Here is a 129,603-nt window from a genome sequence, read left to right as displayed (position 1 = left end):
AGTTTTGGCACAAACGTGTAACACACGTGTGCTAAATTCCTTGATTGAGCAAAAAAGTGTGCAAGTTTGATGTTTCAAATCCTGGTATCTGGGCTTACGATGGTGAGGAAGTTCTTGGGGCTGGCTGGCTTACACAGGCTTATATCTAATTATAGCCTGAGTTGGTCAGTGTCTAGTCAACAGTCAACAGAGAAAAAAGGTGGGTTGACTCATCGGGTAACGCAGGATTGTGTGTGCCATTACTGGCAGTCTACTTTTACATGGATTTTCCTTCCAGCCATGAACCAGTGAGAGATTGAATTGGTGAACATGGCAAAAGCAAAAAATTGATATGTATTGTTTCATGTGCTTTGTTTTTTTTTTTTTAGTTCATGAAGACATGTGCTCAGTAAATGAATAATGTCTACATATTTGAATAGCTAAAAAAAAAATCACATTTTGGAGCTTACTGAGGTTATCTTTGTGGTTCCATCCATGCCTGAAAACTAGCATAACTTCAGCCACAATGAATTATAGATTGTATTACTAGAATATTAGTGTGGGATGTATCTGTGTCACAATTTGAAGGAGATGAATAGATGGGCTCAGACTCTGTGTGTGATTCACTGAGCTCTTGACCTGCTAGACACACCGATTTTGAGTAGACTGTGCCAATTCGTCTGATTACTTGTCCTTCATAAGTTCTCACAGTAAAAGATTGTGGAGCAACGTCTTGAAGAACAATGGCTTTTGTCATCCATCCTTCAGGACCCCCAATTCTCCCCTCAAAACACTCATTGTTGTAGCTTTTGTTACAGCTTTAAAAAGTTTGGGAGTCTGGTACGAATCTTCATAAGCAACTCAGAAGGTGACAGTCTTCACTCAAGAGGTGATGCTCGGTAGGTGAGTAGAGCAAGGTAAGGATCTGAGTCACTGTCAGAAGCGTTCTTTAGGAGCTGCTTGAGAATATGCACCACTTTTTCAGCCTTTGCTTTGGACTGTGCATACAGAGAACTTAAGGTCATGCTTGATATCTTACAGATTTGCAAAGTTCTGCAATTCTCTTCTGCTGAAACATGGTCCATTGTCACTCAAGAATACGTGTGGAATGCCAGGTCTAGCAAATTCACAGCTGGAAGATGTACTTGACAGCTTAGTACTTAGTAAATGATTACTAGGAAGTTCTTTCCATTAAGATGGAATAAGTCCATTCCTATTTTATGCCATGGTTTGGATGACATATCACTTACAATCATCGGTTCCTTGGTTTGCTTGTTCCTGTATTTCTGGCATTTTTCATATCTGCTTATCAATCTTTTAATGTCTTGTGTTAATTCCAGGCCAGAAAATTCTTTCACCCTTATTTTGCATTTCTGAAGTCTATAGTTTGTATTATCTTGTATAGTATAGTGTTATTTATGTCTGTACTTTTGAGAGTCACAAGCAGCTGGAACTAAATTCCTTGTGTGTGTCAACACACTCGGCCAATAAACCTGATTCTGATTCTGATTCTGAATGTTTCTTTGTATGTCCTGTCCCAACTCTTGTGGGATAACTATTTGGTTTTGTTTCAATAACAGTCCATCAGCCACAATCTTATGTGATAGAACAGTGGACAAGAGCCTGCAGGCAATGCATTTTGCATGTTCTCAAATAAGCATTTTGATGTTTCTTCTGCTATTTGTCTGGACTTGAACATCATCTTCTGTTGTACTTGCAGTGTTCTTTGTGGGTGTTCTAGACCATTGTTTCTCAACCTTTTTGGAGTACTGGACCCCATCACATCTCAAACCAGACTCATGGACCCCTTACCCCTGCTTTCAATGGCCATCCCCAGTTTTCATGATTTTCACTTTGTTAGGATTGACACCTTGTACAGAGAGCTTGTCTCAGAGGAAGACTATTTTTTACACTCCAAGCTGTCTTTTGGTTTTTCTTTTTACCTTTAGTCCATTCCTTTGTATTTGCTCCAGCACCTTTGTCAGCCTCTGATTATGTTCTTGGTCTGTGGAGCCCCATACAATGATATCATCAGCATAGGCACATACTCCATCTATCACCCTCAGTGATGTGTTATAGCTCTGTGAAATATTTCAGATGCATAAATTAATTCCAAAAGGCAAAGGGTGTATTAAAATTGCAGTATTGGGTGCTACTTTCATCCAGTTTAAGTTGGATGAAACTTTGTGATGCATCATGTTTTGTGAAATATTTAGGTCTGGCCACCTCACTATGATCGTTGCACATTTGGGTATATGGTAGTGCTCACACTTAATGTTCTCAATGAGATATTTTGGATCCATACATATTTTGATCTCCCTATCCTTTTTCTTCATGAATAGCAAAGAGTCCCAGTCTGTTGGTTCCACCATCTTCCTTATAACACCAAGTGCTGTCATTTTCTTTAAGCTGGATCTTGTTTGAGAATGGTAATACACCAAACCCTCTGAAGACATCTGAAAACATCTCCACTATTGAGTCAGATAAGGGACTCACAGCTGTATTGATTTGATACATTCTCTTAACAAACTCTTCACAGGCTCTATTACCAAGTGATGATTCAATTCATGCAACAACAGAGAAGAGAAGGTGGTGCAATTTATCTTTCATTGTGACTCTTAGCTTGCATGTGCCTAAACATTGAATTCTTTGTCCATTGTAGTCTTTCAGTCCAATTGTTTTTCTTTGTATCTTGGGTTTTTCTTTCATTGCTTTGATGTCAGACATGCAGATCAGGTTTGCTTTTGCACCAGTGTCTAATTTCAGTATGACTACAGTCCTGTTTATTTGATGTGGCATTGTCCTCTTTAAAAGCATTTATCTGATTATCTGGTTCTTCTTTATAGTTTACTATGCCGTCAAAATTTGTGTCATTCAGATCAGTGTCCTCCATTATGTTTACATATTTCCTTTATTCTCCTTTTTCTTTGAAAAAGTGGTTCTTCCCTTGCAGTTAGTACAATACTTACCATATGCTGGACACTCAATTGTCTTGTGCTGTGTGCCACACCTTTTACAGGAAAATTATTCCTTCTTTTTAGACAAAATTTGTGCCGGCCATGTGCCTGGCAGGCTCTGGACTTGAAACAGCATCAACAACTATACTGTCATTCATTTTGCCACTATCCATTGTCATTTCACTAAATGTTTGCAGGTGTTTGTGACATAATTCACTGGTATTACAAATCTTGATGGCTCCTTCCTTCCACTTTGCTCAGCAGTCTCTCTCTGATCGTTTAATTTCCAATGCCAAACATGATCTCATCCTGAATCATAGAGTCCATCAATACATCAAAATTGCATGATTGTGCTTTTAATTTCAAATCGGTGAGAAGACTGGCAAAGGTTTTGCCTTGCTGCTGCACTCAAGAACATAAGATATATCTTTTGCATATCTTGTTCTTCTTTGGAGAACAGTTAGCATCAAATTTGGAACCACGTCCAGTTTCATATGATCCTCATTATCAGCAAAAGCGAATGTATTGTATACCTCCACAGCTTGTGGATCAGCTATGGATAGCTCAGCTATGGTCTGTCTTTGAATCCAATCCCAGAGTCTCACTGTGAAGTTGAAACCGTTGCTTGAAAGCATGCCAATTGCTCTCAACATTGCAGGTTAACTTTAGGCTCTCCGGTGGCTTCAAACCATCCATCGTGTCGCTTTTCACAATCAGCTCTACTCCTCGTAGTAATTGCAGCAGTTTCACTCCAGGTACCATGTTTTGTTCTCCTGAAAAATGACACTTTAAATATTTTTGTTATTTCATTTATTAAACCCAAACCAGAAATTGTACACAGTACTTCTTAGTCTATTATTTTACTGCTTTACCTTCCGCCACTAGGTGTCAGTAGTGTCACCTATTTCGATAGAAACATAGCTACAAAACTGCAACTCACTACAGTTTTATATGTCCACAAATAAAAACTGGCAATTGCAAACACGATTTGCAAGTTGTTTTGTAATTAGTCGGAAAAAAATGCTTCCATATAATATAGACAAGCAGAGTAATAAGATAAATGTCCCATTTCTGTTATACTAAATATCAACATTCTGCAACAAATGTCTAATTATATTAGTGGACTCTTGTATAAAACACCAATCATTGGGACTTTAAGTTTGAAACAGCAATAGCTTCACAAAAGACGTTTTCATTTGTCTGCCACGTGATTGCGCATAGTGGTTGTGTGATCTTTGTGTGGTGAAGCTAAATAACATTCTACATATCTTGACAAACTGCCTGTAGTGCAAATTGTTTAAAGATCCTGGAAATAAGCGCAGATCTCGCGATCTGTATACGCTATGCTGGAAGAAGTTTCGAAAAAGAACGGTTTATTAAAATCTCCGAAACTGCGCAAACACACCGTTAGTATTGTGCGTGAACACATCCATTATTTTGAAGGAGGCGGAAGTTGTAGCATGAGCAGTTTCAGCGTGTGAAAACATCGTAAATACCCATTCATTTTGATTTGTGGGAAAATGGGCTTGCTTTCAGGTGGCTTGGACTGACTGTAAACGTCGGGTAGGTGTTCGTTTAATGTACAAAGTTGCCTGGTTTGTTTAGTAGCCCGTGTTGCTAGCTAGCTACCGAGCTATCGCTAACTATTTTATTTAGCACTGTGGCATTGAGAAACGGGCCTTTTGTTACTTAGTGAACAAAACCAGACGTTTTCAGATATTTTGTTTAGTTGTGTAAAACTGAACGAGATATTAGTTTATTAACTTTTGTGTGCAAACACTTGTGTGTGAAAAATTCATAGTGGTAGATCCGTTACTAAGTAACCAGATGGCCGATTAGTTTATTTTTATTATTTACAAATTACATGAGGCGTAACAAACTCTATAAGATCCTAATAACGTTTTCGGATTACATTTGAACAACTGATTGACCCCATGGTATAATGATCCAGTTCTAACAGTTACACAGCCACAGTGTTATTCTCGAGATCAATCATAAAATCTCTTCTTTTCTCTTTTCTGGGTGAACATAAACAATGAATATCATAATCACAACCATCCAAAGGTCAACTAACTATTAGAGACCTATTCTTGTATCAGTCTGAATCAGAAAGTGTCTAAAGACTAAATCCAGTCAGCAGTCAAAATATCTTGCATACCCCAACCAGGTGGGAATAAATGAACAGAATGGGTTAATTTGCTGAGATTCCTGTATAAATATTTACCACACGACATGAACTCGAAATCTGAAGGTTGAATGCTGAATCTGATTGGTCAGAAATTCTGCATTATTTTCTTATAACAGCACAAGCAGTTCCAGCTGTAACACTGTTCCTCAACTTTAACTATTTACTGTTAAAATGTGTTGCATCATAATCATTAATAAATGAATTAAATATTGGCAAATTGCTGTTGTATAAGCAGAATAACACACACCAAACTGTGCTGTTGTGAAAAATTAATGCACATTTAAAAAAAAAAATTGTTTTCAAGTATATGAAAATGGCACTTGGACACTGGACAAAGCTGTATTTCAAAGTTGGATACTCTGTATGATGCATGAGTATGCAAACTGTAATGCAAACATTTCACTTTCTGGGTGTAAAAATTCATTAATTATTTTATGGACGTCAGAGAATATTTCAAGAGTTGTTTACTTTAACATGGTACTTTAACATCAGTACAAATAAAGGGGCTATTGATAAAAGTAAATTAGTTCAGCTTAATATATGACGTCAACAGAGCTCCCATTTAAGTATATTTAGAAAAATCTTAATTGTCTTTGCATACAGAGAATTGAGAATTTTCAAATTTTGCACGTAAATAACACAAATGCTGCATCTAAGAATGCATTAATATGAAATATGCTGTTCATTTATTAAAAATCAAATTAAGCTTGTTTAAGGTTACAGATCAGAACTAAATACTACAACAATTAGTCATGACTATGATTAAAAAATATTGCTATGGAACAGTTAGTTTACTGAAATGTTGTTTGCCTTTATGAATTTTAATTATGTAATTTGTATTGTTGTCTTTCCACAGGTACCACATTAAATTTGCAGATTGCAAGAGAAGTCTAATCTGGATACCATTTTAAAGTCAGCAGACCTTGAACAATAGTCAGGTCTGCCATTTCTGGCTCACACATGAGCACAGGCTACCTCTTTAACTGTGCTGAGTGCCATGCCTGACCGGGATAGCACGTACCTGGTAGGTGGTGGTGGGGGCAGCAGTGGAGGTGGTGCTGGCACAGGGGTAGGGGAGGAAGTAGGTGCTGGGTCTGGCTTGACTGGAGGTTCAGACGGTCGAGGGGGAGTTGGGGGAAGCTCAACTGTTGGGAACACTGTTTCTGGGGCCATGGGATGCAGCGGTGCCCTGGGAAATGGCCACACCTGCAGTGGAGCCAGTGGCAGCTTTGGCTCTGGTTCGCCATCAGAGGGTGTTTGCCGTGACTTCTTACGGAATGTGTGTAAGCGTGGCAAGCGCTGTCGTTTCCGCCACCCAGACTTCAATGAAGTACCTGACCTTGGTGCACAGAAGAATGAGTTTGTATTCTGTCATGACCACCAGAACAAAGAGTGTGTGCGTGCAAACTGCCGTTTTGTGCATGGCTCCAAAGAAGATGAAGACTACTACAAGAAGACTGGTGAGCTCCCACTTTGGCTACGGTGGAAAGTGGCAGCAGGCCTGGGCCTGTCGCTTACTGACCTGCCACAGAATCGTGGTGAGGCACCGATATGCAGAGACTTCTTGAAAGGGGAATGTCAGCGGGGTAACAAGTGCAAGTTTCGTCATGTGCGGAAGGACCATGAGCACGAGGCTTCCCGATTCAGTGCAGTGGGTATGATGGGTGTCTCAAGTGGGGTGGGTGGAATAGTGAATTCAAGCGGTGGAGGTGTGACTTGTGGTGGGGTATCGGGATTGGTTGGAGCAAATGGAGGGAGTCTGATGATAGGGATGGGAAGCCCCAACATTGGAGGGTGCAGGGATCAAGGATTGTGTGGTGGAGGAGGAGGAGGTTCCATGGGAAGTTGTCTTTCCCTGGGGGCTTCTGGACAGCGGCGATATGACCGGGGTTCCTGTTCAGTTTATGAATCACTGTTTGAGAATGGACTGTTTGATCCTGGCCCATTGGAGAGCCCTGTTGATCATGCAGCTCTTCAGCTGAAGAGAAGACGGTTGGAAGGGCTTCGACTGGCTGATGGGACTGGGGGAGGTCACTATGATTTAGGGGTGCAGGCTGCCCTTTCCACCAGGCCCATAGAGTATCGCCTATTAGAGGAGGAAAATGCTTTGCTGAGGAAACGAGTGGAAGAGCTAAAGAAACAGGTGAGGAGTAGAAATTGTGCAGCTTTAATGCACTGGTTCCAAATCCTAAACCTGCAATATCCCTCCATTAACACACCCATGTAGAGTTTGCCCTGTAAAGAGCAGATGAATAAAGTGTGGTGGGCTACCTCTTTTGTGTGAGTTGCCATACTGTTTAGTTTTATGCTTTTATTTATTCCTGGGGATTAGTAAAGTAAAAATCACTATTTATGGAGTCTTGTTAAAATTCAGTTTGCTCTAAAGCACAAAATTTCTTGCTCCTTTTTCTCAGCTTTGAACAGACTATTTCTAGTTCTGTTCTAGTGCCTTTTGCTATGGGTAAATTTCAAAGAGAAATTAGATTTTGGTATTCCCAAAAAAAAAATACTGTATACCACAAATGCAACCAAAGCAAATATTGAGACAAATACAATGTTCTTTAAAGGCCTAGTCAGTCACCTGACCTCAACCCGATTGAGTATTCTTTTCACTTACTGAAGAAACACATTATTTGGTGATGTCAGTGGGTTCCATACTTCAGGATTGCAACCAAGTATTAATAATGCTTATATTTATGCTTTTGTTAGTTTATTATTTACACTTTTTGTTACTGTTACTACTTAAAACATTTTTTAAGTCATAATTAAAGCTGAATGACAGCTTACTGTATTGTGACCTTTCTTTATGCACATACTTTTATAATGTGTGCGATTTGACAGTGGGTATACTTTACAGCTGTGCATATGGATTCAAGATAAATAAATAATTTCTTGTGCATAGGGGTGAGTCTTGCACACATTTTTAGTTATTGTTTTATGAATGCGTTGATAAATGAGACCCATAATATGCTCCACTTCTTAGGTCTCCAACCTGATGGCTACCAATGAAGTCTTGCTGGAGCAAAATGCTCAGTTCCGCAGCCAGGCAAAGGTCATGACCTTGTCTTCAACACCAACACCATCAGAACAGAGTCTTGCTCCACCTGTTGGTTCAGTGAGCTCCTACAACCATGGCATTGCACAGACTCGCACAACTTTGAGCAGTGCTGGGCTACAGCCACGTGTTGTAACCCAGCAGGAACTGGTGGCACCTGCTGGTGCCCCTGCTGGTGCCCCCCCAGCCAATGCTGCACCCCCACCTGCTGCACCCCCTCCTCCTCCACCCCATCTGAATCCTGAGATTGCTCCACTCTCAGCTGCGCTTGCTCAGACTATTGCGCAAGGAATGGCACCACCTGTTTCTATGGCATCTGTGGCAGCTTCTGTGGCCCCAGTTGCTGTCTCCATGGCGCAGCCACTGCCAGGAATCACCATGAGTCATGCCACGACGCCGATAATATCATACCCCATTGCCAGTCAAAGTATGAGGATCACTACCATGCCACATTAACAGAAACTCAAATATATGCAATAAATCCTGTAAATATTTTTTCTCGCACCAAAGTTGTGGTGCAGTTTTACAAATGAAGTACTGTATACAGTATTCACATAAACAGTTTCTCTGCTAAAATTTCAGAAACTGCAACACCAGCAACTTGAGGAAACTTCAAGAACATACTTGTTTTTTTTTTTGTTTTTTTTTATTAATTTATCAGTCTTCTTGGTAACTTGACCAGTTTGTTTTATTCCATACAGTTGATTAAAGTGTTTGCTAAAGGTGCATATTTTTACATTTTGAGTGGACAACATGGACGTTTGTCAGGAAAAATGTACGTTTGCTTCTTAGTAGTTGGCACTCAGTTGTTTTATTGGTTTTGTTCTGTGTTATCATTTTTGATCTTTTTAGATAAATGGAATAAAGGATCAACATGTCTAAAATTTATGGTAATTGTTCTTTGCAGGGGTTTGTATACTGTGTATATTCCAGCACAATCTTGGAATTTTTTCACTCTATATGTACACTATATAATCATTCTCTATGTACACTATATGGGGCCTCCCCCAAAGTGTTTTCACAAATGTGGAAGCAAGCAATTGCTTTGAATGTCTTTGTATTTTATAGAATTTAGATTATCTTTCTCTTGTTACAAAAGCCTATACATGTTATTGCATAATCATTGTCCAGTGTTTTGTCAAGGACAAAACACTTCTAATTTCTTTAGAAGAAATTAGGTGTCCTTTACAGAACCCTGATCTCAGTTGCACTCAATTGCAGCTGCATACTAGGGCTTTAAAGGGGGAACAACTCTGTGCCCGTTGTTTTGGAATAGGATGTTCAATACATAGGTGTCTACACACTTTTGGACATAGAGCATAAATGGATAAAAAATGTCTATACACTCCTGTTAAAATAGTTCAAATTGACAAGAATTGGCAACAACTATAATAAAGGAAAAAAACCAAAAGATTCACATACCAGGGGCCCGTTGCACAAAAGTAGAATTAAGACATCCAGGATAAATGATTGAGCTGAGCTCAATAAATCCAAAACAAGTGCGTCCAGGCTTAATTGGTTGCACAAAGACCAAGCCAGGATGAGCAGACACGGATTCATCAAGCCAGGTGAAACCAATCCTGGATATGTGCGCGCTCACGGCTCGTTCAAACAGACCCGCCACCGATCACAGATTCACTGATTCACCATGGCAACTAGAGCGGCGTACTTTTCCCTGTCGGAGGCACAAATCCTCATGGAGGCATATGAGGAGGTAAAAGACATAATTAAGAAGAAAGGCAACACCGCCACAGTGATAAAGCAAAGAGAAAAAGCGTGGCAAGGTATTGAAGACCGCCTGAATGCGTAAGTAGTGCACAATTACACACTCACTGCTCCGCTGAAACATCACAATCACAATCCAAATAGTTAATTCACATATCCAAAAAACGCAGTTGTACTCTGATTATGAAACAGTTGGATTTTTAATTGAAATGGACTGCAGATATGAGTGAAATTGTGTAAAGTAACTCCATCACACTGCCTTACATTATTACTACACTCACTAGTACGGTTTAATCTTAGCCATTGTACTCTGCTTCTTATGTTGTCCACCGATTTTTCTGTGTTCTGCTTTTATTAATGTAAAGCTGCTTTGAAACAATGAAACAATTGTGAAAAGCCCTATATAAATAAAATAAAATTTAATTGAATTGAATAAATAGATGAGCTAATAATAATCACTTTAATTTATATAGCGCCTTTCAAAGGACCCAAGGTTGCTTGCTCACTGACTCCATTGAATGTTCTTGTGTGATAAAGAAAGTGTCTCTTTTTGTGTGTGGTGTGGTGTGTGTGGTGTGTGTGTGTGAAACGGTCCACTTTTTACATCATGGTTGTGTCAAGAATATCACTGTGTTTATGAGGTAGTAATGATGATATTTTGTGTTGGCAGGTGAATTCTCTGGTGTGTTGCTGGGAGACAGGGGGTATGGCTGCCAGCCTTTTCTCCTGACACCTTTCACAGACCCCCAGGAAGCACAGCAGGACTACAACCATGCCAGAACCAGGGCCAGAGTTGAAATTACCTTTGGCCTCCTGAAGCCACGCTTTCACTGCCTTCACAAATTAAGGGTCAGCCCTGTGAGGGCATGTGGCATTACTGTGGCTTGTGCTGTCCTCCACAATGTGTCCTGCCTGAGGAAGGAGAGGGCCCCCAGAGTGCCACCAGCCATGGACTGAGACAATCCGGCAATCTTCCCTGATGACGTCAGTGGTCGGCTGCTGAGGGACCAATATGTGTTGAATTATTTTAGTTAGTATGTGTGCTAGGAGGGGCACGGTGGCTTAGTGGTTAGCACGTTCGCCTCACACCTCCAGGGTTGGGGGTGGTTTCCTCCCCGGTCCAAAGACATGCATGGTAGGTTGATTGGCATCTCTGGAAAAATTGTCTGTAGTGTGTGTGTGTGTGTGTGAGTGAATGAGAGTGTGTGTGCCCTGCGATGGGTTGGCACTCCGTCCAGGGTGTATCCTGCCTTGATGCCCGATGACGCCTGAGATAGGCACAGGCTCCCCGTGACCCGAGGTAGTTCGGGTAAGTGGTAGAAAATGAGTGAGAGTGAGTGAGTGAGTATGTGTGCTTTCAATTTTGGTTAAATATGTCCTGCGGTGTCAGAGGAATTTGGGTTTTTTTTGTGTTCAATTTTTATTTTTTTTATTGATTTGGCCTCTTATGATGTTTGTGCTTTATACTTTGTGTAATACAAGCTTGCAGGGAGGCTACTGCATCCATTAATTTGTCTGTTCAGTTGATGTGTATGGATTTGTCCTGCATTTATTTCAGTGTGCAGACATGCGGGGTGTGTTATATACAGACCTTTTTGAATGTGTATTTATCCTTTTGTATCCTGTGTGACTTCAGTTTCAAAAGGAGCTGATGGTTTACCTGCTTTGTTTTATCCTTATTCAATAAAGGAACATAATGTTACACTTTGTGTTTTTATATTTATATGGAATGTGTATTTTATACAACAGAGTATTAGGGCAACACTGAGGAAGAAGGAAAAATTCATAAATTTATGAGGCTGGTTCTTTCTGAGGAAAAGATGCATATTCTTTTTACTGTCCTGATACTTATGACAATGTGATGCTGATGTGCCAAAGATTAAGTATGTCCTTGCTTGTGAAACCATACTGAAGAACAATTCCACGAAATGCCCCACAGCTGTCGTTTTAACAACTGTCCTCCTCTAAAACAACGGGTTACAATATTATGACTTCATTCTCGGAGTCTGAATTTTCTTTTTTTTCCTCTGTGGCCCTAATATTTTATCATTTTATATATAGCCTTATACAGTAGTCTATGGGAAACTGTAAATTATCTAATGATGGCAACATCATCTAAAAATCATCATTTATCCAAAATGATTGAAATTAATGATCACAAATGTTTAAATAATGACAGTGGGTCTAGTTATATGTGATAATGTATAGTGGGCAGTGGAATAACTATTGGGTTCTGTTTGTGGTAACCAACTGACTGCTGACTGACATAAGGGATGAGATTAAATAGATCCTGGAACTTAGCCTGGTCTGTAGCAGGCTAGCTCCACAAAATAAATCTCCATGGTAATTTATAGCATAACATCCTACTGCCCCCTAATCCAGCTTTAGTGCAACCGGATCACGGATAAATTGAGCCAGGATCACCAAGATATCCCTTATCCTAGTTTTGTGCAATAGGCCCCAGGAAACATATTGTTTAAAAAAGTTCATAGACATAACTAGACAAAATCTGCTTTGTGAAGATGAAGAGAGTGTATAAACCAAACCAAACTCTGAAAAATAATGCTAATCATTTTCTTCCTTATATTTTTTATTCATGACCGATTTTAACATTGCTTCTTTAAACATACAGGGAGGAAAGAATGTAAAAAAACAATCAGAACTCTGTGAGGTAATTAAAATATAAAGCATGGAAACTCATGGTGAAAAAGAAAACGAGTCTAGATGGATGATAAAATTGGAAGGAAGGGTGGTGTTGAGTTCACTAATCTCAATGTGTTCAGGAGTGGGGATTCTCTTTGCTAAAAGTTTTCTACCAGAATCCTACACTACACAGGAAGTGATCGCTGGCTAATTACTATTAATCAAAGCAAAGCATTAACATTTTAATATTGTAATAATCATTGCATATGCTCCAACTAAAGGTCCTGAAAGAGTTTTATTTTTAAATAAATTAATTTGCGATTTGAAGTTTTATCTGCATTTAATTTAATTTGTGATGTTGAAATTTAGATTATCTGTTTTTAACAGGAGATTTTAACTGTACTCAAAATGATTCATACAATGACTCATACAGATCCTCACGCAGTATTAACACGTCTTATAAAAACTCATGATACGGTAGATTACTGCATGGAACTAAAAGGCAATACACATGGGTGCATTTTAGAGAAAACTTTATTTCATTATCTAGATTAGACAGATCTGTTTGTTTTAAATATAATTTAAATGTTTTTAAAGCTAGAGAAATACCTGTTAGTTTTTCAGACCTCTATTTATTCAAATTTAGAGTTTTTATTGCAAATCCTAAACCCAGAAGTAAATACTGGCATTTTAATGTTTTATTTTAAACTGAATGGTGTTAATTTTATTGACTCTTTTAAATATTTCTGGACCACTTTTAGAAAAGAGAAGAGAGATTTCTACTCCTGTAGGCACTGGTGGGACCATGAAAAGGTTTTAATCCAGCAACTCTGTCAGGAGTAAATTGCCAACATCAGAAGGGGCATCACCAAGTCACTAACGCAGCTTTTCCACCAAGGTAGTTTTAGTGCTGGTTCACAGCCAGATCCTAATTTAAAATCAGTTCTTTCTTTTTCGACACCCAAAGCACCGGCTCTGAACCAGGAAAGGTGGTTCTTAAGTAGCACCAAAACATTGCTGGAGCTGTACAGCGGCATTACCGAACTTCAAACACACAGCCCCGATGCCTTTTTCATAATAGCCGGAGACTTTAGCCATGCCAACTTAAAGACAGTGTTACCGAAGTTCTACCAACATGTGAACTTTGGAACAAGGGGAAATAATATACTGGACTTGGTTTACATACAGTGAAGCATGCATACAGGGCTGAGCCCCACCCCCACCTCGGGTTCTCAGATCACATATCTGTTATGCTAATCCCTGCATACAGACCACTCCTGATACGCACAAAACTGGTTCAGAAACTTATCACAGTCTGGCCAGAGGATGCTACCTCAAAACTCAGCCTACCTTAGCCTCCACCTAGCCCTCACACACCTTGAAAACAAAAATTCCCATGTCAGAATGCTGTTCATAGATTTCAGCTCAGCATTCAACACAATCATCCCACAACAGCTCATTCAAAAACTACAACTGCTGGGCCTAAGCAACTACCTCTGTAATTGGATCCTGTTCTTTCTAACTGGAAGACCACAGTCAGTGCATATCGGCCAAAAAACATAGAGCACTACAACACTGAGCACAGGCACACCACAAGGCTGTGTGCTCAGCCCACTGCTTTTCACGCTGCTGACACACGACTGTACTGCAAAGTTCAGCTCCAACCGCATCGTCAAGTTTGCTGATGACACAACTGTGATCGGTCTCATCAGCAACAACGACGAAACGCACTACAGAGAGGAAGTGGCTCAGCTGGCTAAATGGTGTGAAATAAATAACCTATCCCTTAATGTAGAAAAGACAAAGGAGGTTGTGATGGACTTCAGAAGAAACTCCATTGAGCACCGACCACTGACCATCAACAACACAACAGTTGAGAGGGTTGGCAGTACAAAATTCCTGGGGGTGAATATCACGGAGAATCTCATCTGGTCCACCAACATACGGTCACTCTCCAAGAAGGCACGTCAGCGGCTGCATTTTCTCTGCCACCTGAAGAGAGCATGTCTCCCTCCACCCATCCTCACCACCTTCTACAGAGGAACCATTGAGAGCGTGTTGATGAACTGCATCACTGTATGAAGGCGAGATGGTTTATACTAAACTTTTAAAAGTGCTGCAGTTTTTTTTATCTTTTATTGTAACTTATTGTTTATTTAATAAAGCTGAGTTAAAAATCAAAAGTCTCTCTCTGAGTGAAATAGTGTTGGGTCTGTCATGAAATTGCACTGACCAATTAGTCCAGTGTAACCCAAATGAGGATGGGTTCCCTTATAGACCTGGTTCCCTTCAAGGTTCCTTCCTTATATCATCCCAGGGAGTTTTTCCTTTCCATCATTGCCTCTAGCTTACTATTTAGGGATAGCTGTTAGAGACATATAATAACTTAATTTTAAACTTTTATTTTTTTTCCATTTCTATACTTATGTAAAGCTGCTTTGAGCCAATGTGAATTGTTAAAAGTGCTATACAAATAAATCAAATTGAATTGAATTGATTGTATTACACCACTCAGTCTTTTTGGGTAAGAGTGAATCAGATAGATAAACTAATGTCAGATCTTTTTGCACTTTTAATGCAATTTATTTGACCTTTACAAAATTCAAGTGAAAAGCATAGACATTTTGGAAAAATTGTAGTCTAAAAACTTGCCACGTCTTGATTTGACAATGTAATTACAATTTGTTTCATGCAAAATAGCCCTTGTTCTGTCACATTTTGCAGGATCTCCAGCAGGAAAAACAGTTTTTCAACAGGATTTAGATCTGGGCGATTCCAAGTCATTCCTTTGTTGAGTTGGATTTTTGCTCTTGGGCTTATTGTGCTGTACTCTGAAATTTTCCTTGTCTTCAGCCATGTAATATGGAGATATCAAAAGAATATCTCTATATTGTCTAGAGCCCCAGTCCCAGCTAAGGAGAAACAGCCCCATAACGTGATGCTACCACCACTTTGCTGTAGTGTTCTTGATAGGAACTTATAAACTGTCTTAATTATTAGAATTATGCCCCAAATGTCCTGCTCTGGTCTCATGAGACCGTAGTGCATTTTAACACGATTTAGATTGATATAGGCTGGATGTCTAATGTTTTTCCCATGAGAAAGCATTTCCGTCTATCCACACTACTCTGTAGCCCAGCCATGTGAGAATATGAGATTTTTGTCATGACCAGACTTGTCAGATACTCCTGCAATTACTTACTGTATGTTATTCTCTTAGCATGCCATCAAGAAGTTTTTTTTCTTGTCCTTTTAGAGGATTGTCCTGTTCTTGGTAATGTCATTCTACATACACTACCAAGCACCCTTATTTGCACTCAAATCCACAGACTCTATACTGGTGTTTTTTTTTTTTTTTATTTTATTCTGTATCTGTCTAAAAGTGCAACCCTGTGATGAAAATTTTAATTATTTTATATCCAGCATATACTGTATATGTGCACTTCCCTTTTTGATCTTCTTTTTGTCTTGTATCATCCCTCTCCTTAATTTATAAGGTCTTACTTAATAACTGTTCCAGGCAAAACAGTGACACCTCAAGGTTATTATGCCATGTGTATTCATTCATTCATTCATCTTCTACCGCTTATCCGAACTACCTCGGGTCACGGGGAGCCTGTGCCTATCTCAGGCGTCATCGGGCATCAAGGCAGGATACACCCTGGACGGAGTGCCAACCCATCGCAGGGCACACACACACTCTCATTCACTCACGCAATCACACACTACGGACAATTTTCCAGAGATGCCAATCAACCTACCATGCATGTCTTTGGACCGGGGGAGATGCCATGTGTATGTTGTTATTTATTTATTTTTTTTTCATTTTACAAATTCATACAAAATATCCTTCTTCCTTAACAAACTCTCAAATTAGTAATGACATTTAGGTTCTTAAAAAACGTGAGACACAGCAACACATGAAAAAAATCATGGGAGCTCCTGTGGTGCACAACAGAACAGCTGACGTGATAACAACAGTGTCTGGTAAGAATTGTGGCAAATGGTGCAGAAATACTGTTTTGGCTCACGAGTTTTCCTGAAATACTACCTGCCCAGAGAGTTTACAACCAGGGTATTTTATACAACCATGCTTATTGTTACAGTATACATTCCACCTGGTGCTAATGAAAGTGCTATGTAGGTTAATAAGGGCACAAACTCTACAGGACTATCATTAACGTAAAGAGAGTGCTGCAAGGACATTTCACTGTTGCCATGGAATTTTAACCATGTGAATTTGAATTCAGTGCTGCCAAAATTCTAGAATTTTACATTATAGAATGTAATTTTATAACACGTGGTACAAACACTTTAGACCTTGTTTACACAAACATTCACAGGAACTCAACTCCCACTGTAGACACCAGAATGTCTCTGTCCAGAGATAACCCATGTAAACCTGCAGGTGCTGACAAAATACCTGGCCAGATGCTCAAGGAATTTTCCTGCCAAAGTCACTACTACAAAACATCACTAGAGCAACACATCGTCTTAATCACACACTAGATTTAATAATATCACACGGAATAGATGTCACTGATATACAGTAGATATCATACCTCAAAGTGATGACATCACAGACCATTACCTCATAATGTACACACTACCTGTAGAACAGACTAACTGTGTCTCACCTCATTATCGACTCGGTAGAACTATTATGCCGACCTGTCTGGACTTCTTACTGTACCCTTAAACACAAATCTAGATGTAATGACTAACAGCATAGGTGCTATATTCACTAGCACATTAGACACTGTTGCCCCCATCCGATTAAAAAAGGTTAGAGACAAAACACCTGCACCGTGGTATAATAGTCATACTCACACCCTCAAGAGAGAAACCCGTAACCTCAAACGAAAGTGGAGAAAAACTAAATTAGAGGTTTTTAGAATTGCGTATAAGGACTGTATGTCCAGCTATAGACAGGCTCTAAAAGCTGCTAGGGCTGAGCACCTGAGCAAACTCATAGAAAATAACCAGAACAATCCAAGGTTTTTATTTAGCACAGTGGCTAGATTAACAAAAAAACAGAAATGTGAACACACTATTCCATCACAGTTCAGTAGTGAGGATTTTATGAGATTCTTTACTGATAAAATTAAAAGCATCAGGAACAAAATAGGTGATGTTCAATGTGATGTTCATAGGTGATGTGAGAGCACCATGTGACCCAGTCTCACCTAAAGTGCTACACTCACAACTACAGTGCTTTACAAGTACAGGACAGGAAGAGCTAGATAAGCTTATTAATGCAGCTAAATCAACAACTTGTTCACTAGACACCATCCCAACTAAATTACTGAAAGAAGTGTTACATAAAGCTGGTGAGCCTCTTCTTAATATTATTAACTCCTCGCTATCTTTAGTTTACATCCCTAAATCTTTCAAGTTGGCAGTTATTAAGCCATTCATTAAGAAACCTAATTTAGATCCAAATGACCTATCAAATTATAGACCTATTTCACATCTTCCATTTATGTCTAAAATACTAGAAAAGGTTGTGTCTGTTCAACTGTGCTCCTTCTTGAAGGAGAACAATATCTTTGAAGAGTTTCAGTCAGGTTTCAGGCCCCATAATAGCACAGAAAATGCACTTGTTAAAGTTACAAATGACTTGTTCTTAGCTTCGGACCAAGACTGCATCTCAATATTAGTTCTACTTGACCTTAGTGCTGCATTCAACACTATAGATCACACCATTCTTCTAGATCACTTACAATATTACACAGGTATTCATGGACAGGCTTTAAGTTGGTTTAGATCCTACCTGTCTGATCGATACCATTTTGTAGAATTAAATGGTGAAACCTCCAGTTTATTGCCAGTTAATTATGGGGTCCCTCAAGGATCAGTCCTTGGACCCCTGCTCTTCTCGATACACATGCTTCCGTTAGGGAACATTATTAGAAAACATGGGATTAATTTCCACTGCTATGCTGACGATACACAGTTATATATCTCATCAAAACCAGATGAAATAGCTGAATTGTCCAAATTAACTCAATGCCTTAGAGAGATAAAAGATTGGATGTAATTTTCTGTTATTAAACTCAGATAAGACAGGAATACTACTTATCGGTTTAAAAACCAGTACACAGAAACTCTGACAATTGAACTTCCATTTAGAGGGATGTACTGTTACTAGTAGCTTGACAGTGAAAGACCTAGGTGTTATATTAGACTTGTCTTTTGAAAATCATATCGCCCATACTACAAAACCAGCCTTCTTCCACCTTAGAAATATTGCCAAGCTGAGAAACATCCTGTCTGTATCTGATGCGGAAAAACTAGATCATGCATTCATGACCTCTAGACTGGACTATTGTAATGCATTACTAGGTGGTTGTCCTGCATCTTTAATAAATAGGCTACAGTTAATCCAAAATGCAGCTGCCAGAGTTCTCACCAGGACAAGAAAATATGATCATATAAGCCCAATTTTATAATCTCTACACTGGCTAACTGTTAAGTTTAGAATTGATTACAAACTGCTGCTACTCATGTACAAGGCTCTTAATGGTTTATCTCCCATGTATCTAACTAGTCTTCTAACACGTTACAATCCTCAGGACTTCTGGTAGTTCCAAGAATATCAAAGTCTACTAAAGGCGGTAGAGCGTTTTCATATTTAGCTCCCAAACTTTGGGATAGTCTTCCTGGTAGTGTTCGGGCCTCAGACACACTTTCCCAGTTTAAATGTAGATTAAAAGCTCATCTCTTTAGTCAGGCATACACATAATACATCCCATAATACTGTGCACTATTATATCAGACTTGCAAATATTATGAACAGCAGATATGTTAATCCCTCTCCACTGCTTTCACATCCCGAAGGCATCCAGAAACTGTACCAGCTCTGATCGTCTTCCATGCGATGAAGATTTTAGACCTCCACTGAGATGAGACCGACTCAGTGAATCCTGAGGCATCTAAAGATCTACCAGCTCCAGTCAGACTCAGCGATACTAAAAAGATGTGAACTCCATGTGATCTATACAACATCTGTTTGACTGTATTTTTATCATCACACACTCCAGTGTCACCCTCACTGAAGTCTGAAGTTTCCTAGCAGTGGCAAGGAAAAACTCCCTTAAATGGTAATTTTTCCTTGCCACTGCTAGGAAACTTCAGACTTGCTCATTGGGGATAAATACATACACATTGTGAACTAAATCTATCTAATATTAATCTTGAATTTTGTATTCTATTAATCTTTATATTAACCCTTTGTTCTATGTTTATGTTCTGTAAAGCTGCTTTGAGACAATGTCAATTGTAAAAAAGCGGTATACAAATAAACTTGAATTGAATTGAATTGAATTGAAGTGAAGTGCTTTGAGCAGCTAGTCATGAAACACATATAGAGCAGTCTTCCCAACCCACTTGACCTATTTTAGTATGCCTACTCTCACAACTTCTAAACTGAATGCCATATCTGAACCATCCACTTTCTCTGACCTGTTTGAAGAATGATAGATTAAGATAAAGATAAAGATTCTGTTCATAAAAATTATGTTTAGCATTGAACACAATAACCCCACAGAAGATTCTAACAATGCTAAATGCCTCCCTCTGCAAATTGATTCTGTATTATTTGACTGCAAGACCCCAGTGTCTCAGTATTGGTCTACTGTACCTTCATCACCACCACACTGAAAAGCAGCACTCTCCAGGAATTTTATATTACTTTTGTATTACGGTCGATCACTCTCACCCATCTGGCAGAAAGTACAGGATCATCCATGCCATCACCAGCAGACTATACCAATTTCTTCTCTGAGGTGTCTGGATTACTCAACACCCTGATCTCTCCCAATTTTCACCTTGTCTAATCAAATACCTAATATAGTATGAGTCATTACACACTTCACTTTTCAAAGCTGCATCAGACAGTTTTTATTTTGTGAACTAGTGAACTAAGAACACAACCCAGTGAACTAAGAAGCATTCTTTGTTCATTTGTCTAGTCTGTTAACAGCTCTTGTATTGATGCTAGAAACCCCAGCTCTTGTATTGATGCTAGAAACCCCATGTATTCCTTTCAAAAAAGAAACGAAACACAACTGTTCCTTGTGCTCCTGTGTTGCTCACCGAATTGTCTAGCACTCAATTCCTCAAACACATGTCTTGCTTTTCATCAGTCACTTGTCTAGGACAGTGTTTCTCAACCGGATATTTGCAGGGTGTACAGAAAAATAATTATAAATATATTTTATTTTTATTGTTTATAGAAATTATTACTATTACTAAAACCAGAAAAATTAAGGTTGAAAATATAAAATAGAAAACAGGGGATTGCAGGTGAGAACAGCGGTAGGGGTTCCATAAGGCTGGTTTGAGACGTGATGGGGTCTAGTACTCCAAAAATGTTGAGAAACACTAATTGTGGTGGTGTCAACCTGCAAGTTTTTCATCAAGGAAAAAAGTTTCAAGTTATTAAAGGCATATGGAAATCAAAAAACATGACAGACAGTACTGCCCAGTTTGTCCATGTGTCATGAACGCGGGATAAAACCCGTGTGTGGAGACTGGAGGAGCAGACAAAGGCGGGGCAGACACGTGACGAGGAACATAAACAAATGCACGTGGCCAAGTCCGGGCTGAGTCCTGACAATGTGGGAATGGGTCTTATCTAGTAGGTAGCTAAAGATCATCTACAATCTGATTTGGTGTTGATACGGACAGTGTTGAGACAATTTTATTGTTAGGTCCCTATGTATTTGGACATTAGCAAAGTTTTTGGCTCTGTATACTAAAATGAAACAATCAAGATTATTTTGAAGAGCAGACTTTCAGTTTTAATTCAAGGAGTTGAACAAAAATATAAAGTACATATTTTAGGAACTGTAATCTGGATTACTGACATTACCAAAGACTGGGTTTACTCATTTCTAATGCTTTGCCAGGCTCTAACTGCAGCTGTCTTCAGTTGTTGTTTGTTCATGGGTCTTTATGACTTTAGTTTTGACTTTACCAAGTGAAATCCATGCTCAACTGGGTTGAGATCAGGTGATTGACCTGTCCATGGATGAATATTCCACTTATTTTCCTTGAAAAAGTCCTTTGTTGCTTTTGCAGTGTGTTTGGGATCATTGTGCATCTGTGCCGTGAAGTGCCGTCCAATAATCTTTGCTACCTTTGGCTGAATCTGGGCTGACAGTATATCTCTATACACTTCTGTCTTCTGTCACATCATCAATAATAACCAGTGACCCAGTGCCACTGGAAACCATGAATGCCCATGCCATCACTCTGCCTTCACCACGTTTTACAGATGACGTTATATGCTTTGGATCATGAGCTGTTCCAAGCCTATTCCATCCTTTTTTCTTCCTGTCATTCTGATACAGGTTGATCTTGGATTCGTCCCATCTTATTGAGCGCAATGTAGAGCATGGCTGCCAGGGCTGGTGCTGGACCCACCCTCCATTCACAAACCAGCATTTGACCATGTCCCCTCTTCCTCAGATACTTGCATTTACATTTGCGGCAGTCGACTTAAATTAGTGGCAGTGATTGAGGGGTCCAAGCTTGGAGATTGCTAGGCTATCTTCTGTTTTTTATTATGTGAGACCAATTGTGTCAGGTCATGGGTGGAATGGTGCTTTTGAGGTGGCCAGCCGATTTTCGACATGCAGCACATAATCTGCAAACATTGATATGAATACCTTGCCAATAGAAACAGGCCATGAGATGGTTTAGTGCCTTGTCTTAAGTGGCAGCTCTTTGCTTATTAACAAATGTTTTGCGAGTTTGAGAGTCTTGCATCACTCAATATAACTATAATAATAATAATAATATTAAAAATAATATATCTTTAAAAATTGAAAAATACAGAAAGGAGAGCACAACGTTTGGCTGTATTTGCTGCTCCTCAATTACTTTCACTTGGTCGAAGGAGAGTGTCGTCTTGTGTCCGCTACAGGAGAAAATTCCCCAGAGAGAGATGTGGGCATGGCCATGTCTTCGAAATGTAGAACTGATGATGACTTTTAAAACACCTCCCCAACCAGTGCGGCACACATAATAACATCAGTGTCATCAACAATCACCGAATTCAGTGGATGTGTAAGGCAATGACGTACATGTTTCTGACTACTGAATTTGATTGTGATGGCCATTAAGGGGTATTTGTGACCATCCCCCATGCACACATCTCCCCTTCACCCTAGGCGCTGCACCCATAGCCTCACATTGGCACCAGACTTTAGTTAACTGAGGAGGGGGAGGAGAAACCTGGGTTTGGGAAACTGGTCTTTGGGGAATTGGCCCCTATTTTCTGTAGCACAGGGATGGGGAGGGTGGAGAGAGACAGGGGAAGAAGAAGAATAAGAGTGAGAGAGAGGAAGAGAAGGAGAAAGAGGAAGAGATACCTGCCACTGGAAATATCACCATGAATCCAAATTGGCAGTGCAGCAGTTGCACGCAGCTGCCACTCCGGATACAATATGGTGCTATTTCAGATTTTTAGCCTGACTGTTCCTAGTACATGGACATCAAAGACAGCGGTTTTCATGTATATGACCGCCAGAAGTTAATAAGTTAACGGTGGTGATGTGTGTGCACCAGGATCCACTACTGGTCTTCTGCCTGTGCTTGGGGCAGGGCTGCTCTCTGGCTCTCATCTGTCTATCTTTTATCCCAGCTACAGCTCACTGCAACAAAGAAGAGTCCTTCGGACTTCCGAAGGCTTCCGAAGACTTCTGAAGGCTCTGCCATCCATTTATAACTATGTCCTCACTTCCAGATACTTGCATTTGCATTTAAACCGGTTGCAGTGATTGAGGAGTCTAAGCTTGGATTGTGCCAAGCTTTCATCTGTTTCTATTATTTAAGACCAGTTATACCAAGTGAGTCAGGACATTCCAACCAGAGAATTCATGTCACCCAGTTACTGGTACAGAAAAGCAGCAGGGAAATCCTAGCCTGGCTACTTCATATTTGTTCTGGTGAACTATGTGGTGTCATATCACAAATATTATTTTGAGGACTATTTCACCTCTTTCCCCTGTATGGGACTGTGGAGACCCTGTGCAGCTTTTTCAGCAGCAGACTGCTACACCCCAGTGTAAGAATGGGTGCTATCATATAATTGACATTCGTATAATTGGCTGTCACACTTTATAACATGATGTTATTGTGCAATAATACATTTACATTTTATGTATTTTTTTTTTTAAATATTGTGTTATATTAAACTTTGCTTTCTTCCTATTTTAAGTCTTTAATACCTGCATTAAAAGTGTTATACAAATAAACTTAATTAAATTCAATAATAAAGGTTTCTTCTTCTTCAAATGGGATTTTCTGATTCTCTAAAGGAGGTAGGGGTGTCCAGAATATCTGATTATCAAGAGAAGTCAAGTCAATAAGCTTTTATTGTCATTTCAACCATATATAGCAGCACACAGTGAAATGAGATGAGTTTCTCCAGGACCATGGTGCTACATAAAATAAAGACAGAGCTAAGGACTTAAGTAAGTTAGTCCTAGCCACATAAAGTGCATCTGTGCAACCTGGTGCAAACAGTGCAAGACAAAAGACAGTGCAAACAAACAATACAAGATATTACAAAAAAGACAATACACAAAAGCAGCGCCCACCAGTTTACATACCGTGCAGAAATACTGGAATTAACACTTAATATAGTAGCAGAACTTATAATAGGTATTGTAATGTATTGTGTAAGACACAATGCAAAAACAGCATGTAAACAGTTTGATACAGGTGGTACTGTGTACATGGATGTATATTGGAAGAGTGCGTATTTGGTGTAGGTCAATGCAGTCCATACAGTTGAGTGTGCATGTGTGTGTATTGTGGGTGAGGGAGTGTGACGGGATGACAGTCATTGAGGCAGGACACTGTAGAATTCTTTGGCATGGGGACGATGGTGGTTTCTTGAGGCACGACGGGAACAACAGCACTGCTCAGGTAAATGTATAAGATGTCAGTGAAGACATCTGCTAGCTTTTCTGCACATTCCCTGAGCACCCAGCTTGGAATTTTGTCTGGTCCACCAGCCTTCCTTGGATTAACTCTGAGTTCTCTTCACATCAGCCGTGGATAGCCGTGGATAGACAGAGTACCTGATCGTTGGGGGAGGGAAGGACTTCCTTACCGCTGCGTTGTTCTGCACCTCAAACCAAGCACAGAAGTTGTTCAGCGCATCTGGTAGGCATCAATATTACAGGCAGATGAAGCTGTCTTGTAGTTTGTGATCAGCTGTATGACCTGCACAGCTGGAATGTCCGGGCATGTGCGCACTTTGCTTCTCTGATGATGGCCCAGGACAGTTTGGCCCGTGCAATTTACGTGCAGTTACACGTGCCGTTCACTAGGTGGAGCTACATATTTATACGCGTTTGTTGTAGCATAACTACTTCGATATACACTGCCATACTGAATGTATTTAATCATACATCAATTAAGTCACATAAAAATTAGTCCTAAGCAAGTCTCAATTCGTGGTAAATAGAGAATGTGGGAAATTTTTCACAAGTGGCAGTCATGAGCGAAAGCCTATATGGTGAGAACATACAGTATTCTCACCTTCTTGTATAATTGTGCTAATGTGTTATCTGTTTGCCAGCTCCGTTACACCAAGGTTCTTCTATGACTTACATCGACAAAGATTACTAGGATATTAATAGCTCAATTTTACCATCATTTATTTGATAACAGTAACAGTTACTCGATACATTTATACACACACACAGACACACACACACTTTTTGGGCGTTTCCAAAGTTCTGCTTCTGCTGCCTTGAGACCAGAGGAGGGCATAGAGGGACACGAACAGTTTCCACGAGCGCATTTCAGGTTCCATTTCCGAGTGAGGAGGGGAAAAAAATCCACATTTTTTCCAGCTGAGTCACGACTCAGTAAGATCCGCACTGCGACGCTGTTTTTCCTCGGACACGAACATCGAGCTAACTTAAAGCCAGAGCCCGAACCAGAGCGGATGCAGAATTTAAGCGCTAAATTGTTTTATTGCATTGCTCCCTGTCTGAAATCTAAAGTAACTATTTAAAAAATTGTGCAAGTATGTCAGATAATGATACAGGGACGAGCTTGCTATCAAAGGACAAGCCAAGCGAATGCAGCGAGAACCAGAACCGGGTCCCTACAGATAAGGGAATAGATGCCGTTGGCATTTTATGGACTTTTGGGAAATGTCTCACAGCTTTGTTGCCCGTTTACTTGGCTGGATATTACCGAGTGAGCAGCAGTCTGGTGGTGTTTGGACTCGCTCTCTACTCGGGATGGAAACACACTCGGGCTGTCAAAGAGGCGAGGCTGAAGTCCGCCATACAGCTATTGAACGAAAAGAGTGAATCATCCAGTAGCGTGTACAGAAGCCAGAAAGACCTACCAGCTTGGGTGAGAAACTTAAATAAAGCTGAACAAATAAAAGCAAACTGAAGAAAGGTATCGCGAGACATTTCTGCGTCTCGGACAGACCTTGTAACACAATGCATTTGTGTGCTTAATGCTTAATTTTGTGTGCAGTTTATGTTTTTCTGATCGAAAGTATTAATATGATAATGATAATAATAATAAAGAATAAATAATAGGGTACTTTCTACTATTTAATATAACTTTTTCGCTAATATTTTATATATCACAACCTTTATTATGGTAAAAATCTTCGTCAAATTGTCATTAAACTGTGTTTTGGTAATGCATTCATGTTTACCCTATAATTACCTTTCTGAGCAAACGGCCTCACTGCTTACTGCCTCTCAGTTACTGTTTTGGTGGCCCAGCCCCCATCTCCAGTTTTTATTGATCCTGGGTTTAATAGTTCATGTTGTCCATTCGTAAATGTGTTTCTATGAAATTCTTTCTGAGCAGACAGAGGAATATGCCATTATTTTATCCATAAAAGTCATGTTTTTGTTATACTTAAGGAATATTTTGAAAAAATTTGCATTTGTAAAAAAGTGCATTTGCTACAACCACTTCCTTTCTCACATCCATTCTGGTGCAGCTAAAGCAGTATGACATATTACCATTGTATTCACAGCCGTTGTTTTGCTATATCCCACAGGTCAATTTCCCAGATGTTGAGAAGGTTGAATGGCTAAATAAGGTATGTTACTTTTTTCAGGTTTGTGTTTACTGCCTTTAGTTGTTTTCAGCAGTTACAAGAAACCACAGAACTTATGCCCCACCTCTAGCCCTCCCACCATGGCAGAAGCGAGCCTCTATGACTCATACCCTCTCACAGTCTTTTTTTTTTTTTTTTTTTTTTTTTGACAAATGTTCGGCTTCTTTTAGGGCAGCTAGTTCTATAAATGCCAATTTTGCTGCACACGCACACACACACACACACACACACACACACACACACACACACACACACACACACACACACAGCCAGGCACATAACCACTTCCTGGCATAGATGTGTTTTGCTCAACATATTTTTCAGTTGTAGATTTCAAAACCTACTACTGCCCGATTTTCCAAATTAGCATTATATGAAAAAAGAGACAGGGAGAACACGCAGTTCAGCTGGACAGATGCCTGGACTGTGTTTAAAGATAATAGCTTATATTGAGTCAAATCTAAAATCAATGTGTAACTTGATCTGAAATTTATTGGCAAAATTTTTTTTTGAGTTTGTCACTCCCCTACCACACCCCATGAGTATTCTAACCTATGTTCTGTTCACTACTTATAAATATCTTGTAAAAGCAATAAATGTCTTATTATGAACAAACATTTTTGTTTTTAAAAGATATTCTGTTGCATTTTTTTTGCATTTGATTGTTTTAGTTTCCTTCCTTGTTTAGTTTTCCTTTGATTTAGTTAATATATCATTGTTTGGTTATTCCTGAATTTGGGTCAGGTTTTTACCCTCACTTCACTAATGTCAATGAAATTTCTGTAGCAGGAAGAATGTTATAACAATTGTTGAATAAATAATTTACTCGAAAGCACCTGGTTACAGAATTGCCCTATGTAATGTACAATTACATAATTTGTATTATTACATACAATGCTAATCATCACACTGTGTCACCCGATGAGGATGGGTTCCCTATTGAGTCTGGTTCATTTCAATGTCTTTTCCTCATATCGTCTCAGGAAGTTTTTTCTTGCCACCCTCACCTCTGGCTTGCTCATTATGGATAAATATAAATAAATATAAACTTCATAATTTTTATTATGAAGTTTTGTTTTCCTGTAAAAGTGCTTTGCGACAATTCCCCTTGTTAATAGTGTTTTACAAATAAAATTTAAGTGAAATGAAATATGTAATTGCCAACTGAATTTTTCAAAATCACACATATATACAGTATAATACTGAGGTGTTCTGTCTGTCTGTCTGTCTGTCTCTCTCTCTTTCTGCAGGTAATCCAGCAGGCATGGCCATTTATTGGTCAGTATCTGGAGAAATTGCTAACAGAGAGTATTGCTCCATCCATCCGCTCATCCAGTGTACACCTGCAGACCCTCAACTTCACCAAGATTGACTTTGGTGACAAGGTTTGCCTCACGCTCTCTTAAAAATTGGACACTCCTTACATACATAATATTTTCTTTTTTGTTTTTATAATAGTAATGAAGATATTAGCACTAATATAACAGGTATGTTCTGGTAGTATAGTTAAGAACTAAAAATTAACCTTAAGCCATTCTTGATGAAATAGAAATAGCATTTTTTGCCTTGGAACTTTGCAAGGAAAATATGTATCAAATTCTTGCATTGCTGTAACGGACAGTGATAGCTTGAGTTTCCCAGCATGTTTGAATGATTGATTATTTTCACTTGAAGAATGGATACAGAGAGCACACCCTGTCCTCTTAAAGTTACACTGAAAATGCTCAAATGGAAAATGGATAAAAGAATATATAATTGTGGCTCTGTTTCTCTTTTTCTGTTGATAACAACTCATAAGCACATGATTTAATTTTGATAAACTACCTCCAGGGTATGTGTTTTGTGGTTTGTTTTGGTTTATATCTGGTTTCTGACCCCTATCTTGTATCCGTATTTGTCCCTTTAATGTCTCATGATAACTCTCTGCTGTTTCCTGTTTTTTCCTTGATTAGTCTGTGTATGTAAGCCCTTGTGTTTATTTGTTTCATTGTTAGGTAACGCTGTGGTGTATTTCTGCCTTATGTACCAAGTCTTTTTGCTTGTTTTCTGTTGTGTTTCTGTTGTTTCGTGGTTTCTCAATTTTTGATTTTGTCTCTTCCCATAAGTATTTGGACACATTTCATCATTTTGCCTCTCTATATAACCACAATGCATTTACAAAGAAGCAAGAAGTGACTTGTACACTTTCTGCTTTAATTCAAATTGAAAACATTTGCATTAATCATTTAGGAATTACAGTTTCATGGCCAGCTGTGGCCTGTTTCTTTGTTATTTCATGAGATAGATATAGATCACTTGTTGAATTTGTATTTGGTATCTGTTCGTGGAAACTCTCGATATGCAGTCCAAAGAGGTGTTGATGTAAGCAAGGGAAGCCATTGTTAGGATGGAAAAATTAAACAGACTTATTAGAGCCATATCAGACACTAGTGGCCAAATCAACAAATTCTTGGTGGTAAATTCTTGAAAAGGAATGCAAAACCAAAAGGCCAACAAACTAAATTGGATGATCAATAATTCCTTCCTTGGTCAAGAAAAACCCTTTCACAGCATCTAGCCATGTCAAGAACATGAGTAGGTAGCCATATTATTATGCAGAGACATCTTCATGAATGTAAATACAGTGCAAATAGTAAATACAATTGATAAGCAATAATGTTTCAAATTTACAATTTTTTTATATACAGTATATTTTATGTTTTGACACAATATGGATTTGAATGATAAACCAGATCTGGATCTTCTTTATACAACATTAATAGTTAATGGTTTCTGGAACAACATTTTTTGGTCTCATTTGCAAAATTCTGCATATTTATGTTTTTATGAAACAGGCTATGAAAGTTGTAGGAGTGAAGGCTCATACAGAGAATGAAAAAGGACAAGTGCTACTGGATGTCTACATCAGGTAAATCTAAGATGTTTTGTCTAAGATGTAGCGAGTAGGATCTAAATGTAGAATATGCAAAAAAAAAAAATTACAGTAGCCTGAGCATGTGACAGTGTCTTAATGTATAGTGCATAACTGTAAATAACTGTAAATTGAATGTTTTGCACTTTATTAGAGAGCATTGTTAAAAAAAGTGAAAAGGTAGAAAATGTTTAAGACTCTATTTGAGGATCAATGCTAATATTCAACAGAAATATTTCTCTCATTGCCTTTCTTTTTCCATCCAAAAATGGTCAATTCACCTTTTTTAAATTAAGTAGATCATCAAAAGATTCATTCATTCATTCATCTTCTACCGCTTATCCGAACTACCTCGGGTCACGGGGAGCCTGTGCCAATCTCAGGCGTCATTGGGCATCAAGGCAGGATACACCCTGGACGGAGTGCCAACCCATCGCAGGGCGCACACACACACACTCATTCACTCACGCAATCACACAATAGGGACAATTTTCCAGAGATGCCAATCAACCTACCATGCATGTCTTTGGACCGGGGGAGGAAACTGGAGTACCCGGAGGAAACCCCCAAGGCACGGGGAAAACATGCAAACTCCACACACACAAGGCGGAGGCGGGAAACGAACCCCGACCCTGGAGGTGTGAGGCGAACGTAACCACTAAGCCACCGTGCCCCCTATCATCAAAAGATAATGAAGTTTAATCTCTTCTCCCACTAGAATCTCCAACAGCTTTATTTTACTTTTGTGCTAGTTCTGGTTTGGTTGACTATTGTTGGGTGTTTTCTAAATTCTAATTCTGCTGAATACATGTCCCTTTTTAACCAATAAGCGTGTGTTTCAAAGACAGCACCACATATTTGCACAGTTCATAGTTAAGGTTTTGGAGGTATGTTTTAGAATTTTGGTCAGCGTATTCTTAGCTTATTGGACTAGTTTATCATATAATCACTTCACTTCACATAGTTTTAACAATCTTGTTCTTTTATTGTTTACCAAATTGTTTTTGCTTGGGAGTTTGTCTTTTTCTTCCCTAAATCATGTAGACCGTACTGTAAGACCACATCCACTGTGACTTATTAGTGTTACAAGGTCTCAGGTGTGAATGGAAAGCAGCTGTGTTAAATTTGGTGTTATCACTCTCACTCTCTCATACTGGTCACTGGAAGTTCAACATGGCACCTCATGGCAAAGAACTCTCTGAGGATCTGGAAAAAATTATTTTTGCTCTACATAAAGATGGCGTAGGCTATAAGAAGATTGCCAAGACCCTGAAACTGAGCTGCAGCACATTGGCCAAGACAATACCGCGGTTGAACAGGACAGGTTCCATTCAGAACAGGCCTCGCATTGGTCGACCAAAGAAGTTGAGTGCACGTGGTCAGTGTCATATCCAGAGGTTGTGTTTGGGAAATAGACATATGAATGCTCCCAGCATTGTTGCAGAGGTTGAAGGGGTGGGGGTGGGGGTGGGGTGTCAGCCTGTCAGTGCTCAGACCATACACTGCACACTGCATCAAATTGGTCTGCTTGGTTGTCGTCCCAGGAGGAAGCCTCTTCTAAAGATGATGCACAAGTAAGCCTGCAAACAGTTTGTTGAAGACAAGCAGACTAAGGACATGGACTACTGGAACAGGAACTGGAAAGATAAACTTATTTGGTTCAGATGGTGTCAAGCCTGTGTAGCGGCAACCAGGTGAGGAGTACAAAGACAAGTGTGTCTTGCCTACAGTCAAACTTGATGGTGGGAGTGTCATGGTCTGTTGCTCTATGAGTGCTGCTGGCACTAGGGAGCTACAGTTCATTGAGCAAACCATGAATGCCAAAATGTACTGTGACATACTGAAGCAGACCATGATGGAGACTGGGCCGCAGGACAGTATTCCAACATCATAACGACCCCAAACACACATCCAAGACTATTACTGCCTTGCTAAAGAAGCTGAGGGTAAAGGTGATGGACTGGTTAAGCATGTCTCCAGTCCTAATCCCTATTGAGCATCTGTGGGGCATTCCCAAATGGAAGGTGGAGGAGCGCAAGGTCTCTAACATCCACGAGCTCTCTGATATCTTTATGGTGGAGTGGAAGAGGACTCCAGGACACCTGTGATGCTCTGGTGAACTCCATGCCCAAGAGTGTTAAGGCAGTGCTGGAAAATAATGGTGGACACACAAAATATTGACACGTTGGTCCCAATTTGGACATTTTCACTTATTGGTGTGCTCACTTTTGTGGCCAAAAGTTTGGAGACTAATGGCTGTGTGTTGATTTATTTTGAGGGGACAGCAATTTTATACTGTTATACAAGCTGTACACTCACTACTTTTACATTGTAGCAAAGTGTCATTTCTTCAGTGTTGTCACATGAAAAGATATAATAAAATATTTACAGAAATGTAAGGGGTGTACTCACTTCTGTGAGATACTGTAACTAGGTATGGAGGTTGTGTGCCAGCTCTTATTGAAAGAAAACAATTTGTCTACTATGCATGTTGTTTAAATAATAGAGGCAAATATCTCACAAAAATCAGCATTTGGAATGTATATGTATGTATCTAGCCATTTGCTTTCTGTAATTATCCATTTATACTGCCATTTCCTGTGGGAGTTAGACAGCTGCCCTGGGCAGTCACTTTTTAAAATATTGTTTACATTCCAGACAGGTGTGCTTATCTAATAGCTTGGATATTATTTATTAGCTGGCCACAACAAAATATGTCAGCAAATATCTAATTTTCCCCTTATTCTCACTTTCTACTTTCTTAAAGATAAGTTGTTGATAAAGTGTTTAAACAACATAACATTTTCTTGTTTAGGCAAATCTTATTAATGAATTACTATCTAGATTTCTGTATAACTGTAAATCTCAATTTTTACAGCTACGTGGGAAATGCAGAGATAAATGTGGAGGTGAAGAGGTATTTCTGTAAAGCTGGAGTAAAAGGGATACAGGTGAGCTATAATTCACACTTGCTGTGTGCCTAGTTTTGAAACATCACCCTATACATGTATACCAAAGTGTAATTACCTTAATTCTATTAATATACTGTAATTATAGGATAAAGCATCATTATTGTATCAAGAGTAGAGTAATTACCTGAAGGTGAAGAAATATTCTTTCTTTTTTTTTCAGCTGAGTGGTATGATGAGAGTGATTTTGGAGCCTTTGATTGGCAATGTGCCCATTGTCGGAGCGATCACTATGTTCTTTATCAGTAGGCCTGTAAGTTCCAGTACACTCACATCTCCTTTGAAGCTATCTATCCTTTTCTTATTTTCATCACACTCATTTCCAGAATTCTGATTTAAACTAATCTTGATTTAGTTTAGTCTTTTAATATATCAGTGTTGCACTTTCACATTATTATTTACCTACCTTGATCTTTTTAATATAGACTATTGTATTCTGTCAGCTTCTTCATTAAACATTCTCCTTCTTCTGTTATTCATCAGAATTTGGACATCAACTGGACTGGTTTAACCAACCTTTTGGATATTCCAGGACTCAAGTAAGTGAAGTAGAATTAACTGTTTCTAAGGGACAATTTTATAAATATTATTTTAAACATTTAACCACTTTTAAATATATGAACTTGTATGTTTATTATTCATATTCCTGATGTTCTTAAATTATTAATGATGTTTTCCATTGTTATAAAAAGAAAATTGCAATTGAAGGACCCCAGTTTGACTTGTATCAGCACTGTTTACAAGCGTCACGATACAGCAATATCATACAGCAGTTTCTTTCTGGAACATAACAAACATAGTAAATTTGCAATGTAAAATATAAAAAAAAGTAAATTTGAAATGTAAAATATTATTAAGTATTGTCCTCAGTTGTAAAAACAAATAACGGTTTCATGATTTGGGAAATATCATTGCTTTGAAACTGTAACAAACCTTCCGTAGAACCAGATATAGAATCCATTTGTGGAGTTTTTCTAAATACACAGCATATAATACAAAAGCTGTTTGCGAGAGACATCAAAATATGCAGGCAAATGTTCATAAACCAGTAGGGCAGTCAGCATGACAGATAATCTAAACCAGGGAGCAGAAAATGTGGTTGGTAAATAGGCAAGAGTTTAAAAATTGCAAGACATGCAATGTGGCAAACAATCCAGAAATCACAATCCAAACAGGAAGAATAAACTGAGAAAACAATGGTCGTACACAGGCAAACTTGAAGAAAACACTGAACAGTACCCACAGTACAGTACACAGTTCACACAGTGTTCTCTTGTTCAATGTGCATGTGCTTTAAATGTCCGATAACCTGGAAATTACTCTTGACCTGATGGCCATCCGGTAGAGTGTTCCCTCTGGTGGTGTAATAGCAGGCGGAGCCTTTACAGTATCCACAGTACACCTCAGTGCACCTCCAGATGGTTTCCTTCATGGCTGCCCTCTGGGTCTCAATGCATGGAGATCCAGGTGAGCTTGTTGGAAATCTGAGATAAGAGGGGGTCTAGAATGTTAAATGAATTTGACCTATGACCTTTCCTCTGGAACATTATCCTTCCCACTCAATATTAGGTATTGAACTTATTGAACCGACCCCCTCTCCTGCGGTTGTATACGATGTCGTGGACCAGGTAGGCCAGTGATCCTTTGAAGCAGTTGAGGAGGGCTTATGTCTGTAGTTTAAGATGTGGGGGGTATGGACTGGCTATTTAATTATGGTATTATGCATTTCTACATTCCATTTATTAATGACTGGAATACAGAAGGCACGTTAGTTAGTCCATATGGCATTATATTCATAGTGCCCCCCCGTGGTAAAAAAAAGACATCTTCCACTTGTCCCCTGCCTGTATGTGAACGAGATTGTGGGCACTCCTCAAGTATTGTTTCATAAACAGCTGTGTCTCCTGTAGTTTTTCCAGTGCCGGGAGAACCAGAGGGAGTGGGTAGGGGTACCAGACTGTTATCCCTGATAGGCTTTGCAAGGCCTTAGTCCCATATCCTTTTCTTTGACAACCAAGGAGGTTCATGCTAGGGCTTCCTTGGTGTAATTTTCAATTGCTTGGGTTTCAGCCAATGATAGAGGGTAGACTCGGCTCTTAAGAGGTAATGCATTAAGGAGAAGCATGATGGTGCAGTCTCAGGGCCGGTGTGGGGTTAAGTTCGTCGTGCGCTCTTTGCTGAACACCTCCTGTAGATTGTGATACTTTTTGGGGATACAGAAAGGGTTTATGGGTTTGAGGCTTTCGATGAAGGTAGTGCAGCATAGGTGGTTGAGATTTTCCCTGAGACAGTGGTTGAAACAGTGGCAGGACAATTGGCTTTCCAGGAGACCTGAGCTTCATGGTGGTGGAGCCATTGGAACCCCAGAATGATTGGGTTAGAATGTGTAAATATCACATAGCATACCAGCACTTACTGTATACTTGAAAAAGTTTAATCTACAAGGTAATGGGGATACTTTGCTAAGTGTTGTATACCTGTCCTCTACTGGTTGATTATCCACTACAGTGACTTTCAGGGTAGAGCAGGGTATGGTGCTGAGCTGGCGAGCATTAGCTGGTGGTGTATTAGGATGATTCTACGTCAACTAGAGTTGAAAGATTACGCACTTCATTAGCATAGTGCAGTAGCACAGTTAATGTTAAACTGTAAGGACATGAATTCAGGTCCCTGTTCAATATTCGGGAGAGGGCTTCCACTAGCAGGGCAGCGGTGGGCTAGCAGGTGGAGCTGTTTAAGAAATATAGTTAGCTTGCTTGCTCAGTCACATTATACTGGAAGTTGAATAAAGTTTTGAAGCCCCTTTAATATTCTGAACACAGCTTTTGTGTGATAGGATCAGCTAAATATGGGGGGGGGGGAATAAATAATTGCATTTATAAACATGTTTGTATATATTGGAGTGATTGAATTTCTACAGGTAGCTAAAAAAGACTTTAGTAATATCATGATTTAGACAACCAAATAAATATGTATTCTCTCTTTATTCTTTTACTCTTTTCTCTTAGTTTGAAGACAGACACTATGATAATGGATGCCATTGCCTCCTTTCTGGTGCTACCTAACCGTCTCACCATTCCATTAGTGCCAGATCTACCAGTGGCACAGCTTCGGTCCCCTTTGCCAAGGGTAACATACACAATTGCATATACACACACCATTCACTCATAAATAGCTGCAAAAACACACATTTATATGTACATAATCAGCCAGCTTTATGGTCTGGTCTTCATTCAGTGATCATTTGCAGACTTCAGCAGGAAGGATTTTGTGTTCGGTCTGTGGTGAACCCGGAATTTGTTCTGACCTGTTAGTTCCCCAGGAGCTCTTGATTGCTTAATTCCACTCAACTATGAACTGTTGTAAGAAGGACATTAGTTACATTTACATTATTTACTGTCTAGTGTCAGGCAAATGATGATTAGTTCCCTTCTGAGTCTGGTTCCCCTCAAGGTTCTTTCCTCATCTTATCTCAGGGAGTTTTTCCTTGACACTGTAGCCTCAAGCTTGCTCGTTAATGATAGATGTTAGAGATATATAGTAACAATTTTAAACTTTTTAAAAAAAAAAAAAATTCAGTTCTGCTTTTATACTAATGTAAAGCTGCTTTCAGTGAATTGTTATACAAATAAATTTAATTGAATTTTTAATTGAAATTGTGCTGCTGCCACAAGATTAGTTGCTTGGATAACTACATGAATGTGGCAGTGTACTGGTGCTCCTAATAAAGTGGACGATGAGTGTACATTTCTTATATACACAACCCCTTCCCTATTTCTCTGCTGTTTTCCAGGGTGTGGTCCGCATTCATCTTTTGGAAGCTGAAAGTTTGGCTGCCAAAGATAACTATGTGAAGGGTCTGATGTCAAACATGTCTGATCCTTATGCTTTGATTAGAGTGGGCCCACAGTCCTTCAGGTCAAAACACAAAGACAACACAGACAGTCCAAAATGGGGTGAGATATATGAGGTAAGAGACACACACACACACACACAAACACACACACACACACACACACACACACACACACACACACACACAGAGAATCGCCTGTTAACCATCCTGTTTTAAACAGAAAGTTATATGCAACATGTAAGCATCATGTTACTGAAATGTGGAGTAAGCTGTGTCAGCTATAATAATCTGGATAAATCTTAAAGTTTTTAAATCACAACAGGAAAGGTAAAAAATCATATGCTAAGATACTTCCTTTATGAGTGCATTCACCTCTAAGAAATAAAAATGGGTTTGACCTTGACTGTCTTGTGTGTAACTTTCAGGTAATTGTTCATGAGGTACCTGGCCAAGTGTTGGAGGTAGAAGTGTATGACAAAGATCCAGACCAGGATGACTTTCTGGGCAGGTACCATCAATGCTCTTTGTTTTCCTTTAATATTTTGCCATGCCTATGTTTCAGAGAATAAAACAATGTTATCTTTTTTAAATGTATCTTTATCTTTTATTTTTTATTTTATTTTATTTTATTTTATACTTTATTTTTAAGTATAAAATCTTTTCTAACTTTCATCTGGAGTAACTATTTAACTTTCCTGTTTTCCAATGTATGGTGTCAATGTTGTATAGCTTCATTTACAAAGATGGTTAAGGCACTACAAATTGTATGTAATACTCCTGCCTGTGCCAAGGAACCCCACACCTGTGTTGCTTTAATTGACAAGAGAGAGACAATAAAGCCATACCTCCCAACCTGAGAGCACAGCCAATTTTTCACTCTTGAGGCCTGTGATGATGGCTGTGGCATTGTTGAGCTTAAAATTTTGAGTATCCTGTTGCAAATGCTTTTTTGTGCAATTGTGCTGCTTGGGGCCCCAACACAGTCTGGAGATTTGTGGTTAATTGATGGTTATTTTATTTTATAGTGTATTGTTAACTAATTGTATACAGTAGTCTGTTTACTATATCTATTGGCTGTTACTATATCTAGTAGTTGTATTTCCACAGGCGGTGTAGCCATTAGACTTGGGATTCTGCACCTGAGATTGGGTATACCTTGTGAATTGTGTGCTCAGTAGACAATGATGTTATCAAACCAGAGCTTTAATTGCAGAACACAAATGCATAAAACTGCCTTTGAAATGCCTCTAATGATTTGTTTGCATTTCAGACATACTTTATATTAAAAGGCTCTGCCAATTAAACAGTTTTTACCATACATTGGTAATGGCATTTGAGCCAACAAAATTTGCTTTCTATTTCATTCAGTGTCATTTGCATAGCATGAAGTGTAAATTGGAAATTGCATTGTGAATATCACATTTAAGGCCAGGGTAAACTGACTGTGATAATACAGCATACAATTTTGCATCATACAAATTTTAAACCACTCTGTCAGTTGTTTGATATTTGGATTGCATGTAGCATTAATTTACAGACAAAGCCATATTTAGCCTATACCCCTAGTGGCAACACAGAAGGAAAGATGGAACAAATGCATTGATTTCAGCTTTAGCACTTCTACATCTGACATTGCATCCAGACTTATACCCCACTATCAGATTTCAGAATTATTGTGCTCTTGAATGCTGGTTAGGTGTCAGAAGCACCCTGTTATACCGTACGCTGACACAGGCAAAGGCCGCATATCTTTTACAACAATACCCAAAATGAATTTCAGTGCACAGTTACTGAATAATGTGTGAGGTAGTTTCTTTTACAGGCTAAAGCGATGACTTTGTTCTTGAAACAGCTACACATGAATAATAAATAAAAGGAAAGCATAAGGAACATTCCAGAATGTAAAGCAGTACAACAGCAACCGTTAGAAATCTTTGGAATAGGGGAATGCAAAACACATGAAACAGTGCAGGGTTAAGTGCTCAAGGACCCAACGTTAAGAATATTAAAATCAGAAACATTAGACATAATCAATACAATACAAAAACAAAAGACTAACAAATTATACTGGTTGAAAGACAGAAATGCGAACAGTGATTGGTGGTAATGCAATTTTACTTGAATGACTAAAGAAGTGGAGCACAATAGAGCTGTTTTAGTAGCTGTTGTTAGCTGTTGTAGTACTAAAGAAGCGGATTGCTGAGTTCTTTCAGGACTGATTTTTTTTATGTTTATTTTCAGAGCAAAGTTGGATTTGGAAATAGTTAAGAAGGCTAAAATTGTTGATGAGGTGAGATTCTTTGGAACGATAATATAACTCATATTGATATTAATATGCATATTAATATTCACATTTGTTTTTATCTGTTGATCTCATTTGTGTATGCGTTTCCTATAAATAAACACACAAAATGATGACACCACTAAAATAACAGACTATATGTCTTGTTAATTATTTATTATTGCACTTTCTCAATTTATTCAAATTTAATTTCCCTCACAAAAAGAGCTAATGTTTCTTTTCAGTGGTTCACTTTGAAGGATACTCCCACAGGGCGTGTTCACCTCAGACTGGAATGGTTGACATTACAGGACACCACTGATACCTTGGAGCAGGTAAATAGAGCAGTGAGATGCTAGATTTGAGATGCAGATTTCAAGTATGAAAATTGGTTTAATGTTGAGGCATACTGTTATGCTGATTCACACACAAACACACACACACACACACACACACATATTCTTTCTTTTTCAGGTAATGAAAAGGAATGAAACCTTTCTGAGTAATACAGCAGATCCCCCCTCATCAGCTATCTTGACAGTGTATTTGGACAAGGCAGAAGCACTTCCTGTAAGTCACAGTTTTCACACTGCCCTTTTCATGCTCTGAATTTGATTTCCAGGTATATAATGGTTGAATAACTACTTTTGTCTGTGTGGCTGTGCTTCTGACTGTTCTGCTAATATATAATGTTTGCTAGTATTGGAGATACTACTGTAGCTCCCTCCAATACTAGGACTGGAATTACTGGAGGTTAGTATTTGAATGTTGTGCATTTTGACAAAAAACCTAGACCCAATTTAATTTTTCAGATACTGCTATCATATGAAAACGTACAGAAAAAGCCTTTTTATAGGTAGCTAATTCACATTTAGAGGTAAAGATAAACAAAAAACGAAATTTCCTGCACTTGCATGTGAAGATGGGTGAGAAGTTAAAGAAAAAATCGGCCACAAAAAGTTACCAAAACCATAGGTGTTCAGTTGGGTTGAGATCAAGGCCATAGTATGTAATTAAAATAATGTTCCTTCTTTTCAAAGCACTCAGTGGCTCTCATGCTTATGTTATTGATCTTGTTCTAAAAGCAGAATGATTTATGAAACCTTGCTTCATAGTTTGGGGTAATATAGAGACTGTGATTAGAATTGAACAAGATACAAATTGGACAAAGTGTACATGGGACAATGCAATGACTGGGGATTTAATGTACAGTGGTGTGAAAAAGTGTTTGCCCCTTCCTGATTTTTTTGCATGCTTGTCACACATTAAAGTTTCAGATCATCAAACAAATTTAAATATTATTCAAAGATGATATTATTCAAAGACACCTGTTTGCAATCAAGAAATCACTTAAATACGACCTGACTGACAAAGTGTAGTAAACCAAAAGATCCTCAAAAGCTACACATCATGCCGAGATCCAAAGAAATTCAAGACCAAATTAGAAAGAAAGTAATTAAGATCTATCAGTCTGGAAAAGGTTATAAAGCCATTTATAAAGCTTGGGACTCCAGCAAACCACAGTGAGAGACATTATCCACAAACGGTGGAAACATGAAACAGTGGTGAACCTTCCGAGAAGTGGCTGGCCGACCAAAATTAACCCAAGAGCACAGCGACAACTCATCCAAGATGTCGCAAAAGACCCCACAAGAACATCCAAAGAACTGTAGGCCTCACTTGCCTCACTTATGGTCAGTGTTCATGCACCATAAGAAAGAGATTGGGCAAAAATGGCCTGCATGGCGGAGTTCCAAGACGAAAACCGCTGCTGAGCAAAATGAACATAAAGGCTCATCTCAGATTTGCCATAAAACATCTTGATGATTGCCAAGACTATTGGGAAAATACTCTGTGGATTGACGAGACAAAAGTTTAACTTTTTGAAATGTGTGTCCCATTACATCTGGCGTAAAAGTAACACTGCATTTCAGAAAAGAACATCATGCCAACAGTAAAATATGTTGGTGGTAGTGTGATGGTCTGGGGCTGTTTTGCTGCTTCAGGACCTGGAAAACTTGCTGTGATAAATGGAACCATAACTTCTGCTGTGTACCAAAAAATACTGAAGGACAATGTGTTTGTGACCTCAAGCTGAAGCGAACTTAGGTTCTGCAGCAGGACAATGATCCAAAACACACCAGCAAGTCCTCCTCTGAATGGCTAAAGAAAATGAAGACTTTGGAGTGGCCTAGTCAAAGTCCTGACCTGAATCCTATTGAGATGCTGTGGCATGGCCTTAAAAAGGCGGTTCATGCTCGAAAACCCTCCAATGTGGCTGAATTACAACAATTTTGCAAAGATCTTTTCTTGCTGCTAAGGGTGGACCAACCAGTTATTAGGTTTAGGGGGCAAGCACATTTTCACACAGGGCCATGTAGGTTTGGATGTTGTTTTCCCTTAATAATAAAAACCTTAATTTAAAAACTGCCTGTTGTGCTTACTTGTGTTATCTTTGACTAATATTGAAATTTGTTTGATTATCTGCAACAATAAAGTGTGAAAAACGTGCAAAAAAAAAAAAAAAAAATCAGGAAGGGGCAAACACTTTTCCACACCACTGTACATGTGATCTTGTAAAAGTAATACCATTAAACCTTTTCAGAAAACAGACAACATGTCTGTGTTTAGATGTTGTTAATGTCATTTAAACATTTCTCTTTTTTTCTTTTCTTGTCATCATTTCAGATGAAAAAAGGCAATAAAGATCCCAGTCCAATGGTGCAGCTTTCTGTGCAAGACATAACCCGAGAAAGCAAAGTATGCTGCACAAATACACACAGAAATATACATGATGTCATTTTGGTTGGGCTTAAGATAGTTGTTTTTTTTTGTGTGTGTGTTTGCTTTCTGTTGTTATTTTGTAGTCCTAGGTTAACATGCTGTACTGACATGCTGGGCACAGAGTGGTGTGCAACATTCATCATCCACTGAAACATTAGTATTTTTGTCTAGAACAATCAGTGCAATACCACATGTTTAGCCCGCTTTTTGTGTGCAGATGCAAAGATGAATAAATAATTTGTCACATCCAAATAGTACAACAGCAAAACCTTTAAAGGATCAAAACTTTTGAAGGATCTATTAATTAAGCAATTCACACTAGCTGAGGCATTCCATAAAAACAGATTCATGTAGTCTGGACAGTTGCATGTGTGTTATGTATGTGGGGCAGAGTTTTCCATCTTTGAAGGGTCTCAATTATATAATAATTCTGACCTTAAGTTATTTTATATATCCAGTAGAGGTAGACTAACTCATGTACCAAACTGTAATTAATTGTTTAGGTTGAATGGACTATGTAAACTGCACTTTCCACATAAACTGTGCATTTAATCGTGAATGGCAGGTTTCACAAGCAGGTTTTAACAAGCAGGTTTTTTTCTTGAAGAAAGTCATTAACTTGTACTTGAAAAGAAACGCTAACTATATCTGGTCCATTTCATAAAGGGAATTCTGACCCAAATATGGCCCAAGACAAACTGTGGAGAAGAGGAACTGATATCATAGTTGATACTGTATCATGGCTAACCCCACACACCTCTTAGTAATGTATTGGTCCATTTCATAAAGAGAATTCTGGCCCAAGAGGAACTGAGGAAGAGGGGAGCTGATATCATAGTTGATATTGTTGCATGGCTAAGTCTTAATAATGTATTCATTCAAGCCCAATCCCTTTTTTATATTTGCACAGTTTTGTGCCATGTTACACTCTGCACTATATTTGAAGTCATAACAGCACAAAAATATATCCAAATGATCGTGCAGAAAGCTTGCAAAGATAATGGTTGCATTTTCCAGAGGCACTAGTGTATTATTTCCTATTTTTATTGTAAGACCAATTATTGTTTATTACTCCTTTCTACCTCAATGTATTCATGCAGACCAGCTGGAACACAGTTAATCCTGTTTGGGAAGATGCCTTCACATTCTTCATCCAAGATCCACACAAACAGGACATTGATATCCAGGTACGGAAGTCCATTAAGGCATTGTTTTATGGTGCCATAATGCAGTGCAACACAACCCTAAATCCACTCCAGTATAAACAAGACATTACAGGAAATATGCTAATAAAATTAAATTGTATGGAGGAATTTCTGGTGACTTTCATTCCCTGACCTACTTTTCATGCCATTTTTTGCATTATCCTTGTTCTGTGATAACAATTCTTTGTAATTAATACTTTCCTACTGGCTTCTTGTTGAGTTTCACAGAGAGATTGTGGCTGAAAGATTTTAACTCTTTATCATGTTCTGTGTTCCACCAGGTGAAAGATAATGACCGTGTACAGCCCCTTGGCAGCCTGTCTCTACCACTCTCTCGCCTTCTATCTTGTCCTCAGCTCAGCCTTGATCAGTGGTTTCAGCTTTATAATTCTGGACCAGCCAGCCGTATTCACATCAACACTATACTCAGGGTAACAATAATTTATTTGCAATATACAAATACAATTTTCTTTAAGCTTGTACCTAAATGTTTTTTGTAATTGAATAAAAAATGCAAAATAATGACCATATGTTCATATGTACAATTTTAAATCCGAAAAAAGTTGGGACGTTTATTAAATTTTAATAAAATGAAACGACTTTAAAAATCACCTGAGCCAATATTTTATTCAGAATAGAACATAGATGAGATAACAAATGTTTAAACGGTGAAATTTTACACTTTTATCCACAAAATGAGCTAATTTCTAATTTGATGCCTGCTACAGGTCCCAGACAGTTGGCAGGGGCAGTAAATGGCTGAAAAGCAAGAGATTTTGAAAAGAACATCTTATAACTAATTAAGTTAATTGATATCAGGTTTGTAACCTGATTAGCTATAAAACAGAGATGTCTTAGAGAGGCAGAGTCTCTCAGAAGTAAAGATGGCCAGAGGCTCTCCAATCTGTGAAAGAGTGTGTAAAAAGATTGTGGAATACTTTAAATATAATGTTCCTCAATGTCAAATTGCAAATCTCATCATCTGTAGTGCATATCATCTGCAAAAGATTCAGGAAAAACTGGAGAAATGTTTGTGCGTAAGGGACAAGGCGGAAGACATTACGACACTGCATCACTCATTGGCATGATTGTGTAAATTAAATTAATAAATGGGTCCAGGAATACTTCCAGAAACCACTGTCAGTAAAAACAATCTGCCATGCCATCTGCAGATTCCAACTAAAGCTCTATCATCCAAAAAAGGAACCCATATGTTAACATTGTCCAGAAGCACCGTCATGTCCTGTGGGACATGAATCCGAATTTAACATTCTTGTTGGAATTCACGACGCCGTGTCCTCCGGGCTAAAGAGGAGGGAGACCTTCCACCGTATTATCATCATTTAGTTCAAAAGCCTGCATCTCTGATTGTATAGGGATGCATAAGTGTATACGGAATGGGCAGCTTGCATTTTTTGGAAGGCAGTATGAATACTAAAAGCTATATAAAGGTTTTAGAGCAACATATGCTCCCCTCAAGATGAAGTCTATTTCAGGCCTTGTATATTCCAGAAGGACAATGCAAAGCCACATACTGCAGCTATTACCACAGCATGGCTTCATCATAGAAGACGTCAGAGTGCTGAATTGGCCTGCATGCATTTCACCTGTAGAGGACTTTTTCATTAAACAAAAAATATGTCAAAAACGACCACAAACTATTCAGCAGCTGGAAACCTATATCAGGCAAGAATTGGACCAAATTCACACCAAAACTCCAAAATGCAAATTCACACCAAAATGCTTTGAAAATGCTACACCATGGTAAACATGCCCCCATCCGAACTATTATGAGACCTGTAGCAGGCATCAAATTTGAAATGAGCTCATTTAGTGGATAAAAGTGTAAAATTTCTACGTTTAAACATTTATGTTATCTATGTTCTATTGTGAATAAAATATTGGCTAGTGATTTTAAAAGTCTTTTAGTTTTCATTTTATCCATCTATCCATCCATCCATCCATCCATCCATCCATCCTCTACCGCTTATCCGGGGCCGGGTCGCGGGGGGCAGCAGTCTGAGCAGGGACACCCAGACTTCCCTCTCCCCAGACACTTCCTCCAGCTCCTCCGGGGGAATACCAAGGCGTTCCCAGGCCAGCCGAGAGACATAGTCCCTCCAGCGTGTCCTAGGTCTTCCCCGGGGCCTCCTCCCGGTTGGACATGCCCGGAACACCTCCCCAGGGAGGTGTCCAGGAGGCATCCGGAACAGATGCCCGAGCCACCTCAGCTGACTCCTCTCGATTTGGAGGAGCAGCGGCTGTACTCTGAGCTCCTCCCGTGTGACCGAGCTCCTCACCCTATCTCTAAGGGAGCGCCCAGCCACCCTGCGGAGGAAACTCATTTTGGCCGCCTGTATCCGGGATCTTGTCCTTTCGGTCATGACCCAAAGCTCATGACCATAGGTGAGGGTAGGAACGTAGATCGACTGGTAAATAGAGAGCTTCGCCTTGCAGCTCAGCTCTTTCTTCACCACAACAGACCGGTATATCGACCGCATCACTGCAGAAGGTACACCGATCCGCCTGTCGATCTCCCGCTCCATCCTTCCCTCACTCGTGAACAAGACCCCAAGATACTTAAACTCCTCCACTTGAGGCAGGAGCTTTCCACCAACCTGAAGGGGACAAGCCACCCTTTTCCGGCTGAGAACCATGGCCTCGGACTTGGAGGTGCTGATTCTCATACCTGCCGCTTCACACTCGGCTGCAAACCGTCCCAGTGCACGCTGAAGGTCCTGATTTGAAGAAGCCAACAGGACAACATCATCTGCAAAAAGCAGAGATGAAATCCCGTGGTCCCCAAACCGGACTCCCTCCGGCCCCCGACTGCGCCTAGAAATCCTGTCCATATAAATAATGAACAGGACCGGTGACAAGGGGCAGCCCTGCCGGAGTCCAACATGCACCGGGAACAAGTCTGACTTACTGCTGGCAATGCGAACCAAACTCCTCTCCGGTCATATAGGGACCGGACAGCCCTTAGCAGAGGGCCCCGGACCCCATACTCCCAGAGCACCCCCCACAGATCACCACAAGGGACACAGTCGAATGCCTTCTCCAGATCCACAAAGCACATGTGGACTGGTTGGGCAAACTCCCATGAACCCTCCAGCAGCCTGGTGAGGGTATAGAGATGGTCCAGTGTTCCACAACCGGGACGAAACCTGCATTGTTCCTCCTGAACCCGAGGTTCGACTATCGGCCGAATTCTCCTCTCCAGTACCCTGGCATAGACTTTTCCGGGGAGGCTGAGGAGTGTGATCCCCCTGTAGTTGGAACACACCCTCCGGTCCCCCTTCTTAAACAGAGGGACCACCACCCCAGTCTGCCAATCCAGAGGCACTGTCAGCAGCCGCCACGCAATGTTGCAGAGGCGTGTCAAACAAGACAGCCCCACAACATCAAGAGACTTGAGGTACTCAGGGCGGATCTCATCCACTCCCGGTGCCTTGCCACTGAGGAGCTTATCAACCACCTCAGTGACCTCAGCTTGGGGGATCGATGGGTCCTCAACTGAGCCCTCTGCTTCCTCAGTGGAAGACATGTCGGTGGGGTTGAGGAGATCCTCGAAGTACTCCTTCCACCGTCCGAGAACGGCCCCAGTCGAAGTCAGCAGATTCCCACTTCCACTGTAAACAGTGTGAGCAGGGCACTGCTTCCCCTTCCTGAGGCGCCGGACGGTTTGCCAGAATATCTTCGAGGCCAACCGATAGTCCTTCTCCATGGCCTCACCGAACTCCTCCCAGACCCGAGTTTTTGCAACCACCTGAGCTGAAGCTCGCTTGGCCCTCCGGTACCTATCAGCTGCCTCCGGAGTCCCCCGAGCCAACCAGGCTCGATAGGACTCCTTCTTCAGCTTGACGGCATCCCTTACTTCCGGTGTCCACCACCGGGTTCTGGGATTGCCTCCACGACAGGCACCGGAGACCTTATAGCCACAGCTCCGCGCGGCCGCGTCGACAATGGAGGTGGAGAACATGGTCCACTCAGACTCAATGTCTCCAACCTCCCTCGGGATCTGGTTGAAGCTCTGCCGGAGGTGGGAGTCGAAGATCTCTCTGACCGGAGACTCAGCCAAACGTTCCCAGCGGACCCTCACAGTACGTTTGGGTCTGCCAAGTCTGTCCAACTTCCTCCCCGGCCATCGGCCTTCGGTGGCCAACTCACCACCAGGTGGCGATCAGTTGACAGCTCCGCCCCTCTCTTTACCCGAGTGTCCAAGACATACGGCCGGAGGTCAGATGAAACAACCACAAAGTCGATCATCGACCTCCGACCTAGGGTGTCCTGATGCCATGTGTACTGATGGACACCCTTATGCTTGAACATGGTGTTCGTTATGGACAAACTGTGACTAGCACAGAAGACCAAAAACAGAACACCTCTCGGGTTCAGGTCGGGGGGGCCGTTCCTCCCAATCACGCCCCTCCAGGTGTCACTGTCGCCGCCCATGTGAGCGTTGAAGTCCCCCCGGAGCACTTTCCAGCACCCCTCCCAGAGACGCCAAGAAGGTCAGGTACTCTTCACTGCCATTTGGCCCGTAAGCACAAATAACAGTGAGAGACCTCTCCCCGACCGGAAGGCGCAGGGAAACGACCCTCTCGTTCACCGAGGTGAACTCCAACACATGGCTGCTGAGCTGGGGGGCTATGAGCAAGCCCACACCAGCCCGCCGCCTCTCACCGCGGGCAACTCCAGAGTAGTAGAGAGCCCAGCCTCTCTCAAGGAGTTGGGTTCCAGAGCTCAAGCCGTGCGTGAAGGCGAGCCCAACTATATCTAGTCGGTATCTCTCGACCTCCCGCACCAGCTCAGGCTCCTTCCGGTTTCTCCTGCAGGTGGTGGGCCCACAGGAGATCGGCCCCACGTCGCTCCTTCGGGCTCAGCCCGGCCGGGCCCCATGGGGTAAGACCCGGCCACCAGGCGCTCGCATGCAAGCCCCAACCCCGGGCCTGGCTCCAGGGAGGGGCCCCGGTTGCGCCATACCGTGCGATGTCACGGACCTTGCTTTATTTTTCTTCATAAAGGGCTTTTGAACCGCTCTTTGTCTGGTCCGTCACCCAGGACCTGTTTGCCTTGGGAGACCCTACCAGGGGCAAAAAGCCCCAGACAACATAGCTCCTAGGATCATTCAGGCACGCAAACCCCTCCACCACAATAAGGTGGCGGTTCAAGGAGGGGAGTTTTCATTTTATTCAAATTTAAATAAAATCAGTTACAATGCATACAAAAAGTATTCCCAGCTCTTCACTTTTTACAGCCTTATTCCAAAATGGATTAAATTCATTATTTTATCAAAATTCTACAAGTAATATCCCATAATGACAACATGAAAGAAGTTTGTTTGAAATCCCTCTGCAAATTTGTTACAAATAAATAATGAAAAAAAACATCACATGTATTCACAACCTTTACTCGATACTTTGTTGAAGCACATTTGGCAGCAATTACAGCCACAAGTCTTTTTGAGTATGATGCTACAAGCTTGGCACCCCTATTTTTAGGCAGTTTCCCCCATTCTTCTTTGCAGGACCTCTCAAGTTCTATAGGTCGCGTCAGTGAACAGCCATTTTCAGATATCTCCAGAGATGTTCAATCAGGTTCAAGTCTAGGCTCTAGCTACTGAAACAAAGATTTAATACATTTGCAAAGATTTCATACAAACATCTTTCATGTTGTTATGGGGTATTGTTTGTAGAATTTTAAGGAAAATAATGAATTTAATCTATTTTGGAATAAGGCTGTAACAAAATATTGAAGAAGTTAAGTGCTGTGAATACTTTCCAGATGCACTGTATCTTGGATTCAATAAATAAATGTGACATTTGTGCTGTGTGCGACTGAAATAATGTGTTTGTGGCAAATAAAATTAAAATAAATGTGACTTTAATGTATAATGGTTCTGGTGGCATTTTGTGTTTAAGGTGCTCTGGATTGATGAAAGTGCTATATCCTCCTCTCTTCTCTTGAGTAATCCAGTTTCTGCAAGACCTCAACATACCTCCACTGATGACAGTTTTGCCACTGAGGTAAACCAAAAAGACAACAGTTTTTCAGCTTTTGAAGCATTGTTTATTCTATTTTGCTCATGATTCTTCTCTATAGGGGGTGCTACGTATTCACCTGCTGGAGGGAAAGAATTTGATACCCAAGGACAACTTGATGGGAGGCATGGTGAAGGGGAAGAGTGATCCCTATGTCGTCATTAATATTGGTGGAAGCACCTTTAAAAGTCTTGTGATTAAGGAAAATCTCAACCCCACCTGGAATGAGATGTTTGAGGTAGAAATGCTGGAATGTGTTAGCTTGCACTAGTCTAGGATGCTTATCATTATTTCTCTTGTATTATCGTTACTTTTAAATGAATTTCTCTTTTAGGTGGTTTTGACTGATCTCCCTGGTCAAGACTTAACATTAGAGGTATTTGACAAAGACATGGACATGAAAGATGACTTCATGGGCAGGTGATCATAAAATCATAGCTGAGTTTCGGTTTAACTGTGTTCACACAGTGTGGTTATCATGGTTTTGGTTAATGTTAATGTTTTGCTTCCAGATTAAAGATTAAACTAAGTGACATTATTAAAACCAAACATATGGATGAGGTGAGTATTTGCTGATCATCAAGTTAATATTTAATACATTATTAAGGCACGTGTATATTAGCCTGAGATAATGTCTATCTCTGGTGGAATTCGAAATTTTTATTTATTTATTTATGTATTTATTTTTTGACAACTTAGCTTTACAAAATCCTAAATATATTTCACCAAAACAAAAGGGAGATGTTTTTATTTACTTTTTAATGTAGCTAAAACAATTTTTTGTAAAAATGCGGTGATTACATAAAGACAGTAAATGTTTTTGGATAATCATTTCATTTTGAAATTAGACAACAGCAGTTAAAATATCTGAGAGGCTCCTGTGGTATTTCTAAATGCAATTTTCTCTCATTTTAAATGTAACCAGACATTAAAATCACTTTAAAATACCCCTACATGCAAAAATGAAACAAATCTCAGTTCAGAAATGGTTTTTGACCCGACTAATGACTTCACTGACTGTGCTTTCTATCTCAGTGGTTTATTCTGAGTGACGTGAAACATGGCCATGTTCATCTGGCTCTGGAGTGGCTGAACAGAGAAACAAAGGCAGATAAACTGGAACAGGTAAGAAGACTTTTCTTACTCTAACATAAAATGTTACATCAGCTAGTCAGCATTATTCGTAAAACTAACATGAATTCTGCCCTAATTAATTCTCTTTGCAGGTGTTGCATTACCAGTCTAAGAGCTCGTACATGAACAAGGCAGTACCTTCTGTGGCCCTGTTGTTTGTATATTTAGAGGCTGCCCATGATGTCCCTGTGAGTGTGTTAACATATCAATTTACTAACACTCATCTTAACAACTTATTCAACATGATCTGAATAATTTTTTTTTATTAGAAAACAGATAAACATTTCTGAGCCATAAGAACTATTTGAGCTGTGGTAACTCAAATGGTTAAGGCTCTGGGTTATGTGGGAGGCTAGGGTTCAAACCCAGCACCACCAAGCTGCCACCCTTAACCCTCTCTGCTACAGGTGATATACAACCATACAGAGTAGACTTGAAGGGCCATAATGTCTCATCACAGTGTTTCCAAGCATATAACAAGGACACACTTTCTCACCAACCAAAGCAGTGTTTGCTATAGTACAGGTACTGTAGAGACATAAGATTGCATAATTACCTTTCAAGGAGAACAGCATGTGAGTCAGTCAATACATGTCTGCATTTCAAGAGAGACATGCAAACATGCTTTACTGCACAATTATAAACCAGTCTAAAGTCTGGAGTATAGAGAGCAGAGAGCTGTGACTGGAGCCCACACAATGTGGGTAAATTCCACCTAAATTAGGAAAATAATATTTATGGGTAAACAAATGTGATGATCACAACAGAGGCTATCCATGATGTAAAGCTCAGTATGTTTTGCAATATGTACCTACTGTAGTAGTGTTATTAAAATTAGTCTACTGGTGTAGTCTAATTGTTGCCATATTTTCATTTTTAGTTCTTGTAGTCTCTAATTTAGTTTATTTTATTAAAATAGAAATGTTACAAATGGAGCCTGCATTGTGAGCATGCATTGACCCTATCTCCCAATTTGAGTTTTTGAGCAAGTACTTGTTTTAAATGCCCTGAAAACAGAAAAAAAAAAACCTGCTCTAAAGCCATTGGTAAAGAAAAAAATTGAGATCTGAACAGGTTGCCAGGAAAAATATATAATATTGTGTATGAGACTGAATTCAGCAATATAGTTTATTCACATATATTTTCAACTTAAGTCTCCAACTTTTGTGCTGAGACTCTATCTGAACTAAACATTCATAAAGTAATAATATTTAGACAACAATCACATTAACTTGATGTTAGTTGATGTAAATCTGTGTGTGTGTGTCTCTTTGTAGTTAAAGAAGAGTGGCAAAGAGCCTAAGGTTGGTGCTGAACTTGTTCTTGGAGGGACCACACACAAGACAACGGTGGGAACTTTAGCTCTTTTTCTGCTTTAGCCTTATATTTATATATAGATCATGGCTATTTTCAGTGTGTCTTAAATAATCTGTATATTAAATATAAGCATTGCCAGTAAGATCTCACTTACCAGTTGGTTTGTTCTAAAATATATATTTATTTATTATTTATATATTTATAATTAATAATATATTGTGCTAAAATATTCATACTATGCGATTGACTACAGCCATGGTATTTTACTTAATTAACTCAATATTATTAATTGGATGCTTTTATCATTAAAGATTACTATTTCATAAAACCAATTTTTTGAGCAAAATCTCATCTCTGGTTTTGCTACAATTAAAGGTATGTGACCGTACCAGCTCACCACAGTGGAATGAGGCCTTTCATTTTCTGGTTCTTGACCCCAAGAAGGAGGAACTTATTTTGAAGGTATATAAATATACTCTGTCCCATCCCGTAATGTAAAAACATACAGAATCTATATTTTTTGTTTATTTTTTGGTCTATCTATATTTTTTATTTATTTTTTGGTCTATCTATATTTTTTATTTATTTTTTGGTAGTAAAATGGGGTATTCACTGTGTGTCTGTACAGAAGTTTATTTTTTTCCCATAATCCACTGTGACCTTCAGTTTAACATCACTATAAGTATATTAATTTTACCAATTGCTCATGTCCATAACAAACTATACCAGGTTATATATGTAACCCGCTTCCCTTAGAATGGAGCAAGATGCTGTGGGAACACTTCTTTGTAGAAGTTATGTGTGTGTGAAATCAGGCTGATTTATATCCCTCTCCTGGCTCAGGTCTTATTAGATTGATCACTGTCAGTTCATAGATCTAAATGGTGACTACTCTAAACATACTAAGGTAATGTTAATGTTTCACAAGGTTCTGTTTTAGGCCTATTTTTTTCTCCGTATATATATATGCTACCTGTTAGTGCAATTATTCATAAACATGATATTAGATTCCACTGTTATGCTGATGACATGCAGCTATATGTTTCAGCTAAGTCAGATGTGAGACACCAAGATTGATGAATGTGTGAAGGACATTAGGCAGTGGATGCTTACTAACTTTCTTCTGCTTAACTCTGGCAAGACAGAAGTGCTTTTACTAGGAACACATGCAGCCAGAAGTAAGCTTTCTGATTAAAGAGTAACTCTGAGCACTCTTTCTTTCTATTTCATCATGTGCAGCAGTAAAAGACCTTGGTGTGATTGGTGTGATCTTTCATTTGATGCTCACATAAACAATATCAAAAGTGTAGCCTTCTTTCATTTCATAAATATTGCTAAGATAAGAAATATAATGTCACTCCATGATGCAGAAACACTAGTTCATGCATTTGTTGCCTCTAGGTTGAATTACTGCAATTCTTTACTGTCTGGATGTTCCAGTAGGAGCATAAACAGTCCTAACCAGAACCAAAAGATATGAACACATCACCCCTATCTTATCCACACTGCATTGGTTCCTAGTCAAATTTTGCATTAATGATAAAATACTATTACTGACCTTGATTATCTTGATCAAAAGGTGCAGTTAATTTGATAGTACCTCAAGTACAAAAGGCTACAGCAGAGGGCAGAGCTTTGTCTTACAGAGCCCCAGAGTTATGGAGGAGCATTCCAATTACTATTCAGGACTCAGACCCAGTCTCAGTATTTAAGTCCAGTTTGAAAACACATTTGTTCAGTCTACCTTTTTGGAATAGCTTTCTTAGGTAAAGGAGTAGATCTGGAGGGTTCATGCGCATAGATTGTTTAGTGAACTGGGATATCTGGATGATGTCGCCTTACCACAATCTCAAGTCGCTCAGGTTTGCTGACTGTGAAATGATGGGATGCTTTACATCCCAGGAAGCCCTCATGTTTGTGTCACATGGTTCTCCCTTTTAGTTATGCTGTCATAGCTAGTCTTGCTGAAGTCACCGTCACTTTGCACATAAGGTATATTGTCCATCACATGATTACATTCATACCTAATAGTACCCATATAATACTACACATGCCACTCCCGAGCTCCTAGTGTTCAGAATTCCCAGTCTGAGCACCTCTTCTTCTGGACCTACTTTATCAATCCCGATGCAACACCCTGCACTCTGCTGGGGATTGATCTGCATGAACGGTCAGTGACTCAAGGGATTTCTGTGGATGTTGCCACCCGGAGTCTGTCACGCCTTTTAAACGCCTTTGAACCAGCCAGCTTTATGGACAGTTCTTCCTTAGCGGTCATTTGAAGAATTTGCTAGGAAGACCTTAGTGTTGGGTCTGTGGTGATCTTGTAATTTGTACTGACCCATTATTTTACTTAACTACAAATGGTTGTAGGATGGTCATTATTTACATTTGCAATATTCACTGTTCCGTGTCACCCAAATGAGGATGGTTCATCTCATGGTTTCTTCCTCCTATTATGTATTTTTTCCTTGCCACCATTGCCTATAGCTTGCTCATTATGGACAGATGTTAGAGATGTATAGTAACTTATATTTTAAAGTTTAAATGTATTTATTTTTTGTTATGCTGTTTATATGCTTCTGTAAAGCTGATTTGAGACAATGTGAATTGTTAAAAGCGCTGTACAAATAAATTGAATTGAATTAAAACTATTGTCTTGGGTAGGTCATGTGATGAGCATGCAGGCAAGACCATAAAAGGGCATCTAAGTCATTAGACACTATTACTCCACCTTCTACTTGTCTGAAGGAAGTGGGCGTGGATGCAGCATGTTGTTTTATTCTTAAAAAACCAGGATACATACAGGTTCCCTTTCAGTGGAATTCAATGGTGCATCGTGGCTACTGGGAAAGCCAATACCAACACCCCCAGAAGCAGAGAGATGTCTGTCATTGAAGTTGTGAATTGGGTGTGTGAAGAGAACCAACCTGCCACAGCACAAATATACTGGAGGGGCACGCCCCTAGCCGGAGTGCTGGACAAGGCGATACACCTTGAGAAGTGAGCCTTAATCCTTAGTCTTGTCTTGTAGTCTATCTCCTTAGTCTTGTAGGCCTAGGAGATAGCAATCACTACCCAGCATAATGGACATGATGGGCACAAGTGCTGAGAACCTGAAATGGGCACAGCTGCTGCAGTCTGTACCGCTCTGACAACTCTTGGTTCAGAGGCAAAATGATTACAGAAAGACGGGCCGTAAAGTGGCTTTACACGAACATATCCCACCCTGAGATACAGGGCAGCCTTGACCATGCCAGGAGTAGACCCTAGGTAGGAGGGGTGACTGGCAGGGTCTACAGAACTTCTGCTATTCTTAGGGAGGTCAAGGCTAATAGCAGAGCCATTTCTAGGGCTCCTCAGAGGCTGACTCCATTGGATCAAAGGGGACTTAAGAGTATTAAGAGGTCCAAGGAGGGGGGGCATGGTCTTCTGGACAGCCTCAGCTGCTTGCCACAATGCAGAAAGCAGGAGCCCAGAGAATGGGCACTTGACTTGCAGCAATGGCTGTCATGTGTTTTTCAATGCAGTGTGATGTGTCCTTAAAGAGGTGTGTCCACAGGAACTATAGCACTAGATTCTGATGATGCTGATTACACCAGAGGTGAGAGTTAAACGTAGTTTTCACAACCTCTAGGAGCTGGTCCCCCTCAGGGGCCAGACAGAGAGGTTTTAGATCTGAGGGTGGGGGTGGAGATTTGCTCCTTGTGCCTGAGAGAGGGTTTCTCCTGATGGAAATCTACCAAGGAGCACCATCCAGAAGGAAAACTAGGTCAGCAAGCCAGACTCAGGTGGGCCAATGTGCAGCCACCAGTAACACGTGGGCATAGTTGTGGCATACCTGGGTAGGACCTCCAGTAGGAGAGCTATCGGGGAAAGCTTACAGAAAGCCTACAGAACCTCAGCTATATTTGCTCAATGGCATCCAGCCCTAGAGTGGTGGGTGAAAAAAGAAAGCCACAGGGGACCTTGGATTGACTAAGAGGTGAACAAAGCCATTTTTTTCCTGGCCATATTTGCATTATGCATTCCATCATGTATGCAATCCAGGTAGGTACCCAGACATCCCTTTCAGACAACTACCTCCTCCGTGACAGTTACTCCTGTTGTATGTGGTTGGTCCTTCATGGTGGTATGGTGACTGTTCTGGTCATATATGTGCCAGCAAGATGCAGATGAAAAATATGTCTCCTTCAGTGTCTAATTCAGTTATCTGTGTGGATTGTATGTAAAACTGTCCAATACACGCTGCTCTTAATTATAGAATGTGAAGTCAGTAAAGTCTAGCCACCAGTCCACCCAATAAAGGTGAAACCTTCAACAGTATATTGGCCAGTGTTTCGGTTTTATCTAACCCCTGAACATTTGGCCATACTGTGCAAATCAGTTGTTTTATATTAAGATTTAATATCTTTAATATTTATAATGAATACTAATTGCAAAAAAATTTTTTGGCTGTCATAGTGGTGCCTTTTGGAACCAGTATCATGCGGAGATGTGCATTAATCACTGTTTTATGTTGAATTCTTGTTTATAGTTGTCACATTGCTGGGATTTCCCACTTGGCTCTGTGGTGATTCCTGTAAGAGATCTCCTCTCCCAGCCAAATTTGCTGCTGGACCAATGGCTTAATTTGGATGGAGCTTCACCCCAGAGTCAGATCCTACTGAGGGCACAGCTTAAGGTATAATCAATCAATCAATCAATCAATCAATCACTTAAAACAAGTATGTTCATTACTATTGACAGATATTGGGAAAAAAAACATGTCATTGCATCTATCTATCTATCTATCTATCTATCTATCTATCTATCTATCTATCTATCTATCTATCTATCTATCTATCTATCTATTACAGTGGCAAGAACAAGTATGTGAACCTTTTGGAATTTCATAGTTTTCTGAATAAATTTGTCATAAAATGTGATCTGATCTTCATCTTAGGGCCCTGATAAACATAATGTGTCTAAAAATAATTACACAAATAAATTCTGATCTTTCATGTTTTTATCGAACACACTCATTCAACATTCAAAATGGCAGTGGAAAAAGTAAGTGAACCCTTAGAATTAATAACTGGTTGACCCCCCTTGGCAGCAATAACCTCAACCAGGTGCTTCCTGTAGCTGTGGATCAGACTTGCTCATTCTTCCTGGCAGAACTGCTTTAGCTTGGTCATATTCTTTGGATGTCTCATGTGTATGGCCCTCTTCAAGTCAATCCATAGCATCTCTATTAGGTTGAGGTCTGGGCTCTGACTTGGCCACTCCAAAAGGCGGATTTTGTTTTACTGAAGCCATTCTGTTGTGGACTTGCTCCAGTGTTTTGGGTCATTGTCCTGTTGCATCACCCACCTTCTACACAGTTTCAACTGACGTACGGACATTCTCACACTACCCTGAAGAATTGTATGATATTCTTGGGAATTCATCTTCCTCTCAATGATTGCAAGCTGGCTAGGCCCTGATCCATCAAAGCAGGCCCAAATCATGATGTTTCCTCCACCATTTACAGTTGGGATGATGTTTTTATGATGATATGCCGTGCCCTTTCTACGCCAGATGTAGCAATGTGTGTTTTTTCCAAATAGTTCAATCTTAGTTTCATCAGTCCACAAAACATTTTGCCGATACTGCTGTGGAGTGTCAATGTGCTCTTTTGCAAACTCAGGTGTGCAGCAATGTTCTTTTTAGTAAGCAATGGCTTCCTTCGTGGTGTTCTGCCTTGGATACCCTGCTTAGTCAGTGCTTTACGTATTGTAGACTCATGAACAGAGATGTTAGCAAGTTCTAATGATGCCTTAAAATCTTTAGCTGTCATTCAGGGTTGTTTCTTTACCTCATTGAGTCTTCATTGTGCTCTTGGTATCATGACTGGGTGCCCACTCCTTGATAGAGTAGCAACAGTCCCAAAGCGTCTCCATTTGTAGATTGTTTGCCTAACTGTAGACTGGTGAATTTCTAAAGTCTTTGAAATAACTTTGTAGTTAACTTTCCAGCTTTATGTAAAGCAACAATTCTTGATCGTAGGTCCTCCGAAAGCTCTTTTTGGCGAGGCATGGCTCACATGTGTTCTTGTGCAGAGCAAACTCCAAAAGTTTGAGGGGTTTTTATCAAAGTAGATGTAGTCCACACATCCAAACGTATTATCTTAACAAGACTCCAGGGGTTCTAAAACCTGAATCCAATTAGCTTTTTTGAGGTCATTAACTCAAGGGCTTGCATACTTTTTCCACAATGCTCTATGAGGTTTTTTTGGTTGTTCTCAATAAAGTAATGAAAGATCAGATTTTTTTATGTAATTATTTTTAGACACATTATGTTTGTCAATACCCTTGACTTAGATGAAGATCAGATCACATTTTAAATGAAAACCATGAAATTCCAAAAGGTTCACATACATTTTCTTGCCATTGTATATCAATCATTCATAGATAGATAGATAGATAGATAGATAGATAGATAGATAGATAGATAGATAGATAGATAGATAGATAGATGCAATGCAATGCAATGAGGGACATGTTTTTTTCCCAATATCTGTCAATAGTAATGAACACACTTGTTTTAGGTAGTTCAAATGAATTTTGAATATAAATTCTAAATAAAGGTGTACTGTTCTGTATATTTTTAAACTCTAACCAATGGTAGTCCTTGAAGGAAAGAAAGCAGAAAGCCACTGTAACCTATATGTGTATGTGACATAAAACACATTTCATGTTCATAATTCCACAGTTGCATATGTAACTATTATTTGATGCTGTGAAACTGACAGCAACCCTTAAGATTAAAGTTTAGAGGGTTTAAAAAATATTGTTAATATATAACAAATATATGTATATAACAAATATATGTAAATATTTTAATGTTTAACGTCTTAGATCCTGTGCCCGAAAGTGACAGAGGGCTCCACAGAGAAAAAAAATACTTCTGAAACGAAGACCTTTGCAGATGAGAGCAAACAGCAGAAAGAGCTGGTTCAAAAGTGAGATCTGCTCGCAAACCACTGCCCCAAACACACACCCCCAGCACCCCCCACCCCCCCACCCCAACACCCCTCGACCCCGACCCCACCACAATTCAATTTACTATTGGAGCCATACACAAATAAGAATTGTAGCATTTATTGTTATTGTTTGTTTGTGTGTGTGTGTGTTTGTGTGTGTGTGTGTATTTTATTTGTTTAATTCTAAGGTCAAGTGAGCTGTTAGATCCAATCACTATAACCTCTTCTGTAACTGCTCCTGATAAGAATGGAAAGGAGACAGAGGATAAGAAAGAGAAGGAGAGTGAAAAACTTACAGAGGACATTTCCTTTATTGATCAGAATCCACATACCAGCCCACATCCCAGCTTTGGAACTGAGGTAAGGAAAAGTGGCAGGAATTTTTGTAGTGCTTCAAACAAGGACTGAAGAAGAGAACACAAAAAAGGTCATTTGTCAAAAGGCAAGAGAAATTTGTAAATGAAATACAATATGCAATATTGATCTCAAAAAACCAGGTCTAAGTTATGAGACACTGAAAATTGACAAACATTACCATTGTAAGAAAAAAAATACAATGAGAATTAATATCTTAATGAAGAAGAAGTTTATTCCAGTGTAGCAGTGACATAATACATGAAGTACATGAAAACACTTTAGGTTCATCCGAGATAAGAAGAACACAGGACAAATCTTTTTAAGATTCTTTTTTTTATTTTTTACAAAAGTTTTCTCTTTCTAGTTTAAATGTGTTTTTTATTATCTTGGCTAGGTATTGTTAGCTGTTATCATCCAGATTGTCAGGTGATACTATTGTTCACATGAAAATCACAGTCACATATACCCTTTGTTTAGTGACGGTCCATGGTGTCCTGCTGCTGTTCCCATACTAACAATTGATGAAGGTTATTCATTTAGAGTTCTAAACGTACAGTATTGTCTTATGACATTTAAGTCTTTTTGCAAATGAGCTCTTTCTGACATGTAATCTTGGAGTATAGTCTGGGTGAATACAAGCTGTAATTTCTTACAATATCAACCTTCCAGGGTCACTTGAGCTAAAACAGATCTCTCCAGAGAGATTCTCCTCTAATGGCATCAACATAATGAACCCTCTATCATCATCCACATTGTGCATTTGACTGGCATCTCAACACACCACAGAAATGTGGATGGCTTATTATTCCAAAATAAATGTCCTTGTACTACTTTAATGCATCTTCTTATGAGTAAACACAAGATGCCAAACTGAAAAGAGTTCTCTGAAAACTCCTCACCATTTCCTAGTGGTGACTTCAGCAAAACAGAGAACTATTTATTGTGGATATAAGCTCTCTTTAAATCTCTTTAAATTCTTTTTGGTGGCCAGCAACACTGGGGTAAACATGGTTGAATCCAGGACCCCCCAGGGGTGAACATATGATTGAATCCAAGATCCCTAGCAAAGGTCATATTACTCGAACAACTAAAAATGCAGCTTTGCTTGAATCCACAGCTACGTACATTACCCTTTCCTTAAGTATACCATTACACAAGCAGGTGATACTAGTACTCTTTTAGATATTATAAGCCATTGTTTCAGAAACTCAATGATGTCAGCGAACGCGGGATAAAAACGGACCCAAATGCAGGACAGCTTAACAGAAACGGGATTTAATAAATAAAAAAACACGAAACAGGACACAGGACACAGACAAAACCACACATGAAGACAAGAGGATTCCACGCTGCACAATGCAACGCGGCTCAACTAAATAATACAAATAATCAATAAACATGAGGGACAGGTGTGCAGAGGCGGGGCGGAAAAGACAAGGGCGGGGCAGACACGTGAACATGAAACATAAACAAAAGGCACATGGCCAAAGTCCAGGCAGAGTCCTGACAAATGAGCTCATTCAAATGTATGATTTATTAAAATTTGCATGTCCACTCCACAAAGAGCAGGTCTGGCAAATTTATTTTAAAAAAGTCATTGTAGTCAGTGCAGTCTACTGTAGTTATTTTTAAACATTCATGTCTTCTCCTACTTTCGTCTTTTCCTGTTAGGGGTCACCACAGTGAATCATCTGTTTTCACCTAACTCTATACTCGGCATCCTCTACTCTCGCACCAATTAACTTCTTGGACTTCTTCTTGACCTCTTACCTGGCAGCTCAGCTTCATCTCCACCATCTTTACCAATTTATCCACTCTCCCTCCTCTGCACATGTCCAAACCATCTCAATCTAGCCTCTCTTACTGTACCTTGTCCCCAAAACGGCCAACCTGAGCTGTCCTTCTGATGTGCTTGTTCCTAATCCTGTCCATCCTTGTTACTCTAACGCTAACAGCATAGCTGGCTTCACTACTGTCTTGTACACCTTTCCTTTGATTCTTGCTGACAATTATCTGTCACACATCACTCCTGACACACTTCTCCACCCACTTGTATCTTGTGTAAAGCTGCTTTGAGACAATGTCCACTGTTAAAAGTGCTATACAAATAAATGTAATTTGAATTTGACACTAAATACTTAAACTTCTGCACCTTCTTGACCTCAAAGCCGATCCTTGATATAGCCCTGCATCCACTTTGAACTCCTCTGTCTGACCTACAGCACATCTCACTGCTCTCATACTTATCCTGAATTACTCTGATGTACTTTACTGCCACTCCTGATATTTTTATACAGTACCATGGCTCCTCTCAACACACTGTCAAATGCTTTCTCTAAATCCACAAAGACGCAGTTCAGCTCCTTCTCACCATCATTGTACTTCTCCATTAACCTTCTCAGAATAAATATTGTATCAATACTGCTCTTTCTGGGCATGAAGCCATACTGCTTCTCACAAATATCCACTTCCTTTCTTAGCTTAGCTACCACTACTCTTTCCCATAGCTTCATTGTGTATCTCATCAACTTTATACCTCTGTAGTTGCTACAAATCTGCACATTGCCTTTGTTCTTAAAGATCGGCACTAGAACACTTCTCTTCCATTCCAGAGGCATCTTCTTACTCTCTAAAATCCTGTTGAACGATCTAAATAGAAACTACACTGCTGACTCTCCTAGACACTTCCACACCTCCACAAGGTTTATTTGGACCAACAGCCTTTCCATTCTTAATTCACCTCGAAGCCTTCCTCACCTAATCCTTTTTTAATCTTTGCTATTTCCTGCTGTGCCATATTCACCTCTTCCTCCTGTCATTACCTCTCATTTTCCTCATTCATCAGCTCCTCAGAATATTTCTTTCATCTTCTCTGCACACTCTTCTAACCTGTTAGCACCTTTCCATCTCTATCTTTCTGTCTCGCTAATCTGTACAAGTTCTTCTCACCATCCCTTGCATACAACTCATCATATGCTTTCTGATTGGCCATGTCCCTCTTCACTTTGCATTGCGATTCCTTGTAATCCTGTCCATTTTCCTTTATCCTTTCTATGTCCCACTTCTTTTTAGTTAGCCTCTTCCTCTGAATGCTGTCCTGTACTTCCTTGTTCCACCACCATGTTTCCCTGTCTTCTTTTATTCTTCCAGATGACAGACCTAGCACCCTCCTACCTGTCTCCCTGATCACTTATGCTGTAGTTTCCAAGTCATCTGGAAGCTATTTCTGACCACCCAATGCCTGTCTCAGCTTCTGTCTGAATTCCTCACAACATTCTTCCTTTTTCAACTTCCACCACTTGGTCTTCTTTTTTAGCTTTCCTCTCCTTTTCTTCCTGACCACCATAGACATCTTACACATCACCATCCACTGCTGTTTAAACTCTATGAACTCCATTCAGGCTACACCCTCTCTTAGCACCACCTTGCAGTCGCTAATCTCTCTCGGATTGCCTCATCTACATACAGTAGAATGTAGTCTACTTGCATACTCCTACTTCCACTATTTTATGTAACTCTATCTTCCTCTCTCTTCTGGAAATAAGTGTTAACTACAGCCATTTCCATCCACTTAGCAAAGTCCACAACCATCTGGCTTTATAGGTTCCTTTCCTTAACGATAACCTTCACATCACCTCCTCATCACCTCTTTATACCTCACCAACATGCCCATTTAGGTCTGCTCCAATCACTACTCTCTGCCATCTGGGAATATTCTCTATCACCTCATCTAACTCATTCCAGAATCTCTCCTTCTCTTCTAACTCACAACCTACTTATGGAGCATAACCAATGCTGACATTCAACATCACCCCTTCAGTTTCTAACTTCAGACTGATTACCCTATCTGACAAAACATTCCTTACAAACCCGTCCTTCAGGATCACTCCTACCCCTTTTCTCTTTATATCCGCACCATAATTAAATAATTTGTATCCTCCTCCAATTCTACGTACTTTGCACCCCTTCATCCTGGTCTCCTGCACACACAGTATATCTAACTTTATACCCTCCATCATGTACATCTGATTCCCTCTGATGATTTGCATGTTTTTATGCCAGATGACCTTCTGGACGCAAACCTCTCTATTTATCCGGGCTTGGAACGGCACAAAAGTCACTGGCTTGCAACACCTGTGGCTAGATTACATTCCCATGTATGGCAGATTATTGTGAACTTGTGTCTCATGTGAACACATGTTTTTTATTGAAATGGTGGCAAACTGAATGAACAACATACATATATCAGCCAAGCCAACATTTTTCTCATGTAACTCGTGAATTTCATTCACTAATTGAAAAATTACCAGCTGTAATTTTGTTCAGGAACTGTAAATTACACTTTAGAATGAGTCAGAATGAGTAGGTTTCTGTCAAATTTTTGCAAAAAAAAAAAATAATAATTGTGTAAAAATAGTTTTACATTTCTATCTGATTATTATTTATTTATAATTATTTATCTGATTTTTTATCTTAATATGTATGAAGCTGTTTTAAAAGATTTGCTTGGTATTGGGGTAGTGCAGTGAATAGAGTTAACACCCTTACAGATTCTAGATGTGAATAAGTTTGTCAATGTAAATGTACATAGTGCCCTGTAATAGTGGTCTATCCAGAGTGTATTCCTGTCACAGGATGGGTTTCAGATCTCCCTCAACTTTAATAAGAATAAGCCAGTTACTAAGAGTGAATGTGTTCTGTTATAGATAATAAAGATAACAGCAGTAGTATCAGTAAAATCCTACTTACTGTATACCCTGCTCTATGGCTATAGTAATAAAAAAATCCTAAATTATACTCTTTACACATTAAACCATTTTACTATTATTGTTTAAACAGTATTTGTTAGGACTCTGCCATGGCCACTCTGGCCATGTGCCTTTTTGTTTATGTTCGGTGTTCACGTGTCTGCCCCGCCCTTGTCTTTTCCTCCCCGCCTCTGCACACCTGTCCCTCATGTCTATTAATTATTTGTATTATTTAATTGAGCCATGTTGCCTTGTGCAGCACGGAATCTTGTTGTCTTCATCTGGTTTGTCTTTGTCCTGTTTAGTGTTTTTTAGTTAATAAATCCTGTTTTTGTTTAGCTGTCCTGCGTTTGGGTTCGTTTTATCCCCGCATCCGTGACAGTATCATTAATAGAGCGTGTGAGAGTGGCTTATTTAAGTGTGTAGAACAGTTTTAGTGGGTGTGCTTATTATTAAAATATTAGATTATTATTATTAAAAGAGAGTTTGAGGTGTTCTGATTTGCAAGCACACAAAGCCTTTCACTTTCTGTTAATGATGTTTAAACTTCATGTATTTGTCTGCTTACTGTACATGTCACATACCAGTTAGGAAAAAAATCTCTGCTTAGTTGTTTTTCCATTTATCTTTATTTTTACACTCTGTAGGGTGTACTGCGTATCCACCTACTGGAAGCTCAGAATTTGATTGCGAAAGACAACCTTATGGGTGGCATGGTGAAGGGGAAAAGTGATCCCTATGTTAAGATCAACATTGGAAGCAACATATTTAAAAGTCATGTCATTAAGGAGAATCTAGATCCCTCCTGGAATGAAATGTATGAGGTAAGCATACTGTGTTCTGGATATGGTTACTAAATGAATACTATGGATACTAAATAACAGAATTTCATTTATGATAAAAGAAAATTTATATTGTCATGTCTAAGATTAGTATTCCAATGATTCTTGTAGCTGGTTTTGGCCCCGGAGACAGCTTCAGAAGTCTTTATAGAGGTGTTTGATAAAGACATTGATAAAGATGATTTTCTAGGAAGGTATGTATACTATAATTATCATTTATAGAAAACTATTCACAGGAGCTCTATGTGTAGAATTGTAAACTATGTATTTATTACATTTTTAACAGGGTCTGCATCAACTTGCGTGAAATCATTCAAGCTCAATACATTGACCAGGTAAATCTTTAACTGTATTGTTAAGGTTTTAACTGACTTTTTGGTTGTTTTCTTAATTTCAATAGTACAGTTTCCATAATAAAATCTCTGCTTCACTACATCATAACCTGTCTTAACTGCCCTAAGTCTTATTGTATTTGCACACTTTGCTAACCGCATTTCACTGGCCCTGTACTTGTACTCTGCACAATGACAATGAAGTTCAATCCAATCTAGTCTAATCTAAAAATATATGTCTACTCACACCAGTTAAAACTGAAGGTTTTTCAAAAAAATTAAACTTGGATAAATTATGTGAGCTCAAAGAAATGAATCAACTGTACCATTTATCTTTATTACCTGGTTCCATATGTATACACACTGTTTAACCACTAGTTAATACTAAGCACCTTTTTGCTTGTAATCCATTTCTGCTTGTTTTTAACAACTTTTATTTAGCAATTATATTTCACACTGTTGAAAAAACACTAATTGCTCTTTTATGTACATACTACATACTATTCAATTCATTCAACAGTTCTTTGATTTAAATTTAGATCTGGGCTTTGTCTGTGCCATTCCAAAACATTGAGCTTCTTGTGATTTCATTTCTTTATTGACATGGATTTGTGCTTAGGGTTGTTATCCAGTTTTAAGGTGAAATGTATTCATCTTCAGAAGTTACAGTAGATGGCTGTGTTTTTTTGACACAATAGATGTGTAGATCTTAACTAGAACCCCAGTTCATCCTGACAAGAAGCAGCCCCATATCAAGATGCTTCCACCACCATGCTTCATTGTGGATATCATGATTTTTAAAATAAGCTGTTTTGATTTTGCACCAAATAATTATGCCTAAAACATTCTACCTTGGACTCATCAGATAATAACATTATGGCACATACTGTAGTTAAGGTGATGTTTTGGGAAAATTTCAGTGGGCTTGGATGTTTTCTTTTCTTGAGAAAGTACTGTCTAACCATCCTATCCCATAGCCCAGACATGTTAAAAATATGAGAGTTAGTTTTTACATGCAAAGAGGGACCAGTACTTGCTAAATATTTTTTCAGCACCTTTAATATTATTGGTGGTCTCTTGACAGCCTCCATTATAAGTTTTGATTTTGACTTTTCTGATATCATTGAGCAGCAATCTTGATTTGTACATGACAATTATGTACATGATTTGAAAGTTTCCAGACCATGGCTTTAGCAGTCAGATGAAACAAAGATTATGTCAAGAAATTCTACAGAAACAGTTTTTTTATAGTTAATTTAAATCACTTAATTGATTTTGGGTTTATGCAAATATGTTTGAACCTGAATGAATGTCATTGGTTTATTGCAACTCCAAAAGTAGTGTATCCTCCTTGTGAACTTTACCTGGATGCATTCTACTTCAGGAATTCTGAACTGCTGCTGCCTGTGGCTAATAATTTCTGCATTTTATACAAGTTCAACTAGTTTAATATTACACTTGCAGTGATTATTTCTGAACACGTTTCAAGTAGGTCCAAAAGTGGTCTATCCATGTCATTTTCACTCCATTAACAGTTAATTGATATGTAACAGTAGCTATAAAAACACTAGAGATTTATGCACATGTAAACATGAAAAAGTGACCAGCAAAAGCTCATAAGTTGTCAAAAGTTTTTTGTATACATCTTGGAAACCTTTCAGCTGTGGGATGGAGAACCCTCATGGATTTTTTTTTGTGTCATTAGTAACAAAGTTAGTAATACATATTGAACTAGCTTTCAATTTCACCTAAGAAAGCATCAATATTTCACTTGATTTTTTATGCCATGTTTTTGTTTTGTTTCTCAGTGGTTTACTCTGGATGATGTTAAACATGGAAGCCTTCATCTAGTTCTGGAGTGGCTTCCCACAGTGACAGAGCCAGATAAACTACAACAGGTACATATGGAATTTAAAAGTTTACACATAATTATAGTTATACATAAACTCTTAATTGACATTTCAAATTATTTTATATATTTTTAGGCATTGCAGTTACAGTCCATCTCCTATGAGAATAAAGCCTCACCCTCTGCGGCTTTGCTGTTTGTTCTAATTGAGAAAGCTCACGCACTGCCAGTGAGTTAAATACACACATGCACATACACATACACACACACACTCACAATCTCAAGACCTCAAAACCAATGAATATTGAAATTTTGAGCTAATTTTCTCAGACAAGTGTGGACTTATTTTGCACAGTTTCTCTGTGTTCAATTCAAAATGTTATTTGTTATTACCTATATTACTTAAATACTTATAACTTTACAATAATTTAGATTTGTCTGCAATAAATGTACTCAAGGTAGTGTTATAGTTACAATTACAATTGTATCACTACATATATTTTTAGTTGTGCCTGGGGGGACACAGTTCACAGTTGATAAAATTACCCCTAATAAGAATCAGGGCCTCATGGGATAGTGACTGAATAATGAGGTATCAATATGCCCTTCTCAATGTATTCAGTAGCTACTTTTGCCTTTGGATAAATATAAACCACAGACACAAATAATTGGGGAAATGTACCCATTATAATGCATAATGTCCCAAGTAAAAGTTGTCTTAAACCTTATTACGTTCACTTCACTGGCCTACTTGGTCATCATTTCTGACTCCTTTCGGATGTGGTAAAATAGTAGATTCACATCAAGAAAGTCTTCAGGATTTGCGTGATTCTGTAATGACAACATTGACATAGATTCTACAAGATGGTGCAAACATTCATTTGAAATTTAGGTCAAAGAGAATTTAAGCTTTCTTTTGATACCAAAGTCATGGTCTTACTACTGTAGTATTAGTTTAGTGTTCCTAATAAAGTATTTGATGATTTTATATACAGTTCTTTGCAAAAGCTTTAGTCAGTTAAAAAGATATGCTGTAAAGAATTCTTTCAAAAATATGTATATTGTAGCTGTTTTTATTTTTATCAATTTACAAAATGCAAAGTGAGCAAACAGAAGACAAATCTAAATCAAATCAATATTTGGTGTGACTACCCTTTGGTTTCAAGCCAGCATCTTGCACACTTTGTACTCTTGCAGAACTCAATGGTTGTAAGATTGGAACAGAACTCTTCTCTCGGAACACCTCTGTGTTCTTTTCCTGGGGAAGCCTTGGGGTCTAGGGGCTGAGCGATTGGGATGAGACTGATAAAATTTTGTGATTAGTGGTGGGTCAAGGATGTCATCAGAACTGACCCAAAATTGCTCCTTCAGGGTGGATAAGGTTTAAATGCAGCTCTTAGGGAAAGTTTTGTTGGGAATTAATTGGATCTGCCAGGTTCCTTAAAAAACTGTGTGCAAGTGTATCTAGAAGAATTGTTTTGCCGGCAAAGGGTGTTCATACCAAATAATTTCTTTGGATGTCTTTTCTGTTAATTTACTTTATATTTTTTAATAGATACAAATAAACTATTAACATTTTTATTTTTAAAAGCATTCATAGCATTTTTACATAGCTGCATAAAACTTTTGCACAGCACTGTACATTAACTAAAATTTACGGAGGATGGATAGATTTGCATGGATAGTTGAATCAGTTCAGTTTTATAATGTGTATGTGTGTAGATGGTGAAGGGTGGGAAAGAGCCTAAAGCTGGAGCAGAGCTTGTAGTCAGTGGAATCTCTTATAAAACCAAGGTAGGTCTTGACTTATTTTTAAATATTAAATTTAAAGGATTGTTCATTGTATATTTTAACTAACACTTGTTATATCACAAAGATGTGCGATCGCTCTACATCTCCTCATTGGGGTGAGGTTTTCCACTTCCTGATTCATGATCCTCGAGAAGACATTCTTATTATTAAGGTAATTTGTCATTTCTTTTGCATGTTAGATTATATAGACAAAGAATATGAAAAGTTATCTTTTCCTTTTTCTTTTTTCCCTTATCAGCTTTCCAGTGGGTGGGATCAGCCACTGGGTTCCCTGGTTCTTCCAGTTAAAGAGCTTCTGTCAAAGAAAGAGCTGCTGCTGGACCAGTGGCAAAATCTGGATGGCGCATCTCCTGAAAGTCAAATCCTACTGAGAGCACAGCTCAAGGTAAAACACATTGAAATGTATAGAACATTCTGTATACTGTACTGGAATTGTCTGCATCTATAAATGTTGACATGGCACCTGGAGTGAGGATGACATGCACATTAAAATGTTTACACAGTGACAACTTGGGCAACATTGCTGCTTTATAGCTCCAGGGTCCCTGGTTCAATCCTGCCCACTGGTTACTATTTTTCTGGTTATAGATTCTGTGCATGTTCTTCCTGTGTGTATGCTGGCTTCATCTAGGTTATCTAGTTTTGATGGCTTTTTGGGATTAGCTGAGATAAATTGTTCAAAAAGTGTGAATGTGTGTGCATATTGTTTATGGCATTCTATCCAGGGTGTATCCTTAAACTCAATGTTCCATATATACTTTTTCCAGTCTTAAGTAATTGCTGTGTGTATTAAATAACATCTACACAATTTTGTTTTGGGTTTCAGATTTTGGCATCAAAGATAGAGAAAAAAGTACCTACAGAAAAACCTCCTGAAAAGTCTATTGAAATGACCGTTGGAAATACAGTGAAAAAGCCCAATGGAAAAACTGAAAAGTCTGATGACCCTGAAGAAAAGTCTATGGGTGCAAACAGTAATTCTGGTGGGCAAAGTGGAGGGAAAACACCAATCAGTGCTGAGCAGTTGTTGCCAACAGCCAGTAAAGAGATCAAACAAGACACCAAGCCAACACCAAGGTACTTCCCTAGAATTATTAGCATATTCCTGGACAGGATAAAAAAAAATACTGTACTATTACTCACTGTGATATGTTGAGCTTGAGCATACAGGGACAATTTATAGTTTTATTTAAATATGCTTTTTTAAACACAAAATGTCACAAAGCACTGCCTTAAAATTTAGTCACACCCAATAAATTAGTGCACAAGTTATATTTCATCATACCCTAGACAAAATTATATGACATATTTAGGAGTTTATTTATGCGTTTATTTGTTTAGATACAGTATGTAGTAGGGTTTTTACATACAGAGACTCGTATACAGATACTTAGACAGTAGTCATTGCATGACATTGCAGTCACTTTCAGGCACTTTGTGGTCCTTTCTAACATAGCATGGTAGAAATTTAAAGTTTTTTCCAAATATAACATAACGACAAGTATAATATAACTGTATAATATAATATAACAATATAATGTAATGACAAGAACAGAGATTCACTTTACAGGTTTTGTTTTTGAGCATAGCTTGCCTTTCCGGATGTGCAAATACACAGGAAGTGTCTATACACTGACTCACTAAGTCAAGCACATAGTGATGTTTTTTATAAAATATGACTTCATCCAAAAATGTATTAATAGTTTGCCAATTTGTATGGTTTGCCAATAACCAGTGTCAAACAGTATCATAATTGTTTTTTACATTTATTTTTTGGTTATGAATTGACATATAGCTATTATGCCAAATCCAAATTTAGCAATGACTAAATAAAGTTAATAGCATATAAATGCAAATGAATGTATTTAAGGTGAATTCTAACATTAATTCTTCCACAGCGCAGCCCATTTATCCACCCAAATAAACCAGCAACAGAAACAAAATGCATTATGAACTTATGTATGTATGTTTGTTGAAATGTTTGTTATGCTTACATAATAACTAATAAGCACATGTATGATATGTGTCTTCTTTTATCAGGCTTAATGAACTAGTGGCTTTTACAGTACCAGTAGCTGTATCACTTTCTGAAGACACACAAAAAGTACCAGCATCAGATATCAGTCATGACACAGGACCTGAGGCAAAGGTGTGTACTGTGTGAGAGAGAGTATATATGAAATTATAGCGCAAGTATATATGAAATTTTGCAAACCTTGGCTTCTACTATGTTTACAGGAATTGAGTAAAGCATCCTCAGTTGGTGGAGCCAGTAAACCTGTGAAACCAATCACAGTAAAGGAGGCAGCAAGCACAGCCAATAATGAGCAAAACGTAGACAAAACAGCTGATAAGTGAGTTGAGAGAGACTCTACCAGAGATTTCATCTCGTTTATCATCTTTCTTTTTTCTGTGAGGGAACTGTCCTGAAGAAATGATAATTGCCTAGTACATACATTTAAAGATAGCAGGCTAGTTAAGCATTTTATCTTCTCTCATTTGCTCTTTGGATGTTCTAATATTAGCATCTATTTTTACCGGATAGCATATGCAGCATGGACCCATTAGAAATGGGGAGTATATATATATATATATATATATATATACACAGTTGTGCTCAAAAGTTTGCATTTCTTGGGAGAATTTGCAAGATGTGTACCATTTTTTTAAAGAAAACATGAGTGAAAAGGCAAACAAAAATCTATTTTATTTCTTGTAGGACTCAAGTAAGTATTTAAGGCATGACAGAATGGCACAAACCTCCAACAAAACATAACAAAAAAAAAAATACGGTAATAATGGCCTCTCCAGAACCTTCACCGTTTTCTGCTGTAGCCATTGGAGGGTAAACCTTGCCTTGTGCTTTGGATAATTGTCAGCTCCAAGAGAGTCCCATGCGCAGATTTTGTGCTGTAGAATGCAAATTGTCTGCCAGTATTTTCTGATAAGATGCTGCATTCATCTTGCCAACATTTTTTTTACTAAATTCCCTGTGCCACTGGAGCTCACACAGCCCCAAAGCATAAGAGATCCACCGCCATGCTTTACAATGGTGTACTTTTCACCATAGGCCTTAGGCCTTGTTGACTCCTCTCCAAACATATGGTTGTGACTATATTCAATTTTGTTCTCATCACTCCAAATGACTCCATGTTCCAGAAGCTGTGAGGCTTGTCTCAGTGCTATCTGGTGTATATGTGTGTACATATAGTGGGAAGAAGACATTTACATACTCATTATTTCTGTACTCATTACCTTTCTTACACTGTTGTGCATTTATCAGGAGATTGTTTTTTAGGACCAGATGTCTCACACTGACTCACAATGTCTCACACTATTTACCTACCGGTAAATAATTTTCTGTGCAATTTTCTGTGTTATGTGTTTTGTGTTTGTCAGTTTTCATGAAAAGGTTCATCCGATTGTTCCTGCTGCTAAAGCAAATACAGAAATAACCCATGTGCTACCGCAACACACAAGTTCATACCCTGGCTTTGGCAACCAGGTGATTAAAAAAGAGATAAATCCCTTCTTCTTCTTCTTCTAAGTATTATTATTATTATTATTATTATTATTATTATTATTCTAATTTTTCTTGAAAAACTAAGTTTTTCACTGATTTTTCTCTGTAGGGGGTGCTTCGTATTCACCTGTTGGAGGCTCAGAATTTAGTTGCTATGGACAGTTTGATGGGTGGTATGGTGAAGGGAAAGAGTGACCCCTATGTGAAGATCACTGTTGGGACTACAACCTTTAAAAGTCATGTGATCAAAGAGAACCTCAACCCCACCTGGAATGAGATGTATGAGGTAAGAATTATGGAATCTTAATGTTAGAATGTGTATTAATGAGTCTAAATTTTGACTGGAGACCAGGCGTCTAATTTAGCAAATGTGCATGAATATAATTTTTTTGTAAGCCAAGTATACAGGTTTATATAAATAGATTGGGATTTAACTATTTAATTATAGTTTTGAAGCTATTAGAAGAAATAACATTTTAGGAGCATTATAGTAAAACTGGACAGGGTCTCAGTTTGGTTTTAAAACAGCCTCAGATCATTCTGTTCCTCTGTTCCTGTTCATGTTAACATGATTGCACCACACAATCCTCGTATATTTTTAATCCATGAATCTCCCATTAAGCCATATATGTCAGGGAATGCGGGTGTGTTAGCAGATAATATACAGACCCAAGTTCAGGGATAAAGTAAAAGGGGGTTTATTTAGGAAAAAAAAATAACAAAGGGCTAGAAATGCTAGGAAACTGGAACAGGAACATAAACACCAGGACTTAAAAAAAAACAAAAAAAAAAAACAACCGGTATAAATAGGGGTGACAATCATTGAAACACATGGAACAGGTGGGCAGAGGCAGGACAGATAAGGAAAGGGCAAGGCTAACACACTTGTTACAAAAATCAAAGGCACATGGCACAGATTAACAAAGCCTGTCAGAATGGTGTTCAGGCAGGGAATAGTCCCAGCTATACCTGACGATATATTAAAAATGTGTTGTAGGAAGGCAGATTTTTCTATAGAAAAGAACATCAGACTGGATTATGTTTACTTGAAATTTTTATTGTTTTTATAATTATTTTTTGTAGATGATTTTGACTCCTGACCCCAGTCTAGAAATTAAGTTTGAACTTTATGACAAAGATATTGACTCTGATGACTTCCTTGGAAGGTAAGTGAAATGCATGGTTACACCAACTGACACTGTATAAACACCCATGACAACACATTATTTACTTTTTTATTTTATTAATTAAAAATAACACAATAGTTGTACTATTATATATTATTTATATTCTATTTTCCAATATATTTAGATATAGATATGTATATCTTAGATATAGATATATACATCATATAACTAACATATAAAATATGTCTCATTTTTTTCTAACACTGTTTTGTGAACCACATTACAGAACAATATTTGTCGACAGAATAACAATTTAACCTATTTAGTGTTCAGAAACATTGGAGGCCAACCTGAAAAAGGATCAATACAGTTGAAGAATGGTGGCTGACATGTAGTCATTAACAATATAGTTGAAGTAGTATTGGTATTTTTGTACATAATGGAAGAATAATAAATACACTTCTTTTAGTAATTAAGTCTAAACACAGTTATGGTCCACCACTAATTGACATAATATAAAATACACTTTCCTGTGATTATGTGGTTTTGTTTGAAGAGGTCAGGTTAAATTTTTAGCTATGAATACCTACAGATAAATTAAATTAAATTATATTTGTTTGACAAAAAAGTCAAGATCACTGTATTTGATTTTTCTCTACAACAGGTTCAAAATTAAGCTTGGAGATATTATTAAATGCCAGTACAATGATGAGGTGAGTATTACTAGCATTTCACTAACATGGCAAGAACCTACAGTAGTAGCAGTTTCTCAAAATCCAGTACTGCACATTATTATTGTATTTTAATTATTTTTATTAAGGCACAAAAAAGAACAAACAAGCAATACAAAACAGAACAGACGGACCCTTCATTTAGCCACAGTCCGTGCTATATGCAAAATGACGGACTGCGATAAAACAAAAAAGGGTGACAATATACAAAACCAACATATAATACAAAGAGTTATTACAACAGGTTTAAAATTGATTGCTACCTCATTGGTTTTTGTGACTTATTAGAAAAAAGAATGGTTCCCAAATTTTGTGAAATTTTGCAGAGTTCCCAGAGGTGGAGTATCTGATTCATTTCAGATTTAGTAGAAGCAGAAGTAAGTCCAGTTAACCAGTCATAAAACAGAAGTCTAACATTCTTCTTCCACAAAAACAGAATAACTTTCTACTATAATAATAATAATGGACATGGTACTGTACCTTTGGGCAAAGAGACTCGAGCAGATCTGGCCAACCAAACATTGCTAGCACTGGATCAAGGAGTAAAACACAATTATAGATAGCAAAGAACCGAAATATTTCTTACCAAAAATTTGTACACAGAACCAGAAAAGGTGTGTGAGCCCTCTGCACTTTACACTTATCATGTAAGGGTAGACAGAGGGATAGAATTTGCTAAGCTTTGTTTTAGAATACTGAAGTCTATGTAAAACCGTGTATTGAATTTGTTGTTGTCTTGAATTTATAGAACATGAATAAATGTATAAAAGACATTTATCCCAATCAGTCTCAGTAATCTGAAGCCCTAGGTTTTTCTTCTCAAGCAACCTTTAGATAGAGGGAGGAGAAGTCTGTTTCATTTCTAAAAGTATTAACATATAAGTAGATTAAACCCCTAGTTTAAGGGCAATTTGAAAATAACTCAAGAATTTTTTTCTGAAGACAAGACTTCAGAATATGGAATATTTAAACAAACATAGTTCCTGTCCTGAAGCTATTTAAAAAAATGAGAGGAAGGAAGGTTGAATCTCTGGCTGAGCTGAGATAAGGAGTTAAAAGCCTTGTTAATATATAAATCTTTATCTTCATCTTTCAATGTCTTGATTCTAATTGTCTAATAGCATGAGAAAATCCAATTTAAATAAATCCTTTGGATTCCTACGGACAACCACGGCAAGTTATTTTTCACATCCGGAGCCAATTTAAATGGCAGACTCTGCATGGAAACTGGATCTGTGTTGTTGCTGATGGGCATAAATTTGCATTTTTGCCAATTAAAAGAATAACCTGAAAATGAGTATAATAAATCCAACAAAGGGGGAACAGAGCACTCTGGACAAAAGAACATTGTCTGCATAAAGAGGCGATCTATCATGATTAGTTAAAACCACTGACCCAAGAAGAAAACCTAAATTATCTCCTAAATTAAATTCTGTAATAACTGTTAAAATGTAATTCCATTCAAAATGATCAAAATCTTTTTCTGAATCTAGAACAATAAATCACCAATTTGAAATAGATTATTTAGTTGAAAAATGAGAATCTATGTGGGACAAAGCCTACTTGGTCAGGGTGGATTATAGATGAAATACACTTCTTTAATCTAGTTGCCAGGTGAACACTTTTATATAGATATTGAGAAGAGCAATTGGACAAAAAGAAGACACGTTAGTCTCGTCCTTTCCTTTCTTAAGAAGTAAAGAAATGTAGTCAGAGTAGAGAGAATGAGGGAAATATCTGCTTCCAGAAAGAGTGATTGAACATTCGCAACGGGTGCAATTTTACCAGCATACTTCTTTTTCATCAGGGCCAGGAGCCTTCCCATTAGGGAAGGCATTAAATGCATCCAGTATCTCTTGAATAGTAATGTCAGCATTCAACATTTCACTTCACATAATTTGAGACGACCTGGAAGCGATTGGAGGAAATCTGCAGTACCCTTCAAAGATGCAGACATCTTGGATTTGTACAAATCCACATAGAATTCCGTAAAGCGAATATTAGCATCCTTTGGGTTTTTTTAAAATTGTACCATTCCTATCAGCAATCTGATGAATTTATCTGCATGCATATGAGCCCCGCAACTGCTGAGCTAACAGTTTATTTGGTTTGTCCCCAATCTCAAAATGTTTCTGTTTCATTTTTATCATCTTATTCACGTCCAAAGTAATCTTATTATATTTATATTTAAGTATCATAACATCATTCAAGACAGACGTGTCTGCAGTATTCCTATATAGTCTCTCCAATTGGGTAAGACAAGCTTCCATCTCCAGTAAACGATTCTGTCTGAGTTTTTTTACTGCCTACTCATAGGAAATTATATCACCCCTCATCAATACTTTAAAAGTTCCCCATAACACAGAGTTAGACACATCACCTCCTGAGGAACTAATGGGTCAGCACAAATTCTGAGTTCACCATGGACCCAACATTAATTCCTTCCTGCCAGTCTTCAAATGATTGCTGAGAAAGACCAGGCCACACAGATGACTGACAAAACAATGGTTCAAAGAAGGCATGACAGTGATTGCACAGACATGAGAACATGGATCCATTATTCACTTATGCATTAATAAAGGGGACAGCTTCTTGAACTTAACTGGAACTACACTATAAAAGTGAGAGATGAAGGAAAAGACATTGACACAAGCAAATTCTGGGCAAACTTATAGCCCAGGGTATAAATCTAAGCAGTGATCTTTGTGGTCTCCTCAATAACTGCATTTGCTATCAGATTAGTTGCCTGACCTGAGGCTCACATTGATGCCTAGAGCATATTAAGGAACATTAGAGTATGTGCACCAATAATGACTAGACCACAGCCGGGACATGCCATATGTATGCTCAATAAACATACGAGCTCACCTCATCTAAACTGACAGAATCTTAAAAATTAAATATCTCTATCTCTAATATTAAATGTTATTTCTACCTCTATTTGCACATCATCGGTTTTGTTTTCTCGGTTTTAGGTTTATGGTCTTTTACATTATGGTCCTAAACCAATGTCAGACCCCTCACTTGCATGTTACTCATTCCAAAAATATTTATTAGAAAGGCAAGTGATAATAATGAATAAGCCATAACTTATCTGTTATATTAGACAGAGGGCTACCAACATTCACTGGCACATCCCTGTCATTTATGATTTATGACACCTTGCTATGACAATACTGGAGACTACATGAAAAACACTTGGCTTCTTGTAGTGGTTATTTTGTTTTGCACTTTATCTAGGTGAAATTTAAAGTGTGAATTCACAGACCTCTCTCTCTTGTGAGGCAATAGAAAAAGAGATTGTGGCCTCTATGGTTAATAAAAAAAAATTGTGCAGCTGTTTGGTGCGCATCTGAGAACACTTCTTGCCAGTGTTGCTACTTTTTTCTATTATTATTATGGAATTATTGGTAAATTTAAAAACCATAACTGAATTGCAGTAACCATGACATGGATGTCTTTCTTTGTTGCAGTGGTTTTCTCTAAATGACATCAAACATGGCCGTCTTCATCTGGTTCTTGAATGGCTGCCCATCGTAACACATTCAGACAAACTACAGCAGGTACGTACTAATGAATGTTTATCAAAATGAAAATTTGTCCATTCTGACTTGTGTGTACATGTTTATCTTCAATTATGTAAAATGTTTTCTTGAATGTTTTTTATCAGGTGCTACAGATGCAAAGTTCCCAGTCAAGCCAGAATAAAGCAGTTCCTTCAGCTGCCCTACTGTTTGTCCTTATTGAGAGAGCACATGCACTGCCTGTGAGTTAGACACAAACACACATATTAGACACAAACGCACAAGCATACATGGACATTTTGTGTATGAAAATGTTTATACATTTTTGTGCATCTGTAGCTGAAGAAGAGTGGGAAGGAACCAAAAGTTGGGGCTGAGCTTGTGCTTGAGGGAACGTCTTACAAAACAAAGGCAAGGAATTTAATAAATTAATTGTAATTATATATTCTCTCTCTCTCTCTCTCTCTCTCTCTCTCTCTCTCTCGTCCACACACAAAACACATAAAAATGTGCTATAATTCCTATATCACTTACCTTATTTGGATGAAATACTCTCATATTTAATATAATGTAGTAGTCAGCTTAAATAACAATCTTTATTTAAATACAGTTGACATTAAATACAGTTGACATTAAATACAGTGCTTTGTGCAGTTTTACTGAAATTTAGATATGGAATTAGATTTAAGCGCATAAGTGAGTAAATAGATCATCAACAGCAATCTCACAGTATACTATAGATTATACATATGGGGTTTCTTTGCACTAAATATATTGTATATTTTCCGTTGCTGTCTATTTTGCAGGTGTGTGAGCGCTCAATATCTCCTCAGTGGCATGAAGCATTTCAATTCCTGGTTCAAGACCCCAACAAAGACATGCTTGTTATTAAAGTAAGGATTTATTATTTTCTAAAGGTAAGTAATTAATCTGGTGATAATTTTATAATTTTTAACCTGTTAACTTTTCCTGCATAGCTCTCTAGTGCATGGGATCAGCCACTTGGTTCTCTGATTCTACCAATGAAGGAGCTTCTTTCTAAGCAAGAACTGATGTTGGACCAATGGCTGAGCTTAGATGGAGCTTTAGCTGAAAGTCAGATCCTATTGAGAGCAGAACTTAAGGTATGAAATATCACACACCTCTGAGAAAATGTGGAGCTTTCACACATCCAGGCTGATACTGACATGAGAATGATTTAAACAGGGGAAAAAATAAAGATAGATATAATGTGTCCCTGCATTGTATTGAAACAGTGAATTAATCCTTGCAATGTGTCAGGACCACAATCTCCAGAGCATGCCTACAAACATGGCTGCACCATAATTCACTTCCCCAGAAACCACAGCATTTTACTAGCTCCCAATTGCCAGACTTTTAATCACACCTGTTTTCAGCTTCACTCACTAACACTAACAAACTATATGAGGCACTTATTCACTACATTCTCTGTGAAGTACACTCAGTTTCTGGCTTGATAAAGCCCATCATTTTTGGTATTTCCTGTCTCTTGTTTTATGTGCTTGTATTGCCTTATTTATCCTGCTCAACACATGACCCATGCCTGTGTTTTTACTTTGCCTTACATATTGTATACCTTTTTAAAACATTTGAAATATGCTTACACCCATCTCTGCATGCAGCTTATGTGTGTTTCTTTGATATTACCACCAGAATTAAACGTTTATAAATTTCCATTTTATAAAAGCTGTTTATTTGAATTACTTGACAAAAATGTTATTAATCATCGCTGTGTGATGACGCCCTTATCGAGAGTGATGTAAAAAAGTGATTTTAAGTCTCTGGTTCACTAGGTTACAGACTTAAGATATCATGAGCCTAAAACACTGTTCAAAGTTTTTTTAAATACACACATACAAATACACACATACAACAAAGAGGGGAGAAAGTGCTAGGTCAAGTATTTGATTAAGCATGACTGAGCTTTATTAACTGAACTGCCTGCAGATATGCACTGTAAGTCAGTCTTACCTTTTAGCTCTTATCATTCAGTTTAAATGTCATAGGTTTCAAAGTTTTAACAGTATCTAACAGAGATATTAATTACACAGCAAAAAAAAAAATTAAGGGATTCATCTACTCAAAGGCCTGCATATTATGAAAAAAAATTACTAATACATTAATCATTGTTCGTGTTATGTGTTTTACTGCAGATCCTAAACTCTAAGATGGCAGCACTTTTGGCACTTGGTGCTGGTCCTGTATTAAGCAATAAGCAGATGGCTACCACTGGACAGATCAGGGTTTCTCTGTCCTATCAGAAGAAACTTACTGTGGTTATTCATGGCTGCAGGTCTATTATTTTTCTTTTAATTCTATTCATATGGCTATGTTCATTGTATCAAATCAATTTATAAGTGATGCTAAATTCAGCTGTATAGTTAATTATTGCTGGCATTTAGCAGTCCAGATGATACACACCTCATGTCTCTTTAATGTAGTAAGCTTAGAATGTCAGTCTGCCAACCCCATATTTTTGTATGGTATTTTAATGCCATATAGGAGAGATGATAATTGGTATACATTGTGCAACTATGCTAAGTTAATAAAAGAAAAAACACCTAATATAACAAGCAGTAAAAGAGTATTAGTAATCACTATTAAAACATTTATCTATGCTGAATATTTCTCATTTAAAATGAAGTCCTGTTGTTTGATTGTGTGTTGTATTTAGAGGCTTGGTGACATCATCAAAAGAAGGTTTAGACACTTATGTCTCTTTGATTCTGCTGCCTGATAAAAGCAAAGGCACAAAGAGAAAGACTGCTGTGAAGAAAAAAGACTTGAACCCTGAGTTTAATGAGAGGTGTGTATGTGTACATAAATGTGACGGAACATAATGAGAACATTTGTTTTTTTCACTATATTTATGAATATATATTTCACTATTATTATTATTATTATTATTATTCAATTCCCAGTTAAACCAACCACAGTTATTGATTAAAAATCTAACACAGAACTGTTGTGTGAATGGTGAAAATGTGTTGTGCACTGACTAAACTGTTTCTCAGGTTTGAATTTGACCTGAGTGTCGAGGATGCTCGGCAACGAGTGCTCAGTGTGTGTGTAAAGCACAGCTCATCCTTCATGAGTCGAGACAAAGACATCATTGGTCAGGTGAGTCAGCAATTCTTGAAATTTGAAAAAATAGTTGCCATTAAGTCATTCAAGAAGTATAATGATGTAATTAATATCTTTTATGCTTATAGGCAGAAATTGATCTGGCACAAATTGACTTTCTCTCAAGTGTTACAGAATGGTAAGTTCTATGATGTGCATGCACACACGCACACACACACACACACACACACACACACACACACACACACACACACACACACACACACACAATGTAAATGTTGTTTATGTGAGCTTGGTTGAAATCAGGCAAGGGCTAGGCAATGGACTGACTCTGGTAGCCCAAACAATCAATGATTTCCATGATGATTGTGTTGTCTTTGGAGATTGGCAGATCATTGAACTGGCCAGGTGTTACCATGGTTGGTGATGAGTGGGGAACAGAACCGGTTTGCCAGCAGGCAGTTATCTGGGATCCTTGGCTCAGACAGGATATGATAACATGAGTACATGAATGATCATATGGGATCACTGCAATTTAGGTATGTTTTGTGAATACCCAGGATTCCCATGGCAGGTTAGCTGTGTGCCCAACTGATCAGTTTTTCCTGCAGGGTTGCTGTTCTTGGTCTTACCTGCTGTGCATGTACTTGACACTTCTTGATATCCTGATCAATGTCCCAGGATAATGGTTCTACCATGCATGACTGATCACTGTGTTCTGTGGGATAAATGTGTTTGAGGGAGTCTGTTTTTTTTTTTTTTTTAATCCAGATAGATATAACTAGGATATGGTGTTAAAAGTATCCACTGTGCTTGTCTTGTGTTTAGTCTCTTAGCACCTTGTAGATATTAAAGGTTTGAATGGCTTTCTAAGGAATTCAATTCAGCCAGGAGCTGGGGAACATTGAGAAATTTTAAGTGGCAATGATCAGACCACCAAGTGATGTCTTGCTCAACCAAAGGACATCTATGTCATGGGTTTGAAAATGTAACAATATGAGATACATTGTGATGATGTTTACCAGGAATAAAATTTGCTTTTTGGTGAAGAGCACTGACAGAGCATTATACAGTGAGTGATCCTCCTACAGTGTACCTGCCGTCAAGAGCTTGAACTTTGAAGGTTTGAAATTGATCAGGCTGAGTGTGAACACAAGGGCTTATAAAGAGAAAGGAGAATTTGCTGCCAGTGCATTTATGTTGTGGCAAAGTATGCTGTCAGGCAACAGAGTTGGCTGCAGTTGCAGGTAAATGCTTTATTCAAAAATGACAGGCAAGCAGATCCAAAAGTATGTACAAGATCTTGTGTCGGCTTTTTTTTAATTCTAGGGATTCATAGTGCATTGAATCCTCTTCTTCCACTCCTCAACAAGATGTAAATGGGAAAGTTCTGACAAGCGTGACTTAGCAAGGGACTTTATAAGCTACATACAGTCACCACCTCAAGGTTAGATAAAGAAGTACAGCTGGTTTGCTCTGACAACTTGCTGTATCTGATCAAACTCCAATCACCCTGTGTGAGAAGCTAAGAGCCTATTTATCCAGTAGTTGATCCATTTAACTTTACGGATGGTGCAGGTTCCGGATGGTAGTTTAGAATTTGATTCTGTATATGACTGTATTAGATCCGAATCTCTTCAGATCTCATATCTGTGAGTCAAATTATAATTTGCTGCAACACTGTATAGTTAGCTACCTAATTACAACTACATAGTAGTTTATTGTCATTCATTGTAAATATATATTGTGTTTTATGCTATTTGAATGTTTAGTAAGAAGGTGTTCATGTTTTAGCTAATTGATGTGTAGAACTAATGTGCACTAAAACGTCTGACTTGTATTGCAACCCTGTAAATGCTCCTTGTCTTAACAAATGTCTCTATTCTCTCAATGTCAGGTTTGACTTAAAAGATCACAACTAGCCGGAGTGTCTAAATCTTGAGACCTTCCCTCAAAGAGGCCATAACCATTCATCAATACAACTTTCTACACAGATGCCATGCTGTATATTTTTTTTTTATTTCCCCCTCTTTTGTACTTTAGAGCACTAGAAATGCTGAAATTGAATAATGAAAGATGGAATCAATATTACTTATGGACAGAGTTTTGTTAAAGTTTTTATAAGTTTATTGTCAAGATATAAGTGGGTTTTCAGGAAATGTAATATAGCTACATCTATATTTTATTATTATTATTATTATTATTATTATTTACAATTGCCAATCTACTTATGCAATTGCCCAGGGATGCAAATTAAAAAATATATTGTGTTTGATTATGCAATGATGACATTTATGGCATCAGACATTGGAATAGCCTTTGTTCTAGTCTGTTTCTTGACCAGATACTACCAGACATCACTGTGTTTTTACAATTCTAATGATTGTATCAGCTACTGTTATTAGCACAGAACAAAGTTTAAGTTTTAAAAAGAGATAACAGAATAATTTGGTCTATATATATATATATATATATATATATATATATATATATATATATATATATATATATATATATATATATACACAATTACAATTTTTTATTTACAATAACTTTGCTTGTGACTTTCACGTTGATCTACAGTACAAACCTTTTCTGTATATCCAGTATTATTGAGGTTGCCGCTGCGGTGTGGTACCTTTACCTTTAATGAAATTATGAATTTATGTCACCCATGCAAACTACTACAGACAGATTTGCAGATATAGTAGTACAGAATAGGTCTAAAAATCTTTTTCAATGGCCTTCTTGATAAAAAAAAAACAAAAAATGACAGTGTAAGCCTGATCAATACCAGGGCTGCATTCCAGTACAGTTACTGTTTCTCTAAAGTTTTTGACAATCACTATTTGACTTCCCCCTGCCTACTTCAGAATTTTACTAGCTAAGTGAACTCAAAATTTCTTTTGAATTTCTGAAGTTTGTGGATGGAACTGTTATAAGTGTATTAATGTGCTAATGTTCTATGTGGTAGACAGTGTTAGTTCGTTCTGACTGAAGTTACCAAGATCAGTATGACACAATCTATTTAGCTAGTTTAGCTAACAGCTCAGTAAATTGATTGTGGAAATTGCCAAGTACATTTCTGTGTTCATGAGTAGGGGGGTTCAAATGCGTCCCTTGTGCTGCATATGCCAACTCCGGCAATATAAACTCACCACCCACTTACTTTACTAGGAACACCCGTACAACTTGCAGTATAACCATCAGCCAGTCCTGTGTCAGCAGCATAATGCATATATTCATGCCCATACCAGTCAATAGCTTCAGTTTATATCATTCCACAACAGAATAGTGAAAAAAAAAACTGTGGCATGGTGCTGGGTGAGTTTTTCATAATCTGCTGCTCCTCTGGGATGTTCACAACTACCATTTGAGGCCATCATGGGCACATGGGTTTTTCCAGTTTTCTGCACCATTCTGTATGAACTGTAGAGAATGTAGCATGTGATTAATACAATACAATTGCAGATTAAGAAATACTCAGAAACTCTGGCACCGGCAACCATGCAACAGTTAAAAATCACCTTTTCTCATTTTAATGATTGATATGAACTATGAATTAATTGAAGGTCTTAACCTGTATCTGTATGTTTTTAGGTTCTGTGCTGCCATGTGACTGGCTGGCCATGTAATTGCATGAACATGCAGGTGAACAGTTGTTGTTAACTGCCTGGTGAATGTAGTTGATAAGAAGAGTTGTGGGAGGAAAATGAAAACCAAAAACATGGACAGTCTTTCCAATACAGAGATTCAAGACTGTGCTGACAGATTTAATGTGTAATAATGGCCTTAAGAAAAATATTAACAGTCTGCACTTCCAAAATTTTGTGGGGGTTTCTCCAAAGCACTGCAGTGGTAAGATCATGTGGAGGGCTTTTAGTCATTAGAATGCATGTTTATGCTCAACCTTGAATGGCCTTACATCTATGTGCTACGAACTGCATATCACTTTTTACCTTTTATTATTTTGCTTATTATATGAGTTTAGAACTTTGTATGTTTATTAAAATAAAACGAGTCATTTTGTCACTTCAAAATTTAGAAGTGTGCTGAACATTTTAAACTTTAATGTTATTTGACCCACCTGAAATAGTATTTTGCATTTCTCTCATGAAATGTACCTTTTTTGAGATCCTAACAAACTATAAATACAAAAAATTTCCTCTCAGAAGTTTTATAAAGACGTTTTGAGGAGAAACAATTGGGAGACTTCTTAGTGATCTGGTTCTTTGTGAATGTGGCATTTATCAAAAGTTTTTGCCTACTGTGTTTTATTTTTTTTATTCTATGATGCAAAACCTGCTTGAATGTAACTGCTGCATAGATGTAGATGAAAAAAACAAAATACCAAAGAATGAAGCAAACAATAACCAATAGACTGCATTTTTCACAGCTATGCATTGTTCAGTATTCAATCTCTGCTGGCAAACACTTGAGCTTGAATATTTCCACATTAAAATGCCAATAAAGTGCACACTTAATCACCATATGGACTCACTGACATTTGAATGAATTCATTGCAAAAATAGTGCTTTTGTGACCTGACATTGTAACTCACTGTAGTAAATATTAACACATGGGGAGGTGATGGGTGAATAAGTTTAGTCTGAAAAAAAACACAAGTGCTGCATTATACACTTTCACTATCTATAGAAGTAATCAACACTGAAAAGTAGATAAAGTATAATAAGCACCTAGTGGTGAAGTCATAAAAACTGATTTCAAACATAGTCATTGTATATCTGATGGATCAAAATTTTAAATTTACCTGAGGTTATTTAGCACAATATCAATATTATATTGTATCAGCTAATTAAATACATTACATTGTAAATATAATGTAAATATATTACATTTCCACCAGTCAAATTTATGCGAAATGTATTGCCATGCAGTGACATGAAACAACACGAGGTTAAGCAAAAATTCTCGAAACATCAGAATGAGTGTTAACCAAAGTTTTAATGATACTGCACTACACAAACACAAAAAGTGACATTAAAACTCTTCAATCCATGACTATTTTACATGGGAAACTTTTACCTCACATTTTGTTTCTGCAGATTTAATGAAATTTAATGTTGGAAACTGGATTTGTCCAATATATTTAACGTCAGTTTATACAATACAAAACATGAGAGTGAAACAAAGTGAGTGTACATGCATCTCTAGAGATGTGTCCAGGATGACATGGAAATGCTGCACTTGATGGTGATGTCCACATCCTGGTCTGGCATTCAACCCATTTCCAAAACTTTTTTTTTTAAATGCAGAATTTATGTGAGGCTGGAACACAAAAACATTCCCATTAACACTGAACACACATCCTCGCTAGCATTGCTTTTCCGATAGACCTGAATCGTGTGCTGTTCCAAATGTAAAATTTCATGTTGTTAGTGTTCTTACCTTTTTAATCTGTGTTTTATTAAATACGTTAACAAACAAATAAGAACACAAGGTTATACAAATCACTAAAACTGTGTATTGTACCTGTCAATAAGCGAGTCCCTCATGGTGGTGGCTATGGTGCTCAGTTGAGCCTCACTCAGCCTGAACACACTCTCAATGACAGACAGTTCTGTGCTTGTGGTATCTAAACCACAGAAGGCACACCAATCATTCACCACCATGCCAGCTGCAATCACCTCACTTCCCCGGTTTATAGTACCGGCCTGAAACAAGATCCCAGTTAACGGCACTGACCTTAATAATAAATAAATAAATGAATAAATAAGTTAAGTTGAGAAAGATAAGCACTTTAACAATACATTTCCTGAGTCTTTACAAATAGAAACAATATTAGAACCAAACTCAGTATAACCGTAAAATAAAATTTCACAATTGTGTGACTATTCATTGAGAACAATGTAACAAAAAACTGCTGTGTATTAATACAAGATTAATATGCAATTTGAGGAGGAGAAAGGCATTCACTTACAACTAAAGGTACTTGCAGGAGTGATGAGAGCTCATCTTGGTCTTCAATAGATGTTTTAGGGTGCACAAGCCCTCCCTGGTTACTGAAGGCACAGTAACTACCCACAAGCACCTGCTCAGCCACTGTCTGCCTGAACACCTCCACTTTAAGCGTGTCAGCCAGAATCTCTTCTGTTTCCTGTGCAGCACATTAGCTGTTAATCAAACTGGAAATTAGGTCAGATGAGACACCATATTTTACACCTGGACCTGCTGAGCAAATTACTTAAATTTAAATCTAATTTTGATTCTACTACTGCCATTGTATTCAATATTGTGCATACTTTGCCACATTTATTTTTAGTTGTGACACTCATTCACACATTCTACTAAAACCTATTAAGTAGTTTTAATACAAACAACAGTAAGTTTTGATTAATTCTTAGTCTTGGAGTACAAAAATTATTCTGACCCTGTCAAGGTCAGGGTGAACTAGAGCCACATAGTCGTTGCAAGCGATGACATTGCCGAGTGCGGACAATCGCTCCTCTACTCTCTGAATGCGCACAGCATCTGGCAAGGAGTTCCTTATATGCTGCAGCTCCTGATCTGTCGTGTTGTTGGGCACAAGAAGTCCATGACGGTTTCCTATGGAATAAAAGTACGATTTGTGGCAAAAATCAGGACCACAGATAATGGTGTGCTGCCATGTTATGAACACATTAATTTGTGAACGCACACTAAAAGCTTCATTTTCACAGTTTGATTCCTCTTGATAAACCTCAAGACATCAACAGCAGGGTTTTCCAGAATCAAACAATTATCACCACAAGTATAATTTCGACATCAATATTTGAAGGGACTGTAATAAATAAGGAATAAAGCACGGTGGGGCATGCTGTTATACTAACCATTACAAAGTGCTGACAATGCAATGCATTACATACAAATATACAGCATAACTCCCTGTGAACAAGCTGATACTACAAAAACATCAATCCATTATAATGAGCATGTTAAGATAAAATTGTCATTTTATTACACTACTGTCAGAGCTAATGTTACAGATAATTAATTAACACCTGTACACCTCATGATGGCAGATCAAACTTACCCACACACATCCTCCCGATGATCCGGCATCCTGCTATAGATGCATGCACCACTGGGATTGTTTCTGACAGTTCACCTTCAAAGACACTACAAAGATTGACCAGTGTTTACTTACAAATATTACATAGAATCATGTTCAGGACCTACATTTTGAGGTAGGTCTACATTTTAAGAATTACATGCAGCCATTTACAGACTGATAGAGAACTTACCTGTAGAAGTTTTCTGATCCACCTATTGCAACTAAGCAGTATGTGTTGGTGAGCTTAGCAAAGCAACCAATTTCATTGTTCTTCTCAAATGATGTTCTGACTGCCATTCTGATAGAGAAGTGCCAAAGACAGGATCACAATGACCAGAAACTGTGGAACAGGGAGGATGTTTAACTGAGATACAAACTGTACTTATAACAACTAACCTGGGTATAATCAGGGTAAATGTCAACCAAAATGCTATGGAAGTCTTTAAGTCAAAAAGCTTTTATTGTCATTTCAATCCTTTACAGCTGCTGCAGTACACACCAACGTTCCCCCAGTACCACAGTGTTACGTGGTGCCATGGCTATTTAATTCTCAATACAATGACTACAATATTAGATATTAGTTTGAGATAAGCTGTATGGGAACGAAAACTAACTTTTCAAACATCAGATAGCAAGCAACCCAGCAATATGACTTGAACTACCTAAATCAAATCCTAAATCTGTATTTCTAATTGATAATAAAGCTCGACCCTTGCATATTGCAGAATTTCAAATTTATTCTGTCGCTAAAAAAAAGGAAGATCTGTAAAACATGCTAGTGGAGCCCTACCACCACCTTCACAATAGAACAGCAGAATAAAGAGTGGGTGCTTATTGAATGCATTTCAAAGAGATGTCCATCAGGTGCCTACAGAAATGTCTAACTGGACAAATAAAATTATGACTGAAATAATATGTATGTTCCATAAATACAATAAGACAGTGTTTTGTTTTTTGGTCCAGCCATAAGCTGTCAAATATATTGCTTATGTACATGATCCATGTTCTCTGAGACTGTGGCACCCCAAGAGGTGAAAGAAGCAAAGCCAATGGGGTCTGTGATTTTTTTTTCTTCTCCTTACTAGCTGGCTTGACTAGTTAATAAATGAATATCATCCAAATCTTAATAACTCAAATCCCATGAATTTCACTTTTCTCTACGTGTTTTGTCCAGAAGCAGTATTAAAAGAGCTTTATATTTGACCTGTTACATTTACACAGCAAGTGTTTACTGTGAGCTCAGAGGAATTTATTTCGCAGTAAATTTCAGGCCTGTTATAAGCTTGAGAAGCCTACTTTATGGTATGTATGTCTAGACTACTGTATATTGTGTATGACTAAATTATATTGAAAGTAACATAAATAATAGCTTTTTTTTTTCTGGTCAATCACAAGCTCACAGTAAGCGCCGCTTCTTGGAACACACAGATGCCATGAAGTTGTGTACAACATGTTTGGCTAACTCTATTAGCAAACCAGCTACTGATCAGTCTAGAAACTGGACTTTAGGAGTTGTTCCAGCTGTTTTTTGTACCAGATTATGATATAATTCATACACGCCGATTCCACTATACTGAGCCATGTAGATATGAAGAAAAATACATATATTATATTTACCACGAAGTGGGCCAAACCTTCCTGATAAGTGTGGACTCTCGTGATACACGTGTTCACTTCCTCAACAACGTCTATACGTAAGCACGTTTGAGTTTTCTACACAGTGTTGCCAGATGCTCTATTTTCCAGGATATATGTATTACTTTTCGCGACCCCTGCCGAGTGTTTTTGTTTGTGGTTAGAAGGGATTGGATACGTTATAACAATATATTTAATAATACACTGCTGTTCTCCTCTCTTGCACGATTAATGGTTTAATTGTCAACATTCAGCTCGTTACAGACGAGATATATATTGTTTAGCCATTCGCATCCGTAAATAAATAGTTATTTATCCATAATAATTCAGTTAAAGTAATTTACTAAAATTGTATTCAATATCACTTTGTTTTTGGGATACTTTAAATCGTCTATTAGTCTGTTACGACCATGCGAGCTGCATATGTTCAGTACTGGCAACCCTGCCTAGGAAGTGCGCTGTGGATGATGGGATACGTTCCTATGTTTCGTTGTGTTTACCAAGGTGTTTTTCTTTTTTAAAACATGTTTACAGATAAGTTTGCTTAGTTTATTGGTTAATAATTTTATTGTATTATTTTATATAATAAGCCAGGGACATAAAATAGGAATATGACTATTAATATAATGGTTGTGTGTATATACATTGCTAAAGACTGAGATTTATGATATGCTAGAGCTTTAACAACCACTCGTCTGCATAGCAACCGCTTGTTAGCCAGTCTGATTTGTCAACCAATCAGGTTAAACCGCACGTTATGACGTCAATTTACCTTCAAGGCCGTGATTAACTCATCATCAGTTGAACGGACGTCACTGCAGCCGCGGCACATTTTTTGCCTGGAAACACTGCAAGCTAATCAGAGAGGGTTAAGAAGTAAGTATGTGTGTGTATGGTGTGAAAGCATTTCACACACATCAGCTTTCATCAGCATCCTTACATCATAACAGCGATGGACACAGGATGCGTGTACAATTAATTTTTTACGGAATAATTGTATGTTAGGTGTGTAGTTATGGGGCCAAGTCAAGCCAAGCCAAGCCAAGCCAAGCCACTTAAAGCCAAGCCACTTCAAGCTAAGAAAAGCCACTTCAAGCTAAGAAAAGCCACTTCAAGCCAAAGTTACTTGAAGACTAGTGACTAGATTTAGGTTTTTTTTTTTGGAAATGAAAAATTAATATGCACTGTACGGAAAGACCTTCCTTGGATTGATATTTATTAGTAGCTTTCTCCACCTAGGGGTGACACTGAGAACCAGGGAGACCCAGAATGCTCCCAGCATTTATATTATTCCTCTTGTATCAGACCTCTTACATAGCACCATAGCATAGATCATTTAAGTTCAGATCTTTGAAACAATATAATGCTCTGATCTCTTCTTCTGCAGACATGGATTCAAGTTCCAGTTCTTCACGTCACAGCCAGAGGAATCAGAGTAAAAAGAATACAAGCAGTCCATCCTCCCAAGGAAAGGAAGCACCAATCAAACAGGATCTTAATACAGAACACATGACTGATTCAGTGGAAGCAGTGCCTGAACTTCCTCAGTGCAAAATGGGTAGCAAGAAGGTAGATGACATGAGATTCATGATATCGTGTACAAACTGGTATTAGGGGCATGTGATACTGTATATGTGATCACTTCTCTGAGTGTGCTAAATCAAGGAAATGGATGATATCTTGAAGTTTAAGTAGCATTTATAAACACATTTCTTGTGCTTTACACTTGCTGTCTCACATCATTGTCTATACACTCAGCTCAAACAGATAATGCTCTAAAGCTTCAAATTAAATGCTAATTACAGTGTCAACACCATTGTGAATCTCATCTCAAATATTGCTGACTGGCTTTTCTGCGTCTCTCCCTAGATTTCTTGTTTATATGACTGTTATTAATATAAATGTTGAGTTTTTGTTTTTCACTAAAAGTAAAATGTTTGAGAGTCGTTATTTATGTTTGAAATAATACTTTACTTAAATTAACGATCTGTACTACTGTGCTATCAGTCTTGTCTTGTGATGTCAGTATGGAACACAACCAGAATAATAAAAATGCATCATTGAACTGAACAATTTAAGAATGGAAGATCATGTTGCTTTTCCAACCTTTGAGTCATTTCACTGAACCTGTTCTCACTGAAGCCTCAGATTCTTGGCTGAAAGGAGTGTTCCCAGATTTGGTCAATAAAATAATCCCATGACAATAAAAGCTTATTGACTTGACTTGACTTGTCTTCTGCTGTTGTAGCCCATTTGACTCAAGGTTTGATGTGTTGTGCATTCTGAGAATTTCTGCTCACCATGGTTGTAAAGAGTTCTTACAGTATAAGAGTTACATGGATGTTGCATGATGTGCATTGTACTGATCCCCATGTGTTCCTATTTATGTGTCTGAGTGTTTTTAATGTTTCAGAGTGGAACTTCAGAGATTTGGGACACACAAAGACTATTATACGTAACTATACTTAGACTTGACTACTAGCCAAAGCTATACACAGGATAGAACATACAATCTCATACACAAACACTACTACTGTACCAGGCATGCTAAATGTTCCAGTTTATATAAAACCTGAATTGTACTGTTCCATACTATTACACACTATAGTTACTATTTTGCCCTATGCAGTTTTAACTACAGATAATTACACATAAAAAAATCTTATTTTCTAGAAGCAAATATTCAATAACATCATTTTTGCTTTTATTCGAAATTAGGAATAGGACATAGCAATGGTGTTTTTAGGTACACCTTGTAAAACTTAAAATAAAACAAACAAACAAAAAAAAAAACATTTCAATCTCCATGGAGTTAAAAAGGCAAATAAAGCTTAAATATTGTTAGATTAATTAAAAAATGATTGCCATTGTTCGAAATGACAGTACTGAATATGGTGTGTACAATTTTATATGCTACTCTTAGCAAGTGAAAGAAAAATACAAAAGTCCTCTACTAACTTTGTATTTACATGATCCATGCGTGAGGCCGAGAAACATTTGACCCAGAAATCAGACAATATCAAAAAGCCAAACAGACAAATTCTCTGTTGTTTTGACTAAATAACCGTTCCCTTCATAAATTCATTAAAATTAAGCAAAGGTCTATGTACATTAAATACATTGAAAATTTCAAAAAAATCAAACATTAAAGCTTTATCAGATAAAATTTCAGTTGTAATCAATCCTCCGTAGACAAAGAACATAAATTCATTTGTGTAAAGTTCTAAACAAGCTCTGATATGTTTGTTTGCCCTCTTTATTTATTGTTAGTCTGTTAAAAGGAGTATAGAAACCAAAGGCAACAGCAGGTAGAGGTTAAGATTGGCTGTCATCCAGTACCACCATCACACCGTAAAATGAGGCAATATCAGCAGAGAATATTTATATTCCCTTTTTTCTTTGTGTATATATATATATATATATATATATATATATATATATATATATATATATATATATATATTCTTTTTTTATTTCCTTTAAAAAATTATGTATGTCTCCTGGCTATAATTTGAATCTCCAATGACATGTCCAGAACAGTTTTAGCAGAAGGCCCAAGAGTAAAACAGAAAAAGGGATGAGTGGCATCATGGATTCATATGGTCAGTCAATCATTAATAATATAATTGACAAATTTAGAGTGGTAATAATTCACACATAATTTTAACATATATGTTAAAATCTTTGTCCCTTGTTTATAGGGGATTTTTTTATTTGATAATGACATGCCAATGACACTAAACCCAGCTGCATATTGAGAATTGATTATTAAACAAATTGGTTACAATGTAGGTTAGTAAATATTTAGAAGTCGATAAATGTAGATTTAATTAAATCAGATATAGTGTTAGACAAGTAATCATTTAGGCTTTAAGTTACAGATTAATTAATTAGGTTACAGAAATGTTTTTATTAGTGTAGGTATTTTTTTTAACCATTTATAGTTAGATTTATTGTTGTAAAAAATCTGTGATAAAATTTGTTCCAGTTATTAGTTACATTTCTAACAAATGGAAACAGTTCTTTTATCAGCCTCTCCGTTTCTCTTTTTCTTTGATTTATATCGAATGTTAATAAGACAAAAAAAAAAAAAGCAAAGCACAATACACTGTCTTGAGACCTCTACTATGGTGGAATGATTACTAACTGCTTCCAGGTATTGACACTGAGCCTCCTTTTAAAATGTTAAATAATTTTACTATGTCAACAATTATGTTTTTCTTTTAAAATCCATTCATTATTGGCCTTAAATTATGTAGGGAATCCTCCATGCAAGTTCCTTTGAAAAATGATGTAACAATAACAATGAAACAATAATGTATTAATGTATTAATATAAACCTGTGATTTGAATTCCAGATAATTATTCACCAACTTTTGACAAATAAGAATTGAGAACAGTACTGTTTTTTAACATCATTATACCTATTCTATGTAATATTCTGCCTATCTTCTCTAAAGTTCCATGCAAATCTTTTCACGTTAATCAAAATAAAATTATGTAGACCTCATAGTATTGGCTTACTGGCTTTCCTCTGTAATTGGCTTAACTTAAGTTTGTGTCTAGATTTGTATTCATCCCCCTTTAACATTTATTTACCATATACATTAGTCACTTATATTGCTGGTACCACAATTTGTTAACATGGTTATCATATTTGAAGTAAATAATCTGAAGCAATTCTCTTTTTGAGTTCTTTTTACAGTACAGGAATTCCAAAAAAGAAAAAAGAAGACTCAAAATCCATTCCTTCATACCTGCCTGTATTTCATTAATGCATGGGACAAGGGCCATTCTGTATTTTTTAAGCACACAGTATAGAAATTCATATGTAATGATCCATTTATAAAAGCAAATGTCATCCAAAAGTTATTATTTGTGCATCTTGGTTATCCTAATTATCATAAAGGAATGACTGTGTACGTGTTGACCCTTTTCATTCATAAAATATAATGGTCCCACCATGTTTCAGGTTAGGTATGCATAAAGACTTCTCTGTTTTGGGTCCTGGGTGGTGGAATGAACTTCCCCTAGATGTCTGAACAAGTGAATCACTGGCTGCCTTCAAATGATGGGTGAAAACCTAATTTTTTCCTGAAATACTTAAAACTAGCACCTATTATTTCTGTTTTTTCCTGCTTGTTTATTTACAAAATTGATTATCTGTGTGCTATATTACCACCCAACAGAGTTTTAGACTCATCCTCAATCTGTTACCTAGTGAAACAGTATCAATGTATTCATTGATATAGACTTTAAAGCATTTTGTACGTCGCTCTGGATAAGGGCATCTGCTAAACACCATACATGGAAATGTAAATGAATAGATTGAAACAGTTATGTTTTCATTCCATGACCATCCTATAATCAACTGAATCAATCCAAAGGTTTTATTTATGCAGAATATACAAAGTACCTGGAGATTTTATAAAAGGACATCAAAAAATGTAAAAAATGGAACACATTTTTGTGCTATAACTCAACCCAATTTTCCTATTGTCTTTTTATTCTTTACACCCAAAGGCAGCTCATCGGACCATGTGGAGAAAGATGGTCAGCACAGTGTGTTCCATTTAAATAAATCCTGCCTAGGACTTCCTGTACTCATAATACAGAACATCTCCTTGCTACATTGCAGACTGGCACTACCAGGTGCTTGAATCAAACTTTCATCTGCATGGCAATAACGTAGACCCAGCCTTTACTGCATTTCTGCCGTAAAAACAGTAAAATACGTGATAGAGAGATAGACATCTACCAAGAGGAGAAATGGAAATTAAATTCTAATTTAAAAATGTATCCTTGTAATTCGTTTAAATTAACTAGGCCATGGCAAAACTTAAGACGAGGCACAAAAAAAGGCCTAGAAGACATCTTATGGCAGACAAACAAACCAAGAAAAACATTTCTTCCCAGACATATCTAATGCTAGCAGAATATGTACAATTTACATTTACTCAATTACCAGATGCTTTTAAGTAAAACCAATTACAAGTAAGGCAGATTCTATTCTAGGTACATAACTGAGCAGTCGAGGGTTGCATTTCATCTTGAATTCTTGGGACCTGTGCTTACAACCTTCCAGATAGTGTAACCTTTACTGTCCAGCTACCAAAGCCATTTACAACAGACCTTGGACTTCATATGATGTAAAACAACCTGTCATCTGCCCAGATGCGATGTGGTGCCAATACATCAAGTGTGGAGGCATAGAAATAACACAGCCTAATACACGTCTAAGCTGTATCTACTGTAGATAGAACCAATAGTTACATAGAATCTGGGCTGCAAACTAGAAAGAAAGATAAAAAGAAAGATAGACAAATCTGAAACCTCCCACTGAAGCCTCGCTGAATTGTAAATTAGTTATGATTTGTGAGAGAAATAAAATGCAAAAAGAGTTAAACAAAGAGTGGCACAACAGTAGAGCATTCAAAAAGTTTGACCAGGAGTCAAGATGGTATAACTCTCCCATGTTAGTCAGTCACACTACCCAGGAGAGGTCATCATGAATGTAATACAGGCCAGTTATCACTTTGCTCCATAGATTTTCATCTTATAGTGTTTTCCTTCAAGTGTGTTCTGAGTGTGTTCTGCTGCCATCTGACATAGCTTGAGCAGCAGATTGAAAAGATGTGTTTGTTGAGTTTTTTTTGAAAAGTTGAGTACTGTCCCTAACCTTCCCTGGTTGGTAGCCTTTGTGTGATAATTCAGAACTAGATAGTTGGTCAGAATTGTTAATGACTAAAACAATTAAAAATAGCTGAAATCATTTTTAAAAGGCAAATGCCCTTATTTTTAGGCTTGCAGGAAACGCAAAGGATTTCAGAATAAAAGGAAAGCTTTATCTCATCAGAAATCTAAAAAAAGAGGTATTTCTTACTGTATTTTAACAGAGTTTGCCAATACATACTGCTTCACATATGCTTCAAGTGTTTTCAAAAGTTTCTCTCATGTTTTATGTCATTCTCACATCAATGACACACATTGTGACTAAAAATTCTTTTGCTAACCTAATGTACCAAAATGACAAACAAGACGATCCACAATTTAAAATAAACAGAAGCTGATTCATTCTTCAGTAACCACTTAAACACTTTAGGGGTCTCTAAAGCCTATCCCAGTAACACTGGGCACAAAATGGGAATACACCCTGGATTCTTTTACTGGCAATTTATTGTAGCCTGTCTATCTACTGGCAGGGGTGAGAAAACCAGACACCCCGTTTAAAACTAAACGTGCCATGGGTGGGACATGCAAAACTCCACACTGACAGCAACCTGAGCTCAGGATCAAACCCTAGACCTGAAGCTATGGTATTTTCACCTTTACAATATTTTAGCCTCAAAAAAAGTCTGGATAGGAACTGGGAATTTTGCTAAATGTTAATATCACCGAATTTAAATTGGATTGGATTTAGCAATGTTTTATAATGCTCACCAAGTTAGTACTCCTAAAAAGTTACACATAGAGCCTGGTTACACTTAGAAATATGTCATGGCTACAAAAAGGTTGTAGAATGTAGTAATAAAAACCAAAGGATATATATATTTTGATAAGGTTAACATGATCACCACATCCTATACTTCCCACAGTTTGTTATGTGGATGTGGAAAAGTTAGTACCACATGCAAAATCCAGCATATTTGGAAAAATATTCATGTCACATTAAAAATGGGACTTTGAGCCACTAAAATGTTTCAGGTCAAACATATTTGCATATTTGTTGGGGGAACTGCATTAGCAGTGTTGATATGAAGGGATAGTAACCAATACATTAATGAAAAACAAATCTATAAAATCTATAAAAACTCACCCAAAGGACACTTGATAGTGCCTGTGCACTGCATTCAGGTATAAGAAATAGTGGTGGTTTAGGGCATCAAAATGGTATAATTACAAAATGGAATAATTACTAATATTCAGTGTAAATGAATCATAGGCTGATCAATCGATGGCATGTCATGTTAGCAAAATTTTAAATGATACTCAAGTGTGGAAACGCTCTTTCATGAAGAATCTTTGTGTCAGGTAGTTAACATAATAATAGCATTATATAACATAAGGGAAGTATATGCATAAATGCTGTTTTTGATGCCTCCCCACTACACAATTCAAACCCTCTAAAAAAAAAACCCACAAGTGATTCCGTACTTGCATGTTCCTTAATGATTCCACATACAATTTTCTTTCCTAGGACATACAGTGGGGTCCAAAAGTCTTAGACCACTAGTAAAATTCAATTTTGCATATTTTTTAACACAATAATTTCCATATTATTGACAAGAACTAAATAATTAGTTGAATAAAATTAGAATCTTCAAAATATATACATGAAGTTTTGCTTTCGAACTAGACTCCACATATTTGTGCGAGTGCTGTTTGAACACATGCTTCAAAAGAAGACATTAGACATGAGGAAAATCTGACCCTTTTTGTATAAAGCAGTTAACATGCTCAAAATATGGAATACTTTCTTTATTTTAAATATTTAAAAATTCTTAAACCTTCTAGTATTTCCAGTTTTAAAACGATAAAACAATATGGTCTCAGACCTTTGGACCTCACTATCTATATATATAGATAGATAGATATAGATATACTAATGTAATGTCCAAGACATGATAAAAGACTACAAGATACACAAAGCCACCTTTGAATACTTTTCTACAGCCTTTCTACCGATAATGTTATGTTATTCAAGTCTTTAACAAAGAATCATTCTCTTATTTATGTTTCATTCTTCAACAATTTTTGAAATTCCTTTACAAGTCCATGTCGAGCACATATATAGAATATACTTTTGCTGAAATCTGACCATCGTTCCTCTTGTGCTCCTTGGAATCATGATGGTTAGTATTCACTGTGGTGGTCCTCAGACTCCCAGGTTGTGAGAGAATGGGAAAGAAGGTTTTACAGTAGCAGTGTAAGGCCAAAGCAATGGTTAAGCTCCTGTCTCTGCAATCCACCAATCAGTTAAAGCCTAGCAAACCTGTGCTTTTGGCTAAAAAAAAAAAAAAAAAAAAAAAAAAAAAAAAATTTGTTCAAAGTTAGTTCCAGATGGAAGGACATGGACTCGACAATGATTCAATCCCCACCTCTCGCATTACAATGCAGTAAACAGGCACTGGTTGTGTAGGTGCTTCTGAACATTGTCATGTTAGCCCTCACTAGCATTTTTAGTGTTTAACTTTGCAGTGTTCCCTAGTCTGTCATACCCATTCCTGCACTGGCTGTTTATAGTAGGTCACAGGTTGTGGGACACTTTTGTTTTTAAACTGGAAGATGGTGTAAATGAGGACCAAGATGCACAGAGACAGAATGCATGGGATTACCACAGCAATCGCATTTACGGTGCTTGGCACATCATTTATGGCAACCATGATGTCAACATCATCATGGGGGAGGTGTCTGTCCTTGTTCTTCTCTGCTTCCGTTTGGTCACAACCCATCCAATCCTTAAGGATAGACTTCGGGTAGCCAGGTTCCACTGTTAGCTTCTGGTTGTCAAATTTCCAATAGTCCTTTCCTTTGTAGAAGTAAGTGTGAACTGGAAAGAGGATCAGAGAGACATAACATGAGGTAGTTATCAGATGTAAAAAAAAAAATAATAATAAAAATAAAAATCAGAACCATAATGTATGTGCTTACGACTTTTTAATTTATAGCACATATTTTGACAAAATTATATTGCTATAAAAATGAGCTTTTTAGTGATACAAAGTCAAATTATCAGAAAAGTATGTTCTCCAAATATTAGATACTGTAAGGTATGTCAGTTAAATTAGAAACACATTTCTGAACAATGTTCAAATAAATTAAAACAATTATGTGAAATATTTACAGTACTTTTTCACTATAGTGTATGTGTGTTCCCATCATACACCATCACCTAACATTGCCTAACTCCTACAAAAATGAGGAAGGAGTACAGTAGTTAAGAAAAAACGGGCAAGTTAGGTCAAATATTAAAATTCAAAATTTGCAAACTGACTTTCTTTGATAATGAAAGAAAATGTAATGGTGCCAGATGCACCCATGTAAAGTGAGCTATTACAAGCATCATTTTTCAAGTATTTTTAGGTCCTCAGGCAAACGAGTATAAAAACAAAACAAAACAAAAAAAAGGATTCACTATTTGACTATGACTGAAAAACAAATTGTGTTATATTACATATGTACTACAGTGCTATGAGGATTATCCTATGTAAATGAGCAAACCTAATTATAAATATAGCTGCAAGCAGCGATGACGGGCCTTCGCACGTTTGTTCATCGCTATACGGTGCCTTCCAGAAAACACTGCACGGTGGGCAAGTGCATCAAGTGGGTAAATATCAGTGGACTATTTTATGTTGTTACTGACCCATTTGGGGACTGTAGGTAAATGAAACCCCACATTTTAGACAAACGGGGGCGCTAGTGAGCCACTTAAGAGACACACCTTTGTCTGACCTTTTTGTCCACACTTAACAGCCGACAAATGTGATGTATGTGTCAAATTTCAAGTTAATCTAAGCACGCCAAAAGACTTAAATATGCCTGAAAAAGAAAGTAAAGTTTGACACGTTACCATGAGAACAATGTTTGAGATATCAAAAATCCGTTCGCAATTTCGCATCTGCAATATCTCTGCACCATGTTGGCCAAGTCTGGTCTCAATTGCATGAATCCCCTAGGAGGAGTATTTAAAAGTTTACTGCATGAAGCTGACAAAAAATCCACCTTTGTGACTGACACACTTCCTGGGGCCTGTTGGTGGCGCTATACCTGGGACTCACAATAAGCACATAGATGCGATCGGAATCCTTGGCCGAACATACACACCGCGTGTCATCACAATAAGACATTTTTTGCTTTAGATATTAGACACTTTCTGTTTCTCTGAATTCGCCATAATTTTGTCGCCTCGCCATGGCAGCACCGTTCGAGATATCGAAACTCACTTCGCAATTTAGCAAGTGCAATGTCTCGGCATCATGTTCACCACTTTTGGTGTCAATCGCATGAATCCTCTAGGAGGAGTATTTAAAAGTTCATTGCATGCAACTGTGAAAAAATCCACCTTTGTGACTGACACACTTCCTGGGGCCTGTTGGTGGCGCTATACCCGGGACTCACAATAAGCACATCGATGCGATCGGAATCCTTGGCCGAACATACACACCGCGTGTCATCACAATAAGACATTTTTTGCTTTAGATATTAGACACTTTCTGTTTCTCTGAATTCGCCATAACTTTGTCGCCTCGCCATGGCAGCACCGTTCGAGATATCAAAAATCCCTTCGCAATTTAGCAAGTGCAATGTCTTGGCATCATGTTCACCACTTTTGGTGTCAATCGCATGAATTCCCTAGGAGGAGTATTTAAAAGTTCACCACATGCAACTGTTGTGACTGACACACTTCCTGGCGCCTGTTGGTGGCGCTATGTCCGAGATTCACAATAGGCACATCGATGCGATCGGAATCCTTGGCCGAACATACACACCGCGTGTCATCCCAATAAGACATTTTTTGCTTTAGATATTAGACACTTCCTGTTTCTCTGAATTCGCCATAATTTTGTCGCCTCGCCATGGCAGCACCGTTCGAGATATCAAAAATCCCTTCGCAATTTAGCAAGTGCAATGTCTTGGCATCATGTTCACAACGTTTGATGTCAATCGCATGAATTCCCTAGGAGGAGTATTTAAAAGTTCACCGCATGCACTTATAAAACAATCCAAAATGGCCGACTTCCTGTTGGGCGGAGCTCATAGTTTAGAGCGCGAAAGTTGTTCGGGTCGATGAGATCTATATGCGTACCAACTCTCGTACATGTGCGTACATAATTGCCCGATCTGTGCACCAATGTTTGTTTTTGCATTACAGGGGGCGCTACAGAGCCCCCCTGCCACGCCCGTATTCCAACCTTTGTCCAATCCTAGTGTCGCGCGACTCTGACGTGTGTGCCAAATTTCAAGAGTTTTCGAGCATGTTAAGGGACCCCAATTGGCCAATGTGTGGGAAAAAAAAAAAAAAAAATAAATAAATAAATAAAAAAAAATAATACTCCCGAGGAAAAACAATAGGGCTTCGCACCATTCGGTGCTCAGGCCCTAAATATAGCTGCAAGCAGCGATGATGGGCCTTCGCACGTTTTTTCATCGCTATACGGTGCCTTCCAGAAAACAATGCACGGTGGGCAAGTGCATCAAGTGGGTAAATATCAGTGGAATATTTTATGTTGTTACTGACCCATTTGGGGACTGTAGGTAAATGAAACCCCACATTTTAGACAAACGTCCACACTTGTCCACACTTAACAGCCGACAAATGTGACGAATTTCAAGTTAATCTAAACACGCCAAAAGCCTTAAATATGCCTGAAATAAAAGTAAACTTTGACACGATGCCATGGCAACAGTGTTTGAGATATCAAAAATCCGTTCGCAATTTCGCATCTGCAATATCTCTGCATCATGGTGGCCAAGTCTGGTCTCAATTGCATGAATCCCCTAGGAGGAGTATTTAAAAGTTTACCACATGCAGCTGACAAAAAATCCACCTTTGTGACTGACACACTTCCTGGGGCCTGTTGGTGGCGCTATACCCGGGACTCACAATAAGCACATCGATGCGATCGGAATCCTTGGCCGAACATACACACCGCGTGTCATCACAATAAGACATTTTTTGCTTTAGGTATTAGACACTTTCTGTTTCTCTGAATTCGCCATAACTTTGTCGCCTCGCCATGGCAACACCGTTCGAGATATCAAAAATCCCTTCGCAATTTAGCAAGTGCAATGTCTCGGCATCATGTTCACCACGTTTGATGTCAATCGCATGAATTCCCTAGGAGGAGTATTTAAAAGTTCACCACATGCAACTGTTGTGACTGACACACTTCCTGGTGCCTGTTGGTGGCGCTATGTCCGAGATTCACAATAGGCACATCGATGCGATCGGAATCCTTGGCCGAACATACACACCACGTGTCATCCCAATAAGACATTTTTTGCTTTAGATATTAGACACTTCCTGTTTCTCTGAATTCGCCATAACTTTGTCACCTCGCCATGGCAGCACCGTTCGAGATATCAAAAATCCCTTCGCAATTTAGCAAGTGCAATGTCTCGGCATCATGTTCACAACGTTTGATGTCAATCGCATGAATTCCCTAGGAGGAGTATTTAAAAGTTCACCGCATGCACTTATAAAACAATCCAAAATGGCCGACTTCCTGTTGGGTGGAGCATAGTTTAGAGCGCGAAAGTTGTTCGGGTCGATGAGATCTATATGTGTACCAACTCTCGTACATGTGCGTACATAATTGCCCGATCTGTGCACCAATGTTTGTTTTTGCATTACAGGGGGTGCTACAGAGCCCCCCTGCCACGCCCGTTTTCCAACCTTTGTCCAATCCTAGTGTCGCGCGACTCTGACGTGTGTGCCAAATTTCAAGAGTTTTCGAGCATGTTAAGGGACCCCAATTGGCCAATGTGTGGGGAAAAAAAAAATAAATAAAAAAATTAAAAAATAATACTCCCGAGGAAAAACAATAGGTCTTCGCACCATTCGGTGCTCAGGCCCTAATGAGCAAGCTTGAGGAAGTTGGAATTGACACTTGTTACAAATAAAAAAAATGTCAAACAAGCAAAAAGTCAAGCAAAAAAAACCTAAAGAAAAAAATGCATAAAAGAAACATTTAAATTATTTGATAAAACTGAGATATTGCTAAATAAGGTGGAGGGATCTTTATTATGAATTATTACTAAAAAGGCATTATTATTTTGTTGATAAAAAAAAATTATACTACAAAGAGACAGCAGCATCACTATTCTGTGGCAGTAACTGGAAACAAGCCCACCCCAAAACAAGCAATAGCAATACACACAGCGGTTCACTGTGTGAAAAAGACTAATCACTTGTTCCAGTACTTTCACAAATATGACTATGCCTAAATGTCATTATCAATAAAATATTTTGCAGTGAGGCTGATTTTCTTTTCACCACTTATATTCCCCTTATAAAGTCTATGCAGTCCATACCTGATTCACAGAATAAATGTGGTGGAAAACCAGAACTAAATAACATGGAAAAATACATTTAAATATTTCTTGAATAACATTTTAAAATAACCTCCTTTTTCTTTGGAATGGCTGCTACCACTGGCATCCTCTTCCAATCATATGCCAAGTAATACCAAGACTAGTTTCCTAATAATAATACTTGGAAAGTTTTCTTGTGTACATAAAAAAGAAACATGTGAGTAATACAGGGATAATATTACTATTAGCAGTTATTATATCATATTATCAATTATAATATATTATAATATCATCAATTTGTGAAATAAATAATGTGAAAATGTTTCATTATATAAATAATGTTCAGAACCAACAATAAATCACTGAAAATCTGAATTCTTATACATTTTTGCCATGTGTCACATCCTATCCTATGTGTCCTGACCAAGCAGAGATGTGCCTCTGCTTTTCAGTACTAATTCTTATTCAGCTACATTCTGGCTCCTTGCTGTATTCAGTTACATTTGCATGTGCACACACACACACAGTCTGCTGATGTGACACAAGTAATACAGTCTTGAGTGGTGGCTATTATTAGAAATTTCTAAGCTAATCTTTTAGTGCGGCCTTTCAAGATATTCATAATAGAAATTTCCTTCTCCATCCCTCTCACTTACATCCTTCACGGCTGACAAAGGCTCCTTGAGGTGCTTCGGGAATGCCCTTCCACACAGTTATGGGTTTGGGATAGCCCGGGTCAGCTGCATGCTTTTCTTCATTGTAGCGCCAGTACTGGTCACCTTTGAAAAAGTAGGTTTTGCCCACAGGCTCCCATCGTAGTGCTGTGTCAATGCCCTCACGGGGCAAACAGTTGCCCAACTCCACTAGGCTGTGCGGGTAACCTGGCTCTGCTGTCACTTCCTTAAATACCCAGTACCTGTCTCCTTTGGGACAGAAAACAAGATAAGAGGTGATAAAGAATTAACCGAATATAGGACACTGAGTAATGATTTAATCAGCTTTACATTTATTTTAATTTGACAGAACACACACATATACACATTATTAATCCAAAGCAAATGTGACTATATTTATGATGATTGTTTAGATAATAGCCCAGAGAAGTCCCAAGTAAATATATCAATGCCCAGGGTAAATTTTGTTCTTTTTGTGGTGCGGCCTCAAAGCCTGTTTTAGATAAGCCTCAGAGATCTAGAATCGTGAATTAAAAATAGACTCTCTTCACACAAGAAGATTAATTTACCTGACCTAATTTAGTAATGGAGAGGCAAAAAAATAAGGAAAGAGAAGCAGTTTAGACACAGGGATTAGACTTGTCCAGTGGAAGCGAAATGATGGTCAGATTCATGGCAAGAAGAATCAATACTGGGCTTTCTCGCGATTAGGCACGGCTTCAGCTGTTAGAATTTTGTAGGAGTGCTACTGGTTTAGTGCCAGTTCTCTCTTTACATAATGGTTTCTAAAAGCTTTTGCTAGTCTTGGAACATGCTGTTCTTTACGTTTCAAAACTTAGATATGTATAGTCCCCTCAGTAATTGTTGGAATGTCAAGGCCAATTCTTTTGTGTTTGCTATACACTGAAGCCATTTTCTTTTTCATCAAGATGTGGTACACAACTTGGAACATGACACCTTATTTTTAACCCACCATTTTTTCAACAACTCAGAAATATTGGAACACATGAATGACTGAGAGGTGTTTCATATTGCCCAGGTCTGTCCTTTTAGGGCCTTTTTACACCGGGTCACTTCATGTGTTTCTCTGATCCGATAGCTATCTGAGTTGTTAAAACTGTTCCATTTACATTAGGCCACATAAATGCGTCTTGGCGAATCGGATAGCAATCCGATCTCCCGCCCAAAATGCAAATATATTTTACCACATTTCCGGGGTAATTGAAATGGAACATGCTTTGGTGTATGCGGTTATCAGAATGCAATCAAAAAGAAGACAAAAAACTTGTTACGACGGTTATGCTATAAAAACAGCATTTACTGTTTGCTGCAGTATTTTTGCTGGCAGCAGCAGTGCATTTAAAACCCAACAAGACACATGGGTGAAAGATCACTTGCGAGTGACGTACTTCCATTTGGAAGGAGTATAGCGCTGACGTATATGACTTGAACAACCACATTCATTTACACCTGTCCAGTTTCATCTGAAATGCATCCCAGACCACCTCCTGAAGTGGTTTGAACAATCAGATTTACAGTATATCCGTTTCGAAAACGTTTCGGAGGGACCTGGTCTTTTTACGATCGGATAGCTATCCGATCACAAAAAACGCATGAAGTGACCAGGTGTAAAAAGCCCCTTAGATGGCTTGCTTAAAAGATTAATAGCTTTTGCTGTTTCAGCCCTAGGTTTTGACTCTGAAGACATGAACAATCAGGAAAATTAACAATCATGAAGAGAACTTAAAAAAAAAAAAAACATTTTAAAGCTGAGAAATGATTCACATAGGCTTCTTTGCATATTTGTAATCTCAATAGTTAATATGTTTAAGAAAGAAAAGGAACTTAAATATATCACATCAACTTATAACTTGAACTTGTAACATACTGCAGATTAGATTTTATATTTTTAAAATGAACATTGTGTACAAACTTTATTTCACTTAGTGTATTTGCTTGTTCTGGGCAAACTGTTTGATATCTGATTTAAACAAAAAAATTACAATCCTTTACTCATTATTTACCGTAAGCCCATATTAATAACGCATATGCTTGTACCTTTAAAGAACACAAATTTGCCATCGGATCTCTCATAAGCAGCATCAATGCGGGAAGGGAGACCTTTCCAGAACTGGTCAATCAGCATGGGGTAACCCTCCTGAACCTTGTTATTGCGCAAACGCCAGAACCACCGATCCTATGATAAGAAAAGACTTGTCATAACAATGCTTAAATCATCTGCAATAAAAATATTCATGTAAGAGTTTATTATGGCTTGTACTCTGCCTTGGGTGAAGATAATTGACGTAACTATAAACTATATGATCAAAGTATTATTTTTAGTATAACATATTTTGCTGTGCAGTATTATTTGACTGGATGTGATCATGCATTAAAACAAAATGTATTCCTATAGCATTTTCTATCTATCTATCTATCTATCTATCTATCTATCTATCTATCTATCTATCTATCTATCTATCTATCTATCTATCTATCTAAATCTATTTGGTTTCATTCACCAATGTGCTGTACAGCTGTAGTTACTACTACTGCTTCTGCTGCTAATAATAATAATTTTCAGAAGGAACACATTTTAACCATGACCAGAAACTTTAAAATCCACCAATGAAACTGCATCTGCAATTCGGTGAAACTAAATATGCTTCATGTTATTTTATTAACCAAATATATTACTAATAACAACCAACCAGTTGATGGCAGGGGCCCAAATCAGACAAAAAGCAAAGTAGCTCACCTTGAACACAAACATCTCCCTCCTGAAAAAGGCCACTGTGTTAAAATTGCCATCACAGATGTTGGGTTTTCCATAGCCAGGAGAGGGCCGGTCACCATATGGAGGTCGAGGAGGACGGGACTGACGGTCATTTTTCCTGTCAGAATTAGTCCGCCGTGGTGGGAGGGTTGGGAGAGACCGAGTTGGCTCCAACATTGCAGTTGGGACACCTGGGAAGTATTTCAAAAACAGGGTTTGATAAAATTTAAACTTGAAACCATATCACACAGCGAACATAAGTCATTAAGTGTACACTTAATAAACTGTTACATAATGGAGGAATGTGACAAAAAACGTTTAGCTCTGGGCAGTCAAACATACAGTATAGACTGCAATCCAGAACTGGCCCAATAAAGGTTCTAATCTAACCCAGCAAATTAGTAAAAATCATGGGTGTTTAAAATCATCTTGAGGGACATAATTAAATTGAAAGATAAAAAAAAAGCGAGTCTTTTTATGTCCCTAGGGCATAACAGCATTGAATACCCATGTAATCACAACTTTTAGGTTTTCATTTCCGTGTTTCAGATAAATACAGATAAATGAGCACATTAATGAGTTGATATATTATTGGTCTGCTAAACAGATTTTTTTGGTCTGGTCCACTTAACATAAATGTAATTGTGGCCTATTAACTGAAATGAGTTGTAACTCCTGCACTAGATTGTTGTATTTCTCTCAGATATTTTAAGGACAAGTTAAATTAACTTCTCAGCATTACCAAGAAACCATGATTTCTCAAGGTAAAGAATAGGATATCTACAGTGCAGTCCTATTCCATACCTATTGTTTTTCTCTTTTTTAATCAGGTATGCAATGCAAGAACACAATGTTTCACTATATCTACTATATATAATCTTAATATCTAATCATCTTTATGCAGCATCATTTTTTCAGTATCTGTTTTAACAAAATAACATGAAAATAAGGTTCTCTACCGTATATTTTCTGTATGCCTTGAAGGTCATCTAGTGGCAGTTTGAAGTTTTGTGTCTCCATGTACTGGTAGAAAGGTGCCATGATTGCACTTGGGTCATTGGAATGTTCCAGACCCAATGCGTGGCCCAACTCATGAACTGCCACCAGGAATAGGTCATTACCTGAAAGGGCCAAAAGTCAAAGTTGCATCTGTGAAGGTACAAGTGATCACCTTGAATATATCGAAATAATTATTTTATTTAGTTGAATACCAGGAATTCACCAGAAGTACCTATCTCCTCCCAATTTTATTTTATTAACTTACATTTTTAAACCCACATTTCAGTCCTATACCTCTTTGCACTCTTCTGTTGATTTACTTTCTTCTTTGCCTCACTCACTCACTCACTCACTGTCTGTCTGTCTGTCTGTCTGTCTGTCTGTCTGTCTGTCTGTCTCTCTCTCTCTCTCTCTCTCTCTCTCTCTCTCTCTCTCTCTCTCTCTCTCTCTCTCTCTCTCTCTCTATCTCTATATATATATATATATATATATATATATATATATATCTATATATATATATATATATATATATATATATGTATATATACGTATATATACGTGTATATATATATATATATATATATATATATATATATATATATATATATATATATAGAGAGAGAGAGAGAGAGAGAGAGAGAGAGAGAGATTATATATTCATTTTATTCATATAATATATGAATTAAATGAAACTTAAAGGCTATTTACTGTGTCAGCATCATGATACAAATAAAAACTTTGAGTGGACTGTGGCCAATAAGCTGTAGATACATTATTAGTGGTTCATAATGCTGACAGCATACAACCAGAGATAATCCTTCAAATATACCTTTTATTTACATAGCACACATGGATGATGATACAGTGTTTTGGATTGACTTCCAAAACAGGGTGAAGCACCAACTTATTTTAACTGTGTAAAATTAAAAGCTCAGTGGCTAAGAGCCTATATAGGTTGATGGTAAATCCATTAATTAGTCACTGCTTGCTCACATACCATCATGATTAGCGTTGCCTAACGTCCAAGGCTCATCAGAATCAAAGTGTGTGTCCCCTCCAATACCAGGGCCAGGGAAGTAAGCATGAGCTAAAAAACCTCCTTCGCCATCGAATGGAGAACTATCACCGTGAAACCCTGAGGCAAAGAAAATCATGATGTCTGCCTCTTTGCCCTCTTTTTTAATCTCAGAGTAGGCCACTTCCTGGAAGGTCAGTGGGGTTGCTGTTTGCCACACATCAAATGCCTGCCGGATCGCTCTCTGCGTGTCCTTCTCGCCTACCTTCGGGGTGAAGTTGTGTATGCTGAAGAGAAAAGGAATAATAATTTAAAATACATACTATATCATTTTGAAATGAGCATCTCTGACTGTATTCCATAAAACATGTTTAAAACTGATCAAGGAGGAATTTTATCCAAGTACCGTGCACCTTCTTTACAGATGCTGCCAAAGACAGCATTCCATGTTAGATAAAATGCCAAGTTTGCTAAATAAACAGTGGTTAATGATTAAAATGTTTTCACATTCTCTTTTTATAAAGGGTGTGTACAGTAATACAAATATGAAAATGCTGACATCGCATCTACAGAATTAATTTATGAACCAGACCTGACTTTATTCGTTAGTCTATCTTATGCTTTTACTGACAGTCCTACTAACAAACAAATAATAACCACATGTATGAAGTTTCAGATTTTTAGGCAGTTTTCACTTAAGTAATAATTGTATGCTGCAGAATTTTGAATTGGAGGCAGATACAAAACCAGATACAAATATGAAACAAGTGAAACAAGTGCTACCAAAGACAAAATGTAAATAGCAATGCTCACTGACTTACAATGTGACTCAGGTGTATGGAATGGGAAACGCAATTCTGCACCACTTCATGCACCGATCTGACTTTTACAATTTGTTGGGAAGTGCCTTTACAATTATAGAATTGTAAAAAATAGTTTAAAAGGTAATTTGGCATTATATTATGTATCCTTGTACAGTAGAGCTGTATGTTTATTTATTCAGTAATTTGCAAAATAGTCTTAAAACTGATTATTTATTGTCATGCGGACTGAAAAATATAAGATTTTTAGCCACCACTCATTCACTTATACACTCTTAAAAATGTCTAAACATTATGTTTTGATCTGCTGTCCCTCTGATGGAATAGTTTGACATAAAACAGTTTGTATGCTTGTCAGAAGATCCCGTAATGTGCTCTTGGAGAATACTTTTTTGAATACTAATTTGAGGTTAGAAAAACCGTACAGCATAAAAATAAAATAAAAAGCTTTACTAGAATGTAAAATTTGTGAGATTTTAGTACGATACTATAATGTAACCTTTATAAGACAATAAAAGCATACTAAATAATTGTTACATTTATGATACCATAATTAATCATTTAAGATTATAGGCATTGCTTAAAACATTCTGAAATACTCTGAATTTTAAAACTGATACTACATTGATGCATAACTGTGAATGAAGTTTGATTGCAATAAAATAAAATGACACATGTACATTCAATTATGTGAATGAAAAACTTTTTATAAGCCCTCTTTAATGCTACTGTGCAAAATGTCTTTACCATGGTAATAAAATGATTAATATAATCATAAAATATTATTAACCTTTAATAGAAATGGCTTACACTGACTGCACTGTAAATGTATTACAGCAATGCATAATATTCTCACTAATTAATTCACCTATCACATCATTTTACTTCAATCTTTATTTTTATTTTGTAATAACTACATTTAATCAAAAGCTGCTTTGGTAAAAAACAGTACTTATACCTGTAGGTGATTTTTTTGTCCCTCCATTTTTGACCAGTAAGAGCATAGCGCTTATTTCTCCTTCGTTGAGGGTGATCAGGAACCCCACATCGAGGTTTCTTCATCCACCTAAACAATGAGCAAACACAAACAGCAAATGACTTTGCAAAATCAGCAAAAAGCACTTTTAATAAAAACATTTACCTAAAAAGGGATGGATGATTGTAATAGCAAATATTTGTACAAAGTACATACCTTTAAGCCCAAAACAATGAGGGACTGAAAATACACTACAAAGTATCTGATTTTTTATTTAATTTTTTATTTGATGTTGGCTTTTACAATATTATGTCCTCATTACAAATACGTAAATCTGAATACATCCTTAAGGACTCTGGTGTTACGCTGTCATTTTGACCTCTGGCTTGCTCATTTGTAATCAAACTCTACATCCAGATTAATTATACATTATATACACAGTTTGAAACAAAACAGCTTTGACCTGTCAAGTTGTATTCTCCATAAGACCCCCAAAGGTCTTATGTAAACAGCATATAGCATATAATTGAAATAATACTTGCTAAGTTATGTCAAGTTCATTGTGTTAATTTCTTTGTGATAATTGTTTATATTTTTGCATCAGGCAACAAAAACAATAACCATGCCTGATATTTTGTACCTGTCAGTATGAAAATGTGCATGTATGTGGAATATTATGCAAGAGTTAAATTAACTTCAAAATATTTGCTTTAAAATATGTGTTTATCTGTCTAAGTACTTACTCTAAGGTTGTTTGGTCAAGTACCCCAGTCACCGGGATGCCATAGAACCGCTGCATAGCAGCAACTGCTGATTGCATGGCTTTCTCTGAACGCAAGTCTGATGTCCGGATGTCATGTGGGAGTAAGTAGCCATAATTCTTCAACCACGTCTGAGTAGACATACACAGAGAGGGAATAGTAATTATAATAGTAATTATATTCCTAGTAAGACTAATAGTAATTAGCTATACCCAAGCAAACCTGCAAAAGACATGAATACATGAATTTTGACCCTTGATGTCTTACTTAATGGAAGTGAGTTCAAGAAAACAGGCAGATATGATTTTGTAAAATGAACATTTCACAAAACATTACACAAACTACATAGCAGTTTGTCTCAAAATATGTAGCATAAAAACCCCTAAACACATGCCTAAATCATGTGCAATCAAAGACTATAAATTGTCACACTGAGATAAGAGAATAGAAAAATCACAATTCTGGCAGAATATTATTACTTTTTATATTTACATTTGCACATTCTTCTTATATGTTATGTAATTTATATTTCTCATACCAACTGTAGAATGTAAATTATGTTAAGATTTATTAATTCCTCATATAAACAGGTCCACATAGTCTGGTCTGTTTATGATAAAAAGGAAAATATTCAGTCAGTATAGAAGCATAAGTCCCTCAGAGATATAAAAGTCTGCTTCTTTCTCAAACTCACTCAGGTCAGCTTTCATGTCTCTCCATGGACAAGAGCAGACTAAAAGGAAAAGCCCACATTTATTAATATCCTGCATGGCTTATGATTGTGCTCATAGCTATGGGTACATAATTTTTTTAATTAATATCTCTGAGACAGAATTTCTGCTTCCTGTGTAGCAATTTGATAGGTGATTGAAAGCTACCCCGTAGCAAAGCTAACACACTCTCAGCATTCTTGTACAGGTAATACAATGGTCTGTTGTGCAACCATACCACTTTTACACTGAATATAATGGCAGGAAATGCTGTACTGTGAAAGCTGTACTGAACAGTAAAGCAAAATAGCTGGATTGTGAAAGTACTTGACAAGTTTTACTGAAATAAATTCAAGAAAACGGAATATTAGTCACTGACATGTACAACCTACAGAGTCTGTCAAGTGTCAATATATTCTTACAAGATATGTAGTCAACAGAGAATCAAATTAGAATAATTTTTCATGTAGAATGCTCAGTGAGCATCTTTATTTTGTTCTACTTGACACAGATTTGATATTCCTGTGATGGCATCAGCTGCTTAGGGATTATAGTTGGCTATAGCTTGTAAGTCTTCAACTGTGGAGTTTTAGCACGTCTGTACCCATAATAGTCACAGATTCTTGTTCTTGGTTGAGAGTGGAACCTGATGCGGTCTGCTTCTGTTGTGGTCCATCCATTGCAAGGTTTGGTGTGTTGATGAAGTCTATAATGAACTCAGATGTTACGCTGACCTGTTAGTTCCTCAGTAGCTCTTGGTTCCACAATTACAGTACACTTGACTACAAACTATTGTAGAAAGGACATTTACATTTACGTTAATTATTGTCCAGTCGCACCCAAATATGGATGGGTTCCCTTCTTAGCCTGGTTCCTCTCAAGACTTCTTCATATCATGTTAGGGAGTTTTTCCTTGCCAGCATCGGTTCAAGCTTGCCCATTAGGGCTTAATGTCAGAGATAAATAGTAACTTAATTTGAAACTTTGCATTTTTTATTTTATGTTTCAGTACTTCTTTAAATCTGCTTTGAGACAATGTTCATTGTTATAAGTGTTATACAAATAAAACGAATTGAACTGAATTGTTGTGTGTTCTCAGATACTTTTCTGTTCACCATTTCAGTTACTACACTTAGAATAGTCAGTGACTTTGAATAGTCAGCTCATTCTCCTCTGATCTCTCTCAGTGTTTCAGGCTACAGACCAGATCATCGTGATTGTAATACTCAAACCAGCCCATCTGGTTTCAACAACCATGTTACAGTTAAAGTCACATAGACCACATTTTCCCCATTCTGATGTTCGATCATCACTGAACATTAATTGAAGTTCTTGACCTGTATTTGCATGATTTTATGCATTGCGTAGTTGACAAATAATTGGCTAATTGGATTAAACAAGCAGATGTACAAGTATTCCTGTACCAATTAGTATAATGTGGACAATGAGTGTATACTAAATACCAGGAAGAATTCTTACATGCATTCTTGTTTACTGCTACAATTACTGCATCACAGGGAAGCATAGCACACTTGGTGGAAGGTGCTATCTGGCCTCATCCGCATGAATCGGCTCACAGATGCCCACAATTGGCTAATATCCCATTGACTGATAGGAGAGACACAGTATGTCATCCCTCCCACCCAGTAATCACAGCCAATTTTGCTGTCCTTGCCCCAGCTCTGGCACTGTCAGGATTTGAACTTGTGATCTCCCAACACCAGGGTTTATGCTATTATGATGTCTGACCATAACAATCAAATATGTTTGTGATCATTTTTGTACTTCCAAATTTGTGTGAAAAGATTGGAGCAGCCCCAAAAATGGGTTTGAGGGTCAGGTGTCCACAAATATTTGGCAATATAGTGTCAATTTTATAATAAAAAAAAAAAAATATATATATATATATATATATATATATATATATATATATATATATATATATATATATATCATTATATGTCAATTATATATATATAAAGGAAAAGAAAAATGGAACAAGACAAGCAAAGACAAAAGAAATCAGAGACGTGGACAAAGAGAGTGTGCAGGAGAAAGATAGGAGCAGAGAGTGTACAATAGACAGAGGATGGGGGATGGGTATTGTAAGTACATCAACACTGGAGGAGAGAAGCACAGACAAAGAAAGAAAGAACAGCTGCCCATCTGTTTTGTTGTAGTGCAGAGTATATAAAAATAACATCAGTCAAGCTAACTTTTACCTTTAATTCTCTCTCTCTCTCTCTCTCTCTCTCTCTCACACACACACACACACACACACACATATATATATATATATTCCAGTAGTTTTTAAAGGCTTTTGCTTTCTAACATCATACTCACACACATAACCTCCCACACAAACATACAGTACACAACCAGATATAGAATTGCACAACAAAATCAATAAAATCTTATGTTACCAAGTGAATGGCATGATGCCTTTGTGTGGTTTATATCCTTTTCCCCCCTTGATCAGAGGTTGCAGAAATTATGCTGTAATTTGACCAATATATTTTAGACTAATAAATAAATTATTCACCTTGGATTTTGCCACATTGATTTGATGCAAAAACAGGGGCTGAACCTTGATTAGGACAAATAATTGCTAACATTTGCTACCAACAGTTCTATGACTGAGTGGTCCTGTATGCTGGCTTCGTTTAGAACTAAGACAGCACTCCTAAACAGTGCCAGTATTATAAATTATTGTGGAGAATAATTTGATGTGCTGACACTACTCCCTATTGATAATATCACACGAAAAGATCCCTGATGTCTCTTGCTCTAGCAACCATGTATAGACCCTCAGGGCCCTACACAGACTTTCTTAGAGAATTTGCAGATTTTCTTTCAGACCTATTGGTTAATTTTGATAAAGCGTTAATTGTAGGAGATTTTAACATTCACGTTGATAATACAACGATGCTTTAGGACTACTAAACTCATTTGGGCAGAAACAAAACATCACTAGACCAACTCATCGTCTTAATCATACGCTAGATTTAATTATATCACAAGGAATAGATGTCACTGATATAGATATCATACCTCAAAGTGATGACATCACAGACCATTACCTCACACTGTACACACTACCTGTAGAACAGACTAACCGTGTCTCACCACATTATCGACTTGTTAGAACTATTATTCCAGCCACTAAAGACAGATTCACAAATAACCTACCTGATCAGTTTCAAGTTCTTACTATACCCTTAAATGCAAATGAACTAGATGTAATGACTAACAGCATAGGCACTATCTCCACTACTAAATGAGACACTGTTGACCCCATCCGATTAAAGAAGGTTAGAGACAAAACACCTGCACCATGGTATAACAGTCATATTCACACCCTCAAGAGAGCAACCCGTAACCTTGAGCGAAAGTGAAGAAAAGCAAATTAGAGGTTTTTAGAACTGCATACAAGGACAGTATATCCCGTAATAAACAGGCTCTAAAAGATGCTAGGGCTGAGAACCTGAGCAAACCCATAAAAAATAACCAAAAACAATCTGAGGTTTTTATTTAGCACAGTGGCTAGATTAACAAAAATTCTGAGATCTAAAAACACTATTCCATCACAGTTAAGTAGTGAGGACTTTACTGATAAAATTTAAAGTATTAGGAACAAAATAATGACCCAGTCTCACCTAATACTCTACACTTTCAACTACAGAGCTTAGTACAGGACAGGAAGAGCTAGATAAACTTATTACTACAGCTAAATTAACAACATGTGTGTTAGATCCCATTCCAACTAAATTACTGAAAGAAGTTGTTGACATACAGCTGTTGAGCCTCTTCTAAATATTATTAACTCCTTGTTATCTTTAGGTCATGTCCCTAAATCCTTCAAGTTGGCCGTTATTAAACCCCTCATTAAGAAACCTAATTTAGATCCTATTGAACTATCAAATTACAGACCCATTTCAAACCTTCTGTTTATGTTTAAATATTAGAAAAGGTTGTGTCTGTTCAACTGTGCTCCTTCTTACAGTAGAACAATATCTTTGAAGAGTTTCAGTCAGGTTTCAGGCTGACATGACATTCACATCATAGCACAGAAACTGTACTTGTTAAAGTTACAAATAACTTGTTCTTAGCTTCGGACCAAGACTGCATCTCTCTACTTGATCTTAGTGCTGCATTCGACACTATAAATCACAATATTCTCCATCTCGCTTACAAAATTTCACAGGTATTCTGGGACAGGCATTAAGTTGGTTTAGATCCTACCTGTCTGATCGATACCATTTTGTAGATTTAAATGGTGAATCCTCCAGTTTATTGCCAGTTAATTATAAAGTCCCTCAAGGATCAGTTCTAAGACCTATGATTTTCTTAATATGCATGCTTCCCTTAGGAAACATCATTAGAAGGCATGGGATTAGTTTCCATTGTTATGCTGACAATCCAGTTATATATCTCATCAAAACCATATGAGTGCATATGACCTACATTAACTGAGTGCGTTAAAGAGATAAAAGATTGGATGACCTGTAATTTTCTGTTGTTAAATTCTGATAAGGCAGAAATATTATTTATCAGTCCAAAAACCTGTACACAGAAGCTCCCACAATTCATCTACCACTTAGAGGGATCTACTGTAACTACTAGCTCAACAGTGAAAGACCTGGGTGTTATACCAGACAGCAACTTGTCTTTTGAAAATCATATCGCCCATATTACAAAAACAGCCTTTTTCACCTTAGAAATATTGCCTACCTAAGAAACATCCTATCTTTATCTTATGCTGAGAAGCTAGTTCATGCATACATGGCCTCCAGACTGGATTATTATAATGCATTACTATGTGTTTGTCCTGCATCTTCAATATATCGTTAATTCAGGTCCACTGCTTCCCTCTTTCTAGCGATCCCGAGGCATCCAGAAATTGTACCAGCTCCGAATGTCATGAAGATTTTGGACTTTCACTGAGATGAGGCCAACCATATGAGGATCCTGAGACATCTAGTGATTTACCAGCTCCGTTGGACTCTGTTTCATGAAATATTTGGACATTGTAAGAGGAGATGCCAACTACATGTGGTCTTTGAGGACATCAACCTCCTCATCAATACAAAATTGTCAGACTGTATATTTATAATCACACCCTCCAGTGTCACCCAAATGAGGATGGGTTCCCCTTTGAGTCTGGTTCCTCTCAAGGATTCTTCCTTTACCATACAAGGAAGTTTTTCTTTGCCAAAGTCACCTTAGTCATCTCAGGCTTGCTCATTGGGGATAAATACAAACACATTTAAATATTTCTAATATTAATCTTGAATTTTTGTATTATATAAATTTTTATATTAACTTATTGTTTCATGTTTATGATAAAATATTTACAAAAATTTGAGGGATGTACTCACTTCTGTGCGATACTGTAAAATTGAATTTGAATTTAAATAATATGAAGTGCTGATACTGTTCTTTAGTGAGGATGCACATCATACACAATCCTGCCATTGTTCTACTCTGACAATAAAATTGCTTAGAATTCTGCATTATTGTTCTGCATTAAGGATAAGAAAGGATTGCTTATAAAAAGTTTTATACTGTTATTGAGGATAAGAATCACCCTGTTAGAACACAGACTCTAAGTTGGATGCAAGTGCAGGTAATTGTAGTGTTTAATATCCAAACAAAACCAAATCATTCTGCAAATTCCAGGTTATAAACAGTTCAAAGGCAAGCAATCAGGATGTCCAAGGAAAAAGAGTGATCAAAACCAAAGGTCCAAAAACAGAGCATCAGCATTTAATAAAGGCTTGGTAATAACAGAACATAAAGAAAACTGTGCAATTACTTTGCAGTGAGTCTGTAACAAAAAAATCTTTCAAAGGTACAAAGTGATTGTTCTTGTAATTCAAAACAAGTCAGAATTGAATATCCATCCTAAAGACATAAAAACAGTCTGCAGAGAACTTCACAAAGCCAATGTCCATGGGTCCAAGAGTTGCAATTGCAAAACCATTAATCACAGACACCAACACAAAAATGTGATACATGGTGTTGCGTTCATAAAAAAGACAGCCTAGACAGCTGAATACTGGAAACAAATGATATGGTCTGATGAATCATCATTTACATTATGCCAAACAGCAGGTCGAGTTTATGTATGGAGAATCCCCAAGAAAGCTTACAACTTGAACTGTCTGATTTCAACCGTCTAACATGGGGGTGGATCTGTGAAGACTGGGCGTCCATATCTTTGCATTCTCTAGCCCCATAATTAGCCCTCATGGTCATGTTACTGCAAGCAAGTATTTGGAAATTCTATATTATCTTCTAAATGATCAGGTACATCTTATGATCCAAATGCTGTTTCCAAACAATTAAGCGATTGCCAACACTCTGACTCCTCCCCTTGTTATTGGGGTCAGTCTGACATTCAACTACCAGCTGGATAACTCCCAGCCTGAGTAGGGCAATAACTGCAGTTAACATGTGATAATTCTTACCTGTTTCATGCTAAAGCCCATCTAATTCTTTGTGTTTCTTTGTGCTTTCAGGGATGGCTGTAACTACAAAGAGTGGGTAAGGGAACAACAGAGCATGCAATACACAGTCAACCACACAGGCAGAAACATGAAATTCAACAAAGTAAAGCCCACAAGTTCATGACAGGCCCTTTTCAGCTGGTTTGTTTTTGATTGAGTTTTTAAAAATGCACTGAAATGCATGGTGTAAATAAATGAGAGCCAGAGCACTGCCAGAATTCTCTCTCCCAGTCATTTACAGACTTGACTTTAAGCTTTTAGAATACTGCTGGAGTACATTTTCTCCAAGGACCTCTCTGTATTTTTCTCCATTTACACATTACCAGTTGATGCGTAGTACCTGGGTTTCAGCAGACATAGTGCTTTGAATTTAGCCCAAAAATTTGAGTCAATATTTTATCTCATTGGACTAGAGAATCATGTCCTCATGCTCTCAAAGTGTCTTTAGGAGTTTTTGAGCTTCTGCCATATGCCTTTTACTCATGAGTGGCTTCCCCCGGTGATTATACCATAAAGACCTGATTTATGATGTATTTCTAAAATTATATATCCTGCATGATCTTCCAACTTATGGACTTCTGGTAGCCCAAAGTGGTCATTGGACTCTTAGTCACCTCCTTGACCGAGATTCTTCAATTGGCTGGACAGTCAGCTCGAGAAGACTTTTCCCATTTCACAATAATAGCGCCTACTGTAATAATAGGAACATTAAAAACTTTATAAATTGTGTTTTATACTCAGCATTTGTGTGTTTTGACACTGTTTGATTGCGGACATCTATTTCTCAGATTTCATGGCATGGATTTTTGTCTGAGATTCATTCTGAATTGTGTGAGTTTATTATACACACATCTATGTGTCTTTCTATATTATATCAAATGAATTTCCACCAAGTAGACTTCAGTCAAGTTCTAGATACTAGATATAGATCTCAGAATAATCAAAGCAAACTGTGCCAAGAACTTAGCCAAGATATATATCCAAATGCAATGTTTCAGTTCATGATTTTTTTAAATCAATTTGCAACATGTTTTAAAACATGGTTTTATTCTGACATGGAGCATTGTGTGTATAGGAGCATAATAGTCAAATCCCTGTTTAAAGTAGTGGATAACACTGGAAAAATCCAAGATTATTCACAACATTTTCAGAGCATGTTCCTCGCCTTCAATCAAGTTCATAATCAATCTCAACTAGACACCCTATGGACCTAGTAATATCGCATTAGATTTACTTCAGTTCCTGGGTTGCTTACATTCCAGAAGTTCAAAAATGTTGACTGGACACACTACTAGAATGTACTATGAGGCTGCTGCTTTTCATTATAATGCCTGTATGTGGGTTATATGGATCTACTAATAATTCATTCATTCATTCATTCATTCATTCATCTTCTACCGCTTATCCGAACTACCTCTGGTCATGGGGAGCCTGTGCCTATCTCAGGCGTCATTGGGCATCAAGGCAGGATACACCCTGGACAGAGTGCCAGCCCATCGCAGGGCACACACACTCTCTCATTCACTCACGCAATCACACACTAGGGACAATTTTCCAGAGATGCCAATCAACCTACCATGCATGTCTTTTGACCGGGGGAGGAAACCGGAGTACCCGGAGGAAACCCCCGAGGCACGGGGAGAACATGCGAACTCCACACACAAGGTGGAGGCGGGAATCGAACCCCGACCCTGGAGGTGTGAGGTGAACGTGCTTACCACTAAGCCACCGTGCCCCCGATCTACTAATTAATACTAACTAATTTCTAGTTTGAGCACACCAATGTGTCTAATATTCTAATATTCAAGTTCAAGTTCAAGTTCAACTTTATTTGTAAAGCACATTTACAAACAGCCACATGGCTGACCAAAGTGCTTCACAGTGCGTTTCACATACACACACATACACTTAAGAATACACACATGCACAAAGTAGTTCAAGAAACTAAAATAAGAATTCTTAAAAAAAAAAAAAAATATGTATATATGTAAATATATATAAAAATCAATAAATAATAAATAAAATAACCAGTGTAAAAGAAGGTGAGATAAATAAAACCATAAACCGGATATAAACAGACATAAACCCCTGGGCAAATCATGAAAAGGCTAGAGAAAATAAGTGGGTCTTTAGCATGGACTTAAAACTAGATATGGTGGGTGCCGTCCTAATCTCTAGTGGCACGAGTTCCATAGTCTAGGACCGGCCACAGAAAAAGCTCGCTCACCTCTACGCTTGAGCCGTACACGAGGAACCACCAACATGGCCTGGTCAGATGTTCTCATTATGTTAATCAACTAATCTGACTTCAGTGCATCACACGATATTGCCGAATTGCATCATATCTATCCTGTCACTTGTGAAGCTTTCTGTGAAGCAATCCCTCAGCAGGCGAATTTGTACACTACAGTGGCAAGAAGAAGTATGTGAAACCTTGTATGTGAATTCCCTGCAAGGTCCTAAAACCTTGTTTGATCTTCATTAAAGTTACCATAATCAGCAAATGCATGTTTTAAATGATAACACAAATTATTGTATTCTTTTTGTACATATATCATTATGTATCAATATTCATAGTATAGGATGCAAAAACATTGGCTAATAGCTTCAACAACAGCTAAATTAGACTGGCAAACCTGACATCCAATTCATGAAACAATATTGGAGGTGTGTGTTTGATCTACTTTGACTCATAAAAAGTAGCAAAACATTTTGAACTTGCTATTCACAAGAAGCATCACAAATAATAGCTCTCAGAAGAACTGTAAATGGAGATGGTTATATAGAAATTTCCATAGAAATTGCTGTCCAGCCAAGACACAATTGTGTGCACCATACAATTGTCAATCAGTTACAAAAATACAGCCGAAGACTTACAGTACTGTAAATAAATCAGTGGTCTCTGTTAATCTGCATTTGTCTACTATACAAACATTAAGGCAGGCATGAAAGCCAGTTCCTTCAAATAAACAAACAAACAAACAAACAAATAAACAGCCAAAGACCACCTTGGCTACCTACAAGGCTACTTGGAAAATGTTTTATAGTCAACATGCTATCAAAGTAAAATTAAGGTTGAGTGGTTTTGAAAAAACATGCCATGTAACACTATGTCTGATGAGAAAAGTGCACTGCATACCAACATGGAAAATATCATCCCAGGGGTTATGATAAGAGGAGGTTATGATACTTAAGGGCCAGAACCAATTGCCATCGACCAAAGAAAAATTAAGTCCCAAATATATCAAGATATACTACAAGATATATCAGGGTAGCGATGTGGCAGATGAATCTATGTAGAAGTTGGTGATGCAGCAGTACACTGATCCTAAACATAGAAGTAAATCCACTATATAATGTCTTCAGAAAATAACAAATAAAATTAGTAGTGATCCAGTCTGAGCCCAGAGCTTAACACCATAGAGATGCTGTGGAATGACCTCAAAAGAGTTGTTCATACTAGACACCCTAAAAATATGGCTGAGGTGAAGCAAGGAAGAGTGGTCCAAAATTCCTCCTGATATGGAAGATTATAATAGTCTGTGCTCTTGGCTTATTCATATTGTTTGACTTAGATTTGGATGAAGATGACATTTTATGACCAATTTAAACAGAAATCAACTAACACCAAAAGTTTCACATAACCACCACACTTAGAACACATTATGTGTCCTAATTAATTCTGTACAAATTGCAGCACTGTTCTCAGAATATGGTATGTGAACTCTGCCTCTGACATTTCTACATCACGTCATTGTGGGGATTTTTAACATGTTTTTCAATTTGTTTGTATCTTTCCAAGATAATACTAAAGGAATTAAGCTTGTTCTATATCCTAAAATATTAGCATATCATCATCAATATCATCATCATCATTATCATCAGTAAGTATTTTATCCTGGGAATACTAAGCTACAAATATGTTATTCTTTCACTTTCTTTCATACAGATACTAAACCTGTGATAAGAAAAGCAACACTAGCCTACTCCTGGAAAAAATAAGTGGCAGAAGAACCGGGTGTAAGGTCTTATTATTATCGCTGATAGTAATTGCCATGGGAATTGGATTGAATCTCTGTGAAACCACTAAACACAGTCAATTTTTGTGGCAAACTAAAAAAAAGGAGCACCACGTGGCCTGGTGGCTAGGTTAGTTGTGGGCCACTGTGCCTTGTCCCAGGAATGCTGTTCAGCTCCACTAAAGAATCCCTACATAGTACTGGAAAAAGGGTGTGCCTTGTTGAATTTCCCAGGTCTGCCACATCATCTCAGTGTGCAAGTACCACACTCTTAGCCATATACTGTATGCATCCTTGACAGTGAGATTGCTGTCCCCTTGTATTTGCCCAGTGTATGTCACTCTCTATGTGGTAGTGTTAATTTCGTCAGACGAGATGAGACGAAATATGTTCAACAACAACCTTTTTTTTCATGACTAAGACGAGACGATGACAAGACTGCACCACTGTCCAAAAAACGCTGACTAAGACTAAATTAACATGCATTATTGTTGACGAAAAAAGACAAGGCGAAAATGTTTTGTATAAAATAAAAACTAAGATAAAACTAAGAACAGCCTCTTCTTTTTTGGTGCAGGAGGTGTTTTATCTACATCATCTTCTGCCACTGCTTTGTTAGACACTGTAAAGGGTGAAGGCCACATTTCTGAAATATTTTCAAAGTGCATTTCCCACCTTCCTCCTCTCCTTCTTCTGTCATCTCCATCATCATTTTTAAATGTTTTTTTGGTGTCACTTATGATTCCTGTTTCTACAAAGTGACCCCTGTACCTTGGGTCAATACGCGTGGCCTTTCTCAGGAGATTTTAATGTTAGCTGGGCTATACTTCTGATCAAGAACAGCACACATTTTTGTCTTGATCTTTTGTGTTAGAATTGTATCCTTGGGGGTCAGGGAATAGGAGTTTCCCTTTTAAAAGGACAAGCACAGGCTTCACAAAGGACAGATACATCCTGCAAGGTCAGGTTCATGTTTTCTGTCATCAATCAGGACACGTCTGATTGCAGGTAGTTGATTCAGAACGCTGTCTGGAACATTTTATACCCCATTGGGTACAGACATCCTGGAGGAAATATGACATATTTGGTATAGTTTTATACAACTAAATTTGTTTCAATTTGTTTCAAATTTATAATAATTTCAAATAGAAATAAGGATGAATAACTATATTACTTTGCAATACATCAATTAGTTATTACATACATACAAATAATAACTATATACAATAATAATAATGAATGTAGTGTAAAATAATATAAACATTGATCCTTATTTCTAATTGAAATTAGGTATATCAGATTTGTATCTGAAACTATAATGTCATTTTCTGATAGATAGTAGTAGTAGACAATATCTTCCTTCACTTTTGGGGTTGCTGTTCTAGAAATGCATGTCCTTCAGTGTGTGTTGCTGTCACATTTATATTTTGTTACCCATTCTAAAGCCTATGCTATTGGTAGCTGAATGTCTGAATGCTGAATGTCTTCAATATTAAAACCATCTTTGCTGTATTATTGCACTGATATGGTTCAGTGATGCAAAACTCGGGAGAACAGTTTCATTTGAACTTAACATGTGTATTTGCTTAGCATAAAGCATGCAGATCACTCACTCATTTTCTACCGCTTATCTGAACTACCTCGGGTCACGGGGAGCCTGTGCCTATCTCAGGCGTCATCGGGCATCAAGGAAGGATACACAATGGACGGAGTGCCAACCCATCGCAGGACACACACACTCTCATTCACTCACACAATCACACACTACAGACAATTTTCCAGAGATGCCAATCAACCTACCATGCATGTCTTTGGACCGGGGGAGGAAACCGGAGTACCCGGAGGAAACCCCGAGGCACGGGGAGAACATGCAAACTCCACACACAAGGCGGAGGTGGGAATCGAACCCCCAACCCTGGAGGTGTTGGAGGTGGCGAGCGCGCTAACCACTAAGCCGTGCCCCGCATGCGGATCAAGCATGTTGAAAGTAGGGTGCTGCAGGTACTACAAGCTTCCCCTTGTGGCTAATAAAAGTGCGCAATAATTGTGGTTGGATACAAAGACCACGGTTATGTCAAACAACTGCAATCATACGGTTATTTAATAAACGTGACAGCCTTAACCATAATATCTAACAAGGTGATGTGCTCTTTTTTTTCAGTAGGACAAGGATGTGCTCTTGTCTATGTAAATTAGGTTATTCTTTAGACCTGAGCTCAATCCTATCAGGCACCAAGCATGGATCAGACAGACTGTTGGGTAAGGGCCATTCTTAAAGATAGGCTTGTAATGGTACTTTATCACTGTTTATTGTTATTCAGAGGACCACTGACCTTACAGAATGCCATTCTCTGACCATGGAATTTATCGTTCCAACTGAGTTTCTGACCAGAGGAAAATAACTTAATTGAGACAGATGGCCCTTGGCTACAGTTGGAGTTTGGACAGCCCTAAGCCTCAAAGACTGGGTTGATGGCAGATTTAGACTTTATTCGACTGCACTTTAATAATCAGTAATCTTGTATCTGTGCATTAGGGTGAGCTGGCATTTCAGATTAGCTTGCATTCTCACTACGTAAATCTATCTCCAATCCTCCAAATATGTCAGCATCCTTATACTCTGTTCTCAGGGGCAAATAGACTGCTTGCAGGCATCTTGTGAATACCATCTGTGTTAGAGAAAGCCAGACAGATATAAATTTAATCTGGTATGACCCTAGGAGGCAAGTTTCAGAAAACATCTGTATTCTGGAGCAACTGAAACACGCAAGTATATTGCACACTGTTACATTTCAGCATTTGGCAGACACCCTTCTCCACTTACATTTTATGTCTCATTTATACACCTGAGCAACTGAGGGTTAAGGGCCTTGCTTGGCAGCTTGGTGGACCTGGGATTCGCACTCACAACCTTCCAATTGGTAGTCCAACATCTTAACCACTAGGCGACCACATTCCCTTTTACCAATACTGATTCTAAAATCTGACCATTTCTGCATGTAGACTGGCATTTTTTTTGTGAGTAAGGCAGTATATATAAAATAGTACATTACATATTATAGTAAATATAGTTCAGTAGAACCCCTTGCTCTAAACAGCTATATGTACTTTTTCTAGTGTGTCTTGGAGTGGGTACAATGCTTGGGACAGAATGCAAAATTTGCTTCCCTATGTAGCACCTCGTCATGTGAGGCTACTGGGGAGACAACGCATACTGCTGCCAAGCTGGCAATTATCTTAATGGTCTTTAATATTTTCACTCTGGCATAACAAAAGGTTTTAGCTAAAACTGATTAAACAAATTGTAAAGCATCTGGCAATTCTCTGAGACTTAGAGGGTCCCGCAGCTCACAGATATATCATCCTTCTCCTCATCAGGTGAGGAAAAGGTCCTTCAACCCATGCTCATGGATTGTTTTTTTTTTTTGCATGTGGTCATCAAAAATTTAAGTTACAAAACTAAAAGCTAAGTTTTGTTTGGCTTTATTCTGTAGCCTCCATATTCTGTTATACTTGACCATTTGGAACTAACATCCTTCCTGGGTGATGGCACATACGTCATTTCTGTCTCAAAACTGGGTTCTACATAAACCAACCAAGCATGCCATGTCAGCACTGGCATAACAGAGCTTTCTGGTCTTGAAACCTCTGTTTTAACCACTGTATCACTGAGATAATCAATGCCTAGGAATCTAATTCTGTATCAGTTGGCCTCTATAGAGCCTAGGCATTGACCACATAAGCATTTTACGTATAGTGAGATCACTGTATCTGTCTCTGACTTACAGCTCTGAAAACAGATAAAGTACTCCAATATATTAAGTAGTAGGGCTAGCAACTCCAAGGTCTTCTTTTGGGGTTATAATACTATTATATAAATATCAACTCCCATTATTATATAATAGTTATTGAAGATCACTAGAATAATAAATTATTTGTTTTCATTTTGAATATACCAATTTAGGAATGAATGCAAACATACAATATTATTTAAGCTCAGATGTGTCCTGTTTATGATCTTTTGGTGTGAGTAAAATTGTCTTGCAGTGTAAAACAGTAGATTATAGGAAGATAGATATTACAAAAAGAAAAATCTATTAACTAGATATTAATTAACACAGAGTAAATGGGTGAGTAAATGGGGGATATGGGTTCACAAGTACATACATGAAACCAGTTCCAATGGCAGTCATACATGCCAATGCCATTAGATGAGATTGTAGCTTCAGATAATGAACAGTTTCTTCCCTACTCCATATACATCTCTTTCCATAATTCTGGTGCAAGTTGATCTTTGTCTAATCCATCCATAGGATGTTGTTCCAGAGGTGTACAGACTATTTTTACAATTTTTTTTTTTAATTTTTCATATATGGTCTTTCTCGTTTTAAAGTGTACCAGTGGATTACAGTGTGATCTTCCCACTGTCTTTATTTTGGTTTTATTTCTATATTCTCTTAATTGATTCCTTTGACCCAGACCTTCCTGTAGGTGTTCTTAATGTTCTCAGTATTCTGGCTAACTGTTTTGAATGCTTTTTCACCTACCTGTGCACAGTACAGCTGAGCAGGGAGAGATCAAATGTAGTACAAATATGCAATGCAGAAATTTGCAAAATGCTCAGACTTCCCAGAATGTCCCACTACAGCACACCAATCATGAAACCAACTTCATTTTCAAGCAGCATCACAGACTATAAACCATGTCACATGATTCATTAAAACACTGAATCAGGTCAGTCAGAATTCAGTATCCCCTGCCTCTCTTTCCAACAGCCCTCATCTTAGACTGTTAATAAACTTGATCTTCAAGAATTAAGAAAGTCAGGTACACCACAAAACAGATGCTGGCCAAACTCCTGAAGAACAAGTTATTTGTAAAAGATATGAGAAGAGAAGATAAGGACCACATGCTACAGGTTGCATTTTGTCCATATATTATCAGCAACTGTGCCCTGTAATGGTTTGGCAACCGAGGGCATCTCCTTATGCCTTCAGAATCTGATAGCTGGGCTGTATTATCTCAGAGACTATGAGAGAAACCCAAACTCCACCCTCACAAATGCAACAACATTTCCCAGAAGCCTCATGGACTACAAATCATCACATGATTCATCCACAGCTCAATCTCTATGACACACACACGTTTATCTAATCACACTTATGCTATAAATAACCTGACTGTTTTGCTATTAGTCTGTTTTTGCAGTGTTTCACACAGTTTTTGCTCTTTGCACATGCTATCTTGCACATTTCAGTCAATTGCTGTTTTGCTCAATTCATTACAATACCTCATATAACTGCAGCTATTATATTAAGTGTTCATTACATTATTTTTGCACATGTACTACAGTATAGAATACAACATGTACTCTGGTCAGCGCTGCTTTTTTGTATCGTCTTTTGTGATTTATTTGTGTCTGTTTTCCTCTGCCTTGCACTGTTTGCAAGGTGCACTTTATATGGCTAGGTCTAAATTAGTTAAGTCCTTAGCTCTGTGTTGTTCCGTGTAGCACCATGGTCCTGGAGAAACATTGCCTCATTTTACTATGTACTGCTTCAGCTATATGTGGTTGAAATGACAATTAAAGCTTCTTGACTTGTGGTCATGATTCCAAGTCTTTTGTTCTTGCTTGTTCTTTGTAGAACATGCTTTGTTTGATAGGCTACTTTTCATGATTCCCCAAGTTAAGTCTTAGTATTTGCTGATTGCCTGATCTTTGCTTCAGTTTTTGAATAAATCTGCACTTGCCTGCATCTGAGACACCTATCCTGATCACCACACCTAACAAAAAAATGATCATTTTTATTTTATTTCCTATCTGCTCATGAGCTTTATTCTGTTACTGTATGTAGACAGTAGATAGAAAATCCATGATTAGTCCAACCTATTGTTTCTGAAATAAATTACCGACAATAATTCGCCAAATACAGCAACACTTGTTTATTATATACAAATACAGATCATTATAAATAAAAAAACTGCTTCGTAAAACCATCATGTGTCAAAACAGACCTTGGCCGTATGCAGGTGAAAGCATTATTATTGACACTGTTGACATATTGTATCCGTGGTATACGGTTTGGAGTGTAGAGGGTATGTTTAGCTATTACAGTGTAGCTCCATGGCAGCCACAGCATCGCCATAAATTATGGAGGATGCTATATTTGGAACCATTGAGGACAAAAGAATATAGCTTCGTTTCACAAAAAGGAAAAAATACAAACAATACAAACTGAACATATAAACAATACAAGTTTATAGTCCATCATTTAAAACGATGGACTATAAACAATAAAAAAAAATAAAGGAGTAGGTTGTTACGCTGATGGCCTAATCGTAAACACTTCTATGTTAATTCAGCATAGCATGGATAAAATTAAATACTTTTTTGTCTAAAATACGTTAGTGATCCTTAAAGGGTTCAGTAAACCGCGATAGAAAAATATCAACATTGTGTACAGGATCCCTCCTGTTTACAGTAAAAGCAGTCGTCTGCGATGGCGTATCCTGTTGGTGTTTGGATTAAATTATACATAACGTTAATTGGTTCGGTCAACTAATATAAACCACAAGCCCACTCGAGTAGGCATTTTCTCTCTGTGTGTGTGTGTGTGTGTGTGTGTTTAAAGGTTTAATTATATTCTTTTCAACATAATAAAGAGATGCATTACATTTAGGGAACAAAAGGGAACTGATCGATTCATCTATATTTATCTCAATTTTGTGTAAACTTATTTATTCTACTTATTTGTTTATTCTTTTCCTTTCTCTTATTGCTGTATTTCTCTTTTTCCTTTCTGTTAAATTCGGGATGCGCCAAGAGGAGGCGATGCTCGGCATCAGATGCTTTGCACCTCAACATACACACCGTTTTCATTCTGTCACCTTACCTCCACCACAAAGCTCTTCTCCTCTCCACAGACTGACACGACCCAAAACACGACGTGAAAGTAGCAGGTTTTCCAACATAAGCCCGGGAGCCCTGTCCTTTTACCCTTCACTCCCACCTCCGCCATGGCTGTCCCCCCAACAAATGTCCCCCAAATCCTCCAGCAGTCGAGGACCAGTGTCTTTTTACTTAAGCTGTCAAAAAAAAAGTATCAAGCTTTTGTGTCCTGTTTATTTCCAACAACCAAGCCGACCATCAAACTCGGCGAAATCATTGCGCAGGCGCGGAGCCATACAAAGGGCGTGCGCGGCCGCGCGGCTCGACGCGTCTGGAGCGTGTGCCTGCGCAGTCAAAACAAACACGCAGGATTGATATATATATTTTATATGTGTGTGTGTGTGTGTGTGTGTGTGTGTGTGTATATATATATATATATATATATATATATATATATATATATATATATATATATATATATATAATGCGGTATATAATTATCAGGTTTTATTTATCAGGTATCTACATGGTGTTTCCATGTACCTAGCAATACTTTGCATAACAATATGTGACACACACTGTTTAATAGCACTATTTTTAATAGC

At 37.8% G+C, this 129,603-nt stretch overlaps 4 protein-coding genes and 1 long non-coding RNA gene across 6 annotated transcripts; 3 read left to right on the top strand and 2 right to left on the bottom strand.

Annotated features, from left to right (window-relative positions):
- Positions 1–4,148: 4,148 nt before the first annotated feature.
- zc3h10 (zinc finger CCCH-type containing 10) lies at positions 4,149–9,063 on the top strand. Its single transcript, XM_060868420.1, has 3 exons — positions 4,149–4,499; positions 5,981–7,267; positions 8,108–9,063. Exons 2-3 carry the CDS (start codon positions 6,122–6,124, stop codon positions 8,633–8,635), a joined length of 1,674 nt encoding a protein of 557 aa, XP_060724403.1. The 5' UTR covers positions 4,149–4,499; positions 5,981–6,121; the 3' UTR covers positions 8,636–9,063.
- A 16,249-nt stretch (positions 9,064–25,312) lies between these two features.
- On the top strand, positions 25,313–84,613 carry esyt1b (extended synaptotagmin-like protein 1b). 2 transcript variants are annotated; one of them, XM_060868418.1, is made up of 52 exons: positions 25,313–25,936; positions 26,607–26,648; positions 27,917–28,051; positions 29,501–29,574; positions 32,456–32,528; positions 32,710–32,799; positions 33,030–33,085; positions 35,555–35,675; positions 36,340–36,516; positions 36,828–36,910; positions 38,644–38,692; positions 38,929–39,018; positions 39,158–39,253; positions 41,375–41,443; positions 42,568–42,654; positions 42,954–43,103; positions 48,597–48,701; positions 48,778–48,954; positions 49,051–49,136; positions 49,229–49,277; positions 49,752–49,841; positions 49,943–50,038; positions 51,128–51,199; positions 51,543–51,629; positions 55,705–55,851; positions 58,049–58,152; positions 58,362–58,533; positions 63,926–64,102; positions 64,232–64,314; positions 64,407–64,455; positions 66,261–66,350; positions 66,438–66,530; positions 68,024–68,095; positions 68,178–68,264; positions 68,352–68,498; positions 68,940–69,190; positions 70,154–70,262; positions 70,352–70,467; positions 71,513–71,618; positions 71,746–71,922; positions 72,720–72,802; positions 73,428–73,476; positions 76,968–77,057; positions 77,165–77,260; positions 77,358–77,429; positions 77,825–77,911; positions 77,996–78,142; positions 79,193–79,332; positions 79,714–79,845; positions 80,054–80,159; positions 80,252–80,301; positions 82,021–84,613. In XM_060868418.1, exons 1-52 carry the CDS (start codon positions 25,601–25,603, stop codon positions 82,043–82,045), a joined length of 5,547 nt encoding a protein of 1,848 aa, XP_060724401.1. In that variant the 5' UTR covers positions 25,313–25,600; the 3' UTR covers positions 82,046–84,613. The 2 variants fall into 2 exon arrangements, with proteins under 2 accessions (XP_060724401.1, XP_060724400.1); XM_060868417.1 differs by having other exon boundaries at positions 41,372–41,443.
- A 456-nt stretch (positions 84,614–85,069) lies between these two features.
- eif6 (eukaryotic translation initiation factor 6) lies at positions 85,070–88,921 on the bottom strand. Its single transcript, XM_060868419.1, has 7 exons — positions 88,795–88,921; positions 87,368–87,517; positions 87,157–87,242; positions 86,515–86,690; positions 86,065–86,241; positions 85,617–85,798; positions 85,070–85,412 (listed from the first exon to the last, which is right to left on the bottom strand). The coding sequence occupies exons 2-7, from the start codon at positions 87,472–87,474 to the stop codon at positions 85,403–85,405; spliced, it is 738 nt and encodes a 245-aa protein (XP_060724402.1). The 5' UTR covers positions 87,475–87,517; positions 88,795–88,921; the 3' UTR covers positions 85,070–85,402.
- A 188-nt stretch (positions 88,922–89,109) lies between these two features.
- LOC132843993 (uncharacterized) lies at positions 89,110–91,035 on the top strand. The gene is made up of 2 exons (XR_009648323.1): positions 89,110–89,688; positions 90,200–91,035. It is a non-coding gene; the product is annotated as an uncharacterized LOC132843993 (long non-coding RNA).
- A 4,871-nt stretch (positions 91,036–95,906) lies between these two features.
- On the bottom strand, positions 95,907–129,254 carry mmp24 (matrix metallopeptidase 24). Its single transcript, XM_060868416.1, has 9 exons — positions 129,003–129,254; positions 110,854–111,002; positions 110,093–110,200; positions 108,296–108,600; positions 107,259–107,420; positions 106,282–106,490; positions 105,582–105,720; positions 103,506–103,772; positions 95,907–98,362 (listed from the first exon to the last, which is right to left on the bottom strand). The coding sequence occupies exons 1-9, from the start codon at positions 129,126–129,128 to the stop codon at positions 98,025–98,027; spliced, it is 1,803 nt and encodes a 600-aa protein (XP_060724399.1). The 5' UTR covers positions 129,129–129,254; the 3' UTR covers positions 95,907–98,024.
- Positions 129,255–129,603: the final 349 nt, after the last annotated feature.

Source organism: Tachysurus vachellii, chromosome 4 (assembly GCF_030014155.1).
Source record: "Tachysurus vachellii isolate PV-2020 chromosome 4, HZAU_Pvac_v1, whole genome shotgun sequence".
NCBI classification, from domain to species: Eukaryota; Metazoa; Chordata; class Actinopteri; order Siluriformes; family Bagridae; genus Tachysurus; species Tachysurus vachellii.
The sequence above is the reverse complement of the archived record's forward strand: the minus strand, read 5'-3'. Positions and strand labels throughout refer to the sequence as shown.

Coding starts and splice junctions, on each gene's coding strand:
- zc3h10 (XM_060868420.1), top strand. CDS start 6,122: ATGCCTGACCGGGATAGCACGTACCTGGTAGGTGGTGGTGGGGGCAGC. Junction 7,268..8,107: donor TGGAAGAGCTAAAGAAACAG/GTGAGGAGTAGA, acceptor TCCACTTCTTAG/GTCTCCAACCTGATGGCTAC.
- esyt1b (XM_060868417.1), top strand. CDS start 25,601: ATGTCAGATAATGATACAGGGACGAGCTTGCTATCAAAGGACAAGCCA. Junction 28,052..29,500: donor AGATTGACTTTGGTGACAAG/GTTTGCCTCACG, acceptor TTTATGAAACAG/GCTATGAAAGTTGTAGGAGT. Junction 78,143..79,192: donor TATTGAGAGCAGAACTTAAG/GTATGAAATATC, acceptor GTTTTACTGCAG/ATCCTAAACTCTAAGATGGC.
- eif6 (XM_060868419.1), bottom strand. CDS start 87,474: ATGGCAGTCAGAACATCATTTGAGAAGAACAATGAAATTGGTTGCTTT. Junction 87,243..87,367: donor GGATCAGAAAACTTCTACAG/GTAAGTTCTCTA, acceptor CAATCTTTGTAG/TGTCTTTGAAGGTGAACTGT. Junction 86,691..87,156: donor CATCGGGAGGATGTGTGTGG/GTAAGTTTGATC, acceptor TTTATTCCATAG/GAAACCGTCATGGACTTCTT.
- mmp24 (XM_060868416.1), bottom strand. CDS start 129,128: ATGGCGGAGGTGGGAGTGAAGGGTAAAAGGACAGGGCTCCCGGGCTTA. Junction 110,201..110,853: donor CTTGACCAAACAACCTTAGA/GTAAGTACTTAG, acceptor CTCATTGTTTAG/GTGGATGAAGAAACCTCGAT. Junction 103,773..105,581: donor CAAATTTGTGTTCTTTAAAG/GTACAAGCATAT, acceptor TCTGTCCCAAAG/GAGACAGGTACTGGGTATTT.